The sequence below is a fragment of the Aythya fuligula genome, chromosome 1 (genome assembly GCF_009819795.1).
Source record: "Aythya fuligula isolate bAytFul2 chromosome 1, bAytFul2.pri, whole genome shotgun sequence".
Classification (NCBI taxonomy): Eukaryota; Metazoa; Chordata; class Aves; order Anseriformes; family Anatidae; genus Aythya; species Aythya fuligula.
Genome location: NC_045559.1, coordinates 110352110 through 110496288, shown reverse-complemented (window position 1 = coordinate 110496288; position 144179 = coordinate 110352110). Strand labels below are relative to the sequence as shown.

At 38.3% G+C, this 144179-nt stretch overlaps 1 protein-coding gene across 2 annotated transcripts; it reads right to left on the bottom strand.

Annotated features, from left to right (window-relative positions):
• Window positions 1-26834: 26834 nt before the first annotated feature.
• Window positions 26835-132556, bottom strand: LOC116495620 (SAM domain-containing protein SAMSN-1-like). 2 transcript variants are annotated; one of them, XM_032198256.1, is made up of 18 exons: window positions 132497-132556; window positions 114001-114091; window positions 112267-112404; window positions 102163-102300; window positions 95458-95498; window positions 93021-93058; window positions 91697-91783; window positions 87693-87760; window positions 85023-85091; window positions 81456-81579; window positions 79913-80289; window positions 43776-43847; window positions 43042-43197; window positions 40900-41020; window positions 39335-39486; window positions 36820-37026; window positions 35672-35822; window positions 26835-27265 (listed from the first exon to the last, which is right to left on the bottom strand). In XM_032198256.1, exons 3-18 carry the CDS (start codon window positions 112288-112290, stop codon window positions 27060-27062), a joined length of 2031 nt encoding a protein of 676 aa, XP_032054147.1. In that variant the 5' UTR covers window positions 112291-112404; window positions 114001-114091; window positions 132497-132556; the 3' UTR covers window positions 26835-27059. The 2 variants fall into 2 exon arrangements, with proteins under 2 accessions (XP_032054147.1, XP_032054155.1); XM_032198264.1 differs by lacking the exon at window positions 91697-91783.
• Window positions 132557-144179: the final 11623 nt, after the last annotated feature.

The window sequence follows — 144179 nt, the reverse complement described above, 5'->3', positions numbered from 1 at the left end:
CCCTCTCTCTTTCTTGAATGATTGTGCTGTGTATAGGTCTGCTGGACTGCATCAATACCTTCGTACAGCCAATAATTCATCCCTGTGCTTTTGGCTCTGTCCTGCTGCTCAGATATGCGAGAGCATGCTTTTGCTCGTTTGAAAAATCAGCTACTGCATATGCAGACACCAGCACAGTAGTAGACTTTAAAATATATGTGAAATCTGCGTGCCAGCATATTTGTGGGCGCTGAGCCCTTAAGCTTCAGAATATTTTTGCAGAATACAAATTACTTTTAAAATGCAACAGTATGTTTATGTTGTGGTACTAAGAAACGTTTTTGACTATGTGCAAACAGTCTGATTGGGCAGGGGCTGCTTTATTTTTATTTTTGCTCCTTTTAGCACAGCACAAAAGGGCCTGTGGCTGTCAGTATGCCTAGGTGCTCCCACAGTACCAGTAATAAGAATTAAACAGTAGAGTGATTGGAGGGAGGGATTTTGCAATCTCAGAAGGATATAATAGAAGTATATTAATTTCCACTGAACTGTTGGGCCAGAGAACATATCTCTTCATGTGTTTTGGACAAGCCCCAGATATATCTGGTCTCGGTATAACAGCTCTTTTCTTGCTGTCAGTCAGTCCCAAAGTGAACAGAGCTGACAGATGTCGATTCTTTCAGATTTTCCCTTTCCTAAGGACCTTGACAGCTTCAGATGCAGGAACAACAAACTTATTTCATTTTTTGCCTTACCTGTTTACTCCCACTACAGCTCTCTCCTCTCTCTCACAAGGAGATGTAGATTCAGTTTGTATCAAGCAACATCAATGCTTTACCCTCTCTTCACTGAGAAGGATCCAAGGAACAATACAACGTGTCCTTATCTCTCTGTTGGGTGCTACAGCAACCAACTTCATGCTTTCATTTCAGAAACACATTGGTATGACAGGAAAGCTGTAGGTTAGATATAGATATAAAACAATACACTACTCAAAAAGAATGTAGTTAGGTGGCAGCTATATATCTATAATACCTGCAACATGTATATCAGCAAAATAAAAGCAAATGGTGAAGAAAGGTTTTTCAATTTCAGTGATAATAAATAATCTGAACTGAAAGATCTGTGCCTAAATCCTTATTGCTCTTATATTCATTGAAAGCAAAACAGGAGTTTTATATCATGCAGGGTATGCACACAGAGGTTTTTGAAGCTGTATTACAAATTCTTGCTGAATTGAGGGGAAATATGGCATGTCCACATAGTTCCAAAGGGAACGTGACTAGGAGCCAAATGGTAAAACCTCTTTGGTAATTTGATTTCCTACAGTAGATCTTCCATAAAATAACATTGAAGTGACTGTTACCTGTAGTCACTGAAGGATGGTAATTCACTGCCATTCCATTTCTTCCTTCTGACTTCTGTTTGTGAGTAGGGATATTATGGATTAGCCTGCTTCTGTGTGACTGGTGTATATATTTTAGTTTTGAATAGTGGGGCCCTAAAACCTGATCAAGACAAGCAAAGCACATTTACTGTTTTTTTTTTTTTTTTTTTTTTTTTTTTTTTTTCCTGGAAAGTTCATTAGGCAAAAGCTTCACTAGTTTAAACCTTTCCCAGTTCTCAGAACTCTTATTTATTTTATTTTATTTTATTTTATTTTATTTTATTTTATTTTATTTTATTTTATTTTATTTTGTGTAGATTGATCAATTTTATCTCAAATGTGTGACAAAGTGTTAGGAGCAGAGCTCTTCCTGTAGAAGGCTGTCCTGAGAAAAATGCAGTTTAGTTTACAGCCTATGATAATCTTAACGAGATAATTCATGGAGGGTGTGTCAGGAAAATCAGCTTACCATCTCTAATGCCATTTGAAAACGATATATATATATTATATCTTCTTTTACTTCTCTTTTGACAGAATTATGATGTTTTCTTTGTCCTATACCGAAGGATAGCAGAAGCAACAGAGAAAAAAAAAAGTTTTATTTTTATGCACAAACATTTAAACAACTTTGGGGAAGTGATTGCTGCTGGGAAACTGATCCACATCTCTGCTTCTCCTGTCCACCCTCTCCATCCACCTTGGCCCTCTACAGTCCCCCTTGCACCCAAGCTGTGTGCTGCAGACAGCTTTGCAGATGAAATGCACTGACTGAGCCGCCTGCCCCTCTGAAGGAACACACAGTCCGGTAACAGCGTCTTCCCATCTCATTTTGGAATACATTATTACTCAGCAGTTAACCCAAAAAAGCTGTTCACGATGAAGGAAAAAGACTGTATTTGTTGGATAGTGCTTTAACCACTGGCTGTTCAGCCTGCTCTAACCACCGCCATGCCTTTCCACATCTATTTTCCAACGCTTATTTTTTTAAATATAGAATAAATGATCCCAGTCTGCCATTGCGTTTAGGTTATTCTACGTGACTATAATATTCTGCTTTCTATCTGAGCAGGCACTCTTCCATATGAACAGCAAAAGAACAGATCACAGTCGTTAGAGAAGGAGAAGCTGTATTTGACCAGAGTCCATCATCCTGTAAGGGTATGCTAGAGTACTATGACAGAGGCTGTATCAGGTATTAAATTGATATCAACACAGAATTACCTTAAATTGTAATGAGAGAGAGCAGCCCAGGTGTGGATTTCCTGCTGGTGTGATAGCTGGGGGCTGCCAGGGGCAAGAGGCCCTGTGCAGGCACTGCTCAGGCCTTGCTGGCATCAACCCCTGAGCCTAGCCCCACCAGCCCCAGGGCCATGCCCTGCTCCAACTGGGAGGGGGCAGATTCCATCCTTAGGGCTTGATCCAAAGTCCATGAGAGGTGAGGAGAGTGTTACCTTTGATTTCTGAGCAAATGGCAGCCCATCACCCTGCCTCTCAGCAGCCCAGCCTCTGGCCCCCACAGCCTCGTGGCAGGCACTGGGTGCCTGGAGGTGGCAGATCCTGCTTAGCCTCTAAAGGCGACTCTGATGTCTTGCTGGGAGAATGAAAAATCCCATGGCATGTTTGCAGAGAAAGGGATATAAACCTTTTGGCATCCTGGCTGGATCCAAAATGACATGGATGTTTACTATTTAATTCAAATTTCTCCTGCATTTTAATTGATGCAGCTTTAACTGATGTCGTGCTTCCCCCAGACTGAGGAAGGCTTTGACACAGCCCTTTAACTGTCTGTTCCCTTACTTCCTCTTTCCCCCAAGTGTCAGGTAAAACATAGCATTTAACAGTATGTGTTAAATTTGTACTGCACATTATACAGTTGTGGAAAGTGGCACTGTATCCTCTTTCATAACTATTTTCTGTAGATTTTTTAAATCAGAATATGAAACCATGGAAAAGAAATGCTTTTACATTCTACTGATAGAGATATGAGACAAGGAATATCTTTAGTGAAGTGCTTCAAATTCTCACAACATTTTTTTCTGTCAAAACTCTTGCAACAAAAATACATTACGCCAGGTGCCCTGGTTTCATTTCTGCATGAGCTCTTCTCAGAGGTTTCACGTAGCTCAGAAATTGAAAGTCAAGCTCAAAGCATACATTTGCTGCTGCTGAACACAAATTCAGGGGTAGACTAATAAAAATACCACACTTCTTCTCAATACAGTATACATTTCCAGTGCTGAGTAAATACTAAACACAATGGCTGAGATACCCTGTTACTAAGGCAACCAACTCCCATGTCATCTTTAAATATATATATATATATATATATATGCTTCCCATGCTATTTAATAAATAAATAAATAAATAAGTTCTCATCAAGATCTATTGAACTGAATTCTTGATGAGATCTGTCTTATAAAAGACTGAATGTTGTGGATGCCTCAGACTGGACTTTTATGTTGACAATAAGAGTAAGCACAGAAGCAAATAGAAGAACTAAGGACTTCTGAGTTGCAGATTATTGGCCATGTTGTACAAAACAGGTGTCAGGACTAAACTTTTCTAGGGTCTATGCATACTGTAACTGCCTTCACTGAATTTATGTTGTAACGTTTCATAGCACCTCCTTCTGAGACAGCTCTTTTTGCTCACTATATTTGAGAGACCACTGTATTTCTCAATGATGGTAATTCTTGTTAATAGTAAGCCAAAGCAAGGAAATTTCCAGCTGCATGGAGTATAATGTGTAGTCTCTTAAATCTTGCTGTTATTTTCTGTTTCCATATACATATTTTCAATAGTAGAATACAACATATAATAAGCAAGTGTGTACTCTGAGAGTAACTAAGGCGCTACTTACATATTAGTTCTTGTGCTCACTCTTGCTTCCTCTCTTTTACCCCAAGAGAAAAGTCTGTCTCTTCTCTCACATCATGCAGTAATGCCAGAAGGTCCTTATCCATGTCCCTCAGTAGGTTGCTCTCTCTCCATGGCTTGAGTCCAAGTAGTTTCATCTTTTTTCTAACATCTCAGAGGTGACACCATTCTGTCCCCATTTTTAGAAAATACCAGTGATACATCAAGACTGAGAAGAATCCTGCTCCTAAAGAAGCTGTTCCAGAAGAATCTCTTCTTGAAATCTCATTTCTTTCCCAGCCTTTTGAGATGTTTCCTGTGTGGTTGTAGTGACAGTGCTTATAATTAGGGAAATCCTTAATTCGAAGCACAATTGACGTGTTTCTTTGCCAGTTACCCCCCAACAGGGATAATAGTATTTTATCACCCTTAAATCCAAAAGATAAATGTGATGCCATCCTGCTCAACATGCTCTAAGTGATCCTGCTTGGCAGGATCAACAGGACTAGATGATCTTCAGAGGTCCCTTCCAGCCTCGGCCATTCTGTGATTCTGTGATTTAACCAAAGTGCTCAAACCCAATACATAACTGCAATGTAAATGAGGTCTGTCCCATACAGTCCTTTCCTTGCTCACCAGCTGGAGTCACCATGCTGGAGGAGTGTGCCCTCTCCTTTGAGGCCTCTGTCCATCCAGAGTTTCTAAACAGCCCTTAAACTGCACTTCTTCCTTTTTATCAACAATAATCTTCTTGCTCTCAAAACCTTCAGGGAATGTGGATTACACTTGCATGGAAATGGGATTTTTAGTAACAAGTGGCGAAATCTTCAGATGTCTCCTCTAAAGACATTTGTGCTTCTAGTGAGGGGAAAAAAAAAAAAAAAAAAAAAAAAGCCTGATCCCAGTAAGGAATCTATTTCTAAATTAATAATAATTTTAAAAGCCCCTCAAGTCTGACATACTTTAATATACAAGGTGACATTTGAATGCATACTTTGGGTCAGACTCTGGTGCTCTAAGGCACATTGAGTACTGTTTTACTTGCAAGCAGTTCCATTAATTTCAGTGACCCAGTTACGGAGTAAGACACCACTCAGCAAGAGAAAAGATGTTAAAAATCTGCCCGCAGTATTTGATGGTAATTTGATTTCTGTACTGTCTCCCAGACCCAGTCACCCCATTCCGCTTTCACCACAGTGCAGCATCTCTTTCATAGATGCTGACATCTCTAGACGGCTGTCAGCCCGTGTGACGAAGAATATTAGAGTAACACTGTATCTGTGTCAATAAAGCCCATATGCATCCATTCATGAGGAGGCTATTCTTTCAGTGATTCTCCTAAAATTCCTTGGCTTTTTAAAGTTTCAGATTCAGGTTTCTGTGACTATGGTAACTTCTGTGCATTTGCATATTGTAGGCTGTGCAGCCACAAAACTGCATTGGGGATAATTGATTTTCTCCCTGAAGTAATTTGGTGCTCTTCACTTCAGAGATCATCCTTTGGATTATCGACTCCTTATTATCAGTTATTTGCAAAATTATTGCCATAGCTGTGAGGTTCATAGCCCTACCAGACTTTTGGTTTCTTTTCCTTAGGGTTTGCTTCTTGACCAGGAAGGTTTTAATCCTCTTACATTTGTAAAAAAATAATAATTAAAAAAAAAAAAAAAAGGAAAGAAAGAAAAAGGAAAAGCTAGCTAGTTCTGCTGGCACTATCTCCTGTAAGGCTGATATTTCAAATCAGTTCTTTACCAACACATGCTTCTCTGCTTGCCATTATGATACCTTCAAAAAATGTTACAAAGAGCTTGGTCAGTGATGATAACCTCTGTACTCTGTGGAGTACTGATCCACTGCAAGGAGAGGAGTGTTTCCAAATGAGAACAGCATATTAGCGAATAAGTTTGTGCTTGCACTTGACTATGCTATCACCATTTTCAGTGTTTCACAGTTGGACTAACACTTTGTTTATAATAGCTCCATCCATTTTTTGTTGTTTCAAATTAATTTATAACATCAGCATAAAACCTCACTCTAGGCTAAATAGGACATACACTGCCTGCCTGGAATTAATTGAATTATTTAGTCCAAAATTTTCAAATGATCAGATTAACCTTCAAAGATCTAGTGGGTTATTTTATTTTATTTAATTATTTATTTATTTTTTTGTGGGGGAAGGTTTGGATGATCTTTTAATAACAAAAGGTGAAATTCTTTTTTTTTTTGTTAATATTTTACCCATTATCTTGATAGCTGTTTACCTCTTAAAGCACTTTTTTTTTTTTTTTTTTTTTTTAACGTTGATTTTCAAAGCATTTAGGACTTTACAGAAGTGATAGTGATAATGCAAATGTAAGAGAATATTTGAGCTTAAGGTACTGCTATTTCTCTGTGTTTTCATGCTATTTTCATAGCAAGAAAGTGCTGTTTATCGGTGCAGATGCTACAGTGTTCAAACACTGCAGGTAGCAGTAGTAGTGACTCAGTGCTTCCATTAGCATCTGTGGTTTCCCCTTTTGTGCCTTTGATGATTTCTGGCTTACAGTTAAGGTAATCATTGAACGGGAAGGATCTGGTTTAGTTGTGCTGTGGTATCTGACCTAGGCAGAGGGGAGAAAATGATGGAGCTACTGCGATAGCTCCCATGGCTGTGGTCTGTTAGCTGCCATGTTGCATGTTATTTTGTTTCCAAATCCAGCTCCAGCAGCTTCCTGCTGAGCTCAGTCATCCTGTGGGAAAGTGACAGTAAAATTGGGACCCAAAAATGTAGGTACAATTTTAATAATGTCCCTGTCATTGTTTCCATAGCACTGGGGAAAGAAAGACTGATACGGAAGCACGGTGTTTTGGGACAAAACAATAAGGGATGTGACTACCAAGAACTTTTCTTTCCCCATGTAGTGTTAATTTTAGCAATGTTCATGCACATGCTCACGCGTGTGTTTATACACAACCCTCTCATTTTTCTCTGAATTTATGATGCCTCTGCCCCATCTGTCTGTGAGGGACTCCAGAACACCTCTGTGTGCTGGAGAAGGATTCTGAACTTAACATTGGTCTTAATCTACCCTTGACAGATGAGTGTCTAGTCTCAGCCACATATTTCTCAGGTAGTGGCAATTCTGCAGTCTTCTCTGTAAACTTGTTCCGTTGCTTAACTTTTCAAATAGTTATAATGTTTTTCTAATATTAAATCTAAATTCCCCCTTGCTGCATCTTAAACCTATTACTTCTTGTTCTGTCCTTGTTCTCTAATGAGAATAATTGGTCTACGTCCTTTCTATAACAACCCTTTACATATTTGTAGACAGTAATGCTTCCCCTCAGTCCTCTTTCCTCTAGACTGAACAGGCCCTGTTCTCTCAACCTTTTCTCAGAGGTCTTATTTACTAACTCTTTAATCATTTTTGTTGCTCTCACATGCACTCTCTCCAATTTCTCTGTCTGTTTTAAAATGTGGTGCCCCAAAATGAATGCCATTCTCTGAACGAGGCCTAGCAAATGCTAAGTAGAGCAGAATAATTATCTTGCTTGTTAAACATGAGGTATTCCTGAACGTGGCTCTCACCTCTTCCATGAGACCTTGGTGATCTTGACTCATGTCCCATTTATTATCCTTTATAACCCCACAGAAAACAGGAGCTCTTTAATACAACATTTAGAGCAAAGAAAAACAAATTAACTTCCAGTTTCTGAATTATCCCACTTTCCAAAGGAGAGTCTTTAGCCTGCCCACAAACTTGCACTGCTGACAAGCACAAAGAGGTCTCAGAGGCTTTGAGGTCCCTCACCCTGCAGTGCAGGTGCTCCTCACCACAAGATGTTGTGTTGCTGCCTCACGCCCCTCCTTCCCACACTTGAGCGGAGCTATGGCCTCCCACTCCTTTCCCTCATGGTCCCCCAAGGCCTCTCTCTGCCACCACCGTGTGCTGCTGACAGCAGCCCCTGTGGTGGGGACATGTTCCCCACATACTGCTGATGGAGACCGGCATTACCCTGAAGTGCCGCGACAGCCTGGGACAGTGACACCTGCCAGCCCTCAGCAGGTTTTGCTTGGCACGGAGGTTTCAGCTTGGATTTCATTCTCATGCAGGTGTACAGCTGGTGATTTCACCACTGTTTCCCCATATCACAGCATAGCCTGCCATTACTGCTCAAGTGCAACCACATGTTGAGGCCAGGATGGCTGCTGAAACCCCAGGTCACAGGGTGGTGCCTAGGCAGTGCTTCCAGGGGCTCAATTGCAGCTTCAGTCACGCACCCAACAATTTCAGTGAGGATTCACCACTGCTGCTGGGCTGCTTTGTACCCCACTGGGCATGCACAGCTATCATAAATCCAGGAAATACCAATGAATCGGGACCTCTGTGTTTAAAAGAAAAAACAAACAAACAACAACAACAACAAAAATCCCCAAACAGAACAAAAACAAAACCCAACACATTCATTAAAAAATAAAAGAATGTAGCCACAATAATGCACATTTGCTTGCCTCTTTTTCAGATTGAAATATGAGTTTGCACATTGGTGTATATGAACATACATCTCCTCATGCTCCTTATTCTGACATGTTGTGATTACTACCGTGCTGCATATAGAGTGCAGGCTTGTAGCTGGGAAACACAAGGCATGTGTCTCATGCCAGTGCTGATTTTATTTTTGTTCGTTTGTTTGCTCTCGTCTGGATTGTCTTGAGGTCTGATTTTTAAAAGAGTTCCCATTTAGCTGCTCAGGGCTGTGCAAGCCCTCCCTTTTGGCCTGCCAGAAGTCAAGCCTTGCGACTTGCCCATCTGTCTTCCTAAGTCCACTGCAGCTCTGGAAACCTGCAATGAGCAGATGAGAAGAAGAGGCCCGGGAAGGGCTGGAGAGCTGCAACCAGCATGCTAGTGACAGAAATAGTAATTGAAGGAATTGGAGGAGGAAGAAAATGCTGTTTTTTTGAGTCACACCCAGGGAGTGGAGGATGCATTTATCTTAATTCAGAAATGGTTACCAAGGGCAAGTGTTGTTTTTTTTTTTTTTTTTTTTTTTTTTGTCTGTGCCCCGTGTGCTTGAGCATCATTCCTGACGCTTGTTTGGGCACTTAGTAGAAAAGGTTTTTCAGTATCTGCTTTGGACATTGTGGCACTGCAGCAGGTGGATGCCTTGTGATGGCAGGCACCTTTTCCAGGCTCTCTTGCAGGCAGGAGCTAAAAAGTTAACTGCAGATCCTGCCCCAGCTCTTCCCTGGTAAGGGCTGGGGTGCTCAGAAGGAAGCCTGGAGTCTCACTTTAATGCCAGCCACCACCATTTTTGCTTTTGGTCATTTAAACTAAAATAATTATATCTTTCCCTTACAATGTACACATGAAGCAGGGACAGCAATGCTTTCCAGGAGAGCCGTATTACATGCATACTGAAATGTCTAACAGATCTGGTGCTGGACCCAACCCCCACACTCCACCCTTCAGACATCCCCTTCGCCTTTGCTGAGCTTGGACTCAGCCCTTGAGATCCCCCGACTGAAGGCACTGCTGAAGATTAGTTCTTTCAGAGAGCAAGACCCTATCTGCTGACACACCAATTTGCCTGCAAAGAATTAAAAATGAGTGAATTCTGCAGAAATGTTCCACTTTCAGGCTTTGAGGGAGAGTGCAAGCAGCACAAATCCACACACCTCCCCATCCCTGCAGTCAGCAGGGGCACTGGGCCAGAGCCTCTGCTTTGCTGAGTCTGTGTTTGCCAAAGCAGAATGAGGCACTGGCTATGGCTTCCCCTTTCTTTGCCTGGCTCCCAGCCCAAATTGCAGACTCCAGGGACCTGCTCCAGCATTTAGCATTTAGCAGCATCTCCCAGGCCATGTCTACAATGAACACTGGCCGACAGTGGTGTGAGCCGTGTGTTTCCCCGTGCCCTTTAGAGTAAAAGGGGCAAAGGAGCAGTGGAGCACCTGGAGGCACGCGTCAGTGCTGGTGATCAATCATGCGTGCATGCAGGTAGCAAAGCTCTCTGTTACCTCAGCACCTCTTAAGTGATGCAGAGAATGTGCCCACGATTTACGAGGCTCATGCTGAGTGTAGCTGGCATCATCGACTGCTACATTTTTCCAGATCGGTGCACCAGTATGCTGTTTAATAGACCTCTAGCGTAATGTGCAGCAGTAGAGCTCCATACCTTGGAGCTAAAGCAGAGGAGAGAGGAAGAGATGAACAACACAGTTGTTTTTCATACTGCACACAGCGAAATTACACAGGAAGTAAGTCACCTCCTGAGGAGGCCAGATATCAGAGTTATCTTTCTCAGTTAAATTCAAAAGAGTGATTAAATGCCAGATAGTTAGATCACGTACAGCAGATACTCTGCAAGTGCTTTTCTTGCTAGGGAACTGACCACATAAGTTATCTTTTGATTTGAAATATCTGAGAAAGTGGAGTTATAAAAATTGCTACTGCTAATTTATTTTCTGACAGGAGTAGAAGAAACCAGCTTCGGTTACTATATAATGTATTAAAATACTGTGGCTTGTAAGTAGCGCCTGCACATGTGAGGACGTGGTGTCTGCGTTGCTCTGCGCTTGACTTATGAACTTGCATGGCCCTAACAAAAACCTCATGCACTGAGCAAGGAACCGTGACACACAAACCCTGTTGACCACATAGTCTGCTCTCTCTTTTGGCTTTGCAATGCACTGCCATGGTGTGGGACGCTGGATGCACATAACCTGACTGAAGGCAGGACCAAGGCATCCTCAAACTTCTGCTCAAATCCATCATCTCTTGGCATTTTTTGTTAGTGAGGGTCAATATAGCTGTCAGAGGAAATCCTACTCCTGGGGCATTCTCTCGCCATCCAAACACTGACCCTGTTCTGTATCAATCTCAACAGCTAAGCTAGATGAGAGTGGTCCCTCATTGCTACATAACAACAAATATCTCTAAATCAGATCTTGTACACGATGTTTTGTTTTGTTTTGTTTTCCTTTTTTTTTTTTTTTTATTTTCTCCCCCTCATTTGTCACCAGATAGGAAGTAGCATATTACTCATATTTAAAGGATAAATTCAATTAATTTTAAAGGCCATCCCACTCTGTATCAAAACCTTTCCATTAATCTCAGCAGATGTTGGCAACTTGCAATCCTAACTACCAAGGGCAGCCGTATGGAGAGAAGGACTCATGCTATACATATTTGTCCAATTTCTAAACTCTGATTATGGAGTACAGCAATTTCTTCTTGCAAAGATTTGCCTCCTCCAAAAAGTACATGCCTGAATGTTGTAATGGTTTGGGGCTTAACTGGAACTGATCACCTGCACAAAGCCTCTCTCCACAACCCTAGTTTCTTCATAAACAGGAAAAAATGAGTGTATCATAGCAGAGTAAAGTTGTCTGCATGGAGACCTGGTGCAGTATTACTGCCCCACTACTTCATGAAGTCAAGCCTTACATTAGGCTCTGACACCTACAGGCTCCCCACTCAGTGGGAAGTTTGGGGGAATTTCTTCATGGGCTCCTGCACTTTCAGACTCCCAGTATTAGCACAGTTCGAACTCTCTGACTCAGTGGAATAGAAGTTAAAAATAGAGGGGGTTGTGATTGCCTCTGCCTAGTGTTCTGTGCCAGGGAGAGAAGCAGAAAAGCTGTGTTGTTCAAATCATCAGCATACTAATGTGGTTCTTCTCTTTTTGTTTTTGGTTACTTCCCTGATTGCTGTCTGAATGCAATAAAGGAATGAGAAACACCACTGCTTACTGTTTTGAGTTCACATCAAAAGTAAACCAAGCCAATTTGGTCTGTCTCTCCCCGGTCTTATAAATGATAGAGATAACTTTTGTAGGATAGGAAGGGATCAAATAATTGTTTTGATACCATGCTCCATTGAAATTCAGTTGGCCATGTCTACTTTGATACTCAGTTCTTAACAACTTGGTGGGCTATCCATAACCTTTTCTAAAAAATATTTAAAGTATGAGTGGGGCAGGAAGCCCCTTAATCATTTAGAGACCATCCCCAAAGCAAATTCAGTCTAAATCCACCTATTCCTGTTAGTAGGACTTGGCACAGCCACTATGTCTACTCTCCCAGACCTTAAAAGATAATTTATAACAGAACTTTGAATGTTTCCTGGCTCAATGCATTTTTTAATATACTGGATCATTTGCATCAGTGTCTCTGTTCACCATATATTTCATGAGCAAGTAAATTGTGGAAGGTTAACCTTTTCTGTTAAAAAAATAGGACTTTATGTGGAAGTCAATATTGGCACAGTCTGTGAAAGAATTGTGTCTCAGCTGTCTGGGTGAATGTTTTGTCTGGCCTTCCTTGCAATTCATTGGGTTGTACTCAGTATTTTTTTTTTTCCTTTCTTTTTATTCTTAAAACTGAAAAACAAAAAAGTTTCACAAGCTAATATTAGTATCAAATTTTCTAAATTGTCAAGTCATGCTCTGGCTAGCTTTTCCCCCTCAATAGTGCTTCATGCCATGGTGAACATTTATGCTTACAGCACATCTCTCCTTGGGTAATTTATAGTATTTAAAAGCTCAGATGATCTTATGGACTTCTTGGTTCTTCAGTGCTTAAGTGGACTCTTGGCTCCATAACAGTGATTCCTGATCTAGCGGGCATTTGTGTGCTGCTGCTGTGCTTGATTGCTCCCATACTCATCCAAGGACATAACTAGCAGTATGAAAGATTTCTCCAAAGACTGATGAGCGCAATTAACTGAATTACCTCAACAGGGTGTAGATAGGATAGATTTAAAGTGGAACCTGTTACTGTGCCAGTGGCTGGATGATGATCCTGCTGTGCCAGTTGCAGGAGAAGAAAATCCTTCTCTGCCAGTTCTCAGTGAAGGAATTCTTGCTGTGACAGCAGATCTAGCTCGCACGCTTGATTTAATGCCCTCAATTACCATATCTTTGTAATTATCGCCCATGTCTGATAAGTCTTGTGGAAACTATCAGGTCTTGAGTAGAGGATCTAGGAGTATTGTAAGAATATAATGTCTTGAATTGATCCTTCTGTTTAATGTTTCATCACTCTGCTACCAATTGATCATTCTTTGAATAAAATGATAGCATAGCTGTGTGCCAACACTTGTGATTCATTTTCACTTAGCTAATCAAAATGTTGTTTCACAAGACCCTGATGATGTTCAGGATGCCTTTTAGGAGGTATTAGCTTACTCCAAACTGGCTGATTCAGAGCGTCTGTTTCTTATAACTCTACCAGGCTAAACACCGTGATTTACAAGGCAGACTTTCCTCTTGCAAACAGTTCTGATGGAGGTACAAAACTGTTTAATTACAATGTTTTTCAGCCAGTGAGAAATCATAGTAAAAATATATATATATATTTATATGTACGTATTTATATATTTATATATCTATATATATACTTCCTGTTGAAGGAACTGCAGCATCTCAGCATATCCTAGATCAATAACTGTACATTTTCTCTTTTTACAATAAATTTAAGGATGAAGAATGGATTTCTAGGCTGGTCCATACAGATCAACCATTCATCTTTAGCTAACCCTTCCAAGCATCTGTTTCTCTCTGCCATGCTGAAAACATAATGCTAAGAATCAAACACTGACTTTCATTGAGGAAGGCTTCTTTTAGCACTGTCAACAAAGTAAAAGTAAGTTTTTGACTCCTTTAGCAGTAATGAACAATGTTCATATTTGTAACTGAACTTTGAAAGCACATACCCTTCAGCCAGGGATGTGACTCTTTCTTGTGAAGATTAGTTGCTTAGACTAATTAGACTGATTTAGTCCTAGTAAGTCCAAATAGTGTAATGGAGTTTGATGCTTGCTATATGAACAAAATGGTAACTAAAGATCACCATTAGGAAGGTCTGAGGTCTGAAGCAGGAAGGAGCAGAGTCCAGATACTGTAATGTAGTTAAGAGACATTGTAGTTCTGAGTTTGCAATAATAAGCAAGCGTTTCATAGGCCTTAGGGACATACTTGAATTTTACCCAGAAAAACAAAACAAAACAAAACAAAACATTTTCCTACAGTTTTATGTCTGGTATAATTATGTTCTCAAGTTTTAGCATACTTTTTGATATTACATGAACCTCAGTAGCAGCAGCATCAGGAAAATTGCACTGTAGCACTGAATGCTGTCTGCCTACAGCAAAGACGAAGTTTATAAAGGACATAGAAGGCACAGAGCCCCTGCTAACCTTTTGTGAATGTTTTTTTTTTTTTTTTTTTTTTTTTTTTGTGCACTCCAAGAAAGTAATCTTTTTCCCCCTAGGTCTTTGTAAAATCTTGGATGTTTTCTTTTCAAAGAGAGAAGACACCACTGTAATTTTATAAGTACCATCAGCCTGAAAAAGACTCTAAAGGCATCTGTTAGGGCCGGAATTGTGATTCATGATGTCAGACACCTCCTTTCACATTAACAGCCTCTCAAACCCAGGCATGTTGGATATCAGCCACTCTCAAACCCAGGCATGTTGGACTCAGTGGCTGGTGTGGACAGGCTGATTGTTGTGACTGAGTGGTTGTGGCTAGAATGGCCACCAGATTGGGTCATGTAGAATGATCGGTAATAGATACTGGGTTTCTATGTTTTTGTTTTTGATTTTAATGATCAATGTAATTATTTACATCTGATAAAACAAGCATTCCTCTAAGTCCAATGTATTTTGGGCTGTATTTCCATGAGTGCAATTACAAATTGCAAATTGCACTCACTGGAAGTTGCATGTGTCTGCCTCTTTCAGAGACTGGTATGTTGGACTTCTCACCATTTGCCTTTGCTTTCTACAACATTAATGGTCCTTTGAGTTAGTGATGCTTGAATAATTCCAGATGAGAGCTTCCAGTACCCACGTGGTAACGTTTCTTCCTGATTAAGCAGAACAAGTGAGCACCTGATTGACTTTTACCATAAATGCTGACATTCTGCAGCCAAAGGGGAGAGGGAAAAAAAGAAAAAGAAAAACCACTTTGATAGTGTTTAAAGCATACAGGCCATTTTCAGCAAGGATTTCCATTTCAAGGGATTTGTTAGTGTAGTCTTGGATTAGCGTATGCATTGAAAGCTTTACTTAGGAAGATTTTCATCCTCTGAGGCACAGACATACCACAGCTCTTTGTTGTTCTGAATCCATATGATTATATGCTGAATAATGAATATTTTTAAAAGCTTTATGTAGCCATTCTGTGACACCTTACCAATTTAATCCATTCTGACATTCTCGCTCTAATTTATGTTGCCATTTCCTAAAATAAAACTTTTAGCAAAGACTTGTAACTATTTAGAAATTCTTCCATCCCAGGCAACTGAAGTGCTGAGATGCTGATTAAAAAAAAATAAAAAAGCAAATGGTATCATATGCTGATTTTGTTTTAGAACAAGCTGACTAGCTGCAATTGAGGTTAATTGACCTTTATAATGGATACACAGGACAGTACTAAAGCTATATACATAAACTGCAAGTTTATTTGAAAGCAAATTGTGTTAATTGACATTCATTGTGCATCTTTCTGTTGTTTATTGCTAGTTACTCATGTGAATAGTTTGTTGATATTATAGATAGGACAAACATTTGTTTCAGATAAATAGGATTTTCAGTTGAATGGGTTTTAATTAAATGATCTCCTGTACTCAATTTTGAAATTGTGAATTACTGTACAGTGTGTAGTTAATCCTGTTTTCTAGGATCTTAAATTGTTGAATCACATCTCACACAAATTTGTTTATTTTTGGCAAACAATGTCTAACATCTCTGACAGTTGCGCAAGACTTAGGTCCTTCTCCAGAGTAAAACATGAAATTATGGTGCTGTAGGAACTGAGTTTATGCAAGAATTGGTGCTTGTCCACATCACAGGACAAACCAGAGCTGTACTAAACACGTACTCACTGTTAGATTAAAAGCATAAGTCAAAGTATAAGCATCTGCTCTCATACATGGGTCCTATTCTGTAGACGCTCAGCTGTTGTCCTTCCTCTCACAGACCTCACTAACCACCTGTGGGGCCTCACCAATATAATTGTAGCCTTAATGTTTTTCATAACACAGAGCATTTTATGATTCCTTAACTAAGTCCCACATATGCCCACAAATTCTACACAACCCGGTTGATTTTCCTGTTTGGGAAGCAAGCTCTCTGGGCTGATTACCAGGGCTTTAATCTAGGTTTGACTGGGAAAGGGAGGGGAGCTAAAGGTGGCAGAGAAGGGCTGGGGGAAGTCGTCACTACTGTCACTGTTGAAGACAGGGAAAAACTGCTGAGCTCTCCCATAGGATTGTCTGAGGGCTCCTCAGAGAAGGAAGCATTCCTGATCCCCCAGCCAGTATCTTCTTCTTGCATCCCCCCACGGGTAACTGCACCTGCTGCTTCCCTAAAGTGCCTGTACACCAATGCATGGAGCATGGGAAATAAACAGGATGAGCTCGAGATGTGTGTTCGGTCACGAGGCCACAATCTCATTGCGATCACTGAGACGTGGTGGGACAGCTCGCATGACTGGAACGTTGTCACTGAGGGCTATGTCCTCTTTAGGAAAGACAGGCTGGGGAAGCGAGGGGAGTGGGGTTGCCCTTTATGTGAGGGAGCAATTAGAGTGTACCCATCTCCAGCTGGGGGAGGGTGAAGGACAAGTGGAGAGCTTGTGGGTAAGAATTAAGGGGTGGGCTGGTATGGGAGACACAGTGGTGGGGGTCTGCTACAAGTCTCCACATCAGGAGGAGGAAGTCAGTGAGGCCTTCTACAAGCAGCTGCTAGTAGCCTCATGATCACGAGCACTGGTCCTCATGAGGGACTTCAATTACCCAGACATCTGCTGGGTAAGCAACTTGGCCAGGCACGAGCAGTCCAAACGGTTCCTACAATGCGTTGTGAACAATTTTCTGACACAGGTGGTGGAGGAGCTGATGAGGCAGGGGGTGCTCCTGGACCTTGTTCTTACCAACAGTGATGGCCTTGTTAGGGATGTGAAGGTTGGGGGCAGCTTGGGATGCAGTGACCATGAGATGGTGGAGTTCCAGATGGAACTAGGCAAAGGAAGTAAGGCTAAAAGCAGGATTGCTACCCTGGACTTTCGAAGAGCCAACTTCGACCTCTTCCGGGACCTGCTTGGGAGTATCTCATGGGCTAGGTTGCTAGAAGGCAAGGGTGCTTGTGAGAGCTGGACTACATTTAAGCAGCACTTCTTCCATGCTCAGGATTGGTGCATCCCGAAGAATAGGAAATTGGGGAAGATGGGCAGGAAACCTGCGTGGATGAGCAAGGAGCTCATCAATAAGATCAAAAGGAAGAGGAAGGTCTATGAAATGTGGAAAAAGGGCCTGTCCTCTTGGGAGGAGTATAGATGTGTTGTCAGGGCCTGCAGGGACACGACAAGGAAGGCTAAAGCCCACCTAGAGATGAGGCTTGTGAAAGAGATAAAGGATAATAAGAAGGTTTTTTCAAGTATGTAAATAGCAAGAGGAAGACTAGGGATAACGTGGGTCCCTTGCTGAATGAGGGGGGTGTCCTGGTCATGGGAGACGCTGAGAAGGCAGAGATACTGAATGCTTTCTTTGCTTCAGTCTTTGCTTCAAGGACACTCCCCCGGGACTCCTTGCCCCTGGCAATAGGACAAAGGGTCTGGGAAATGGAGGGCTCCCACCTGGTGGATGTGAGAGTGGTTCGGGAGCGTCTGAGTGGGCTCAACACACAAATCCATGGGTCCTGATGGGATGCATCTGCATGTGCTAAGGGAGCTGGCAGATGTGATCGCAGAACCGCTCTCTATCATCTTTGAAAGGTCCTAGAGAATGGGTGAGGTGCCTGAAGACTGGAGGATAGCCAATGTCACTCCGATCTTCAAGAAGGGCAGGAAGGAGGATCCAGGAAACTACAGGCCAGTCAGTCTCACCTCTGTCCCTGGAAAGGTATTGGAGCAGGTTGTTCTGGATGCCATGGCAAAGGAATTGGAAGAGAAGAAGGTTATGAGGAGTAGTCAGCATGGATTCACCAAGGGGAAGTAGTGCTCAGCCAACCTCGTTGCCTTCTATGATGGCATCACCAGCTGGGTAGATGGGGGGAGAGCGGCGGATGTCATCTACCTTGACTTTAGCAAGGCTTTTGATACTGTCTCCCATGACATCCTACAACAAAGCTGAGAAAGTGTTGGATAGATGAGTGGATGGCAAGCTGGGTTGAGAACTGGCTGACTGGCTGAGCTCAGAGGGTGGTGACTGGCGGAGCAGAGTCTGGCTGGAGATCTGTGACTAGCGGTGTTCCCCAGGGGTTGGTGCTGGGTCCGGTCTTGTTCAACATCTTCATTGATGACCTTGATGAGGGAATAGTGTCTGCCCTCAGCAAGTACGCCGATGACACAAAGCTGGGAGGAGCGGCTGACATGCCAGAAGCTGTGCTGCCATTCAGTGAGACCTGAACCAGCTGGAGAGATGGGCAGGAGGAAACCAAATGAGATTTAATAAGAGCAAGTGTAGAGTCCTGCACCTGGGAAGGAACAACACAAAGTACCAGTACAGGCTGGGGGACGACCTGCTGGAGAGGAGCTCTGATGAAAAGGACCTGGGGGTCCTGGTGGATGACAGGTTGGCCATGAGCCAGCAGTGTGCCCTTGTGGCCAAGAGGGCTAATGGGATCCTAGCGTGCATTAAAATGAGCGTGGCCAGCAGGTCAAGGGAGGTGATCTTTCCCCTCTACTCTACCCTGGTCAGGCCTCACCTGGAGTACTGTGTCAAGTTCTGGGCTTCCTGGTAGAAGAAAGACAGGGATCTCCTGGAAAGAGTCCAGTGGAGGGCCTCAAAGATGATACGGGGTCTGGAGCATCTTCCCTATGAAGAAAGGCTGAGAGACCTGGGTCTGTTCAGCCTGGAGAAGACAAAACTGAGAGGGGATCTCCTCAATGTATATAAATATCTGAGGGGTGGGGGACAGAAGGATGTAGCCAGCCTTCTGTCAGTGGTTTGTGGGGATAAGACAAGGGGCAATGGCTGCAAGTTAGAGCACAGGAAGTTCCGCACCAACATGCGAAAGAACTTCTTCACGGTGAGGGTGACAGAGCACTGGAACAGGCTGCCTAGGGAGGCTGTGGAGTCTCCTTCTTTGGAGATATTCAAGGCCCATCTGGATGCCTACCTGGGCAGCCTGCTTTGAGGAACCTGCTTTGGCAGGGGGGTTGGACCCGATGATCTTTCGAGGTCCCTTCCAACCCCTACAGTTCTGTGATTATGTGATTCTGTGATTCTGTGAAACCATAGCTGACAAACCACACAACCACTGCCATTAGTGATAGCTTTCCCTTCGTTTTGAAAACAAAATGGAAAAATGCCCTCTCCAAAGCCCTAGATAGAAACCTTTTCTAGGGTAAAAAGCACATTTTGCTTAACAAAGTTGAAGTGAGCAAAGATTGTTAATATATTTTATATAAAAATAAAACCAAACTAAGAAGAAAGGTAGATGTCCTGTGGGAATGTTCATAGTATTCACTGGCACTGAGCAATCAGTTACACTAAAAATTTTCTAGATCCTTCTGACCCTACCTCACTGTCTTTAAATAGCCACATAGCTAAGCATAATCAAGAAAGTAAAATAAGTATTTGCTGTATTTTTTTTTCACCACAAAAGTATTTAAAGGGAGATAACTGCTCTTCTGGTAAGTTACATTTTATTTTAATATGGCAGTCTAAAAACTGATGCTAGTCATTCACCCCGAATTAGAGATGAGAGCAAACTTAGGAGGAGATAAAATATTTAGGTAATATACAAAGAGATTTCTCTAAAAGCATGCATGTTCCCCAGTTTTGTTGTATTCATTTTTCTCTAAAGCATATTTTCCCCACATGGCTTTCTCTTACAGTTCCTTTTACATTTGTACTCTGTAAAGTGTAAGGTTATTGCTGACAGTATTTTAAGAAGTGCTTTCCCTGGAGGATTTTACTTTTTTTTTTGATAGCCAGCAAGGCACTGTTCTCAAATATGATGGTGAACATTTCAGAGAGATTTGTGATATAATGTGTGTCACAGACACAACTTACAAGTACCTTGTTTCTTTTCATAGTGAAGCAGTAAAAGGCTGGGGCATCCAAGCAAAGCAGGTCAGTAGCTTCAAGCTGAAGGTGCCTAGAAAACTGAGACAGTAGAAGCAGCACAAGCTGGCTGTCATGACGACTGAATATATTTTGCTGTATTACTTGGGTATCCAGTCCAAACGTGATCCTAAGTCATTAACTAACTCTTAATGCTTGTATGTTAGTTTGCATTTAGGATAACTGTGGTTTATACAGTTTGGTTCCTTCTGCAGGAAAGCTAAGGGCTGGGAATGATTCATGTTGAAGTCCTTCTACTTTTTTCCTCAGTGGACATGACTGGTAACCAAACAGTGCCAACCAGCTTGTGCACAGTCTGGCAAAACTGCCCCATGGCCTTGCATGTTTTTGACCTTGCACAATGCTTCTACACCCTTGCCGTTCCACCCAAAAGACATGCATGGCATGTGACAAGAGAGCCATTTGTGAGAGCCATATGTGGAGATCTCCAGAAACCATCAACTGAGGAATGGGGACAGGTATTCTGGAAAATTTGGGTTCTCCAGCTTCTCCAAAGGGAAACTAATGGGATAGTAGTAAGGATGCAACTAATCCTAACTCACTGCAAACACAGAGGACCCATGGAGAATCAAACTTTGAAATCTGATATCTCTTAATGTGGATAATTTGAGAAAAACCGGGGTGTCCCACAGCCCTGGGTGAGAGCACCAGTAAGTGGGAGCATTAATGTAGTTGGTTGGCATGGGCCTGAGGAAGTGAGGACACATGGCTCTGCCCAGTGAACAGATGAACCGTGGGACACCAGCCAAGTTTAAATTGAACAGCCAAGGTATGTGGACTGGTAAGACACAGCACTTGCTCTCCAGCCCTTTAGCCCCTCATTTATGCATGACTTCTGTCACAGGCAGATTTTCTGTGCTCTTGCTCTCACCAGATGGAGCTCATGCCTACCATGAAATCAAACCAACATCAGACCAAACTCTGCCCAACCAAAGAAAATGAAATGACCTTCTAGCCTATCATGGACCTCCTCCCACCTACTTCCTTCTTCTAGAGAATATGTGTTTCCCAAGACATTCAGGTTCATTATAATGACTGTTGTTTATTATGTGTAAATGATGTATGATGTAACCATGATATGATATTTACCAGTTGTATTTCCTTCAGTATATTATTATCTCCCATTCCCTTTAGCTATGTGCTTGGAGAGGCATTTCTTGGCCTTTCCCAGACAGGAAGAAATAAAAGATTTTACACTGCTTTTTTTTTTTTTTTTTTTTTTTTTTTTTGTGTGTGTGTGTGTGTTCCAATGAATAGACAACCCCTTTCTCTAGGACCAGGTAAAATGCAGAATGCAGAGGTTGACAGAATCACTGGCTGGTTGTCAATCTGCAGCAAGGATGCCAGCTAGAGAATGATCTGCTCATTACCAACAAGGCACCAAAGATCAGGGTGAACATGTCATGCAAGTGAACGTGTCATGCAGCAGAAACACTTAGAACAAAATAAGACACTTATAACCGTCATAAGTAACATTCCCGGAACTGACCAAAGACAAAGCAGTTATACAACAACTGTGTAGCCAGCAGGCATCAGAGAGTGATGCAAATAACCTCTTCAGTGGCTAATGTAACTCAAAACCTCAACTTTGAGCTGTGAAAAAGAGGCAGAGGTTTTGTCATGCTGTCACTAGACATGATGGAACCACTTCCCTCTAATAGTAGAGAAGGTGCAGCCATTCATCATGATGTATGAATCAGTTGGGAAACTGCCATTGAGACTGTATTAGGTTTGCTTACAAGGCACCAAAAAGGTCCGTTTCTTCCATTATATGTTTATATCACAGATTTGGGGGGAGGAAGGGGCAGGGAGGAAAGGTGTGTGTGTGTATGTCTGTGGACTGAAAGAGCTATACTGACCTTGACCTGATGGAACAACTAATTTCCAGGGAAAGGGTTAGGTTGTACTCATCCCATGAACCTCGTGACATCCAGAAACTAGCCTGCCTGGTCCACAGTAGCTGAGGTACCCTTTTTAAAATTTTTTTTTCTTTTTCTTTTTCTTTTTCTTTGTCTTTCTTTCTTTCAATATTGACTTGGGCTCTTAGCAAGAACAAACAAACAAAAAGTCTGGCATATGTTGCCTAGAAAGGCTGTGTGATTTCTAGCCCTTTAATAATTTGAGACAGCTGGACATGATCCTGAGTAAACAGATCCAGTTAGACATGCTTTGAGCAGGGGGTTGGACTAGAAATTTCTAGACGTAACTTCCTCCTCTCATTGTGCTATGATTCTGTGACCTGAGAAAAAGTATAAGCAACCTTTGTATAGAGAATCATTTGTGGCAATCTTTGATACCAGAGGTACATTGGTCTCCACAAATGAGGTGACATCAACCTCCCATGCAAATTATTTTTTGTTGTTGTGAACCTTGTATAGCTCCATAGTAGCAGGAACAAGCAATGTGCTCTTGGATAGCAAGAAACTGTATGAAGGACCACTTGTACGGGTAGCCCTGAAGGACCACAGGGCAAATGAAGTGTGGAGTTGAGTGCAAGTAAGTACACAATCCAGTTTGTTTGTAGTTTATTTTGTTTTGTATGTTGCTAGTAGTACTTGAAAAAGTGTAAAGGAAAATAGTCTCCTTCAGAATTTCCGCTAGCATACCCACATCCATGTATTCATTTACAACTTTGCAAAATTAATGTAAAACCCTCCTTGTTTCTGATGTCACACAGCTGCATTTATGGCTGCTGAGCTTCAGAAGTTTGGTGGCAAAACCTGTAGAATCATAGAATGGCTTGGGTTGGAAGGGACCTTAAAGATCATCTAACTCCAACACCTCTGCCATAGGCAGGGATGACACCCACTACATCAGGTTGGCATCTTTCTTGTGCTGGGGTCCCCAGACCTGGATGCAGGACTCCAGGTGGGGCCTCACGAAGGCAGAGTAGAGGGAGAGAGTCACCTCCCTCAACCTGCTGGTCACACCTCTTGATGCAGCCCAAGATGCATTTGGCTTTCTGGGTTGCAAGCTCACACTTCTGGCTCGTGTTGAACATTTCATACACCAAAACCCCAAGTCTCTCTGCAGAGCTGCTCTCAACAGTTCTTCTCCCAGCCTGTCCTGTCTGTGATTGTCCCAACCCAGGTGCAGCACCTTGCACTTGGACTTGTGAAATCTCATGCAGTCCACATGGACCCACTTCTCTGGGCTGTCTATGTCACTCTGGATGGCATCTCTTCCTTCTGTTGTATCAACTGCAACACTCAGCTTGGTGTCATCTGCAAACTTGCTGAGGGTACACTCAATCCCATTGTCTATGTCACTGATGAAGATATTGAAAAGCACCAGTCCCAAGACAGACCCCTGAGGGACTCTGCTCATCACTGGCCTCCACCGGGACATAGAACCATTGACCACTACTCTCTGGGTCTGGCCATCGAGCCAATTCCTTATCCACTAGATGACCCACCCTTCAAAACCATATCTTTCTAATTTAGAGATTAGGATGTCATGTGGGACCTTGTCAAAAGCTTTAGATAGAATAGGATGTTGATTCCCAGGATCTGCAGGCTAGTCTGCCTGGGTTGCAGGACCATGGTCCAGCATGCTACTACCAATTCTAGCAACAGAGCAGGCCTCCTTTAACGTTCTGCCAGCTGGGAACAGCAGTCAAATGGAGCTGAACATGAAGCAATGATGCAAAAAGCAATGTTAACCTTGTCCAGAGGTGGTTCTTCCCTGGGGACAAGGGGGCTTGTCACCACCCCAACTTTTCTGCAGCTCCCTTTGGCCTTTCTGAGTCACTGGCTGACTGAGGGTGAGTGGCAGCTGAGAGTGAGTGGCAGCACACGTGCCAGCAGCAAGCCTGGCACAGCAACCCTATGGGGAAGTCCTCTGCACTTGCACCATGGCCCTCTGCAGCAGGGGAAATCCCCACCAACTGAAGGTTAGCAGGGCCATTTCTGGCTTCAGTGAGATTCACCTTGTTGGCTTGTTTTCTTCTGTTACTGGATGTTTTTGCATCTTTTTGTATGCTTTATAATCATGGGGAAGAGTGGGCTCTCAGTTATTTCCAAATAAGAGTCTTACAGACCTTATAGTCCTCCTTAATCACAGAGGAAAGTTAAAAAATGAACAGGGATTTGACAGCTCTGAGCAAGTGACAGAGAGGAACAAAACCCCTGCTTGCTTCTCGTCCCTGTCTCTAGTACATTTTAAAGATTCCTCAAAAGCATTTCAGTTCTCCATCAGACTAAAAGATCCTAGAATATGTACAGCTTTAAAAAGAAACATATATTATATATATATTATTATTAAGGTTAGCCAGCATGAAAGACAGCAAGAGGACTGTTTATGCTTAGATAGGTTCATCCAAGATCGCTGTGATTAACATGACCACTGAGAGATGAAAGAAGGTTGGGTATGCTTCTTATAGGAAATACGCATTTTTTTCCTTTGTGGTATGATATTTCCTCATTCTTTTTCTCGGAATAGCTTGAGAGAACGGAAGTTTCTCAGCTTGCGATCTAATCTTCTCTGCCTTCACAGGAAGTTACAAATATGTTGAACAAGCTCTCAGTTGACACATTTTTTCTCAACGAGAAGCCCTTTGGACAGTCTTGCTGATTACAGGCAGAAGTGGTTCAACCACAGCTCATGTTCATAGTTACCGACTAGTTAACCTTAGATGTTAGTTAACCTCTTGCCATCAGCCTAAATTTATGTAGGGTTTGATTCTTGTAAAATAATAAGAGTAGCTGGGTATTTTGCTCTGTTTATGAGTTGCTTGTCTTGCTGTAACTAATTAAGAAGACCTATTTTCATTTGCAAACTAATGCAAACAAACATTCCTCAGAGTATATCATGGCACATCTCTGGTCTCTCAGGTTGTTAGTCCTTGACCCAGCTAGTTTAGCTGTTTCTTGACAGTCATAATCCCTGTCATAATCCATAATGCTCTTGTCAGAGGTAGTCAAGCAGACTTCAGTCTTCTCTAGGATGAGGAGATGGTAGAAGCCAATCCAACAACAATTTTCAGAAAAAGTTATCAAAATCATATTAAGTACCACCTGTGATGACACACTAATGGTTAGAAAGGCATTAAGAAAAAAATGAATATACATGTAGCTATTTGATACAAGCTGACATGTACTTTGTACCTTCATAGGCTTGTGCATCCCCAAGCACACCTGGAAATATGAGGTCATTGCTACTAAATGATGACTATCATTGCCAGCCAAAGCATAAAAGGTAAGTTAAAACCAGAAACAAGTCAAGCATCTCCCATGCTTCTTTACTTTACTAAACCAAGTCTTTTGTAATGTAATATATGCAGTTTTCTAAAATTGCTGTTTTCATAATCTTCAAAGCAGATCTGTGCATTAGGAACTATAACTACAAGAAGCATTTCCATTAGGGAAGAAGAAAAAAAGGGGGGGGGGGGGGGTGCGCAGGGAGAGAGAAGAGTTTTCCATTTGTTTACAACTTCTTCAGAAATACTATTTTGAGGGTGGAACTTTCCATGTTTCATCTCTTCTGGAAATGATTTAAGTTGTCATCAGTCTGTGGAAACTAACATGAATGCAAAATGCCTTAAATTATGAAAAATGTGTGACTAATTGGTGAGCATGAAGTTTCTGTATTGATTTGATACCCTGATGAGTATGCATGATAAAAATACTAAGTTGATTTGCCATTTACTGTGTTAGTGTTAGAATGAAGACATCTTTGCAATGTAATGACAGCATTAAAAATCAAGTAGTTTATAAAGGGCTCAAACATATGATTTTATTTATTTATTTATTTTTGAAGGAAGTACTCTAAAAGAAGACAGGCAGATATAATGTGTATTCCAGTGCAAAATATACTGGGAAATGACAGTTAAAACTCATATAAAAGACAATAATGCACAATAAGCATATTAGCTTCTGAGTTCTGTACGCAAACAAATACTCAATTAACAAACTTTACACCACACACAAAAGGCAAGAGCTTCACAAAGGACGTTCATAAAAGCATAGTATTGATGCAGATTATTTTTTTGTTTGTTTGTTTCAATATTTCATTCTCTTTATACTGCTTGTAAAGAATGAGAACAGTTGTGAAATAACAATATACAAATTGCCAGTGTGTAAGAATTCAGATGGCTATGCTCTCTAAAAGATGATGAACACAAAAATCTTGATTCAGACTCATACTACAGTTCTTCTGTACCTCCAGGATAAAGTGTAATAAATAGTCTATTTTAGAGACCATTTTGGAGAAGAATGGCCTGAAATAGCTTTAATATTAATGAGAATGAGGTTGGTACTTTTTGAAGTAGAATGTGAATGTATCATTTTTTTTTTTATTATGTTATGTCAATGCAAACATTTTCTGTACAAATCTCAGCAAAACAATCTGAAAAAAAGAGCCAGTGTGATTAATCCATATCTTTTAAAAATAAATATATACAATATTTACATTTGGGACAGTTCCAGAAAATAACATCCAGGTTATATATCACTAAATGAAACAATTATCTATTATTATAAAAAATGCATTTGCTGTACAAATATATATATAAATATATATGTATAAACTTTTTCAGTGAAATGTCTGTGAATTCATTAAAAAGAAAAGCATGAGATATTATCAGCTGCTAAGATTTAGCTCTCAGGTGTCCACACGTAGCAGTCTAGAGCATTATACATCAGACAGAAGTAGATTTTCAGTGTTGAGAGTATTTTGTGTTCTGCTTCTGTGCCACCATACCAGCAAATCAACTTCACTTATCTGTTTGCTTTTTCTGAGCATCTGCAGAAATACAGCTTAACAGAATCAGTTTGACTCAGTGATTGTTATTGACTGCACCATGTCAGACAGCATTTCTGTGTCTACTTCTTCTTTACCATTATCTGAATTTTCTGACGAGATGTAACAGCCGGAATCTCTTGGGCAGTCATTTAACTGTGATTTGTCAAAACTGGGCTGAGGGCTTAAGCTCCGTGTCTCCTGACCACCCTCACTTGTCTGCTGTTGTTCAACTACAAAGAACAAAATAAGAAAAAAATGTCAAAGTAAGTACCCCGTGAAAGAGTTTGAGACAGAAATGTGGCTGATCTTGAGAAATTGTAGAAAAAGAGTTGGTAATATAAACATGGCTTGATCAATATCTTCTGTCTATCAGAATCAGAAACTTCAGCATCAAAGTACTAAAAATATGATGACATGAGCATCTAAGTTGCTGTTGAGGTTGGCGTTGATCCTGTACTATGTTGCTCAGAGATGAATGCTTGAGACTTTGGCCTCATCCTTCAGACTGTACACAAATGCACCAGTCACCATGCATGGTCACCATGCCCACAATAAAGTAGCCTTTCCCCTCCCACACACATGCATTCCCTTGTTTCTAATACATGAATGACAGGTGCTGTGTCTTTTGAATGTAATTCCCACCGTTTCACCTACTCTGTGTATTGCATGGCAAGATATAATTGGCTGGTCTTTAGAAGTGCTCAGCCTGAAGATATGGTAATCAGATTTCCTAAAGCACTTGATTTTTCAGTGGGAGTAGCTGGCTGATGGAAACTTCCTAAACTTAGCTTGGTGGCCAAAAGGATATTTTCCAAAACACAAAGGCCTCAGAGAAAGCTTAGATGCTTAGTTCTTGCTATATGCTTTTTGAACACCATTTCAAAACTAAGTAGAAGTAGAAAATCTTGCAAATAATGTGTCCTTGTTTAGCTTGCTGCATGACTAATCTATTCAAACTCAAAAATCTGCAGCTCAGGAAGAGTATCAGCAGACCTCTCAACTGAGCTCAACAAGCTGGTGTGTTGCAGACAGGATATACCTGTATATCATGAATCTAATGTATCTTGTGGTTAAAGTTCATGTACATATTTTCTGGCTGTAAAATACATGATGTTTACTCATGGTAAATTTCTCCAGAAAACAAGGTTTAAGATCTAAAATCTCTTTCTGTCATTCTCTTTCTTTTCCTATTGCTCTCCAATAACTGTGTTTTTACTTCAAACTGTGGTTTACTTTCAAAAGTGTGAGAAACAGATCTTAAAGGAATAAATGGTTTTACCTCAGATTTTAATCCTCTGAAAAATGGTACCTTTTTGCTTCTGTAAAGAAAGTTCCCTTATTTCACCTGACTTGTTGCTCCATGGTTAAATAGTTTGCTTTGACTCTTTGGTCAGATTTAAGTTGTCTCAGTACAAATACAGGCAGTATGGAAGTCCTAGTTCATGAAAGACTTCATCCTTCTTGGAAGTCTAAATCTAGTTTAGTTCCAGGGTAGCAGCATGTGATTATAAAATTCCCAAAAGGAAAATTTCTACAGACACTTGTTTCAGCTATTAGACCTTACAAACTTTTGCAACATGAGAAAGATTTTCACTTTTTTTGTTTGTTTGTTTGTTTTGTTTTGCATGACAGAGGGAACCTTTCAGAGGATTTAATTGATATCTGTAACTGTTTGATCTCCTCTCACCTTACAGAACATAGTTTGCTATGTCAAATGTTATATCTGTAGGGAAAATACTTGATCGTGTAGGGTCCAATTGATTTCTGATTTAAGTCAGTAAGGAATTACAAAAGGAATTACACCAGAGAAGGTATTACTGCTGCTATTAGTAGCAACAGAAGTAGTTTAGCCCAAACAGCAGCAGATGCCCAAGTAAAGCCCTGTCTAAACTGTGTCATTAGCTCCTCACACCCATCCCACTGGTGCCAAAAGGACCCGGGTGACCCTTGGTTGCTGTGGGCTGACAGAACTCAGCTGGTGGCTGCATGCAGACCTCCTCAGTGGCTGCAGACAGGGCTCCCCTTCCCTCTGCTGTAATCCCTGACCAGCCCTAATGCCACTCACTGGGACTTTCATCAGCTTCTGGATCATCATCTGCTCAGGCAAGCAGTGACCTGAAAAGTGTTAATCCTGTTTACATTTTCAAGGTCAAAGAGGAATTTCTATCCACTTTGCTTGTTTTACAGTGGGAAAGAAGACCAAGTAACTAGTGGATTAAAAAAAAAAAAAAAGCAACTGCTTCATTTAATATTACAGTAGTGCTCTGTTAATGGTTGTGGTAGCTTAAGCAAGTTCATATGTGAAAAACATATCTTACACTATTTTGTAGCAGTGTCTTTCCCTTGTGTGTTCCAGGGACAGAGACACAAGCAAGCATGAAACTGAGTTTTTATTTTTATTTTTATTTTTATTTTTATTTTTATTTTTTTTTTAATTTGAATTTAGATCAGTTTTAGAAGAATAACAAATTTACATTTAGGAAACAGAAATGTAAAACTTCTGTCTCCTCACTAGAAGATTTTTTTTTTTTTGTTACATTGAAAACTGAAAAACAATAATGTTCAGGTGTTTGGGAAAGTGAAAATATATTTTCTATTTTTTGTTCAAAACAGAAAAAAATAAATAAAAATCATATTTAGGAAGAAAATACTGAAATCAATCTGGTTGTTTTTCTTTTTTTTTTGAGCAACTTAAATATTATGCAGTATCTACTAAACCACTTAAACAGGATATTGAGTATTATAAATAAGCATAGCATACAGCTTTAGATGTTCTAAAAAAAAAACCAACTACTTTTTTTTTTGGGGGGGGGGCTTTTTAAAATTTCTTTTAGCTTTTGGTTTTCACATCCAGTTCTACTTACTTCCTTCTTCTAACAAATGCATATTCAATTTCCCCATTAGTAAAGGTAAGTTTACCGTCTTAATCTTTTGGACATCAGAAGAAAGATACAATACATGGGACACATGAATTGATAAAAATTAAACTGCCATTAAATGTTGCAGAATCATCAGAAACCACTATCTTATCAACAAATGGAAGTTCTATTATTTTTCTACAACAAAGCAGTTTCATATAAGATATATAGCTTTCAGTCACTGTTGTCTATGATATGGCCAGAAGGGTCCAAAATATGGATCATTTTGACACATATTCTAATACTACTTTAGACTGCAGTGTTATATGCAGATGACTGAAAAAAATGTTAGGCTTTTAGACTCAATAATGGATGTGTGATGCATATGTATCTTCCTCATGATTTAGATCTTGGAACTGAACGTTTTTTTGTTCAATGACATAAATGTGCATAACACATGCAGAGATAGATTTTATTTTTTTTTTTCTTTCACCAGCTTTTCCCCTCTTTTTAATCAGTTTAAAGTCCTGATTAGGAAAGCACTTTAAGCTTAGGTTTAAGGCAATTGCACTCAAGAATGTATTGAGGTCACACTGACTCCAGTGCCATTATGTTCAGATGAGTGGTTGAAGCTTAGATTTTGTCTTAGGAAAGGAAAAAAAAAAAAAAGTTCAACCCAGCAGCAAGCTGTACTTCATGAGCATGCCCTCAAGTCTGCCTTCATGAGATTTGCCAAGAAGGTGAAATGGGCTATGAGCATGATGCTTTAGGCTGAGTCACTTGTGCACTTTCCTGGAAGGTGACACAGTACAGCACAGTTGAACAAGTAACTAGAATGACGTGCGTTTTCAAAACTGTTGTTAGACCTCCTAACCAGATGTGAAGGAGGTCAGCCTGTCAACCTGGAGTGCCTGTACCCGTTAGACCACTGTTAAGATGAAACAAAAACTCATAGCACACCAAACTCAGAAAGGATCATTGTAAAGCAGTAAATAGTGATACTTCTTGTAAAAGAAAGTCCCAAAGTGGGTCTGTATATCTGCTATACTTCAGAGAATCAAAGGAGTAAATCTTTAGTGGATATTTACAGACACATAAGGTGAAAAATAGCACTTGATGAGTCAATGACATAGCTTCTGCTTTCAATAGCAGACGTTGCATTGACATCAATTGGGCCTTCTCTTCCCACTGGCAAAGATTCTCCAGCACTCAGAGTAAAATACAAGTGGGAGAGACGCTGAACAGGTATGAGAGAAGACTTTATGCTGAAAACAGAAGTAAGCTTATTTTTCTCTAAAACCAGGAAGCAAACAGAGGTGTCTGGAAAAAGTGAAAAGTACGAATATGCATGCAAGGGAGAGCTTCCCAGAATATGGAAATATTATATACAGGTCAAAGGGTTGCAGCTACCACAGTGAAGGAGGGGAGATCATCTTTCAGCACTATTTGACCTTTACATGATATTGTGTAATTCCACAGATTTAAAGAGACAGCCTTTAGTAAGGCTGTAAATTAGTTTAGTATGCCTTTAGTAAGTTCTTCAGTAAGTAGAACTCTTGATGCCAGGTCTTCATTTAAGGAATACAACTAAGAACTGAAAGTTGTATCATCAGCTACTTTGCTGTCCAAATAAAATAAATAAAAAACACACCTTATGTGATACTGGCAGTGGGATTTAGAATATGATCTGGCACTTAGATACAAAGAACATTCTAAGGAAGTGGATTTGGGGAGATAAGGGTAAGATAATTATCCCCAAGATTGCACATATGTTTCAACCCCCCCTTTTTTTTTCCCTATACATGAACATTAGGCACATATTCAAAGAAGTCTAATTCTTTCACTCTAAATAGTTTCAGACTAATACAACCTACTGGACTTCAGGAATGAACCTCTTGACTTCCATCATCTAAGTGAGAACAGAATCAAGCCTATTTCACACATCCAGAAATGTGTGTCCTGGGAAGCAGTCAAGAAAGAAGTTGCAAACTTATTTTATTACTTTATTCATTAACCATTCAGCAACTGCTTCACTTTAAAAATGGCATCCTACAAAAGCACAGACATCCATCTCCTGTCTAGAAGCCATCTGGGAGAAGAATGAAAAGCTATTAAGAAATACTTTATGAAAAAGGTCCTTTTTTTTTTTTTTTTTTTTTTTTTTTTTTTCCCAGACCAATCATGTTTTTTCCCCAAATATATAGGTCTGATCAACTTAGAGTAAATATAAAAAGATATTTGTGGGGGGTGGAGAAGGACATGAGGTGCTTCAAAGACCTTGCAGTTTTAGAATAGTATTGCTACATGAAGCACTTGAAGATGGTGAATTTGGGCCTTGACACACAGGAAAGGTAGAAAGAATATCGCACAGTACCATGAAGGAAAAAATGTTAAAAAACAAAATAAAACACTATTTGGTAGCATTTCTTAAATAAAACTCAGTTTTTATTTCCTGATGTGAGATGTGTAAAATCTTTACTCTTAAATTCATTGAGGTCTAAATCAAATGTAAGATGAAAATATTCTTGCTGCCAAAAATCCTTCATTTTGGGTGGTTTTAAGAGTATAATGTGGAAACAATTGCTGTAAGTCCTTTTGTTACAAAACTCAATATCTGTTTGTTTATTCTGCAACATGAATTATATAGTCTCAGGTATGTGGCATGAAGAAACCACCTAGTATAATGTAAAATAGATGTCAGGGAAAAAAAAAAAAGAAAAAAAAAAAAGAAAAAAAAAAAGAAAAAAAAAAGAAAAAAAAAAGAAGAAGAAATGAAAAGCCCTCTAAAACATCTGGACATTTAGGAATATCAGGTATTGCATTAAAGAAATATAAAATCATGTTTTATCATTACATTTATAGTAGAATCAAGTAAAATGAGGTTACATTCCAGGATACTTGGCTTTTATGAATAGTGTTAGACTATAGTATTCAGATAATGGTATTATCCAAACACTCAGAAACCCTTGCATTTCAGCTCTGAAGCATATCTTCATGGATGAGACTCCATTCATTAATCAAACACATGCTTTGTGGAAGCATGGATCTAATGCAAAGACATGAAACCATTCCAATCTCTGTGAGAAAGATGGGATTAGAATAGTAAATATGATCTATGGGTTTATTATTATTATTTTCTCTCACAAAGCTTATAAAGAGAATGAACTTTTACCTGGTAGAATACTGAACTTCTATCTAGATTTACTTTTGGCCAGTAAACAGATTACCTTGTAACTGTGGGTAATTATGCTGCTCACTTCTAAGCAATGCAGAAAATCAATTTTAATTAAGAAATCATTTATGCTGGACTCAGTCATGCTCATTTAGGAAAAAAAAAATATTGACCTAGGAAAGTTCAGTTCAGATGCAGAATTCACTTTCACAATAGCACTCAGCTCTTTCAACCCAGTTTTCCAATTGGGTTGACAGAATCACGAAGAGGTCAAATGATTTGGACAAGGTCAGACACATGCTGAGCTTATGCCCAAACTTGACTCCCCATCTTTCATTATAGCTATTTAACAGATGACTTCTATCAATTTTAGTCTTTAATATCATCCTTTCCAGAGCAGGTTGTTAATTTTTTTCTGTCAGTACTGGTCATGTGATAAGCACCATCAGACTTTGACAACCAGATGAGGGAAGGATTTGATTCATTCCTTATTCAAGAGAGTATGCTTATTTATATAACCAAGACCTTATTTATTTGTGTTTTACCTTAAAGTATACAGGAGTCTTATGACACCCAGACTGAAATGAATGCTTATAATTGGGATGGCATCTAAAGATGTCTTAATTTTGGTCCCTGTGAGTATTCATAATTTCTGGGAAAATTATTTTATTGAACTTGAATACTCTAAAGATTGCTTATACCTATCTCAAGTGAATGTGAAACAAATATTCATTTAATCTCTTGATCAAAAACCACAGTGTTATCACTGATTCTGAAGCATGGGCCACTTTGTAAGATTTAATGTTATTTTATCCAGAACCATTATAAGAATTTAAAGTGTTAAACTGCCTTACAGACATAATCAGGGTTACCGTTTTACCTGGAGATAAGTGACTTAATCCCATGATGCTAACAAGGAAGAACCCTATTTAGGTAATTAAGGTGAATTTTCTAATATTCAGTGTATGGGACATGTCCTTCTCAGATTTGCTTCTTGCACAGGTTTATGTAGAACATAAAGTTATTAACACATCTTCAGAAAAGGAGAACCCTGTTGTCATCTTTTAAAAATATTAAGTGTCTTCTTGCAACGCTTTTTTGCTATACAAGAAGTATAAATAGTAAACCATATCCTCACTGCCCCAGAATAGTTTGACACTTGCATAGCATGATAAAAAACATTATGTTTTGTTTTTGTTTTTCACCCTGATGCAGAACTCTGTAAAACTACAATCTATCATTTTTCATTAATGTTTTTTTTTCTTGTTAAATATTGATATAGAAAAACATATGCAATAAAAGGTGCAGAACATGTGGCAAGGTTAATTACTTGGAAGTACACACAAAGATACATATGCTCAATGCATGGAAAAATTAAGGAAATGAATGTATTTTCATATGATTTCTAGCTGGATGCATGCAACACAATTCTTGGAAAATGTCACCTTTTTTGTCCCAGATTTATTCTTTCAATCACTACCTCTATATAGACAGCACTGCAAGAGTCCTTTTCTAGCCCCTCTTCTCAAAAAGTACTTATAAGAAATAAGTACTGATCCTGCTGGGCAAATAAAACCTTTTAAATGTTTCTCCAATATGTTTGCAAGAAACTTACATTTCTGTGGATGCTGATTAAGAGAACAGGAAACACTGTACATTGAAATGGGTTTCAGAAATACCCAAAAGTAGAGTGAAATACAAGGAAACCAAAGGGTAGATTAGAGAACATCTGCAGGGAATGTTGAATGGATGAGACATTCTTAGAAACCCATGTACAGAATTAATGTACAGAAAGATTAGGATATATGTGAGCCTGCAGGTATGTGCATATGTATGTACATGTGCTGGAGTGACAAATGGAGAGCTACCTATGCTGAGGAGAGAAAAACTGGACAGCTGACAAGACCTGATATAAACATAGGAAGACAGGGATACCTCTTCTCCCAGGTATCCTTTTATTCTCTTTCAGATGCTTCTCAATTGAGAATGCACATCTGATGAAGTAACTGCTCAGGATAGGGGTGAATTTGCACAAATATTAGTGGAGAAGAAAACATCTTTTTTTTTTTTTTTTTTTTCCTCTCTAATTAAGCAGTTGCTTAGCTGAAGTTTCTCGGAACTTGACCTAAATTCTTGTTGTAACTCTCTTTGTAGCTCTATTTTTTTAGTACTTAATTGACTGTTTGTTATTATTATTATTATCATTATCATTATTATATATATATTTTTAAGTACTAGCCCAGAGTTTGGGAAATTTAATTTTCTGCTCTTGCACAGACCTTGTGACTTTTGGCAAGTCATTTAAATGCTCTGGGGGTTGGTTTTACAGTCCTAAAAAGGGTTGCTTTCAAGCAATAGTTGCTGTCAATGTCTAGTTTAGGATGTATCAGCAGGACATCTTAAATCATGCATGTGTTACAAGTATAGTAATCATGTATGTGTCTAGAAGAGATGTACAGTTAGCCGTCTGGACAAATAAAGAAACAACCAAACTCAATGTTTCATATTTAAGAGAAAAATCATTAAACAGATCAATGTGGGGACCACTATTTTTTTTTTTTTCCCAGTTAAAATGTTCACATGATTGTCAGAGTTTAAATACTTACTGTCATGGTCCTGTAGATTTTCAATTGCTGATAACAATCTTGTCCTGTCTTCTGGGTTTGAAATATTCAATTCAATCAGGTGGCTCTCCTGTAGATCCTTTAAGTCCTCTAGAGTTTCATAGCCATTTAGCAAGAGTGTTGAGGCATATTCCTACGAAGAGAAATTTGCAAATCTCTCATGTAAACAATCAGTATTTTTTAGTAGATGAATAGGAACAATTTCTCCTTTACTTTTTCATCAAGTTGAATGGGCTACACTTTTCAGTCTGATGAACCTGCCTTTTGTACAAAACTAGACTGCGAATGAGAGAGGTGGAGATAACTTGGGGTCATCTCAGCCATCCCAGCACCTGTGGCTGAGTTGCCTGCCAGACCATGGCAGCAGATTGGGTCAGGATAGAGATCTGTCAAAAATGGTTTGATCTACTGACCTTCTGCACTTTCACGGGTAACCCAATAGAGTGCCTTCCATACTGGGTCCAGGAAAGCCTCTGATGTAGGGTGCAGAAAGAGCCCTCAGATAAAAATGTGAGTGTAAGAAGCTGAGGGAGCCCTCAGCCATGCTGAGTCACACATGGTCCCCCTTCAGCTGTATGTCAACACAATATGAAACTCTGTATCTATTCCAGGATTAGGAGTACTTGCATCAGCACAAAAAGCAGTAACAGCTAATGAAAATATTACATGTAATTCATGACCTAACTATGATTTTAAACTCAGTCAGGAGTTAGTGATTCAGAGAGGGAGAGAGGCACAACATGAGCATAGGGCAAAAAGAATACTGCTCCCAAAGATCATACAAAATTAGAAATCTAAATTCTGAATGTTGGCACTTGGGTCACACTGCAGTCCTGAGATTTCCACATACTCACACACCTCCTGCCCCAAGGCACACAATTACAGGCAAGTTACTTGACAAGTCATCACTGTACCTCTCTGCATGGAGCCTTTTGGCCTAACCAAATCTTGTGGTAAAATGCAGTTATATAAACCACTGACATCAGATAAGAAACAGACATGAAACTTATTTGCGTTGTTGACTTCAAAACTGCTGAAACCTGCCATTCTAAAACTGCCTGTAAATTACATCGAAACCCGAGTGTAAAGAAATTAAAGATTTCAAACACAACAGGGAAATGTTTGCTGACCTGCAGATGGACACATTCCAGGAGTTCTTGCAACGTTTTAGGCTTGGTCCTTTTGCTTCCTCTGTGAGCCTTTATCTTTTTGGGTGCAGCTTCTTCTTCCAAAATAATATCCACATAAATGAACTTGAAGTTTCCTACTTTGTTGTTCAGCATGCCTGTCCATATGCCCATGGGGGTTTTACAGATGATATCTATAATATCTCCTTTCTAGAAAATAGAAAAAGCACAATACTGCTTACACATCTGGTTTGTGATATGTGAATTTTCCTTTATGCACCAAAACCAGCACAGAATCTTAACCAGACAGTGTGAAGTAACTTTTTAAAATGACCTAAATTTAGCTTCTTTGCTTTTATAAAATCCCAGAAAAATGCAGTCACAGAAAATGGAGCTAGACCTTATCTCCAAAGCTCTGTGAAGGAGAGGTGAGCATAAGCAGCACCTTTCAACTTCTAGTGCTTCACTTGGACCCTGAAAGTGCGTAAGTTTCACCCTGCTAACAACTTTTGCAATGGATACTGGGCATAGCTTCGGCAAAAAGCAAGAGAGCACAGTGAGGTTATTTTCCAAATACATGCTTTACACAGCTTCTCACCTGCCTCCTTCACTTTAAACCACTAACACAATAATCTTATTATCCATCATCCCAGGGATCTTCAAAAACTATTAGCTGAGCTACATGAAAGGTGAACTCTTACCCATTTTACAGTAAGAAACACTGGCTACATTTCTCAAAGGCAATAAAGAACATTTAACTCCCTTAATATCTTCCTGTCAGTCCTTCCCAAAGGACTGTCAAATTCTCCCATTATTATTAACCCAATTGACTGGGAAAATAGTAGAAACATCTTAGCAGACAAAACTAAAAGCTTCAGTTCTCCACACTTGTGCATACACTCACAAAAGCAAGTGCAAAAAAAGAATGACAACACAGCAACTTCAGGAAGGCTTGCTGATAAAGGTGCTTTCACCAAGCTGTGGGAACTGACATCACAGTTCAGCACAACAGTCATTCTGAGTAATTCTGGTAGTAAAAAAGTCATACCTTCTATGCAACTTGCTCCCATGACAGTAAAATTGAGTCCTCTCTTCTGGTCAGATACTATAGAACTTACAAAACCACTGGAAGTCTTTAAAGAGTTCTACAACAAATCCCTACATACACACTTAATTTGTCATTCTGTTACAAAACAGAAAAATCAAACTCAGTTTGTTAAAATATCTTTTAACAACTCCTAGATTTTTAAATGTTTTCTGCTCTGGTCAAGAAAATGCAAGTAAAGCTGCCACCCTAGTTTGGTTAAAACCAAAGTACGAAATTCACAGTGTTTAAATGGCCTGATTTCATTAGAATATGAAGCTTAGAGCTACGAGCATGTTTGAAATGGGAACTAAACAAACATTTGTTTAAAGCTCTATAATAATATATATTATTCTACACACTTATGGAGGGCTCAGGAACTTTAGATATGGATGCACATCAGGATTAGGAAGCTCTAAGGCAAGCTGCAGTTTTAATTCAGAATCAGGGCACTGAAATTTATTGTGATATTCTTAGAGGTTTTCAAACTTAAGTATTAGTTTTTAATTGTAAAATACACCACCTTAGTGACTTTAAAAGTAACCTAGGTGAGCCAGCAGAAATTTGACATTTCATTACCTGATAAACTGTTTTGAAAGAAATACCTTAGGTATGTGTAGAAGTGGAGGGTAAATGTTGGAAACTGCAAATACTTGCAGAGCAATTGCTGTAATACAGGCCTGAGAGCAAAGGAAGGAGACTGCAGTGAGATACATATGAGGATTTTGACAAGAAGATGCTGTGAAAAAGATAAAAAGATGAGGCAAGGGTACAATCTGGATAGGAAGGTGTTTACAGAGAGGGAAAAGAAAGATTTTCCTTTAGAGAAGAGATAACAGATGCAAATAGTCTGAAGAATGATGATATTAAATGCATCTGTGCATGGATGGAGAAGAATAGGGCTGGACCTTTTTAGTAGTGTTGAACTGGTCCTATGTCTGGAGCTTCTTTTTCTCACTCCCACAGCATGGACACCCCTGCTATGATGCCAGAGCCAGAGAAAATTCATAGTTCAAAAGTGTGAGTAAATAAAGGCTTAATGAAAAAGTGAGCTGTTTCCAGTAAAGACGATGTGTGCCACCAAGATCTTGATACAATCTAACTGGAGAGGGAACTTCATGCCCCATGAGACTCTAGATTTTCTTACTTTAGATCTTCTAGGGAAGCAACATATGTTTTACTCTGAGGAAATATTATACTGATGAGGTACCTCCCTGGAGGCCTATGCCTTAAAAAGCCTTTAGCAGCAGCTGACTTAGCATCATTGTCTAAACTAAGTCATTACAGAAGCACTGCAAAAACAGATCTGTATTGCTTTTAGAGTGATGCATGTGCTTAACAGTTAAAAATGTTTTAGCAAGCATATTCTTTCACATGTAAAACATGCCTACAGTGGTCTTACTGGAAAAGAAGAAATCCTGACAGTTGTCTTACCTTAATTTTCAGAGAGTCAGTGTCGTAAGGACTTGGTGTGAAGTCGGTGTGCACTTTGGCTCGACCACAGAACGGCCCACTGTAAGGGACTTCGTCATCAAACCTGAGGCTATCCCTGTTGCTTGTTCCATCAGAGCAGCTGGTCACCCCACCTTAAAGAGAATCAAGTGGAAGATGAGATCTCCTGCACTTAGTGTCCAGACATTCAGTTCTGCACAGCAGCAGAGAGGAAGGCTTTCAAAAGCACAGAATTAAGAAAGAGCATACTCCACAAGGTTTTGACACATTCCAGGAAAAATACATTCAATAAAAAGCATACTACTACAGACTGAAGAATATAGGTTAGAGATCTTTCATTAACATCTTCCCTAAAATAATCTTTTTCTGGTGATGATACTAATAGACTACACATTTTACTTACAGACTTTTTTGAAATATTACCTCTGCAGATTAATAACATGTACTCTGAAAGTGCAATTTAGAGAATTAATTTTGCTGAACTTCTCCTGTTTATTCAGAGAAATGAAAACAAGTACTGTAGAAGTTATTTTATTTCGTTACAGAGCTAGCTAAAACATCAAAAGAACCTGCATTGCAGAGCAAAATTTTAATCTTATCAACATTTCTGCCTGTCATTTTATCCAAGTTGAGCAATAAAATATCAGCAGAGTAATTCAAGCAAATTTGAGCAAGCTCTGCAATATCCCATCCAAATATGTTTTTAGATAAGAGCAGCAGTGTGTTGGAAGTAAACTCCCATATATAATTTTCACAAATCACATCACAGAAAATGATCATAAAAATGGTTTTGTTTGAGGTGATTGCTTAAGTGCATAGCTCCATCTCAGGGCCAGATAAACAACTAAGTGGAAACGGCCAGGACTGCAATTCAAGCCCCCACTTATGGCTCACGTAATGTCTGCAGTGACAGCACAGCAATATCATCATGGACAGCTGTGACCTGCTGCCCAGGGACTGTCCACAGCAGGGCAATTGAAGATATGTGGAGGCAAACTCGACCTCTCTTCAGATTCGTTCATCCTCCAATTGAGAATACCCAGTTGGGTGTGGGTGTTCAGTGGGATTTCAGAGAAGTAGACTGCATCTCTGCATCATGACCTGAAGCTGCCCAGTCAGGCTCCCATCACCCATCATCTCAGACAGACATCTCACATTGTCTGTCTCACATCCACAGAGTGAAAAATGAACTCACAGCCACTATCTGCAGAGAGGATACTTGTGTGGTTGCACCCAGGAACTGCAACTCAGCAGTGCTACCCCCCCAGAAACATTCATGGTAAGTATCAGCATCATTCACTGTAATCCATGTTGTTGTTAGTGTTATTATATTTTTACTTCTTTTAATATCAACACTCTTAAAAACACTCAGGTTATTTCAGGCATATCTACCTTAGCTGCCCATTTGATCAGATTATATTTTTGTCTGCCAGACTGAAGAGCTGTCTACTACCACATTTTTGATCACCAGGTCTGATACCTCAGACTTAAGCAATAACAATATTGGACCAGGTACTGAATTAGAAGTATGGATATCTTGTACTTACTGGATGAGCTCTGACCACTGTTTAGACTGTAGAGACTTTCCATAGAGTCACTGGCTTTTATGGAGCCCTTCTCAGTGTGTATTCCACCACCAGGATCACTGTCATCTTTTTCTTCTTCATTCTTTAAAAAAAAAATCAGATGTTAACCTAAGATTTATTTTAGTCAAACTTTTTTTTTTTTTTTTTTTTTTTCTTTCACTTTGAATCATCATTGCACTTGGAGATTTATTCATAACTACATTTTATTAAGAACTACTCTAAGAGAGAAGGCATTTTAGGAGTTGATGCCTAGTACTAAGGATACCCAATCCCAACACTATGATCTTGGAGAAATCACTTATCTCCTCTCTGCCCCACTCATGTAATTTCACTTCTTCTCAAGTGATTCTTCATCTCAGAAGACTACAATATATTACAGCGAACAAAGGCTTATAATGAAAAAAATGTAGGTAGCCAAATAAGATGTTTTTTTTCTGATTGTGAGGAAGAAATATAAACTTTAATTATGAAAGCTCATGGCGAAGGCCTTGCTGACACATGTATGTTTTGTACTGAGCCTCTGAAAATCATGGGCACTTTATTTTGCTGGCACACAAGCAAGGGCATTCCAGAGATGGCTTGCACATATGTACAGCATCAATACATGTATGTTTTAGCACCATACTTACTACCTTGGTTAACCTACATATTGGCCTCAGAATCCCATGTATTGCAGAAGTAACGGATGCATTTTTCTCTTACAAAATCTAATGGCGTATGAAATCTGTTCCTGGAATTTATGAAATTAAATCACACCTCAGAAATCACAGTTTATACACTTAACAAATTCAAAACAAGAAGGCCTGTATTTCAGGCACAGATAACTTAGGGATGATGTAACAACTAAGTGAAATAATGCTGAGCTTTCAAAAGAAGGAATTTCTTCAGCAGATTGCATCACATTCTCAATGTGCGTATTATCCTCTTGTACTTAGGACGTTACATCACATTTGCGGAAATGTTAATCATCCATCAGGTGACTGATGGATGTCAAGCAAATATGACACTGCATGTACGGAGACCCATACAGGTACATACAAGGCATAACACTAAAATGAAAGACTATATTGGTTTTCAGCAAGGACAGTGCTTGTTACACCAATCATCGGTATAAGCCATAGATTAATCAGTGGACCAATATCACTGGTCATCATCTATTGCAGGTATGAAGATCACACTATATGTGAGTCCATCCAGGTAATTCATTGAATTTCTTTCATGTGAATGGTTTCTGTTAATGTGCAGAAGATAAATGTTGAAATTATGAGTTTTCTTTCTCATAGTATAAAATTCATGGATTGCAACTTGCTGAATTTTAGCAAAAAATACAAATTAAGGTAAAAAAATAGGATTTCTTGTCTTTGACCTCCAAAACTGCGAAACTTTATGCTTATTAGCATGTTGGGAAGTTTCATGCTTATTTTTCCTAGTTATTTGATGTTGATACATGTATGAGATAGGATGCACACCAGCTAGATTTTTTAGAGATCCTTTTTCCTTATGTGTCTTAAAATTTGGAACTCAGTGACAAAAGATACTGACGAAACAGGGTTTACAGTGCTTAAAACAGATCATATGTTTTTTATATTTAATAAAGATAGCTTCACATAGTAGATAAAAGCAGATAAAACATATGAGTTGTCATGCTGTAGGATGCTGGCTGACCTCTACAAAATGGACTTCGGAAAAAAATCTTGTATTCAAAGATAAATTCTCCAATGAAGCGTTTTATACAGGCTGAGTATCAGACTGATGACTGGGTTCATCCAATACTCCCCTGTGTCCACATCAGGAGATGTTTTATGATACTTACACAAATTCTCCTTGATGACAAAGCAAAATTCGATGACGTAAAACTCCTAGGTCTAACTTGAGCCCTTACTGTGTGATGCTGTACTTGTTTATGTGCATGTGTGTGTACATTAGCATGCACATGAAAGAAAGCATACATATTAGAAGTTGTTTTAATTCAGGACTTTTAACCATGTTTTCATAGAATCTAATAACTGATAGCTGCTTGAAACAAGAACAGGAAAAAATGCACATAACATTGTTACTTCATATGCATTATCACCAAATACAAGATTCTTAAGCCGTGTTTACCATCTCCTCAGAGAGTGCCTTGATGTACTTTTTGCCCATCTTTTTCTTCATGGTAAGGGAAATGGCTCTCATCTTCTTACCCAGGCTTCTTCCATTACTTGCTGCTTTGGTTTGCACTGCATCTCCAACATCACTTACAGTCTCCAGTTCAGACACCTGATTTGAAATAAAAATGTAAGAAACAACTCACCAAGAAAATACAATTTGGTGCAGAGGAATGAGAATTACAGAATAATATTAAGGACACCAATGCAGTTAGGATGACAGAAGTTAGTCACAGCCATTTTCCTGGGGAATAGTATACCTAAAGAGGTTTGCAGCACACCCCTGCACTGCAAATGACAGAAAAAAAATAATCCATCTTTCTGGAATTGTTGTTTCCCTTTGTTTATTGGCCTTAATACAAACAATAGTTGAGGGGATTTATACAGGTTGCTTGAAAACAAAAATGACACATCTGTAGTCTGCATGCATGTGTTGGTTACTTCGGGAACACACCAAAACGAAGTGCACTTTTGCCTTTTTTGAAAACTTGCTTCTAATCTTCACACCAAAGTAAGAAAATTTAAGCATGATTCTGTTGTTCCTTTTGAGCAAGAACTCAATCATCCAGACAGATCCAGGTACACAAGACAAGTTCTCACCAGTGTAGAATTTATACAACAGTTACTCAATGTTTTTTGCATAACTGTTATGGGAAAGAGATCTGAAGAAAGTAAAAATTTGATACAAACCTCAGCAGAATCATCTGTCTTTGATACTGAGTGATGTCTGAAACGGTCAAAGCTTCCAAAACTACTTGTGCGCTGTAAAGAAAGAGAAGACAAACCTGGAATCACTGTTTTTTTTTTTTTTTTTTCTTTTTTTTTTTTTCTTTTTTTTTTCTTTTTTTTTTTCTTTCTGTTTTGAAGGCTTAAATACGGCTGTCAAGTCACCCATTTATATTAAAAAATCCTTTCAAGCTTTCAAGTCATTGGACCGTGAACTGCGGAAACAAAAAAATCCAGTGGAAACAAACGAGGAGGTGACTATATGGAAAACAAGTATTACTGTACTGCTGGAAACAGAAAAATCAATAAGAGAAACAATACCGCTTCAAATACAAATTAGATAATGGCTATGATTCAAGTTCTTTACATCAGTTTCACATAAATATACACAGATATCTGTGAATTACTTCTGGGTTAAATTGTTGTCTGTGTGTTTAGAAATAAAAAGCTATATACATAAGTATTGTGTGAGCCATAGAGTTGGTTATGATCGTGGAAACTTTTCAATTTTTATAGTTTACTTTCATGGCTGTGGAAACTGTCCAGGCTTCTTTACCAACAGGAATAGTCAAGGGCCACTGTGTAATGTGAATGCATTTTGTGCAAATTGTGTATGTTGTGGAGGAGTAACAGAATAATCAGGCAGGCCCCACAGTTTTGTTGATGACAAGTCAGAGATGCCTTTAAATCTGTTCCTAATATCAGACAGAATTTGGACATTTATCAACTATACAGAGTCCTTAAGGGCTTGTTTTTACATCTTCACCAGTACTCAATGCTAAGTCTGGAATTAATCCTTTTTTAAAAACTCTTTACCCTTACATACAAAACAAATGTATTTTAATGCAGTGTCCGGTTTCTTGAGTGGGGCTTACTATTATATACAATGCAATATCATCTCAGTTTGTTTCTAAGTGTTCAAAATCCCTCCTGGAGGAAAAGAAAAAACAGCTTTGAACTAAATAGCAAACCACAAACTCTTTGCACATCTTGAATGATTTAACAAGTGATTTCAGACTACCTGGTTACACACTTTTCTGGATTTATTCATCCATTACTTTGCCTACATGATTTCAACCAAACTGATTCCTTGCTCCATTGCTTATATTCCCCCCAGCCACATGAGCCTTCTTTTCCTCTTCCCCTGGTTTCTAACATGCCTGTCATGCCCCCTTCCTTTGGCATCTCCAGCTAACTCTTTTCACTGTTATCTGGGAAATCTGCAAGCCTGAAAAGGACCTGCTAGCTCCTTGCATTGCGCTATCATTTCAACTTTCACATCTTCTCTACCAGGTAAGGTAGTTTGAGAGGGTACTGAGGTGGATCATCCATTGGGTAAGAAAAGAGGAGGACAAAAGGGCTTGTTTAATAGCTGATCCAATTGCCCACTTTTGTGCTGCAGACATGGTAAATGCTGGTATAAACCTGCTTCCAGTGAAGCTAAGGGGAAATCTCTCCACAAATGTAAAAGGAGCAGAAGAACACAAACACTGAGTGCTTTAGGAAATGCTGCCCTTACAGTGCCTGTCCTCCAGGTCCCTATCCAGATGACTGGGTTAGTAATGCTGTTGAAGTGATGTGGTCTGAATTGCTGGAAGACCAGACCTTTTAGAGCTGATGCCTAAGTAAAAATTTCAGCTTTTGGGGTCTTGCTGAGTACTGATACAGTACTGTGCCTGCTCTGCCCCTCTGCCCACAGTCACCAAGATGTTGTTCACTGCCCTGTCTCCATACACTCTCCTTTCCTGGCAGTAGTTAGTCTTCTGAGAGACTCAGCACTAATGCTGCCATACTCCTGATGCAGTACAGGGTGACAAGTTGACATTCAGTCTTCACAGCTGTAGTCTGGTTTTAAGGAAGGAGTTCATCAAAATGATACTAGCTATGAGGATCACACACACACCTCCCCTGAGTATTTCCATCCGGGAAGAACCCCATCTTATTCTGTCCCTGCTCATAAATCATAAGGTTACTACACGTATTAGCTTCTTTATCACTTACACACAGTCACTTTTAAACTAAAAATAGTTTGCAGAGGGGAAAAAGTAAGACAAAGAAAAGCAACGAGAAGCCACGTGAAAATACTTTGTCTTAAGTCTCTATTTCTGAAGAAGAAAATTTGCCTCTCCTGGAACAGAACTGAAAACAAAAACTCCCCACTGTTTCATTTCCCTGTTTTTCCACCTACACTTATTTATTAACAACCCCCTGCATCCCCAGATAAATAAATAAATAATGTGGACATAGCAGTGGGAGAGGCCTGAGCACAACCAGATAGGAGAAGAAAGTGTGCCCACATTTTGGGTCCATGTTCTAACCATTGCAGCTTAAGAGAAAAAGAAATAACACTTTTTTTTTTTTTTTTTTTTTTTTTTTTTCACTTATATTTCTAGGCCTATCTCACCTGAAAAATATTTCCAGCCAAAGGTTATTTGAAGAAGCTGACCCAGATTTGTGAGTATTTTTGGACAAGTAAAATGACATTTACTATTCACTGAGGTGAAAAAAAAAAAAAGAAAAAAAAGAAAAAAAAAAAAAACCCAAAAAACAAAAAACCTGCACATCTCTGCTCTTAATTGATTGTAATCTCACAGAAAATCTCTGTTGGGTAAACATTGTGGTTTATTTGTTTATTTTTACCCTGTGAAGTTGAAAAAGACCATTTAGACTGTACACTTTAATTTTATCTAAAATTCCCATATAGAACTTTGCTATTAACTAGATGAAAAATATCCTGTGACAAGAGGTTAGCTCAATAGTATGATATAAAAACACAGCCCTAAGGATTATGGTTCTATTAGACAGGATTAACACCTTTCACTGGCTTGTCAACCCAGCCAAATGTGCCCTGAAGCATGGAGCGGGAGGCTGGGATTCACAGCAACGTTGGGAAGGTATAAAATAGTCTCACACAGTGATCTCTAAACATACACTGACCTTTCTGTTGCATTCAATCACTTGAAGATGTCTAGTAGGAATAACTGTATATTAAAGTGCAGATGTGCTGCAAATACTTTAAAAGGAACAAGAGGAAAAACATTGTTTATTGTTGGTCTTACCTATAAACAGCTTCAGCACAGGGAAATCAGTTATTCCTTTTTGACCCTTGAAACAACCTTATATTCTATGTGGCCAGAAGCCTTGGGCTATTTTGTAGTATACTTCAGTGTTGTTTCATCCCTATTAAATATTAATAAGGGTTACAGGATGATTTCCACTCTTCTAGATAATGGTCTTGTTGCACTGGAGAGTACTAAATAGGGCTGCTTCAGCACTTCTCTATACTAACTTTTTCCATTAAGTAATCAATAGCTACCACCTTTTAAAAATGTATTCAACCCCATTATACTGATAACAAAAGGCAGATTTAGGAGCAATGGGCTGCAGGGGAGCAGGACGATGACTTTCAGTAGTTTCAGTCACTGCATTAGTGTCAGGGAACACCTACCCTGTGAAGATATGGCCAGGCCTTTTTTCCAGTGGAGGGGAAGCTTTTAAAGTAAATGCAAAGCTACTAGGAGAAAATACACTGTTGACTTTTGATACCAGTGTTCAGCATCCTATAAGATTAAGTGATTTTGCTGGCTGGATTCATGGAAGAGCTACCAGTGGATATGTTAAGCAAATATTAATTTGCTCAGTAAAATCTAATGGAGGCATGGGCAGGGACCGAGGGAGAACACTTATTTCTCCACATAATGACCGATCAAATAATTTCTACAAGTCAATGCACTAATTTTTATCCTTTCCCCTCTGGTATACCTAATTAGCATAATGGAAAATGTCAAAGATGTTTCAATATTTTAAATCCTTCTTCAATCTTTTTCCTTATCTTCAGTCCCCTGAAATTTGGGAACTTTATTTAATCGTTTTTGAAGTGGTAAATAACATCTAATCACTATTTATCTTAATTTGGACAGTGTGCAGTTTGTGATCTGGTTTGTCTGCAAATAGACTATCATTTTCCCCTGAAAAGGGTATGGTATACAAATAGAAAAACAGCAGCAAAAAAAGGTGCTGCAAAACATATCTTTTTGTTATAAAACACCCTTCCATTATAGCGCATATCATCAAAAAGTCAGGTAGGTCTTACGATAAACTAGTCAGAGCTTCTCCATGTCTAAGGACAAACTCTGAGCCAAAACTGACAGCGGTCATCCTGCTAAATAATCATTCTTGGTGCTATTCATCTCTTATCTTCCTTTGGACAATTTAGAATGCTCAGAGATATCTATCCCTGCTGTGAGAAATTCTGGCTTATTACATTTTACTTCAAGTCCTATTCAAAATAGAATTTCAGTCCAGCATGATGCAATGGCTTTGTACTGACCCTTTTGCACAAGTAAATCTCTTCAAATTCATCCATGCATTTTCATTTTTAGCTTCCATTCAACCTTAGACTACCCAGATCTGTAGGCTGTGCAAGGGCAAATGCAGTCACTGAGTAACAAAAAGGGAGCTCAGTGTGTTGCCCAATTTCCTCTCCTGCCTTAGACACCTCTATTCTTCCCTCTCTGCTCAGAAGAAGCCACAGCAGCTCCCAAGACGACAGTCTGTGCTTGCTGCTTTGATCAATGGTGATAAGTGGAGCCCGCGATCTGATTCATTTCACCTGTTCTTAGCTGCTCCCAGTCCCTTCAGAATCAGGATACTGTGCTGGGAATGAAATAACAAACTACCAAAGTGGGGATGAATATAACCACTCTGTTAGCTTATCTTAATTCTTGCACAAATATTCAAAGAAAATTCTCTCCTACTTTCCCAGAAGGCAAGATAGTAAGTTTTAGCTTTTGGGTTGTTCTGTGTAAAACAACAACAACAAAACCCCCTTGCACTTCTGTATAAAGAATGAGTATTTGCATACATGATTCAGTAACTTAAAAGTGTAACAAAGAAGTAAAAAAAAAATAAAGGACATCACAACCTCCCTACCTCAGGGATTTTTCCTATTTACACATTAGTTACACATATAGAACATCTGACCACTAACCAAGCTATTAATATAACTTTATAGCCCACTGAAACATGGCCTAAACCTTGTACTTCACCAGTCAAAAGCAATAAAAAAGATACAGCTTGTTCTTGCTAACTCAAATAGGGCAATCTACTGAAATGGCACTTTTAACTGGCTTAAAAATGACTCTATAAAAGACTCCAGTTGTTAACTTGGCCCACTATTTGTGGTCTGCATGGAGGTGGGGAGTGAGGAGAGCAGGGTGGGCTTTGAGCAAGGCTCCTGCCTTGAAGCTTCAGAGCAAGCACCCTAATTTTAATGGCAGAAAATAACTAGAAACTAAGAGCTGTGTAAAATAACAAGTTTGTCATACTTAACACTCCCCCAGGTCAACGAACTTCACTCGTGGAAGTAAACTCCGAGCAGCCCTGTTATCAATGCCCCTGGCAGGCACCAGCCCCAAGCCAATGGTGACATACAGCAGGCGGTGCAGCCAGGGACCTGACCCAAGGACACCCAGTGCAGGGCAGAGAGCCAGGGGCCACTGCCATTACAGCAGAGTAAGCAAGGGTGCAGGGCTCCACAGGGTGGGGGCCCGTTTCTGCAAACTTTCCTTGGGAATAGGCACTAACAATATCTGTCCTGCAGCTGAGTTTTACAAAAGATATGAGCAGGGATGGGAGGGGATACAACTCTTCTTTGAATTCTGTTTACCACTGTAGAACTTGGATCCTTGCAATCAGTGTTTGGAGTCTGTGACTGGGGATATAGATTTTTTTTTTTTTTCTAGCCTTTTTTTCTTAACTTGGAAAAGGAGATAAAGCAACTAACTGCTCAAGTCAGTTGCTTGGTCAGTGAGTGACAGCATTCAACACCTTGTGGGGTGGGAACTTTTACAGGAGATAGAGAAAATGTACATTTTAAACAGCACTATTGCTGCCCAGTTGTTGCAGAGCACTCCCACCCCCCCCCAGTGAGAAAAGGCTCCCAGTGCTCTTCTGGCAACCTGGCCAAGTCTGGGAGCATGCATGCAGGTTTTGGCAATAATTATGTAATTAAGACTTTATTATTTATATGACATTTAATTAAAAGTGACTTTCAGTGGCACACAAAACCATGAAAAGAAAATGACTTTAAAAGAAGGTTAAGGATGTGTGACAAACTCAGAGGAGCTATGAAAATGACAGCTAAGGACTTGGCATGATGTGCACCTCTACTGCACTGTTATCCTTTTATATCCTTCACTTACACATGGGCAGAAACACTGAGGGACAAGCTTGGAAATCCACCCTCCACAAAACAGTGACCACAGTGAAGGGGAGTGTTATGTGAGCAAAGACTGGTTAAACACTGCATAAGCATTGGAGGCTTTGGTCTTTAATCCCTTAAATAACAACATCTTTTCTTTCCCGAACCTTCCTCCTCCTGAACCACAGCAATTCGCATACAAATTCTTGTATTTTACAAATGAATTGCCTTGTTTCAATTAAAGTCCTTTCTCTACTTCCTTATACAGCATGATATTATTAATGCTGGGTGTTATCCTGGCCCTGACCTTGCAGGGCTCAGTCGGATTTCTCTTGTGAGAGAAATTACGTTGTTCTGCAGGACGGGCTTTAAGAGAAGATGAAAATATGTGCACAAAAAGGTGAGCCAAGAAGAATGAAGTGCCTGAGGAGTCAGTTTTGCAGGGAGCTCTGAGCCCATCCTGCACACATAGAGTGGAATAGGCTGCTTGGTCTGCGTCCCCTCCCAGAGGAGGCAGAGTTCTCCTCTGTGTGGTTATTGTGGGCAGCAAGGACCCCCACCGCCACATCATGCTGTACAAAGACCACAGGTGGAACAGCGCAGGGATCCACAGCATGTCTGAGGACTTTGCTGTCCTCTTCTGCATGGCTGAGAAGTGGCTGCAGCCGCCGATGGCCAGCCCTGCAGCACAGTGGGAGGGATGATGCTTTGGTTGGAGCCTCTGTGACTTGGCTGTCGTACCACAGCCGTATGAGATCCCTTGCAAGGGTCATTTCGGTGGCATCAGGAGACTCCTTGCCTGTCTTGCACTTCATTCAAGCACAGTGTGGGAGCTGGTCCTGCTCCTATGGGAGTCACCGTGAATGAAATGCAGCTGCTATATTCCTTGCTAGGCAGAGGCACATTTTGAGCAGAAGATATTCCTTCAGATGACCTTCCAAAGGGAAACAAGATTAAAAAGTAACCTCTAAGTCACGGTTAAATCTGACTGTCTCAAAAGCTCGTTTGGTTTTTTGAAGAGTAAGCAAACTTTAGAAAACCCTTGTACAAGTTTTACTGCAGTCCTGCAGCCTTATCCTTGACAACAGGTAATGACCAACAATAAGCTAATTCTAAGAAACTTGGGGGGGAGGGAGGGAAGAGAGGGAGTTAGTTTTTATTACTTTTAAATGAGTGTTTGATACATCATGTTGGTTCCTCTGATTAATGTTCACAGCAAACTCAGCCATTGGAGTTGTAATGTTTCTGCAAGCTTCCCTACAGCAAAGCTTAGCCATTAATTCAGTGGCATATGTCAGCTCAGCAGAGCAAGGTCACTCTTCTCTTTCAAGGGGAACCTTTTTAGAAATAATAAAACTGACAGAAAGTTCTTTTTTGCATGCTTTATGTCACCTGAGGTTGAGTGCTGCAGTTAATATCACAGAGCTTATAAACATTCCCATCTTCAGCAGTCTCCAACCCCACTGGGCTCTTGGAACCTAAACTTTTTTTTTTTTTTTTAAGTAATATAGTGACAGCTTTATGTGGGGCAGATATACTGTATGTAATCCTAAATGAGTAAAAAATGAGTAAAAAATTGAACAAATCTTTTCTTAGGCTCTTTAGAGGAGAAATTTTGGAAGTCAATAAGAGACTGCTGATAATGCAGTATGGATTTAGGATGTTAGTGCTTAGAGGAAAAAAAAATAAAGACTTTGATAATTTGTCTCCGTGGATTCTTGTACCTTTGGCTAAAGGGTGGAGAGGAGAGGGGGGAACATGACACAGTTAAAATGTTACTGGTCCACCTTGTTTCCATTTCACTGTTAACTAATACTGCAGGCTGGAAATCTGTGTAGGCATGTAATGTAAAGGAGAACGCAAAGTTAATTGATGTATTTATGGAATCATTTCAAAGTTGCAAGTAAATAGAAATGTGTTAGTCATCTGTTATGACAACTAATCGCAACTGAATGGAACTGGAACTTATTTATCGGAATACAAATATTACAAAGCATGATAAACAAACTTACTGCTGGAGAATAAGATCCAAACAATAGGTCAATTTCCTCCCCTCATTATCTCCCTTCAGACATCCTGACTGCACTTGATTAATGAATCCATAGTGAGATTAGCTGAAATTGCCTTAATGGAGATGCAATGCAGTGGAGAAGCAAAATTTAGTGTGGTATCTATCATCAGTCATTGTGAATTTTAGTGTTTCATCAAATCTATATATCCATTTATTTACATTATTTTTATCTTGGAGAACAATAAAAATCAAACAAAAGACTATACTCATTACAGTGGGTTAACTTTTGGCTCCTTTAAAATGATGACCAGTGTCACCATGCTTTTTTTCCTTCATATATCCTCCCTTGTCAGAAAGCTGAGCTCCAGTGTTGGCTTATTGCCATCAAATGGCCAAAGTTATCTTAATTATCCAGTTGAAGAAAACATACTTTGCATTTCATTGCAGCCTTGCAAGCTTCAAAACCCAGACATACTTGTTTGCACAAAATATGCATGGGAATCCTAAATGTTTGTTAGAAATTTGAGTATAAATAAATACATAAAATGAGCTTCTTGTTTTGGACCAGTTGAAATAAAGTTTCCAATTCAGAGTTTCCTACTGATTTAGGAACGTGTAAGAATACATCTTAGTGTACGTGACATGGTATGTGAGATTCTGGGCTTTCTTTGTAGCGTAAGTCCTATCACTGCAATCCTGGGGTGGTGGTGGGGATGAGAATAAATCTAGTTCTCCGAAGACAAGATAGCATCCTGATTCTGTTCAGGTCATTTTTATATCAGAAAGGAACAAATACAATCCACAGCTCAGCGCAGGTACTGGATATGGCAAATGGTACCCATCTAGTATCATCAATTCCCCTTTCTCTGTTTGATTATCTCTGTGGCAGTGGGGTTACTATGACCACAGCTCAGTGGAAGACTAAGATTTCATTTCACGAAAAACAAATTCACTAGACATTTGGATTGTATTTTCTTTCAGATGCCTGACAAAATTGAGGCTAAGCTCTTACAACCACCAGAAAAATGGTGCATAATTGAGAGACACAAATGAGATGATGCTATCAAGGAACACGTAGCAATGAAAGGTTTGAGGAGTTATATGAAGCCCCAAAACAAGGCCATACTCAAAATCCTTCTCAAATCTGGCCTATGGCTGCAAAGAAGATCGCATTATCTACAAGGTTTTAAACTTTCATGAATAGCAGGAACATATTTGCTTCTACCATTCCTTCAGATACTATCCAAAATCCCAAACACATAGTTTTCAAGCATTTTCTCCAGGTAGGCACAATGACCAAGAGACTCTCACTAATCAAACAAATATAAACTCTATTAGAGAGACAGGAAGAAAGTCATGGAAGTACCCCAACAGGCTATATCAGAAGAGCTTTGCCATGTACTTGGGGTTAGAGCTGGATGACTGCTGTACCATCATCAGTTATTATATGCACTCACTACACAAGCTTTGAGCTTTTCATCCGTCAGTGAACCATGTCCCCTTTTCAGTTCTGTGAAGCACTTTTTAGACTTAACATATGATCTTTAAAAGGAGGCAGACAGAAAGAGGAATGAGAGAAATACAGTGCAGCTGTGGAGAATGAAACCAATTCATGAGCAGTAATGCTCAACATCAGCTTTGCTGAGGTGAAGGCAGCCGAGAGTCAAGCTTTGTAAACTCATTCAGCTGCATTGGTTACTTTGTCATCTCTTCTTTACACATCTGCACTTGGCTGTGCTGTTGCTACGTGAAGCTGATTTCTTTATCTTGTTACTGCAGGCTGACAGTGACAAAGCTCCATCTTGATCTTAAACATAAAGGCAGAGGGAAAACATGAAATTACACCACAGTTTTTCTATGCTTTCTAGTTGAATGGCAGTCCTGCAGTGCTTCTGTTTTCCCTGAAGAAGCCATCAGAAACCCTGCAGAAAATCTTAAACCCAAGTACTCAAGTATTTCACTAACCCCAAGTATCATTTACCTTTCAACATGCCTGAAAGAACAGCAAACTTACCACACATTCTGAATGAGGTCAACATGACCAAGAAGAGGAACTCACTACTTCCTAAAATTCTCAGTAAGTAATTGTTTAGCATCCCGTGAAAAACAAGGACAGATATGTCAGGTTACTTGGTTGTTCTTGTGAAGAAGATAAAAGAGATGAAGGTATGAAAGGGTAAGAAAAGAACTAAAACTTCATCCATAAGACATAATGACACAAAACGTTAGATGGATAATAAAATCTTTGTCCCAGAGAAGGGCTTTCTTTTTGGCTTAAATGCTGGATGATGGCTAGGAATAACAGACCCTTTGCAGTTGATGTTCAGCATACCAGAAAGATGCCTGTAGATGTTAGAACTAGTAACTAAGCAGCATAAAGTCTGTGTACAAGTGAAATCACCATGCAGCTTTCTGTGTATCCTTGGAATAAACATGCAGAGATATACTGGAAAAAAAGTTGCAGTATGATGCATAATACATGCAGAAAAAAGAAGCAGCTTTTTTTTTTTTTTTTTTAAAGAAGCAGCTTTGTGGAAGTAGTTCAAAATCTCCAGATTTCTCTCAGGGCTGGAATTTCAACCTCAAGTTTGGAAAAAAGAAAAAAAGTAAGATGATGCTCTTCCGCTATGTAAGCAAAATAAAGTATAAACACCTAGAAAGGTAAGAACATGCAAATATAGAAAAGATTTCCCTTGGGAAAAAGATAGGTGGTCATTCATCATCCTCTGGAATATTATCACACATGCACACAGACTCCTTCATCTGATGTATGAAACAAAGTTTTCCATTACAATGGATTAAAGGACACATGACTTGCTAAATATTCAGAGCATATATAACCTCTAGCCTGTTGCTGAGCAGAAAAATGTCTAGAGCAAAACCACAGACCTTGATAATTTGTGGAAGTAAGTGAAACTGCTTCTAACAACTGAAGTAATCCTGCTGTCTCTGTTACAAGCTTTCAGAAGATAAAGCTTACAGGATATTGGGACTACAGAGGCCCAGAAGACTTCTCTTTTCATTTCCTGGTGTGGGTTTTGCTAGGGATTTCAGCCCAACACAGCAAGAGGTTCATTCTTCTGGCTAAAGTATTTGTAGCCACCCAAAAACTGCTTATACCTGCCAGCGACAGATTTATAAATTCAGTCTGGATTTATATATAATACAGATTACTGGAAAGATATTGAAACCTCCAAAGAACTTTAGGCCACATCCTCTGCCCTGCCCCTACACAGATACTGCTTTTTACAAACAATGACCTGGCCAGTGTTTGATTTAAGAGTATTTTGGGTTTCCTAGAAACACAGTATTGAAGTTGAATGCTTTATAAAGCTAGTTAAAGAATCAGAAGGCAACTAATGCTGATTTATATCACCTTGGTATTTGTGTTACAGTACTTATCAGAGAGTACAGTTATAACTGTTGTGGTTGATAATCAGATTTCCAGAAATGGCTGGAGAATGTAGTTCAGACATATTTCTTGAAATGTCCTTGCTTGCTTAGAAAAACAAAGAAAGAATTGCACTGGTTTTGTTTGTTTGTTTTTAAATTTAAGCAAAATTCACATTAATGTGAAAATATTCCCCTCAGAAAATTTGTTTTAGAATATTTTGTTATCTAAGGGCTTAAGCCTGGGTAGCAAAGGTAAATCAAGTAAGGGAATAAATAAGAAATGGCCTGAATTTTAAATATTTTATTTTAGTTTATTTTATTTTAGTTTAGTTTAACATGCAAGCTAGTCAAGAGTTGTGTGAGTCCTCATGATCCTTTGTATTGTTCTGAGCATCAGAATGTGGAGTCTGGATATCTTAACAGCCTCGTGGCAAAGGGGAGGAGAAAGATAGTTGTTCCTTCAAAACAAAGACCCTGGACCCTTACTTACTCTCTGGTGAGAAAACAAAATTCCAGAAATTTCAAAATCTTATTTTGAAAGAGATATACTATCATATAAGTTAGGAAACAGTCTGAAAACAAACAAACAAACAAAAAAACACAAGCAAACAAACGAAAAAAACACTTTATGGACCTGCTGTAGACCAAAGGAAAAATAAAATTTTGGCTGATAATCAGTATTTAGAAACAAGATGTTGATATGAAAAAGGAAGAAAAATAACAGAGATAAGAGGAGCAGTAATATGATTGCAGAACTTTCCACTTACACAAGAAAAATACCCCAGGGTTAACTCTAACCCTGTTCAATTTTTTTACGAAGTCTCAGGGAGACAGGAAACACCTTCTGACGTGTCACCTGCAATCCCTTTTTTCCTCATCTGCACATACATGATTATTACTAGTATGATTTTTTCTTTCTCTGAACCCTTCCTTGATAAAAGCCCACAGGTATTTCCACTGTGAACCAGATTCTCAAAACTACTTCCCAGATGTCATCTGTTTCTGCTTATTTAACAGAGTTCAAATGGATTTTGACAAACAGTGTTTCTTCAAGAGGCAATGGAGTAAAGACCTTTAATGACAGAACTATGTGTCATCTTTGCCTACGAGCATAAATTTGCACAGCGGGCAGTATGGTGAAAACAGCTTATCATCAACTCATCACCTCTCATCACTGTTAGAATGAAATGCAAATGGAAATGAACATCACTTCAGTCATGGCTGTGAAAATTAGCATCTGTGACATTAGCAGTGGCTCATTTCTTATACACTCAAAATTTCAGGGAGAAAGAAAGAATTTAAAACTTGCTATTTTCAGAACTCTACCAGTCTACCTTTGAAATAAAATTAAACCCCTCAGCTTTACCCACTCAAGAATAAATCCTAGTTAATATTCATTAGCAATGCACAATCTCTTCACTGCAGATCTTGTCCTACAGAAGATGTAATTGTCTTGAATCTTTTTTTTTTTTTTTTTTCCCTTTAGGTTTGCTGTACCTATTTTCTATTTTATTTTTTTCAGTAAATATTCCACATTAGACTGCACAAGCCACTGTCTAAGAAAAGTGGAGCACCAAAAAACTTGCTTGTAACATCTGTCTGCACTAAAGGCTTCAAACACAGGCAAGTGATAAACTTTACACAGATGACAAATCCCATAGAAATCAATAGGATCACAGCTAATTTGATCATTTATATGTTTTCAGGATAAGGATCAGGCCTTCTGTGAAGAATATACACAGAAGAGAAATTCTGGACTCTTTAAATCTATGGTAAAAATGTGCATTGATTTCTGTGCAGGCAGGGTTTCAAATAATGCTTATAAAAAGGAAAATTAATGATATGAAATACTACTAGGGGACAAAGTTGCACAGTAAAATATTTCCTTCCATTGGATTTGCCACTATTTTATTATAGCCCTGAAAATAAATAATAGTTTATCACCTTAGTAAGTGACTATTGATTTAATTAGAAGCTTGGACGTATTTTTGCCTAAACAAAATACACAGGCATTGACCCTGAATTGTCTTATACCAGAAGTAAGCCAAGTTCCACACATCGAGTATATTTGGAAGCAGAAAAAGAAAACAAAAATGTCTCAAACCTTTAGCATAAACATAGATCATCTGTCATGTAAAATAATGACATAAGACTTTCCAGAAAGCAAAGCCAGGAAAAAAATGGCACAAAGTCGTGTTTGCTTCAGCTTGAAGTAAAGCCAAGAATCATCATGCAGCTCTCAAGTTTGCTATGTCTGTAGGAATTTGAGAGAAACATAAGAAAAGCTTCTGCCCAGCATGTTACATTGTGTGAAGTGAGCAGCACAGTGCAGGGTCCAGCAATGCAGGGGACCCTCTCTGGCTGCAGCAAGCTGCTGGGGCCAAGGTGGACTCTGGTGATCAGTGCCACAAACGTGATCAGGCTATGTGCAAGCCCTAGTTTGTTTGACCTCACCTGCCCACAAATAATACTGAGATGTGGCTTGGAACAGCTACACCACATAAACCAAGTCATGTCCAGGCTGACAGAAAAGTGAAGGGGACAGGTGAGTTCTGAAAGGATGCGCTGAGAGTGCATGAGAAGTGCTTCGTGGGAAGTGCTCGTGCTGTACTGTGATAGAAAGTCATTTAAGGACCTGCACAGACAGACAGGTTGGATTAGAAAGAGGACAGACTTGAAATAGAGAGCTTAAACCCTCAATAAGTATGAATTTCTTCAATATTAGGCAGTGTATTTTTAAGCCTTAGGACTGTTCCTTTACAATTCAACTGCCTAGGTTCTCAGCTGCTGTACAAGGTGTAAATGTATAAATCCACAGCAGTATGTGCAGCTATAATGATAAACATTAGCAAATGATCAGAATCCTTTCAGTATCTCTTTTGAAAATATTTATCTCCCCATTTTCTCTGGGATAACACCAGGTATAATTTTATTTTTTTTTTAAATATATATATTTTGCTCAAAAATGAATGTTTATTACATTTATTATCTACTTTACATACAAATCATATAGTAGTTACATACATATCCACACATATATAAAAGCTGCCAGATATGCAAAATTGTTATTATGTATGTCTGCAGTGCTATAGTAATCCTTGCTGTATAAGGAAAAACTGCAACACTAGAATTTCATGGCAATGGACAAGTATCAACCTTTGGACAGAAGACACTGAGAGCTGCAAGGTGCTATTTCTTATCTATGTAGCACCTAGCACATTTGCTGAATTCTCTAAAATGCCACAACAGTGAAGTAAATGTATTACAGAGAACTGGCAGTTAGATAAGTGAAAGTCTGTATTAGTCCTCCACTGGCCACTGACCTGCCCACCACTACTAGTGGCTCTATACAGGGACAGTGAATTGCCAAGTGAAAGGTTTTAACAGCAACTGTGCATGGTATTCCTTCATCTTTATCAAAATGTATAACCACATACACTTCATGGACATTAGGTAATTTCACATTAGACTGTAATAAAAACAAAGGGATTAAAAAGAAAATGAAGGTGAAACACTTGAATCGATGCACAAAAGTTCATATAAATATGATAAAGACAACTGGTCACAGTGGGTAAGACTGAGTTGCCTAAACAGATGTTTTGGTTGTCCTGTTTGTGGGTCTAAGGTGGCAAACCACATTTTCACTTAACAGTCCTATGGCTTTCCCATAAGTTTTGTGTCATATGTGTCAGCCCCATGTGTCTGTTCTGGAGACACTAGGACATCTGGGACAGCCACCTAAAGCTGAGGAAAGGTAGCCCAAGAACTCCACAGTGACAATGACATCCTTCCCTGTGAGTATAAGGTGATGTCAAATATTACCTACACAGAGCAGGGGTTGCCAGGAAGACATCTAGAGTAGTCACTTATGAAATTCTGTAACTTCTGTTGGGAGGTGAAGACATGCATCCCATGTTACCCAATTCTGTATTGAGCAAGTTAGGTATTTGCATTGCTTACGCAGTGCATGTTTCGAAACATGCTACATCAAACAAAAATTTCTATTCCGTGTGAGGGAGGTGGTGGAAGCTGTCTCCTCCCACAACCTTTTTGTGAATAGCATATTCAGCAAAAGATTCTCATAGTGGAAGGTTTACACAGTTCTTTGCAAAAGTGAGACTATAGTAGGTGAAGTGTTTCAAAGTATGCTATTAAGGCAAAAAGATTCTAAACTACTTCACAAAGACTTTCCAATTTCTGGTAAACATTTAAAGAAGACTGTCAGCCCAGCTATGTCAGGAGGTTTGACAATCAGTCAAGTGTTTAGACTCTCTTTATCTCTGCTTTACACACACAGTGAATCTGTATATATATATATAATGTTCACAGACTTTTATGTGTATATATAAATATATATATATATATATTTGCAGATTCACAGAGATTCAGAGATTCAAGAAGCTACAATGCCAGCATTTTAATAGCATGGAATACATTCATGAATGAATAACCAACTGTGTGGAAAACAAAGAAAATCAGACCATTTGTTAAGTAAAGTATTATTCTGGAAGAAGAGAGTGAACAAAAATGAATTTTGCAAATAATCAGTGGATTCAGGGTCTCATGATCCTTTCTTACTTATAGTGTAATTCAATACTAACTATACTCCTTCCCTGCCTTTAAAAAACAGTAAGATGGTGGAACAGAAGCAAATAGATACCATATAAACAAATGAAACACTTAAAATATATACACATCCATGGAAAAATGACTTCAAAATTGTTTCAAATCCATGGAACATATCATTAATTTTAATTGTTAATGAATCAGAGACTAAAACTGCAAATGTGATATATAAAAGCCAATGCCGTGTAAAACCAGAAGACATGCTTTCTGAAAAACTGTCTTTAATAAGCTTTTGGAATACAGAAGTCACAATGTGAGGTGTGTTCCCAAACAATGAGAGGATGGATATGTAAACTAAGAGACACTGAGTTACTGAAATCAGAGGTTTACGAAATGGGTTTTCTAGTCTCTTATTTAAATTTTAAGCACTGAAAAATTGATAAGGAAGTGCTTACATCTAGCAGCATCCATTTCTCTTAATGCTCACAACACAATTTGAAAGGTTATTCTACACACAGTCCAGGGACTTAAAGTAAAGTTGTACGGCAGGACATATCCTCATGCATCTTCCAAAACTCACACTTTCTTTCTTGCAACTCCAGCTTGTAGAAAGTGTCCAGTGTAGCAACTTATCAATTTATTCAGACTATTTCTTTCAAGCTGAAAATATTCCCAGAAAAGTGAAGACGACTAACACTGATTGCCAAGTACCATCTCCTCCTCTATTAATGATGATACAAAAGCAGATCTATTAAAAAAAGGAACAAATATAGTTTTTCTAATCCATCACTACTTCTCACACTCTTTCGTGGGACATCATCCATTTATTACAAGTGCAAGGGAGAAAGGGAGCTTTTGTGAGTGTCTCTCATTAAAGCTTAATGCAGAACATACACCGAGAGACAACATCCAGTACCAGGACCCTATAGTAGCTTCAGAATTATGATTTCTTGGATCAGATCATTAATTTTATAAGGAGAGTACATAAAACTAAATTCTTGAAATTATACTACAGAGGGACATGCTGAGGAAATCCTGAATTACTTGAGGTTTTGGTTTTCAGCTCCACATTTTCTGTAAAGGCTGCAAAATCTTAAGAGCTACTCCATGGAATTACAACCAGTCCTATGCCTCTCAAGTACCTAAATATTCCTTTTAAACCTTGTTAAGAACTCCTGTTATAATTAATTGACTATAACAGTTAAACATTCTTACCTTTGGTTTTTGGCTTTTCTCCTTATCAGACACATTGGATGGTTTTCTCTTCAACATTTTAAATTCAGGTTTATCCAACTGATGTGCAACTCTTACTGGCTTGCAACTAAACTAAGCACAAAAAAATGTATACCACACAAGAGCACATCAGTTAATACAGTTCCTTATTCTGTCAGGATGTGACCACACAGCTGCTTTGCAGAACGGGTGAGCAAGCTGAAATGGTAGTTTGGGGAGGTAGTGAGGAAGGAGGGGAGGAAGTGACAGGGGAGAGAGAGAGAGAGAGGTGCACTAACGAGATAGTTTGAAAATGAGGACAGGGTGCAGAGTAAGAAATTCTTTAAAACTTCTGTGTTACCGTCTGGCCTCAATAAGACATTGCACAACCTCAAGAAATCATTCTCTTTTCCTCTCTCATTTTTCCCACTCAACCTACTGGCACTAACTGCACCCTTCATTTCAGCTTGTACTGAGACTTGAATGTGAAGAAGGTGTGCTGCGCTTCTGAGCACCAAGGGATATTATTTCCCAGCAGATCTGTGCACTATGACCGTGTGCACTATGGCACACGGTCAAGCTGCTCCCTAATGTCTCCCTTTCTCACTTAGCTCATGCAATAAATGCAAGATTAAAGGCTAGTGTTTGGGAGAGAAGGAAGGATTTCTAAAGCCATTTTCTTATTTTGCATGGTAGAATTTTTTTTTTTTTGCCTTTCATCACAGAATTTGGACACCCTGAAATAGCACTTTTCAGTCGTCCACTGTTGTTGATTCGGTGGCAAAGTAGAAGGGACAACAACCAAGTCTAACAGAAGGCTTACAACAAAGAGCCATGGGAGACTGATAAATTAAAGTTCTTTTTTTTACCCCCTTTAAAAACAAGTCAGGGATAAATGAAAGTGGTGGTACTAAGATAGCTTAGAATTTATGCTTATTTTTGTTTGATATAATTTGCCAAAGTCAAACACACACAAATCTGGACTATTGTTAAAAAAAAAACCAAATCTTATTTGTTGTGAATCATAAAACATAAAGCCTGAAAAGATGGGGGAAAACAAAACAAAACAAAACACAGCTTTTTGCTGAAAAATGGATGAAAATTCTCAATTACAAACCTAAAATCTTTGGGCTACCCATAGAAATTCAATGAAATCATAACATTACTACAAAGGATTAAAGAAATCTATTTTTAAGTGAACTGCAGAACTGACAAAATGAAGAAAAAAACTTTGGTTGAAAATATTTTTTTTCAACCTTTTGTTGACATTTTTCCAAAATGAAAAAAAAAAAAAAGTTTTCAAAAATATCTAATTTAAGCAATTTTTTTTCTCATAAGATTCGCATTGGTAAAACCTCTTTACAAAAAGCAATTTTGTGAAAACTCTCTTGCACCAAATAATTCACAAGTCATTGTGAATCCAAATACTCAGTGCACACACCCTAGTAAAGTCCAGTCTTTTTTTTCTGAATGTCATCATTTTACATGTAATAGTAGATCTGGGTGAACACAGACTTCAAGAGAAGCTGAAACAAGAACCACCTGAACTGAACAACAGAAGAACTGATAGTCAAAACTGATAAGAGATGCATAGGTCTGATTTTTTAGAATTTCTTTTCCCAACACCAAGCACACTTATAATTTTTTGAAGCATAAATGAGGAGACAATGCTGGATAGGCAGGCAGTCTCTTTGTTCATCCTCTATCACATGAATACTGCAAGGAGGGAAAATACACTACTCATCAGATGAATTCCTATTTCAGTTTCCTATTTGGACTTCCAGTTAAATATATAAGAAAAGTTTTGAGGGCCTTCTTGGATTCTGATGGATATGCAACTGAATGGACTGAGACTGATGGGTAAGTTATGCTTACATATGCTAATGGCAAAATGAGGTTTTCCTTTTCAGAACTTCTAAGAACTGGGTGGTTAAGAAATAGAGGAGGAACTGGGCTTAAGATACAGAGATTATGTCAAATATAAAGCAAGATTGTTCTTCAGGTTATTGGGTTGCAGTGAAATACGTGTTGAACCTCAGCCAGTTAAACAAGATGTTTCACTTCACATTTTAATCAGAACTACTCTCATTTAGAATAGAGCTGAATTTTATTATCAATAATAAGATATCTCTCAAATCTCATCATCATTATTATTAATTAAATATGGATTATTATTAATAATGACAATGATAAACTCTGAGGGATATGTTATTCATAATTATTAATAATTAAAATAATTGTTATTAATAATATTGATGAAATATAAGGTATATGTTTCTTCCATGTATCTGTTACCAACTCTCATTTTAGTTTTTAACCCTGAGGAGGTTTTACCATGGATATTTAATCGACCTTAGTAATTCAGTAGAGCCATATGTTGTTATAGTAGTTGTATGTATGTTTTACAGTGATTAAACCCAATTATTTATCTACATATACATACATTGCAGTATATTGCTTTTCTTTTTAATCTGACCCAAACTGGAGGATTAAATAAGACTGTGCTGATAATTAGACTGTGATTTCCTGTCTCAGGCCACTGTTAAAATCTTCATGATTAATAAAATGAGAACTCATCTGAAGAGTAATATATGAGCTTCCTTTCTGTAGAATATTTATTGTTAAACAGGAAGAAAGAGGCCATTTCAAGAGATATAGTACCCACCCATATCTATTTCCTTTCCTCATCCACATATCAGAAAAATTATAGCAGCTTGAAAGCTGACCTGATTAGGTTCTTGCCCTTGGAAGGTTGACCCACACTAGTTTTAAAAAGTAACAAAGTGAAGAAAATCAAACATATATAACAGTAAATTCATTTAATCCAGTTAACCAATATATTTAAAAGAGGGATTTTATGTTTTAAGAATTAATAATAAGCCTGGTGCTTATATCCTCTGTATTTCAAGCAGATTTTGCAAAGAGGAATGAATACCTATGTAAAATTAAAATAAAAATTCTCATATTTAATTTTCTGTTGGACATGATTACAGGTAACCTATTCCATTTCCTTGTTGGTTTTTGGATCTGATCCAAGCCACAGTGAAATCAATAGAATTTTTTCAGATTAATTTTATGAGGCTTAGATTGGACTCCATCCTGAAATACCTAGGCAATGCCACTCTTCTCTCTCTAAAGTCCAAGGGGAAAAAAGGTTTTCCACTTAAAAATAATTAAGATGACCCCATGAGAATGATTCCCAATGTCATTATATTTATAAAAGGCAATATACATTATAGCTTATTATCATTATTCAGTTTTAATGAGTGGACTATGATGAAAGATCCTGGATACTCAAGTGCTTTATGTGTCACCCTCCCACACAGTATCAAGTGTCACAACAGTATCAAGCACCACACTCCTCAGTGACTCTGTCCAGTTACCTTGCCTGGAAAGAAGAAACTACTTCCAGACTAAGCTGCAAGTACAAACTCATGTTTTCTGTATCTAATTATTTTTATAGATCTACAAAGTAGAGTGAAAATTAGAATTAAGGGTTTGACATAGTGGTCACTTGTTAAAACACAAAGAAAATTAGATATTTTTCATATTAGCAACTCAGTTTTCACTGCCTGTCAAACAAATCTGGCCCAAGTTTAACTGAAGACTCAGAGATACGTGGGGACTGCACATTGCTTTCCCTTATGCTAAGTGATCCCAAAGTGTGTTAGTCTGTTTTAATTAAATTAAAACTTGAGTATTTCACAAGAAAAGAAGGGTGCCTTCAGCCTCTGCTTTTATGTCCATGTCTCTCTGTGTATGATCTGGCTTGCTTAGGTATTGCAGAAATCTCAGAACAGGAAGTGGAGCTGAGCAAATAATTTGCCGTGAATAATTTACTTAACAATTTTAGTCTTTATTTCCTCAAGGAATGCTCATGAGCAGAACACAATTTCCTCAAATGTACTAATTACTTGTCAGAATATAGCTAGATACTTCCCTCTCCTGGTCTAATCTGTACAAGGGCCAGCTACGGTGCAGTTACTGCTACTTGTCAGCACAGTTCTCTCCATAAACTATGGTGGCAAAGAGGCTACCGAAATTAAAGGAAGAAGAGTGAAAAAATGATGTCCCTCTCCCACTGGCGTGAGCGTCCCTTTACCACTAGCAAAAGAAGCCAGATGTTGTTGGCTGGGCTGTCTTTTAAACTAAACATGTTTTAACTCTAAACATTGTTTTAACTCTGAAGACTGAGGCTCTGTTTTTTCTTTGAGATTATGGGGAATGGAGCTGGAGTTTAAGGTCCCATACTCACTGTAGATTCATCACTCTGAACACCCAAAACTTAGCCCTCAAAATTGGTCCACAACAGTTATGGACTTTTCTTCACACAATGAGTTGTGTAATTTCTTATTGAATTGGATCCCATATGCTTTTTATCAGGAGAAAAAAAAAATGAAAAAGAAAAAGAAAAAAAGAAAAAGAGCAACATAAACTCAGGTTCTGAGAAAGACAAAACAGGATTAACAATATTTTAAGTTTACGCCCTTGATTTGCCATAGGGTTAACACTATATCAAGAAGACTCCTATCCTGTATGAGGTAGAATTCTTATGAAGGCTGTAGAAACTGGTTATTCAGCAAAGCTTAAAATCAAACACCTAAAGGTTGCTTCAAAAACTTGATCTTCTCTAGATAATTTAAACTGGGGGCAGGGGGATTTTTAATGTTATACATCTACTGAAACAGCATCAGGAAACAACAGAGTGGAGTCCAAGCTTGTTAAAGCGACAGTAAGAGCACAGATAAGCAGGAATATTGCCATTATGTTAAGTTCCAGAAAATGTGAATTCAGCCTCCCTGAGACTCTTGGGCTTCCTTTTCTTCCTGAAAAAAAATATTTTTGCAATTCTTTCTTTCTATATGCTAATCCTTTGCCACTAAGGTCAATGAAGTCGCAAAGAAATATGGCAGGGACAAGCTATAGAGCATCACTACCAAAGCTCCTACTGAATTTAGAGTCACGTCTGGCACAAAGAACAGTTCCTAGTGGGTAAGAAAAAATGTCTTATTGCCAGGCCCCCAGACATGGTCCTTGGCATGGTCCCAACATCACATGGCCTAAGGGGAAAATGAAGTACCAAGAACTTATCTCAAACTTTGCTCCCAGCACATTCTCTTGTATTAGCTGTAGATGAACAGATCAGTCATACCTACACTATGTCAAGTTAGCACTAACACTAATAAAAATCTATTCTATTGTGACAGAAGGATTCTCAAGGAGATTGGCTTTCACCTATTGAAAAAATCCTTTTCTTATTACCTTGAAGAGTAAGAGCTAAAGTTGTATCTATATCTTCTAGGTATGCCTGTTGGGAAAACTCAAAGTCAGCAAGGTTGGTATCTTGTAAAACATAGCCACAGGCTTATCCAGTGTCCCTGTAATAATTTCCAACAGAAATATGTGTGTCACTGGTGGTTTTCCTGTATAGTTTATTGTAAGAAGAGCTCATTTTATAGTCTTTGATGAATAACAGAAAGCAACTGACAAGATGCTGCTGCTGTGGGTTCAGGCATGTATGTGAATAGGATGCTGTTTCTCAGAGTGAATGTTAAGTGGTACCTCAAAGGTGCATGGCAATGTTTGTGCCTGAGACATCTCAGTGGATTCTGTTAGTGAACACTGGGATTGCTTATCAGATGCAAGGGCATTTTATCCCACATAATTTGCAGGTTTGTATAACTGTTGTTTTTTAATTATCCAGATGAAGCTCAGCCTCCCAGAAATGCATTTAAAGATAAAAATGACAGCTGCCTTGCATATCTATTCAAAAAGCCCAAACATGAGATTTGTGATGAAGGAAACTGATACAAAAATAAATTTAGGCTCTCTGTCTTAATCTTACACACAAAATGTGACATGCTTCATTTGGCATTTAGAAGACCAGCTTAATGCAGCGGCATTGGCAGTGCAGCAGGGGATTTTCTCAAGGTATGTACATGATGTGTTCCTGCCTATCTCTGATTAGAATCAAGATCAACAAAAGTAAATTCTGATTAACTCTGATACACAGCCTGCTGTCAGGAAACTCTTTGTAGTTTGAGCTATCTTTTACCAGTAAACATCTCCTGCTGAATTTCTTTGCTGATGTCAGAGTGTCAAGTTTCTATGTCATCACAGCATTAGGACTGGTCTTCAGATGATAACATGAAAAGGAATAAAGGCTGACATTCACTTGTAGGGCTTCAGTTTCATTTTGCTTTGAAAGGAAAAGGTACTCTTCCTGTTTTCCCTAGTTTGAAGTGGATGATAATCAAAATTTGGAAGTGACAGAGAGGGACAAATTTGCTTTATTTGCAATTGTTTTATAAATTTTCCTTCAACTCATCTAACTGATGTGATAGTCAGCAGAAACACAAAATTGCTTCATTGCCAAAATAGGTGATTAGTTTCAATCTTCTATTTGATTTTCTTCTTGAAATGCTGTGCACTGGAGTGGCTTATCTGTTGCAACACTTGATTCAGGTGCTAACATCTATGGCAATACCTTCAAAATCAAGCAGTGTGTGGTCAGGTTAGCTCCATCAGCAGACCTGCCAAATCACATATACTGGGAATGAGATTGAGCAGCTGATTTGCTCTCGCCCTTGCTTCCAGGCCTGAATCTCCCTGCAGGGAGGTCTGCCTCCTGCTCTGGCAGGCACAGGTGGTTAGCCCAACCCATTGGCCTCATGCTCCAGTAAAGGGGTGATCCAGGGTGGGCAAACTGCAGCCACACTGAGCTCCACCATACAGAAGAGAAGGTGCTTTTTCTGATGGAGTTCAGCACTGAGTCCCTCTCTGGGGAGGACTGGCCAGGTGATTGCTCAGGCCTTCAGGGGACACTTCAGACTGAATGATCATGATTGAGCAAGTTGCCCCAGGCCAGCTGAGCCTCACTAACAAGATGGGAAGATGCTCTTAGCCCATCACCAAGATGAAGTGAAGCACATTCTCATAAATTTATTTCATTAAGGATTTAAGATAATGTGCATTATCCCAGGCTGTCTGTGGACTAAAAGCACTCACAGGGACAGTCATGGTACTCAGCAGTTGCAAGGTAATTACCTACATATCAGTAACTTGTCTTTGGGGATTGAAGGGAATGGACAGAGGAGGCTGTCTGCAAACTCTGCTCTGTTGGATGGATGTTTTGCCTCTTTACAAACAACCCACTTTCCTTTAGGATTCCCTCTGCCAACCTTGATTTTTTTTTTTTTTTTCAATGTGTTATCAAACTCTTTCCTTTCTCACTTCCCCACAAGTGTATGAGCTTTTTGACTCAATCTTTGTATATCATATTTCTAGAGCATCTTTTACTACCTCTTACTTTCTTTTATGTGATCCCTGTTACTTCTTTCACACACACTGTCTTGGGTGCTTTCTATTTCCTTTGCCTTGCTGCTGCAAAGGAAAGCAGACGTTGATGAAAAAGTGACAAAACCTTTCCCTACAACAGCTTGACAATCTGCTACAAGCTCTACTGAGATACAGACTAGGACAGAAAACTGGAGAGGTGTCTCACTCCAGGAGTAGAAAACCTCTGAAAGGTAGATACAGGCCTGTTATTTTACAGGAAGTAATTTATATATCTATATGTACAAATATATATAGTCACCCGAATTAATTGATTTCATCCTTCTCCACTTGTACAAATCTCTCTGTAGGATGTGAGCTGTCATCTGTATGCATCTGAAAACCGTTTTGTGAACTATGACAGTGGCTAACACACTAGTCGTAGAATTATAGAATGGTTTGGGTTGGAAGGGACCTTAAAGATCTTCTAATTACGACCCCTCATGCCATAGGCAGGGACACCTTCTGCTAGTACCCTGTCAATGTTTTTTATTTTTATTTTATTTTATTTTATTTTTGATTTTTGATACAAAAAGCCACATGTACTGTTGTATTGCTGAGTTTTGAGCAAGGATGATAAGCGAGAAAGGAAATCTGCATTTTAAAACACTACACAATCCAGAACTAAACATAGAAATCCCCAAAAGATCTGCAATATCGCCTGTCTTGTGATCCTAAAGTATCTGAACTCTTGATTTTTCCATTTCCCATGCACTGTTGTCACTTCTTGTGGTATGCTGTCAAACGTAAGTTGTAAGTAGAAGTGAACAAGAATTTTCATGTCATTTACCTAATTAATTTGGTCCTTTCACAAAAAATAGTCAGCCAGATTTCTTCAAATGGATTAGAGCATAAGCACTTCCAGCAAGAATTATGTTTTGTTCAAGTTTCCAATTTGTTTTGCTCCTGTATTAGTGAAGGTGAATTTCTTCAATCAATTAAATATTGTCAGAAAATCAGTCCAGAAATTTCATACCATAGATGAACTCCTTTCAAAATAAAGAAGAATATTCTGATACAAGTCACTGACCACCTCTTTCTCAAATAAACAAACAAAATAACTTAGTCTCTGTCTTCTAAGGGTCTGTTCATATACCTAAAAGTATTTAAATGGCAGAATTAGAGGTGTGTTCATTATGTATCCACCGTTTCATTTCCAATTTTAGTTTTCAGGCCCTATTCTTTATTTTACCCACAATTATTTTTTCAAAGCTGGGTGAAAACCCAATATTTAAACTGAGTATTCAGTTTCTAAAAAGAAGTTTGAAATTATGCAAAATATGCCCTGCTTTTATACAGTGTCACAACAGACACTTTACTGGACTTTAAAATACATTGATTCTAATAATTCATCAGCTCTGGAAATTTTAATGTCATTCTGGCACTGAAAATCCTCACTCCTCCATTTATGCCACTGCAAAGCACTAATATCATATGACTTTACCTATACTTCTATAAGATGAAAACAGAACTCATTTATCCTAATTTATGAAAGGCTTATTTCACAAATAGGCTTTACAGGAACACTTTAAAGCATGCAAAATGTCTTACTGAAGACAATAACTAGCCCAATCAACACTCACATAACAAGCAAGCAAACATAATCATCTCCCGAGACAACTTGGAAATTTCAGAAAATTAATGTTTCTTAAACGAAAAGTCATTTACATCAGCTGAGAACACAAGGAATATAAGGCATTTCTGTATGCACTGCTACCTACCACCTACATAGTCTTATAAATTAAGGCAAAGATCATTGATTCATCCTAGGCTGTGGTTTCCCTAGCCCTGCATTCAATGAAATTCTTACCAAATTAGCCATATAAATGGTATACTGAGCTAATGCAAGCAACATAAAGATTAAATATTTTGACTCCAGAAGGGAAGTTTTTCACCAATTCAACAAGCACAAGATCAGACCAAAGTTCATGTTTCAAAAGTGAATCTATGCAGAAGTAAAACTGCATTTCTCTGTGTAGGGAGATAAATTGCACTTAAAAAGTTGCGGTCTCAGGCAGATCCCGAGACACCTTATGGCTTCATTGGTCAAAACCTTCATGCCAGCACCAGGAGCTAATGCATTAACACAACACAGGACCAGAACACAGTCTGCAGCAACTGACTTATTCAACAGGAACACTGCTTAAACAGAGTTAATGCATACTTTGTTTTGCTTTGTAAGATGTATGGAAAGAAACGATGACTTTATATATTTTTTAGTAAAAAAAAAAAAAAAAAAGAAAAGAAAAATGCCAATTATAAAATGCTAGACTGACATGAGATAATGATCCACAAGAAGGATAATATTATCACAGCATAAGTATATAAGGCAACAGACAGACAATACATTTTCTCTTGGTATGCAAAAGTGCATCATTTTGGCAATTTTAAAGGATGCTAACAGGAAGTCATCCTTTCATCAGACAGTTGGTTATCAACAAATGCACTTAGTTTAATTATTTTTTGACTCTTAATCATGTTTTGTGAAGCAGGTAGCATTTCCCTTTCCTATTGTGAAATCATATGCCATTTACAAAGAAGTATATGATATGCACATTTTTTCCTGAACTTTTAACAAATACATTTCCCTTCATACTATATTCACAACAACAATCCAAAATAACCTTTCATTTCTCTCTCCAGCTGTAGCTCTAACAGCTATGTCAGAAGCAGAACCATGAAATCAGCTGAGGTGAATTGCAATGTCCATCTGCAGTTATCTGAAACTATATTAAAGATGCTGTGGTATTTTTAAAATCTTTTACTGTAAATAAATTCAGTAAATTATCATTCTGTCTTATGCATGCTATCAAGCATGCTATACATGCTAACTACCCAAACTTACAGAACAGACCAACAATGTTTGTAGGAAAAGTTTGAAATTGCTAGGCTTTTTGGTAGTTAGGTAAGTTCTCTTCTAGGCTTAACAAAGTGTGACATAATTCCCTACATAGATATGAAAAATCCAGTAAGGTATTAAAAATATAAAATAGGACAAGAGTTACCACAGTGAAGAGCAGCAGCATCAGATTTTTCGTATTTGTAAAACCCACTTTGAGATTGCATATTCAAAGTTACTGCAGACAAAGACACTAAATTTCTAAAATTTTCATGCTGCTATGCAGAAAGGTAGCTAGAAACATTGTGTGAGGCAGAATGGCAGCAGTAGGTATAACGTGTCAGCACAACTCAGTGGTGCATCTGTAGCAAAGCTAGAAGAATGAAGATTGAATCATGCTCTCCCAGGCTCCTCTCCTGCAAGCACAAAGCTTGAAGAATGAGTCCTTATACATGTACTTTAAGAGGTGATTTTCACTCACTTTGTGTATTCAGCTGAAGCAAGCCATATGACATTTAACCACTTTCTGATATAACAGTTTCTTAGATAAGGCTCCCCATGACAGAAGACATGGGGACATGACAGAAGACAAAGTAAGGCTCTACAGACATTGTTTCTAAAGAAACATCTACAGACATCAGGAAAGAATCTAAAAACATTAGGAAAATGAGAGCTTAAGTCCACTAGTGTTCATGTCTTTTCAGCTAATTTCATTTTTTTTTTTTCAATATTTCCATTAAAAGTAAACACTGAAACTTCAGTCATAGATCTTGACTGTTCTCCAACTTTAAAATCAAAGCCACTCCAAGTTCACAAGCATTTGCTTTCAACAGACACATATAAATATATTTCAGTTCCCATCACCTCACAAGGCTTAAAATTCAAAATAAGCTTTCTCAAGGCTCTAGGACAGGGTTTAAACAAGGAAATAGTGAGTACCTTTGAATTTAATTATATAAAACTTAGCTGTATTTTATATTTATATTTTAGCTGTAAATTATATTTAGATTTAGCTGTAATACTGTTCCCTTTTGTCTGACGCTCATGTATCTTCACACTCTGCAGTCTGGGGAGCATTGAGGGGTTCCTAGCTGTCTATTTGCCCTGCAAGAGAGGTGCTGAGTACCTGGGGAAAGGCTGAGCTGGTGGACTGATAGGAAGATCAGGGTTACAGGTGAACATAGCTGAAATGCTATAAAAAGCAACAGAAAACCTGTTTTGTAAGTGAAGCTAGCATAGAGAAGCAGCTGGGGATAGTTTCATTTCTTAGAAACCTAGTCCTGTTTTCATGTCTCAGCCACAGCTCATCACCTGAAAAACCATCATCATGGTCCTGCATGCTTTACTACTACCAATTCAGATGGTCTTTTCTTCTTTTCTGGGCAAAAAAAATAGTGTCTCAGCTTGGGTACCTGTGAGTATGACTCCTGTAAAAACCAACTGAACAATGGATTTATTCTAGGCAAGGATCTGGCTTCCCATCCTGTCACTGAAATAGGAACTAGAGCTGCAGCTTTGAGAAGTAGCTATCAAAACTGGAGCAGTTGAAAATTGGTGTCTCAGAAAAGCATTTTGGTGCATTCCAGGCATTCTGTTTAGCACTATATTTGTGCCAATGTGATTCCACATGTAATTGAGAAAGCTCTTCTAGGGCATGTGCAGGGCTCTTTCAACAGAAACACAGAAATGGAAGAAAGAAAAAAAAAAAGAATAAAGTCAAACTGATTAAGAAAACTGAACAGACAGAAAGACTAAAAAATCACAGTGCTCTAGTGCACAAGAGAAACTTCTGTCTGAAATGAAGAAGAAATCTCTCAGCCATTCTCTTGGCTGTGCAAAAAGCAGAACAGGTCAAATGAAGTTTTCAGTTCTGAAGCACATTTTGCTATAGGAGAGCATTCTCAGTCAGAAATGTCAGAAAGTAGAGCTGAGGAGAAGAGTGTTTCTTCAACAAAGAAATAAGTGTCAAAATATGCATATCTACTAAGGGTCAAAGGGAAGATGGCTTGTCTGGCAAGAAAGCGAGTCAGACCAGCAGAAGAGCAAAACACCACATGGTCACTGAAATGACAGAAAACCATGACCATGCCAGCAGGGCTAGCATATTCATTGTAAGACACATGCCTGAGAGGAATGGAGAGTGAATGAACATAGGCATTGGCATAAGCAGTCACTTGCAGTTTCCCCAAACTAATTGTTAATTCCACCACTATATAATTCATCCACATAGAATAGGAATCAATCTTTTGAAGCTTTCTTCTCTCCTCTTACCTGCAAATGGAAGAAAAAAGACATCCTGATCTGTAGTAACCTTAGATTTTTCTTTCTCCTCACCAGAATCCCAGGTCTCCACTAGTTCTGGAAAATTACCCTTGGCCTTTAATTCTCACTGAATACCAACCACACGCTGCAACAGATGAATATTCTTACAGTATTAAGGACTAAAACCTGCTTCTGTTAAACCTAACCATGTTTCTAAGATACCGTGAGAAGAGAGAAACCCACTTCCAGTCACTCTCTGCCGTTTGGTTTCCAACATGAACATTTTTATCTACCAAGTCCTCTACTCTCTCTTTCCTGTAAAGGATGCCTGTGGCATTCTACAATCACAGCCTCCATACCGCACAGTTATAGGGAGAGTAGATGGGTCAGCCCATGAAGTACCATGGTCTTAATATTTAAAGTATTGAGGAAGATTAGAAATGTTCTAATCAGCTTTTCTCTCTTTGTCCCAGGCTAACCAAAACAGTTTGGGAACACAATTAGTGAAGAGGGCCCCTCAGCTGTGATCCCAGTATGTGTTCTACCATATGCCCTGTCAGTGTCAGTCAAGCTCACCAAGGTCCCATACTTTAAAAACTTCCAATTAGATTTCCATGGCTTACAAATGGATGCAAGTCTTATTCAATTGCACAGACTGAGAAAAAGCAACAGAAGGCTGAAATGGCATATACAAAAATGATATGGACATTGGATTTCTAAGTATACTACTTTGTAAAGGTAGTGAAGATCTTAGCATACAAGTAACAGAAGGGCAGCTTCTAGTAAACACAAGGGAAAAAAATAGTAGCAGTCTGGGACAGACAACTGAACTACTTTCTGCAAGGCTAAGCTTGAGGAATAAACAGTATAAAAACCAACAACCTTTCACATTAAGGTCAAGTGTTTGTTAAAGTGGTGTCTGTAAAGTCTGTTTTTCTATTTTCTACCTGATTTTATGCTGATTCATAACATTGCAAACAGCAGACTAGATCATTCATTTCTCTTCTCCCCAGTGTACTTTGTGGTAACATGAAACTATATGCAGCATAGTAGTTTCTTTATCTAGGAGTAATTGTTTCTTTCTTTCTTTCTTTCTTTCTTTCTTTCTTTCTTTCTTTTTTTTTTTTTTTTTTTTTTTTTTCTGAAGTACTCAGTATTTTCTTAAATACATTTGTCCACATTCTAAGGAAGAACTATTCACAAATTACAACTCCTTTAGGAAGAATATTACTAACAATAATTTCACATGGCAATCTTGACACACCAAGAAAGCAATGCTCTGTGATGCTGCTAGCAAAATTTCAACCAACAGATATATTGAGAACAGCTGAACAATACAGAATAAAAAAAAAAAGACCTATGTCTAATTTAAATTTTCACATATTTGCTAACAGTGACACCATGGCTATAAAATGGTAAAGTAGCACATTCAGTTCTATATTTAATTAAAGGTCAGAAATACAGACTTCTAAAATGTTTTCATAATACATGAAGGTGGACGGGATGGGTGAGATCTGAGTTGTCTCTAAAATCTCTGTGCCAGAGAGTCGGCTAACACAGATATTTAATGTGTGTGCTGAAAGATGACCAGCTGGAGGAGTTTTGTGAGTTTGTTGTAGCTGAGGATGGATGTTTATTCTCACAGTTCTTGTTGAGATGACCAGCTTTGATGATCTGTCAGCCTTTTACTGGTTTAGGTGAAACAAGCAATGGCAATGTAAAACACCATAAGGGAGGCCCATGTAAAATGCTGAGGAGGAGGAAAAGAAGAGAAAGAAAGGAAAGAAATCCAGGGAAGAAACTGGAGGAAGAGAATTGGGATCACTCATATTTTTCTCTCCAAATAGCAAGCTATCACTAAGAGATCCATTTTATTTTATTTTTTTCCTTGTGATAACAGGAATAATTTACTGATAATTTACTATCTGCATATCAAACTTCGATTAAGGTTAGGCTCCAATCAGATTTGTATATGTTGCCAGGGTGAATCTGGATAGTGTGTATACAACCTAGAGATTTGTCTGTTCCCATAACTAAATTGGCCACAGTTTGCTGACAGAATAGGACCTGAGTCTTACATATACAAGTTTTGGCTATTTGCTTCAATTCGGGACATTCAGGCATTTCAGTACCACATCTCAGGCTCTCTCTTCCACATCATGCTGTAGCAAAAACAAGAGAGTAGGTGCCAAGCCAAGATCAGCCAAGAAAATAACATTTTACTTTACTTATAGAATCAGAAAGAGTATTATGCAAAATTTTGGGTTTACTCTAGTAAGTAAATCAACATCAGAAAGAACATCTGTATCATCCTCTGAGTCTAATCCCCTCATAGCAAAATCACCAGTGTTGGCTTTTTTGATTCTTTAAAAGCAAAACCGAAAATCCAGTCCTTGTAATCTTCAATTGAGCCAGTTGGTAGAATGTAAATGCAAAGAATGAGATGTCTTACCACTGCCTGTAATCTAAATCTAAAGAGACTAAACCCACAGAGATACATTAAAGTCAGGGAGCAAACTGCCCATCGGGAAAGCAGATGGCAAAATAAACAATAATGCAGAAAAAAAGAAAAAGCACTAAACCTCTTGCTGGCACTTAATAGTAACATGTGCAGGACAAATCTCACCAGGGTAGAGAATGTTAACAGACTGTTTATGACAAAATGAAATAGAATTATTTGAATTGACACTTATGCTCTCATAAATCTGACCCATACATCCATACTATTAAAATACTAATAGCATTTGCCCAGGGGCTTCAGCCTTAGCTCGAGATGCTGAGAGTTGCTTCCATTAGGAGCTGGCATATGATGGAGGCCAGTGTTCCCGACACAATCTGGCTTCTACAGGGAATCCTATTGACTCACAGACAGGAGGACTCACCCCAAAGAGCACAGTCTTCTCTGAGCCTATTTCTGCCAAAACTCTGGCCCAAAGGTCTGTCTCCAGGGGCTCTCCTTTGTAGTCTGTGCTGCTGAGCCTATCCAGGGTATCACTGCTGCATCTTTATTAACTTTTTCTGGGTCAGTTTTCTCTCTCTCCTTATTATAGTTCTATCAATCAATGCTTTAGCCTTTCTGTTTTCTATGTCTGTAGTGGGTTTACGTGGCAAGGTTTTGGTAGCAGGGGGCTATAGGAGTGGTTTCTGTGAGAAAGATCTAGAAGCTGCCCCATGTTTGGGAAGGGCCCCATTGTTTTCCAGAGCTGAGCCAATAAGTGATGTTGTTTTGCGCCTCTGTGAGAGCATATTTAAGACAGGGAAAAAAACGCTGTGCCACACAGCAGCTGGGAGGGAGAGAGCAGTGAGGAATGGCCTTGCAGGCACCAAGGTCAGTGTAGAAGAAGGGGGAGAGGTGCTCCAGGCGCCGGAGCAGAAGTCCCCTGCGGCCTGTGGTGAGGACCATGGTGAAGCAGGTTGTCCCCCTGCAGCCCATGGAGTACCACGGTGGAGCAGGGTTCCATGCTGCAGCCCGTGGAGGAGATCACGGTGGAGCAGGTGGCCCTGCACCGACGGAGGCTGCCACCTGTGGAAGACCCCTGCCAGAGCAGATTCTGGGCCGGACCTGTAGCCCATGGAGAGGAGCCCACGTAGGAGCAGGTGGCCTGGCAGGAGCTGCTGCCCATAGGGGAGCCAGGTTGGAGCAGTTTTCTCCTGAGGGATGGACCCCGTGGTACGGACCCATATCTGGAGCAGTTCTGGAAGAGCTGCTGCCTGTGGGAAGCCCATGTGGGATCAGTTCATCAAGGACTGCATCCCGTGGGTGGGACCCCACAGCACAGGGGACGAGAGTGACCGAGAAGGAGCGGCAGAGAAGAAGTGCTGTAGACTGACCATAACCCCCATTCCCCTGTTCCCCTGCGCCGCTCGGGAGGAGGAGATGGAAGAGGGTGGATGGGGGGGGGAAGGTGCTTTTGGTTTCTTTCCTTTGTTTCTCACTTCTCTAGCTTGTTAGTAATGAGCAATAAATCTTACTATCTTCTTATGCTGAGTCTGTTTTGCCCGTTACAATAATTATTGAGTGATTTTCTCATCCTTATCTCAACCCTTGAGCCCTTTTCACATATTTTCTCCCCATTCCTCTTTGAGGAGGGGGAGTGTGAGAGCAGCTGTGGTGGAGCTCGGCTGCCCACTCGAGCGAAACCACGACAATGTCAAATCCCTTGAAAATCTTCTGTGCTTCATTTAGAAAGACAAATCCCATGTATCATGTACTGCTTTTGTTGCGTGGACTACTATATCATATATATATATATATATATATATATAAAAGCTAAATGACTACATTAATGTATTTAAGAATATGATTGCTATATTGACCCACTTCATTGCAGCAACGATCTGTTGTGTGTGTGTACCTTTCCTAAAGATGTATAAGGACACATTAGAGAAAATGCTGTTTTCAGCACGTACAAAGTCAGAACAGGAGACTCTCTGATATGAAGTTCTGGTTACTCGGGGCTCCATTTGAACACCCAGCTGGCAGGTGTCTGCAGCTATCTTGCCTCCTGTGGTTTAGATTCACTTTCCTGGGAGCTGGCATTATTGCACAGTATCACAGAATCACAGAACGGTTTGAATTGGAAGGGACCTTAAAGAGCAGTTCCAAGCCCTTTGCTACAGGCAGGGACACCTCCCACTAGACCAGGTTGCTCAAAGCCCCATCTAGCCTGGCCTTGAACACCTCCAGGGAGGGGGCATCCACAGCTTCTTTGGGCAATCTGTACCTCACCACCTTCACAGTAACGAATTTCTTCCTAAATCTACCCTCTTTTAGTTTAAAACCATTACTCTTTGTCCTATCACTACACTCCATAACAAGGAGTCTCTCTCCTGCTTTCTTGTAGGTCCTCTTTAGGTAGTGACTCCCTCAGCCTGTCTTCTTAAGAGTGTTTAACAGCACGGGTCCCAGTACCAACCCCTGGGAACACCACTCGTCACTCTACTTGGACATTGAGCAGTTGACAACAACTTCTTGAGTACAACCATCCAGCCAATTCCTTGCCCACCAACAGCCTATCAGTCAAATCCATGTCTCTTCAATTTAGAGACAAGAATTTCGTGGGGGACAGTGTCAAATTCTTTGCACAAGTCCAGGTAGATGATGTCAATTGGTCTTCTCTTATCTACCAGTGCTGTAACCCCATCATAGAAGGCCACCAGATACTTCAGGCATGATCTGCTCTTGACGAAGCCATGCTGGTTGTCACCTAACACCTCTTTATTTTCCATGTGCCTTAGTACAGTTTCCAGTAGGATCTGCTCCATGATCTTGCTGGCACAGAGGTGAAACTGACTGGCCTTGTAGTACCCCCAGTCTTCCTTTTTTCCCTTTTTAAAAATTTGGATTATGCTTCTCCCCTTCAAAGGGAAATTCCTTCAGTCCCTGGAGCACTGTAGGAGGGTACAGCCATAAAAGGAAAGGAGGCTACTCTTTACTTTTCTTTCCCCCTGATATTTTTCAGTCAGCTGGTTACTTCAGTCATTTTCCATGTGCTTACCACCATCACATGGAGTGCCAGAAGACCTGTTGTGTCCAGTAAGAAGAGGGAGAAAAATCTCATCACAGTGTCCATCATTTGTATATCTTGCCAACTGAAGTTTTTCTTTCCCTCCCCTCCCCCAAGTTTTAAATTGTCTTAAAACAAACAAGCAAACAAAAGTAAATAAAACAGAAAGGTGTTCTACACATAGCTATCCAGAAAGACAATTTCAGAACAAGATCATAATCTGCTCCTTTCTATCCACCCCTAAGAACTTCTTGTTGCCACAAAGGTAATTGCAAAAAACAGGTTCCAACAGCTGACCTGATCCAAGAAGGCAGAAACATCAATACTTCTTCAGCCTTTGAACTTTCTCTAAATAACCCTAGTGTCCTTTACTACAGTGACCTCTAGGGGTCTGATCCAAGCCCACTGGTTTCATTGACCTTTCAACTGACTTTTGCTTACCCCAGATTTCCAAAAAAAGCTTTCTAAGCCTGGAAGGATGAGTATTTAATATCTAGATAAAAAATCCAATGTGTCTGATGAGAAACATAATAGTCTAAACCTTTCCGGCTCAATGCTGCTGATGTCTGCATGGTTGAAAATGAACTACCTCGGGGTATATGAACCCCTGGTGTTAGTCTGAATGACACATTCATGTCCATTTACTTGAAATCTAAATCTGTTTTACTGCATTTCATAACCATATGGAAAATGACAGCATCTCTTTATGCTAAACCAGAGCAAAAACTTCCACTTTTTACACACTTCAGCACAAAAGAAACCACTTTCACTTACCCAGGAGTACTGCAGATCCATATCAGTTAGGGAATAAGTAAGATGTGGGTGATGAGAAGAGCAAGTACAGTTTTCCCATTCTTCTATTTTTGAAATCAAGAAATCACAAGGACAGAGCTGGTTATCAGGAAATGGCTTCCAGTCACTCCACAAATGAAATTCAGCTTCTGAATGGATTGAAATTGTTCCTAAATTATTAAATTTGGAAGTATATGATCGCTCCAAAGATGCAGAAATAAACTCTGCCCTAGTCTCAGTCTCTTCTTTTCTCCTCACATTGTCTTTCCAGATCTTTTTTTCCTGAGGTTTTGTTAGTTTCATGCATGAAGTTAATGCTTCTTCATCCTCTTCAGAGAGATAAGGATCTTCTAAGGTATCTTTAAAAATACAAATACTTGTATTATAATGTGTTGGACTTCAAACACTTCAAACAGAACATAACAGAGTGGTTTTTTTGTTTGTTTGTTTGTTTTGTTTGTTTGTTTTTAAGTGGTGTATGTTGCATTTTAAATAATGAAACAGCCAAGAACTACATTAGAAAAAAACCTTCATAATTAGGGAGATGGAAAGGATTTTGTAGTGGGTCAGACATCTGAGCCAAAAGCAAGATTTATTCTCCATTTTGTAAATTTGTGTCGTTCCCTCAAAAGCCTGGAAATTCGTACCGTTTCTGCAATGAACATAAAAATTTGCTAATTAGATGTCATATTGCTGCAATAGTTGCAGAGAGTGTGCATTTAGTTTAAATACTGGAAAAAGGTCAGATGGGTTTTCTAGATAAATTCTCTCCCATATCTTTCCATTTCTTTCTAAATTACAAAGTAGTTGCTGAAATCTAAATTTCCTCATGTGTTTCAGCTCCAAAAATGACCTGTTTGGAGTAGTTCATCAGATAATTTAAACTCAATTGCTGGTATTAGCTTTAAAATAATCATATATACCAGTGCATTCTACTTCAAATGCATGCACCATTAAATAAATGTTGGCAAAATAAGTTCAGGTGAAGAACTGCTGCACAGTCAGACCAGTGATCTGTAGGAGGAGACTCAAGAAAATAACCCATGCTCAGCATCAATTTAGAACACCACGTCTTATAGGCTAAGGCAATCAGGTATGATGAGATTGACTTTTGTGTCATTCCGCAGACCTTCTTGCACTCCCAGCTGCTACTGACTCATGGATTAACACTGAAAGTTATCTCTGCATTTGTTTTTCTTTCCTGATATGAAACACGATACAAAACCAGGAACTACTCTTAAAAACAAATTGTCCTCAGCATGAAGGCCCCAGTATTATACAATTCTATTTAGCTGAAATCCCCACTTGCGAGATACACTGTTACAAAACTCAAGCTAGTGTGACAGGAAACAGGTTTTCACACTACCAGGAAGTCAGCACTAAAGTGCTATCACAGTAACATCTCAGCTAGGGTTTGAAAATCGTGGGTGGTGAATGACAGACCAGGAGAGGACTGTTTATAGTTATGCTCAATACTGACATTTGCCAAGTGTTGGAAAGAATGCTGATATGATGCTTTACTTACTAAGAGGGATCAAAACATGTTTGACATCCTCCAAGCTTTGTGTGTTGTTTTTTTTGGTTCGGACCAATTTCTGCAATCGTTTTAATGTTCCCATGGACTCTGCTTTATCATCTGCTTCTGTAGCCTGGCGAAAAAACAAATATGTTAATAGTATTAAAACCTCAACAAACAAACAAACAAACAAAACCAACAACAAAATCTACAGGTAACCTGGTGCTTATTTTGAGAACAAGAAAATCTCATCTTCAAAGAATTAATTATCTTCACAATGGTTTAAAACGTAGGCATTTTCTTACCTGTGACAAATAGATACAAAAAAAGGAAAAGGCAAGTCACAAGAGACAAAAAATTTTGATCTGTATTTGTATTGCTATTTACATATTACTTTAATACACAATAAATTACTTAATACTTAATTCCAAAAAGAATTTTAATACTTATGTCTCCTATGTTATCCACAATCATGTTAAGCATGCTCAGAAATCCCAGAAATGTCAAACTGCTGCATTTAAATTTGTATGGTAGTGTATTCTGAAATACTGATCAGTATAATTCCTTAAATCAAGGGTTTGCTTTCTTTCCTAGACTAAATAGCAATAACATAAATGACAATTCAGATCTATTATTGTTCAATTCAATAATGCCTGATTGATGTAACTCAAGGTTTGGGTTTTACAGACTGTTAGAGAGGAACTTAGTGAATACGTGGCCATCTCCCATGCTTTCAAGTTGTATTAAACCAGCAGCTGTTGCAAATCAGTCCAGAAACTGTTGAGTTCTCTTTCAGTCTGACTTAAAATCCTCTCTGCCTTCTTAAGGAGTCTGTAAATAAAGACTAAGCAGATCCACCTTAAAGCTCTAGTAAGCTTAGGGTCCTTTTACAGCTTGTATCTGAATATTCATCAACTGTGGGTCAAATCCAAACACTGTTAGATTAGTCATGTTCTGATTTATTTCAAGCCCTTGTCTCCTCGTCCAAATTCAGGATAGCAGGACTGTGGTTTTAGCTTATTTAAGGACAGAAATTGAAGTGTAATTTTTCAGTCCCCCATTGTGTAATGTCTTTGCAAAATGAATCACAAGGGACTTAAAATGCTAATATTGCTCTGTTAGATGAGAACTCTCGTAGCAATAATCATTTTTTCACTTATAAGTAATAATACAAAAGCAACATGATGACTGAGGTATGATCTGGGATTTCCATCATGGAGACATCAAGATAAACAGAAGATAATCTATTCAGATAATTTTTTAATGGCAAACTCTAATCCTCTTTGCTTTTCATTGGAGAGAGTCTACTGTTAGTGAAACGCCATCTGTACTTAATAAATGCAGGAACCCTCTTGTACAGAGAAACAAAGCTCATGCAGTATCAGTCAGTGATGGGACAGCTTTTAAATTTACAGTATTTTATTTTGGTTTACCCAAGCATTAAAACCCAGAAGTTTAGTTCCCTATCCAAATGAAATAAAATGTTCCTTTCTGTAGAAACCAAATAGACCAACAGATAAACTGATCCTTGTGTCTCACACAATTTAGGTGTTGTCCTGGCAAGCTTTAGCCAGAGATTTTTGAAACTGTTAAATGTTACGCTTTGGTTTCAAGCAACTCTCTTCTTGCTGCTTTTGTTATATGGAAAGTGGCATCTCTGGTTGCTACTGTCCACAGTATAGTGGAAGGAAGTATAGTGCTACTGGTTGGACTAGTAATGATGGATACTAATTTGGAGTATGCTACTTTCCAGTACATTCTTCCTCTGTGCAAGTGGAATGATATTCAGCAAGGAATGCTGGGGGGATATTGGAAGCCAATACACAAAGCAATAAGACTCCCCTCACAAAAATTGTTAATTTCAGACACATTTAAAGACCTTTGACTTTGGTGATTTTTTGTTTGTTTTTTCATTTGTTTGTTTGTTTGTATGTTTGTTTTCCTTTGTGTTTTAGGGTCAGAGCATTTGCTTATCTGAATATTAAACTATGCTTGTACAATCAGTGACCAAAGCTATCTATAATTATAGAATCATAGAACTGTTTGGGTTGGAAGGGACCTTAGAGACCCTTTAGTTACACCCCTCCTGCCATGGGCAGGGACACCTTCCATTAGACCAGGTTGTTCAAAGCCACCTCCAGGGATGTTCCAGTGCCTCACCACCCTCTGAGTGAAGAATTTCCTCATAAAATCTAATCTAAATCTCTCCTTTTTTAGTTTCAAACCATTCCCCCATGTCCTTTCATTGTCTGACTGAGTAAAAAGTTACTCTCTGCCTTTTATATAAGCCCCTGTAAGTACTGAAAAGCTGCAATAAGGTCACCCCTGAGCCTTCTCCAGGCTGCACAGCCCCAGCTCTCTCAGCCTTTCTTCATAGAAGAAAGCTCCTGAAGCTATCTATAAGCTAAGGATTCCCTCAAGAATAAGAATATTCTTTATTTCACTGCTTGAGAGATATCAATCATGCAAAATGTTGTCACACCACAAATAAAATAAAATAAAAAAATAAATAAAAACCAAGAAAAATCACAAGCTGTGTTTTAGTTGCAAATAATTGCATGAAGTGTACATGAATAATTATGGCCAAAAGTATACATTTAAAAATGTACTTATCAACATGTATTACAGACAAAAAGAGTTAAATTGTGCCTGGTAAACAGTTCTCAGTGTATCTTAATATATTCCAAATACCTTAGAAATCCCTGCTCACTGAGATGCTCTAAGGATTAACCTGGTGACAGAAGTACAGCAATTTGAAAGCTAAATGTAAAACACTGTTGGCCTGAATCCAGCTATCTCTGTCCTGTTGAGCACTCCCTTTCCTGGGTGTAACTGCATTAATTTCAATAAAAGTACTTGCACAGCACGTCACTTTTCAGCATAAAGAATTTAGTCATGGCAGAGTCTAGTCTTCATGATTTTCCCTGAACTCATTTGCCTTTCCCAAAGAGCTGCAATGATTTAATCATAATTAGTATTGCACTTACATTCACAGTACAATATAACAGTAAGAAGACAAAAATTATTGCATCCTTATTGTGTCTATGGTGCTACTATTATTGTAATGTAGAAATTTTTGAAAGTTTCGGTAATATTCCTGCTGCACATAATGACTATTAAAGTAGTACATGATATAGAGTGTTCTACTAGATTTGTACACAGAGTTAGTTATGTAAAATTTGGATAAATTTTATGTTAAAAAAATTCAGTAAAGACACTATCAACCAATATACAAACAAGTACTAAAACTTCTTTTGTATGCTCCTGCCTATATATACCAGTCTAACTTTTAAATATTCACACTACTTTAGTCTGATTCTCTAGCTACTCAGCAATAACTTCAGAGACAAACTTAGCAGGCTAGGATTATAGGTAGATTTTATCTCATGGAATCACAGAGCAATAAGAAGATATTCTATAAAACATAAAGAAATATGATTAATAGCATGGATTTGGATATAGATCTTTCAACTTTTAAGGAAGCCACATGCAGTAAAGGAAACCCTATTAAAACATCATGTTCTTTCTATGCTATCCACTGATGAAAAAAAGTGGACAATTTTCATGGCAACTCACCATTTCACCATTACCAGCTGCTCTTGGATTGTGAACTCGTGGTGGAATCCACTGCTCATAATTTATCACCTAGATGGTAAGAAAAGTAAAAAAGAAAAAAAAAATATCCGACATAAATGATTACTATCACTTCATTGAATACAGCAGTTTTTCAATGAAGTACTGTGTGCATACAAAAGCAATGGCTGACAGACACAAGCTTCTGGCACCCAGTGAAATCAGTTTGATATCAAGCTGTGTTAATATCCTCAGCTATCTGGGACATCTTGGAAGCATCAGTGTGTGCATTAAATCATGGGATGCTTGGATCTCATCCTAGATCTTGGCTCTCCTTTCTGTGTGAACAGGAAAGTCCCAAGTCTTTCCTCAGCATATCCCTGGTTGAGGAACAAGTGTCACCGGTGCATTTCTACAAAGAGGCTCATTCATTTTGCTTCTTTTTGCCTGTAATGTTGAGCCCCAGGGGTGTGAGTATGAATTGGATTAATAATGCAGAGAAAATGGGATGGTCCTCAGAACTAAGCAAAGACAAGTCTATATATACTTTCATCATCAATTTCTTGGTCGCAACGTCCTCTTGAGAGGAACATCATGAGAATACACTTTCCCTGGGGCACTGATGAAGTCCCCGGTGGGCAAGCCTGACAGTGCTTATAGCTTATCAGTGAAAGTAATGAACGCTAGCCTTTTTTCTTCATGAATATGAATGACACTTTGAAGGCTGAATGCAACCTAAGAATTTACGTGAGAAATGAGGCATGAAACATTTTTGAAAATGTATTAGCCCAAAACTGTATTACTTCATATTTTATTTCTTTTCCAAATGTACTACAAAGAGCTTGGGCTATCAAAGGAGCCCTGCTAGACATGAACAAACAAGAACAAAGAAAAGAAAAATAAATGCAGATGGTAAAGCTATTTTTTATGGTAAAGTTCAATTATTACAGTGTTTCTCATGCTGTGTCCCTCAGCCTGTACTTTTGTTCCAATCTCCTGTTTTCCATTGCTTACAGACTGAAAGGAATGGAATGAAATGAGCTTCTAGTTAGGAACTGTAGAGGAACTAAAGTTTTCCTGAAGCACTCAGAGAAGTTTATTTGCTTTAAGAGAGAGAGATAAAATATTCATTTATTTTAGTTGTTCTTTTTTGCACATTTGACTCTTCCATGTCTCACAGAATCACAGACTCATGTCGCCTCTGTGGAACATCTAGTAAGAGCAGGTTTGCTACAGAAGGTTGCCCGTGTCTGTGTCCTGGCAGATTTTAACCATCTCCAAAATTCCATGCTCAGATTCCATGGCCAATCTGAGCATCCTCTTTCAGCCACCCTCACAGTTAAAAAAAAAAAAAAAAGAGCTTTCTTTATGTTAAATGGAATTTTCAGTATTTCAGTTTGTGCCCGTTGCCTGTTGTCCTGTCACTAGGCACCCGTGACAAGAGCTGAATCTCTTTTCTTTACTCTCCCATCAGGTATTTATACACATGGATTGGATAGAATCATAGAATAGCTCAGGTTGGAAGGGACTTTATAGATCCTTTAGTTCCAATCCCTCTTCCATAGGCAGAGATGCCACCCATTAGACAAGATTGCCTAGGGCCCCGTCCAAGCTGGCCTTGACCACCTCCAGGGATGGGGCATCCACAGCCTCTCTGGGCAACCAGTTCCAGTGCTTCACCATCCTCTGAGTGAAGTAATACCCCTGAGCCTTTTCTGCTTTAGGCAGAACAAGTCCAGCTCTCTCAACTTCTTGTATAACAGGTGTTCCAGTACCTTAACCATCTTTGTGGCCTTTCACTGGATTTACTCCAGTATTTCCTTGTTTATTTTGTATCCAGGAGCCAATAGCTGGATGCAGCGCCCATATGGAGTGGGTCAGCTCACCAGTGCTAAGCAAAGGAGAAGGATCACCCTCCTCAATTTGCTGGCAATGCTCTGCCTAATGCAGCCCAGAAGGCTGTTGATCTTTGCTCCAATGACACATTGCTGGCTCATGGTCAGCTTGGTGTCAACCAGGACTCATTGGTCCTTTTCTGCTAAGCTGCTTTCCAGCCAGTTGGCCCCCAGCCTGTACCAAGGGAAGGGGTTATTCATCCCCAGGTTCAGGACTTTGCACTTCCCTTTATTGAACATTATGAGGTTTCTGTTGGCCTATTTTTCCATCCTGTTGAAGTCCCTCTGAAGGGCACAACCCTCTGGTGTATCACTTTCTCTGCTGCTCACTGCTCATCAGCTGATGAGTTGTTAACTACATTTATGTTACTATTATTATGCAAACCCAGGGGTCAGAATTCCTTATTTGCTCATACTAGTGGGCTGATTAATGTAGTATTATGAAGAGGAGACATGATATATATTTATATAAATTCAAAAAGCATTAGAATACATGTACCAAAAAGACTGATATAAATATTTGGTACAGGTCTTGCTTTTTACAATTCTAGCACATCAATTTAAAAGAAATGTGTTTGTTCAGGAAAATGAAAAGTTTTCTGAGTAATAAAACCCATATGTTCATCACAATGCTCAGATAGTTATTAGTCTTTCGAGCCTGGCTTTTAAAATACACAGGTATATTGACCATGAAGTTGGCAAATTCATACTGAATGGAAGGAAGAAATATGCTTGATGTTTGAATGACATTTTAGAATCTGAAGAGTAGTTCTTTTACCTGGCATGTTGTTTCTTCTATCTTCTTTCCTTTCAGTAAATGCATCCCATCACCAATAATATTATCTTCTGAGAATTGTGAATTGTGACCAAGAAAAAAAAAAAAAAAAGGAAAGAAAATGTGCTTTCAAATATCCTGTTTTAATTTTTTTCAAGGAGTATCGTTTGAATTGCACTTGATATTTTGAGCTGACATTTTGACTCTGAAGTTAATCTTGTATCATTTAAGCATGCATTTTATCTCAAAACTACTTTGAAGTTAGACTACAGAACAAACTGACAAATTGACACACACAAATAAAACTCATTCATGCTTATTTCTTTATCTGAATTTAGTCCTCAGTCTACTAATCCAAACTCCCACCAAGTGCTCCCTCCTGCTCAGCTATTTAGCACAGAAATATTTGAAATATTCATATAAAAAAATGAAGCCCCTGGGCAAAAATGGTCTTTGCAATTGAGATCTTTGTGACTTGATCTTTTGAAATTACTTTCAGAGGATGAACTTCCACCTATTCCTTCCAAGACATTAATGCTTTACTTGGGAAGAATATTTACCTTCATTACAACAATGAACAATAATAGGTCAAATGACTCTGAAAAGCCTACATTTTAATAAGTCTTTAAGAAGAAAAAGATCTACACTCACTTTGAAAGCTCTTCTCTCACTTCCAAAATTAAGTAAAGGCAAAGCATCTACAACTACACTATTATAGAAATACCCTAGCAATTGCATTCCATCAACACAGACATCAGAGGCACCCAGCTATTTTTCAAGAAAAAACAAAAGAAACATCACTTGCAAATCACAGCATTAAGTGCTACTCTGGCTTTCCAAAGTTATTAGGAAAGAGTAGGAATATTTGTTTTGTTTTGTTTTGTTTTCCTCATGAATCCTAACTTGGTTTCCTTATTGCTGCTGAGGAATACCTTACAATATAAGTAATTCTCCTTCTTGAAAAAGGACAGCTAACTTAAAATATAGATTCAGAAATGCTAATTATAGGCAGACAAAAATGATTGCCTTGTGTTTTTTTTTTTCCCTCTCTGATCAACAGAAAAAGAAAGGTTCGTTCAACTTCAACTGACTGAGATTCTTCATCTATCATATGGAAAAAAAAAGTACTTTGATATAAGCATGCAAACTTATATTCAAAAAGGTAAGTAAGATCCCAGTCCTCAAAAAACCTAGACTTACATTAGAATTAAATGAGACCACAGTGTGTGTAAAGCTCGTGAAACACCCCTAATTTCATGTCAGTCAAACAGTTAAAGGGCAAGTTACAGGCAAGTTAGCCCCTATATTTTAATACTATTTTTAAAGAAAATTTTGAATCAAGAGACATACTTAGGGTTGTTAATATTCTTAAAGGACAACCCTCTTCAAACAAAAAATTGAAACAAAATAACACACAATCTTCCTCGTAATTACTTGGATATTGTAAGATTGAGTTAAAACCCAAAAATTACAATCTGAGCATGAGATGAAAAAGAGATACACTCCTTTCACACCTTAGTTCTGCCTTTAAAATATAGGTCAGTTGCACAGGAAACCCCCATCAAGCAATTTCCTTTATTTGGCATGTACGTCAACAGAAAGAGGGAAAATGGATCACAGAAATTATTTTGCCTTTAGTTTGCCTTTAGAGGTTTCCATAAGAGCTTATATATGCTTAGAAGACACTGTCTTTCTCCTACAGACCTGATTATTCCAGTAACACCCACATTTTCCAAAAAGTATGTTAGAGTCCAAAATCTAACATGACTGACCAGACATCTCAAGCACCTACAAATTTCCTTGAAGTCGCTGAGAGCCAGGTGTCTGATAATCCATCCATTTATTTAAATATAGAGCTAGCTGGACTTCTGTTGCCATCAAAACTCATGTCAATAAATTTTTATGCAAAGCCAGATTAACATAACTGGGCTCTTTCTGGTCACTTTTCTGTGAAGTGAGTTAGGAGCAACAGAGAATTACTCTGACTTACACTGCAAGGTATCAGTCCTTTTCTGTTTGTCTCAGAAATGCTCTTTAATGGAACTGGAATGACTGTGACTCACGTAATCAACTTTTTCAGTAATGGCACTTTCAGGCTGGCAAGTCTGGTGCTGATGATTTGGGTTTGGGTTTGTGACCAAAGATGGGTATTCCCACTGTTCTGTTTGTAAAATATGTATGTTTTACTGCCCAATAAGTTTGAAAAACTGATATATATTTTTATATATATATATATATATATATATTTTTTTTTTTTTCTAGAGGTTGTACACACAGACACATTAAAGACCCAATGCAAAGGCTACAGGAGTCAAAGGATGTCTTTTCATTGACTTCAGTGAGATTTGGATCAGGTCTAACAGAAATTCATATTACGCAATAGACTTACAGACCTTGAAGGATTATCTCTGTTAAGGGAAAGGTTTGATCAATACTGACAAATTAGCTTGATCAATAGCAATGAACAGTAAATCTTCTGAAAAGTGGTTTTCACCACTGTGCAAAGGGGACTTCCCTTTTAATAATTTTACTGCAGTGTGGGAAAGGGAGATTTTTATTTAGCTGCCAGCTTTGCTTCCTGTTCCCTCTGGGCCCCTGCCCTTCAATTACAACACTTGTCAGCTTTTAAAATGTGCACTGCTTCTTTTGCATGCTTTGGATATTTAAAAGGGTGAAAAAAAAGAAAAAAAAAAAAAGTCTTGAGTCTGGAGGAAGGTCAAAAAGTTCTGTTCTCTGATTCAGCTTTTTTCCACCTCCAAACTGACAACCTATGCAGTACACTGAAGAATCATTCTGAAACGTTTTTGGTTAAAAGTAAGACTTGTCAGGAAATAAATGTCTAATTTTTCTTTCTCCTATCATTTTCTATCTCCTATCTTAACCTTTCTTCTTATAAAACAGTAAGACTCCTTTTCCCCTCATCAGTTCATCACAAGGGCAGAGTTCCTCTGAATTTTATTGTCATATCTTCATTCTTGTTCTGGTTCCTAGAAAGCCTATTCACACATATATGAGCAAATGCATTAGACATTACAATTTCAGATCTATTTTCACTTCACCACTTTATCTTCAAGTGATGAAGTGAATGAAACCTAGAGGGAAACCTGGCACTCTGTCCTCTACTATCTTTGGCATATCGAGTTAACAGTGGAATCTCTGAACAGTGGATGATACCTAAACCATTTGTACAGGAGATATTAAAAGTAAATACACTCCTCATCTTGTCACATTGCTAGCTTAAGCAGAGAATACAAGATACATCCAATTTAATCTTACATGTCAAGGTTTCTGTTTCTGTTAATACAGGTGCTGAACTTTTACTGTTTTGGTCTGATTGGACAACTGTAATGGCAAACAGACTTAAAAAAAATACAAATACAAACTTAATTCCTGGAAGCAATGTTAAGAAGATTGTCAAATAATTTTGATTTTTAAAAGTCTAATTTATGTTTAAGGTTTATCTTTAAGACAAGGTGACTGCTCAGTTGTTATTTCTTATGGTTAATTTAATGGATTTATACTGGTCAACTCTTAAACAGTGCACTAGCAAATTCCCATACATTAGCTGTAAAGTTGTTTCAATTAAAGTTCATTGAAACAGGCTTTAGAAAGATAATTGGATAAAAGATTTACCTACAAAAATCACACCTACACAAGAGGTTGGATATTTGGAGTACTGAAAAGGATACAGGGAACATGGATTCCTACTTTAGGCTCATATTATAATTGTCAAGCCCTGTGCAACATAACTATTGCGATTTACTGTAGAAGTCTTCTTTGGCCCATGGACCACAGAGTGAATTGTTCACAGTGTGTTCTTATCTTCCTAGTTTTAACGTAAGCTTTATTTAAACTACATTTTCCTTCCTTGAGGACAAAGTAGATCTCAAAAGGACTTGACAAATTATTTAGCTCAATTATTGGTGAAAAATGAAAAATTTTCTTATGTGCCCTTTAAAATACTTTGTGGAAAATGCAAAATCAGCTGAAAAACATTTAGCAATTACCTTCAAGCTGACAGTGCCTTCTGATGTACGAATCATTTTCTGGCTTCCTGGAACCCTGCCAAAGTGTGCCATTCACATTTTTCCTGTCTAAAGTAAAAGCACAGAGAGCAGTCACCTGAATTCATAGCAAATCTGTGAAATAACAGGAAAGTCTATAAAAATAGCATCAGAATATAAATCAAACAAGATTGTGGAATGCTATAGAAACTAGTCAAACATGGAAATGAATAGATGATTTTGCAATATATGAAATTTGATGGACAGAGGCTATTTATTATGGGCCGACTTCAAGTTTTATCATCTTTTCTCACTGTCTAATACCTCATTTAATACTGTTAAAACATGATCAGAATGATTTTTATCTTAACAGTTTTTAAGACCTAGCAGCCCACAGAACACATGTACCTTTATTTTGCTTCCAGGAATTGCATTATTTTTTTGTTTTGTTTTGTTTGTTTTTAATTTTACAGCTAATCAGATAGTGTGTTAACACCAGCAAGAAATAGCATCAAAGATGCCCACAACCGTGTCACACACATCTAAGACTGATACTGCCTCAGCTTGAATGTGAGAAGCTATATCGTCTCCCAGAACTAGGTGGTGATTCTCCTGTTCCCTTGGTAAACAACATAGCGGTCATGCTTCACAGTGTGTTGATAACTATGAAGTTTTTGTACCTTTTTTTCTTTTTTTCTTTCTTTAAACTCAGCTAGGACTAGATACAGCATCTAAATTCCAAACTTCAGAACATAACTAATACAATGTTAACAGGAAGTGCTCACACACGCACACAAAAAAAAAAAAAAAAAAAAAAAAAAGTGTTATTTCCTACAGACGATATACAAAATAGAACTGATTGAATCGAAGTGTGCATGATAATATATATGATAACACAGAGTGTCAGAAACATTTGAAAAAAACCTTGAATTTCTTCTTTGGAAAACTTGTTTGTGAAAGCTGAAGCAAATGAGATAAACATGGGAGAAGGCAGAAAACTGAATTTGATTATATCAGAGAGATTTTGATTTTTTATTGAAATGATTAAAATAAACACTGAACATGCGGGGTATTTCTTGTGCTGTTCCATAATAGATTCTTAAAAATAGAAATCTAACTGGGATTTAAAAAGGTTTGTTTTCAGTATCTAATTACAGATATGAATGTAGAAAGGAGAGGGGGGAATACATTGATAGTTTAAGTGTATTTTTTTCCTTCCCTTTCCTTTGCATTTTCTCCAACAGCTGTAAAACAAAACAGAACTTTAATTAAAGTAGGCACTGTGAGATTAGCAAGTTTATAGTAAATGATTGAAAGATTTACTAACCAAATGCTTCATTTTCAGACAGAGACTTCTGGATGGATCTAAAAGAATTAAAAGAATTAACCATTAGCTGAAAGTCAGAATGAAAAAAAGAAAGCACATTTAATCAAATATGGATATTTTCAACCTAATTCTTCAAAGCAGGGCACAGGGATTTAGCTGTGTAATTCCCACCGGCTTTAATTGGGGTTACTTGGCTTTTCTCATTTACTCAATCATCTACTTTCACATGCCACACAAAGCTCTGAAAGCTTCTGAACTTTGACTCTGTAAAAGTATTTCATTCAACTTTCTTTTTGTAATTAAGAATTCATGACTGAATCAGAGAGCCCATCAGAAATAGAATAAGAGATGCTTTTATTTAAACGTGATCTGAAATGTTCTACAACTTACAGAAATTACTGTCTGAAGTTTGGTGACATAATAATGAATTGAACCAAACAGCTACATATGAACACAACATTGCCACAACCTAGAGTGACTTTTTATTGCCCAAATAAACCTTGAGCTTTTTGCATGTTTACATCAAGAAATAATGCTAACTCAAGCTTCTATCTGCAGCGAGTAGTTTATAGATCATGAGTTAAATAATACATGAAGTTAACAGAAGAAAAAATAAATCTCTGAATGAAGATTTATTCTGTGAATTAATTTGTTATATTTTACCTATAAAAAAATGATAGTAATTCATAAGCTAGAGGATGAAGCCAGAAGATTGTACTAGGCAAAACCAGAGAGTCTTTAATCTGTGACGATAAGCAGAAGGGAAAAAGGACAAAAATTGAAATCCCTCTCTCACATTCAGGTAGGTAGGAGGTGGAAGGTTTCTTGAGTGACAGGATGTAACTGAACTATTGTTTAGTCTGTAAGTCTGTAAGTGCTAATTCCTTTTGAAACTAGTTTGATTTATTCATTTATTTCCAGAGTTCCACTGTTAAGGCATACTTCTGTTTGTTTTGTTTCTACTACTCTTTTGCATTAGCTCCCTCTATGTTTCACAGTGTAAGTGAAAGAGAATGATCATTCCTTATTTACTTTCTGTCATCATCAGTGTGAGTATCATGCCCGGATAAGTGAAGGCTGGACATTCACAGTGAAATATTTGCTATTAAATCTTTTCACATTGAGTGAAATTATTGTAACCAATCTTATTCATTATTCATATTGATTAGTCAAAGGATCAAGATAACCTTTCTAAATTCTGATTAATAAGTTGGAATAGAGTTAGTTTTAGAATAGAATAGTTTTGTTTGCATTGTAAGATTTGAGAGTGGAACTATAAATTACTAATCCAGTCTCTGGGGAAGACTTGGTTCTGATCTAAGCAAGAGACCTGTGCAGGTAGGTGACTGCATCATATTTGGTAGAGCTATTTTAAATGATTTATCTTTGGGTAAACCCATGCCAGCCCACACAGTAGTTTGGTTTCCTTAAAAGTATTAAAGGATGATGAGAAAAATAAGAATAACAAAGTTATATCCATACTTAGATTAATGGAAGTCTGGAAAGGGAGAATGTTTTTACAAAGTCCTATCTGGTCACAGATAACAGATTTCACTGCACTGAGCACATACATCTCTGTGTTTGCAGCTGATAATTTACTAGTAGTTTTATCAGATGACAAAAATAGATGAAATCTCTTTATTAAGACAAATGAGGCTTTCACTGAAATCATTACCTATTTTGAAATTTCTCAGCAATAGACATAGATAACATTGCTTTTCTAAATTTACTGGGGCCCCACCTAAAAAATGAAAAAATAATATGATATCCAGGGATTTTCATGTCTGTCACAGCCAGACAGATAAGATCTTTGTGTATCATTCCATTAGGCAGGATTTCATTTGAAGGGAACCTCTTCAGTAATGCAATAACCTTCCATCTCAAGACAAAAACGAATTCTCAAAATAAATTCCTGTTTACTAATATTTATTAATCATTAACCCAAACCAATGTACTGTGTCTTAACAAATTGAAGTGAAATATGCTGCTGTCTCAAATGTACTTGATAAAATACAGTCTGACCCACTTAATCTGAATCATTTTGCAAACTAATTTTTTATTTGGATTAAATACACAAAGAACTCTTCAGAAGATTATCAGGTCAATGGTACAAACATGCTAAAAAATAGGTTACCACTTCAATCTTTCAGAAAAGCAGGCATATGGTTAAACCAAGCTCAGATTAACTGCATTTGATTTTAGCTGTCCTGGTCCCATTATTTTGGAAGAAAGCTTTATGTATATGAAAAAAAAATCACGGCAAAAGAGCTTTACCAATGCATTACAAGCTTGCTACTTGCTTCCCAACTGCAACATTAATACATGTACTCTCTGAAAATTAATGCAACATTGGCAAACACATTCATAAAACAACAAAGGTGAAAAGAACAGACAAATATAGTGACACTGTGTAGATCTTGAACTGGTCTCAACTTACTTTCTTTTTTTGGTCACTGTGTTCTCAAAGTCAGGAAATTCCTTTTAAAAAGATAGAGAAAAAAAAAAGACTATGAAAATCAGAAATCCAAATATAATATTTTCCTCACTGGAAGGACACTGAAAGATGCTTTTATGTACTTTTGAGGCATGTTTATATAATAATATCCACTATTATTCCCTGTCTTTTTCTAACAGCTGAAGCTGTGGAGGACAGTGCAGCAGAGAATATATGTAGTTAGGTGTCCTGATTTTAAGTGTTTTCAATATCAATGACTCCCAAGAAGTTGACACTGACAACTGGAAAACCCCTGAAAAATCAGAGCACAACACTCTTACCCCAAGAAAGCACATTACATTTCTAACATAATGTGATTATTTAAAATATTGCCTCCAAAATATAAAGTTCTCTGAGGATAAAATGCCCACAAATTACAATGGGACATAGCGTTCTAAGGAACACAGAAAGATGCAAACCATGAAACCCCAATGCATTCAGAGGAAGTCTGTACGTGGAAGAGACCAGGAAACAATGCAAGTAAAACAAAGTCATTTAAGTCAACCTGATAAAGCTCTAAGAGGCACAAAATCAGAATCAAATGCTGGGCTGGAGGCAAGACCACTGAGCTGCATGGCCCCAGCTGATGGCCACCTGCCTGCACTTGATGAGCAAGTTTTGGTTGAACATCTGCTTAAACCTTTCATCACCTGCTTCCTGTTCTCTCCTTGTGCTGCACGGAAATTCTCAGTACCTAGTTGTCTGGATCATAGAAGATTACGTTGTTGTCCTTATTTGGAGACCAAGCAGTGGCTGGCAACTACAGAGTCTGGGACTTTCTTTAAATAAAGTACATAGAAAAAGAAAAAACATGGCAAAAAGGAAGAGAACGGTTATGCGTGTGTTGAAAGACTGAAGAAAAGGGTGCCTTGCTCTGTAAGGAATGCCATAACATCTCCCTGCATCTTTGCTGTCACAGTCACCCTGGAACTTGAGCTTAATTTTAACTTTAAGTAAACCTGAGGATGTCATTCTAGGACAGAAGAGATCTCCGATCTGAATACTATTTTGATATCTCCCGAGATAGAATATAAAAGCACTATATCACTTTCATATTTATGTCTTCCATTCTGGAAAGCAGAAACCAGGGTAAAAACATTCACGATGAATGCCATTTCAATCTGTTGGGCAACAAGACACGTTCAAAACCAAACCAAACCAAAGCAAAACTTTTTTTTAATTGTTATTTATTTATTTTTATTTTCCTTCATCTACTTCTGCAGATCTCTGGCTACAGTAATTTTAAAATGACATTCAGGTTGCATGGTGAAAAGCCAAAACACGTTCTACATAAAATTGTACAAGTGCATAACCAAGCATTTTATATTTTTCTCCTCTCTCAGTAAAACCCAGCATAGATTTATTTATTTATTTGTTTAAGTTTCTTCAGAGACTGTGTTATGAAAAGCTTGCTTTACTGAACTGAGGTTATTTCAGCTGAGTGTAGAATGTGCTACAGAAGAATACTTCTGAAGTATCTGGACATTTGAGAACGCTAATAATTGCATGCATTTTCTACTTTTTTTTTTTTTTTTCAAGTATATATTCATTCACAGATGCTGCATGCAGATCAAAAGAGCATACCCTTTACCTTGAAATATTGCAAGCAACATGAATAAAACTTCTTGCAGAAAACAAATCAAAACAAAACAAAATAGCATGTTTGTCTTGGGACAAATCTTTTCATAGCTCTAAAGAAGTGTTTAAAAGATGTTGAAAAAGAGATTTTAAGGCTCTTAAAAAGGGTAACACCAGCAATCTCATGATGATTTAAAACCATCAACATTTCGACTTAAAAGATGCTCATTAAAGTAAGCATTATGCATAGAGGTCAGCAACCACAGGTAAGTCAGAATCTGTATATGAACCAGGGCAAAAACTGGAGACTTGGCACTATCTAAGATTCAGTGTGGTCATATACCTGGAAATATTAATTCACATCTTCACATGCCAAACATCTGATATGGAACATGAAACAGACTTGTAAGTTTAATCTTTTGCTCTACAATTTGAAACCAACATATCAGCATCAGTTTCTTAAATTGCAGTGAAAAAATCATGTATGGCATATGCTGAGGCGATACTGTGGTGAGTTCACTAGATATCATGGGATGCAGAGTTGCAATAGAATAGGACAGTGGATTTCATTGGCCATTGAAAAATGGCTCCTTTCATTGAATGCTCCTCTTCCTTCTATGTTTGAATCAGCTGGCTAGTTTGGGGAACAAGAATAAATCATTCTTGTTTGTACTTCTTTCTCTTTAAGACTCTTCAGTACTTATACTATATATACTATATATACTATATATATATATATATAGTATATATATATATATATATATAGTATATATAGTATAAGTATATATATATATATAGTATATATATATATAGTGTATATATATATATATATAGTATATATACTATATATACTATATATACTATTATACTATAAAGCCCTACAACTTTAATCTCTAACTAAGAATTAAGCACTTTTATGAGCATGTTTTAGCTTAGAATTAAATTAAATTTCGTCTAGAATCTACTCTCTACATTCTCCAAAGTGCATCATTATCTTTTCAATGGGAACAATTCCCTATTCCATATATGAATAGCCTGCTTCCTAATAGCAAACTCATGTATGTAGAAACTCAGTATTATGAATTTTTTAATAAAGTCCTTTCCTCTCTGCTTTTGTCAAGTAACTCTGAATTAAATAATCAATCCATCTGGTATTTACAAGCTGGCTGAGAAAACTAGAGCTCCTGAGTCTGTTAGATTTCCAAACAGAGAAAAGATGATTTCAGGTAACTGAAATCTTTCCTTCAATGGCATCAATGGAATGCCAATTACAACACTGCATACTGAAGTATGTATCATGACTGATTGTGATTTTGCTGGCAATAACTTAGACTGATAAATTATTTGGCACTTTTCTGAAATATAAGGTAGTCAATCATATCACAGTTAGCAGTTGAAAAATATTTGGATCTTATGATATTTGTGATTGCAATCCGATGGGAAATATATGAAAATAGTTTTAATATGGAAGTGTTTTTTTTTTTCCTAAGAAGCTGAAGACAGGTCATGGGGTAGAATACTGCAACACCAAGCTACAAGAGGTGCAGGATGAAGAAATTCATTTTCCATGTTAATAACACTGTTGGAAGCAAAGGGTTCATGATTCACTATGTAATCTTGGCTACCAGCTGCTTCCAAGGAAAGCCTGATTCAACTTTCCTATAAGGTTCAGAAACAGCTCTGTAAATCTAGTTTTTGCTTTCTGTCTGAGAATATGATTGAAGCTGAGCAACATGCAAAGTATCCAGGAAGTTAACAGGCCAGTTCCCTGTGAGGATTAAAATCAAAAGACAAGTGTGTATAACTGGCACAAGCCATTACCACAGGAACACAGATTGGGAACATTCCAGGCAAAACATTTCATATACTAAACAGGTCATCTAAGTTATGTGAAAAAACAGTGTACACAAAAGATTATTCTTCATCCAGAATGCATCATTTGGGCACATATTTTGCCAGGAGCAAAAATAATCAAAAAGGTGTCCAAAGAGTGTGTTGTCTGAATTATATCATGCATGGCTCCAGACACCTCAGGACCCTGTATTTTCCATGTCTCTGGTGAAACATCACTGCCCAACTGTGATTAGGACAAATCACAACAGAAAAGATAAATGCAAGACAATAATTACTTTGCTCCAATAGGAGAAAAATTTCCTCTTGTACTAGCCTCGCTCTTGTGTTGAGGGTGGCATACCTGAAATGTCTGCCCTATTGATTTATAAAGAAAAAAGGAAGGGTGCAAAGTGTCCCAGGAAGATGTGCAGTGCCAGGCTGCTCCATCCTGAGATGTAACAGCACTGTGGAATCTGCATGGCCATGGCTCAGCCAACCATTTAAACATACACTCAAGCTCATACCTACTTAGCAATGCACTTAAGTATGTGCATTACTGAATAATGATAGATGGCTGAATCAGGGCCTGAGAGAGCCAATAATGTTCTGAATTTATCATGCTATGGGGGCCTTCCTGTAGCATGAAACCAAGTGACGGAATTAAAAATGGGAGAGAAGTACAAATGGGCTCAGTTAATAAGCTTAACGGCTTCATCCAAGGTGTAGGTCTAATAACTCACATGCTAGAAATAGTAGATAAGATTACACAGTCCTTTGGCCTTAGCAGCATTTTTCCATAGGTCTTACTGTCGACACGTCATCACTAATCTTGTTTTCCATTTCTAGTGAGTATTTTATAAATAACCGTTTTGATTCTACAGCCAGCACAGTGACACAGCATCAAGCGTTATTTTTAGTTAAGTGCTGAGCTGAATATTCTCTAAAAACAGAGCACAATAAAGCCGACAGCCAGTCTTATGAGGCTTCTTGTTAATATCTAGTGAGCCAACAGCTTGCTTTCCCACTTTCCCTAGCTTTTATTGATGATGAAATTTAAATTTATGATGAATAAATGTGCCATCAGTAAAACATCCCTTTAGGAAACAGAAATGTATCATAAGAGTTAGAAGAAAACAAAACAAAAAAAAAAAGGTTTCTAATATTCACTGTTATACATGCATCTTCATGGACTTGGCAGTGTCATCCCCTCACCCCCAAAAACAAAACAAAACAAAAAAAAACACAAACAAACAAACAAACAGTACTGAGCAATATAAGAATGAATTGCTACAATTTGTTCAGATTAATATATATGATTTTATAATCCTACACTAACATTTTAGCTGCTTTTCTATGCTTTTCTAGGCTGGCTGAACAAAAATAAAGTTCTGTATTGGGCAGGTTGATTACTTTTATTTAGCTGAAAAATGTATCAAACCTGACTCAAAATAATGAGGACTCTGAAGAAATGCTGCTGTATCAGAAAACAGAACAAAATAAGAAAAAGCAAAAATTAAAAAGCCTGAGGTTACTGCATCCTTAATTCTTACCATTCCACATTGTAACAAGCTGGTACTGAACACAGTTTTACAGATCTGTCTCTATCATACCTTGACAAGACAAAGGACAGTTTCTAACAGTTATCTTTAGCAAAGTATATGAGGAGGTCATTTGTCACATGTTGGACACAAACAAAAAAGCAAATCTGCTCTTAATTTTTGTTTCACTTTGGCTAAATCCAGTTCCTAGCAGATAGGCATTGTACAAAGAAATATTAGTGTAGTTGTCTTTAACTGGTAAGCTGACTTGCAGTCATACAAAAAGGGAAAGGCTGAATGCATGTAGAAGCTGATCTACAGTGTCTCACCTTCATTCAAAGAATAGCATGTTTCAGTATGGTTGTGTACCACAGCCCTAGCCAAATAGATAGAGCTCTGCATATCTGACATACTGCAAGCATGCTAAGATCAAGTTACAGCCATATTTCACAACCATGCTTAAAAACACTTAGCTGGAACAGTGTAGAGGGGGCTTGTTTTTATAGCAATGATGTCACAACCAGATAATGGGGAGAATCCTGTCACACAGGAAAGCGTCTCCCACTTGCTGCAGTAAAACTGTAATGCAGGCACATCTCAGAGTCCAGGCTCATACATCTGTGCTGATCTGATGGGGCCTCTGGAGATTTCTGCACTGCTATGCTCTCAAGACCAGAACCATTACACAGAGCATCAAGGTGATTACCTGGCAGAGAGCATGCACAGAGCAAGATGGTTGCAGCAGAAGGGTCTGAGAAGAACAAGTTATTCATTTCCCTTCCTTCAAGATTCAACAAGTGCATGCAGCAATTCCCCGGCCATTCTCCTATCCCATCAGCTGACCTGCTCCACACAAGTACTGCATGCAAACCTGCCTTCTGATTCTGCAATACCATAGCCCCAATATAGGACCTACCTATATGACATATAGCACCTAAGTCACAGGACATATGGGTAAAACCTGGTGTAATTTGTGAAGGCAAGGCAGTCTCTCTTCCTTGAATAATGAACAGCGTGGTTTCTTTTTATTTCTTCATCAGACTGCATCACATGTCACTATTTGGCAAAGATATAGTAACTATAAGTGAGGCATTGTTAAACAGAGAAAAGAGATTATAAAATGAAAGAGACTATAAAATTTAATATACTATATTAAACTATTTTTCAAAGCCTCATACCAATAACATACCAATAATAAAGAATTAAGTAGGGTAATATTTATGAAGAAGAAAAAACAGAAAACAACTTCCTTCACTTGTTCACCTAACAATGTCTTATGAGGTGTAAAGGCTATTCCACTGAGGCCATCAGTTACAAAATTCATACAACCCACACTTTCAAAAAGACAGGTAAAGACATTGATAGTAGATCTTGTAAACACATGCTCTACTAATATATGTGCCCAGTATTTCCACACATTATTACTTGCAAAGAGAAATTTCCTTGTATTGTGAAGCAGTACTAATCTCAGTTTCTTGCTAGCTGTATAGAAACTCATGACCTCTTTTTAAAGTGTGCTTGTTAAGACTGGACAGAAATCAGGTCATTGGGTACAGGGATGAGATATGAACAATGGCTCTAAAGAGTCTAAATACTTCAAACTGGCAGCTGAGCCAGCTGAATACACGTGAGTCTGCACACACTCTAATATTATTTATTCCAAGACACATTGCATACTTTGCAATTAAACTTTACTTACCAAAGACATAGACCTATCAGGCAGTCCACAGTTTACATGCATGCTCACAGGAGTGCTTGCCCAGCTGCCAATACTAGTTGTATCCTTGGGTTCTTGATGTTCTGGGACAGGCTCATACAAGCTGTCCATGGAACCCTCCTAAAACAAATTGAAACAGATTTTCAAAGTTGAACACTTATAAACCCACTTAAAAAAAACAAAAACAAAAACAAAAAAACAAACATCAATTCTGTATGATTTACAAAATAAAAAGACTGTTTTTCATCCATTATCTCTTGAAATCGTTAATTTCTTCTCTCTTTAAAAAGCACATGACAATTGATTATAGTAAGCGCCAGAATGCGGCAGTTCATGGTATCACAACATAGATTCCACAGATTGGCAGGAGTAAAGCTGAGGGTACAATAAAAACAAGCATTATCAGTTCAGGAGGAGTTAAATCAGATGTATATCTTCTCCTGAATACTACAAGAAATTTCTGTGAAAACAATACATTATGAAAATATTTACAAAAACTATAAAAATGTTAATACTTGTTATTCATAGGAAATGTTAATTTGATGCAAAAAGCTAACCCTATTCCTATAGCAGTTAACAAAAACAATGCTGCCAACTCCCAGAATTTTGAGCCATGACTTCAGCCCCCAAAGTCATGTCAATGGCTAGAAATGAATTAAAAATAGATTCCATTTGCATTCAAATGTTTGAACTTTATGTTATAATATACATGTTGGCTTTTTCTCCAGCCAACAAGAACACATTTTAATAGAAAACAAGATTTTCACATTTAACCCACAACTCCAGGATCAAATACTTCATATACATGCCACCATTCCACAATTCAAGACCCTAACTGAAAGCAAATGGCAAGACTGAAAACACTCTAACTAATAATCCTAGATTTTAGATGTTGCCACTTTGATCTGCATTGAATATTTTCCCAATGAATTTTGATCACTGATTTTAACTGCATTAATTAAGGAATAAATAATTTTTTAGCAGCATGACTTATAGCAGAACACCAGTATTGAAATCAATGTGTCATTTTATAAAAACATTTATTCCTTTAGTACAGAAGATAAACACAGATGCATATTTGAAGCTATTTTGCTAATATGTAATTTTTACAGTCAATATGACTGACTGGTGAACAGCAGTTCAAACAAATGATTTATTTTTGCAACCACAATGTTCATCTATGGAACTTTATTTGCTTCAGTCTACTAGAGTCTTGATAAGCCAAGATAAATGTTGTGGGAGATATATTACAGATTGAACCTCTTGAAAATGTTTATTACACACCAGAATTCATTCTCATTATTAATGAGTTAATGTTTCCTGGTAATGTGGGAGATGGGTTATGAAGCAGACTACTCATGGCTGGTGCACCTTACAAGCTGAGCCTGGGTCTTGAAAGCAACTACATTTATTTCTGCTTGGACCTGGCTCAATATTACAATGGTTTTGTCTGTCCCACACTTACATTTTCTAAATAAGAATGCCCACTAAAATCCATCGTTTGAGCACTGGTTAGCAAGGTTTTAAAAACCCCCATTAGAAGGAAAAATGAACATTTGGGTTAAGAAAATGGGATAATAGCACCGACAGCAATCAGCGATGCTCAGATCAAATACCCTTAAGACCTTCTCATATTGAGAAGACACATTTTTCCATTGTAAACCAAAGGAAATTCAGTAGAGTCTGAACAGATTAAAGTGTCTGGTATGCCGCCAGATCTACAGGCTTTCCAGGACTATAATGAAGAAAAGTCTGTGCGTATCCATATGCCATAACCTTTCTTATCTTAGTCCTTCTAATAAGCATTCATACAGTACCTTCCAAAGAGGTGTGTGTATATATATATTTTAATCTTCAGGAAGAGGACAGGCAGGAGAAACTATGCAAAGACTCCTTCAAAAGAGTGATATTTTTTACTTTAACTGTGTTACCATGTAAAAATGATGGTTTGGGCTCCAGGTCTGAAGTTCTGGAGTGAACATTTCTGGATAAAAATGATGAGTTTAAAACCTTGTTACACACTTCCAGGATTCACGGTGTAAAATGCAACCATATACTTCTCCCTCAATGGGACATAACACTGGACCTTGCTGAAAAGAGTATTAGATTAAGAGTTGAAAGCATAAAAAAGCATAAAAGAGTGCCTGTGTGAAAGGTATGGGGTGAGGGCTGGGAAGAAGGTGAGGGTTGGGGGCAAGGCAAACGGGGGGCCATGAAAGAGGAAAGGAAGGTGATGAGAGAGTGAAATGGGTATGAGAGGAGGGGGCATAAAGAGGGGCTCTGAGAAAGTGCTTAATGAGGAGGGAGAACATGCAAGGAAGCCCAAACAGGAAAGAAATGTTGTGAAATAAAGATGGAGTGTGGGGGCATCAGAAAGGGCAGGTGCACACAGAAAAGTAGATTGCAGAAAAGAGCAAGTGCATGTGAGAAAATGAGGGCTTGAGAAATGTGAAGGTCATGACAAAAAGGGGGTGCAGAAAAGCATGTGAGGAGTGCAGAGTGAGAAAGTATAAGTGTACATAGGGAATGATGCAAAGGAAAGCGAGTGCTTGAGCATGTGCGAAAGGGAGCATGTGCATGCAAGGGAAAGTGCACACCAGGAAGTGTTTACGGAAGAGCAAGGTGGCACAGGAAAGAGAATATTGAGAAGAGAGATGGCATGAGAAAGAAAGCAAGTACAAGGGCATGAGAGAGAACAAGCACATGGTTGCAGGTAAGAAAGTGAGAGTGTGACAAAGACTGGTCATAAGAAAGAGAACAAGGGCATGAGAAAAGGAGTGGGCTTTGTGAAGAGCATGCCATCATCCAGAAAAAGTGAGTGGGGAAGAAAGGAAGAGAATAAGGGAGAAAGAACAAGAGAGAAACTGTGAGAGAGCAGCACGGGAAAAACAGCATGTAAGGACATAAGAGGTAGAAAAGATGGAAAGGTGCAAGCTGCCAAGAAAGGGGGTGAGGTCTCAAAAACTGGGGTTGTCAGAAAGGGTGTGAGGGTGTGAGGAGAGGTTTAAGAGCACAAGAAAGGGAGGGAGGTTGTGAGAAAGGGAATGAGCACACAAAGTGCATTGTTGTGTGTGGGAGAGCACAGATGCACATGGGAGAAAAAGCAAGAGCTGGGAGTTAGGGGACCAGCAGAGATGGAAAGGGCCTCCAAGAGAGCTCTCAAGAAAGAATAAGAGAAAACTCCCTCAAGAAAAAGCAGGCAAAAGAAAGGATGGGCATGAGGGCACAAGGCAGAGTGCAAGTATGCAAAGGGCATGATCATGTGTGATGAGGAGTGAGTGCACACATGAGAGAAAGGAAGAGGGGGTGAGAGAGATGAGGGTGGAGAAACAATGAAAGGGACAGAGCAAAGAGAATGCAAGAGAGAATTGTTGAGACAGAGAGGAAGAAAGACAAGGGGATAGGAAACAAGGGGGAAATAATGAAAGTAAAAGTGTGAGAGGAGAGAAAAAAGGGAAGAGAGGAGAGAGTAAGAGGGCGGAGAGGGAGAAGGAGGGAAGTGGGTTGTGTGCAGAAATGAGCAGGGAGGGAAAGAGGATATGCACATGAGGAAGCAGGTGCAAGGACATGAGAGGGTGAGATTGAGGTTGTGAGGAAAGGCATGGCAGTGCAAGATAGGGTGCAAGAGTGCAAGAAAGAAAGGAAGGGTGTGAGAAGGGGAGGAGGTGCAAAAGAGGGGAGTATTAAGTTCAAGAAAAAGTGAATGCATGCAAAAGAGAGTGAAAGCATGTGGAAAAGCTGGTGTAAAGTTGCAAGAAGGTGTGTGAAATTGCAAGAAACAGTGGAGTTAAGAGAAAGGGCATTAGGGCATAAGAAAATGAGCATGCATGAGAAAAAGCAAGCACACTCAACAAAGTGCACATGATTAAGGGAAAGAGGGGAGAGGAGAGGCAGTAAGAGGAGAGCTAGAGGGAAGAAAAACAGTGAGAAGGAGAGATAGTGAGAAAGCAGTGGAAAGAACTAGCATGTGAGAAATTAAGAGCATGAGAGAAAGAGAATGCTTAAGAAAGGGAACACAAGAATGCGTGAGCATGTGCAAGAAAAGAAGCACAAGAGATGAGGGAGCATGAGCATGCAAGAAAGGGAAAGGAGTGAACAAGGAACAGAGCATGAATGCACAAGAATTAACAAGGTGTTGAGAGAGAAAGATGGTGAGAGAAAAAGTGTGCATGAAAGCAAACATATGGTTGTGAGACAGACTGAACATGAGGTTGCAAGAAAAGGGCATGAGGTTGTAAGAAAGAGCACAAGGTTGCAAGAAAGTGCGTAATGTCATGAGAAAAGTCTGTGAAAAAGGGTGTGCTAGACTGCATGAGAGAAAGAAGAGGAAAGGGAAGGGGAAGGTGGGACAAAGAGATTGGCAGAGGAAGAGAAGAGAACGTGAGAAGAATGTGAAGCAAAGAGATGTGGTGGGAAAAAGTGAAAGCACATGCAGTAAAGTGAGGGTGTGACAGTGAGAATAAGGTGGCAAGAAAGCATGCATGGTTGTGAGATAGGGTAAGGGCATGAAAGAGGTGCAAGGAGGGACATGAGACAGAGAGCAATGGTGTAAGGAAGGGAGCAGGCTTGAGAAAAGTTGTGACTTTGTGAGAAAGAGCCAGCATGGGAGAAAGAACAAATTCATGGAAGAGAGAATGAAGCAGAGGGTGTCAGGGAGAGAGAACGAGCACAGGGACATGCAAGGAAGAGACTGAGCACGTGGGGAAAGCCTGTGTGAGGGCATGAGAAATGAGAAATACTGGGTGTGGAAAAGGTGTGGGCACAAGAAAACATGAGCATGTGCAAGAGAGTAAGTGTGTACCAAAAAAGTGTATGAGAAAGACAACGCTATGCCAATAAACTTCTATTACACAAACATTAAGTCTCATTTAAAAGCTATCAATATGAAAAATCTCCAGAAAATCCACTCCTTTTAACCTCTAATTCATGCAGCACTTCCATATCCACTTCCTAAAACCTGCTATTTTTACTACTGTTCCATTTGTAAGACACACACACAACAGAATCTGTTAGGCCATATCGGGAATTCTTCGGATACATGGGTATATGGAGACACAAATTTCTTTCTCTGGCAAAATAAGGTCAATATTTACTTATTCTGAAAAGGGGAAATGTAATATTGTTACACAAAAAATGTTGGTATTTTGCTATTGTTGGGGTTTGCTAGGACAAAAAGATCATTCACAAAGTAGTGTCTAGGTCTGCCCCTTGCAACCAACATCAATCAATGAGAGAAAATTCTTTGCAGATATGAGCTGGTGTAGACTTTGTATTTATTCAGCTCCTTTAGTAGTTCTGAGCACATTAAACGGCACAGGACAATACAAGAGAGAGCAGAAAAAAACAATAACTTAATTCTGTAGTACCTAGTACTTCTTCTTTCTCCTACAAAGTATAAGGAAGCATTTTAAAGCCCTTTGCTTTGGGAATTTTATGGGAGAAAAGATTCTAATTCAGAGCTAGAAGAAAATAATTGTCTGCAGTTCTTTACTTTTCATGTTATTATTATCATGGTGTGCAGTGACTACATGAATCATAAAGCAGAGAGAAGCACATTTTGCAATGCAGTCGGGTCATTCTCCAACACAGAATTTAACTGTGAACTCTTGTGTATTATGGGGTGACAACTAGCCAACTAAACAGAACAAGAAGATGTTCTACATGGAAAGATGGCAGCTTGAATGCTCAGATGTCTTCTACTCACACTACACTTCAGAAGATGTTCCTTCCACATTCAGTTATTTTTTTTTTTGTTAAAACACATTTTAAAATCAAATCTGTTTCTGAGTAGCATCATGTCCTAATGCCCATAGCAGCATTAGAATCTTTCTATTTATACTATGGTTTCTTTAACATAAGGGGGTTCCGTGTAGTTATTAATATATCACACAATTTTTTTAATATGAATTTTCTCTGTATTCTTTACAGTAGAAACATTAGTTTAGTAACAATGGCTGTTTTAGTGAATAACATTAGATGTAATGCATATGTTGCAGTCAGAACATCTTTAAACCAACTATTAAAAAAAAAAACAAAAAACATAACTAGTTCTATTCTACTTAAAATCACTGAGATGATGAGGCTTTTGCTCAGTACTTTACTTTTTATGCAAAACTGATAGTAAGAAAGCTACCATATGGAAGAGAAATAGACAAATGCAAGGGATCTTATTTGGCTTAAACCCAAAGATTAGTGCTCAACTTGAAGAACTAATTTGAGCATCCATGTGATTATGAGTGTTGTGTCCTTTCCCTATCTCCCTTCTTTCACAGATTTCTGATATATATGTGTTGGCACCCCTGAAACATCTGAAATTCTCCCATCTTCATCAGTTCCATTGCTAACGCTACTGTTCAGTGCTAAAGGGTTGGAAATAGACTTTAAATACTGCCTTTGTAAGGATCTTTTCCACACCCCTCATATCCAGTTTCTTATGGAAACTACTGAAATTCAATTTTTCTTTGAACCAGAAATACATCTGGCTTTACATCTCTGTTAGTAAATGAAATTATGGACAAGAACAATCTATGACACTGTAACATGATCATCTGCAGTCCCTGACTCACACTTGTCTTACAGTAACTAAAAGACATCCAAATGACTCAGCACAGTTCTTAAACCCCCATCAAGATGATCCTCAACAGGCAGGTTGCATGCAGCCACCTTGTTTTGGAAGGTTTGCTAGAAAAGGCCTAAGTTATTGCAACCTTAGGAGCCTCAATGTCTCGGTATGTTCCTTGATGTGTGTGTTGCAGTAGAGTTGCAGACTCTGTCTTTCTTGTGGGTCCAAGAGTATAGAAATAAGTAAAAGCTTGTAATTTTGGTTAACTGCACACCCTTGTTCAAAGATGTCCCCATCAAAGGTGAGCATTATGCTGCTTCCAGGAAGAATGCTCCCAAATCAGTAATATAAGCACACTGTCTCAGAAAACAAACAAACAAACAAACAAAAACACCCAGAAGAGGATTAATTGGAGGTGTTCCAGGTGAATTGTACTAACCACAGTGTATATAGTCTGCAGATTTGAGACTTGAGTCAGGAAAATACTATAGGGAAAAAATCTACCTCAATTAAAGGACTAGATGTCTTAACAACATTTTCTTTCTTTGATTTGTATGCTAAATGGATGCTTCCATTTAGTAGGCAGGCTACCAAAATAGATGGTTTGAAGACTGCAATTGACACAGAAGCAGTGCTTGATTTGGTTACCTCTCCATATTGCTCTAAAACCAAACAGTATTTTTCTGATTTAAGCACCTGAAGTACAGTTAAGCACTGTAAAACAGAAAAGACACTGCAAATTTTGAGTGTAAGGCTGACATTTTAACATGTTATGTTTACAAAAGCAGAGACATTTATGCCTTAGGCCATTTTGTAAATGGAAAAATGGCACAAGGTTATGAAGGAAAGTCTGCAAATTTCCTGAGACCAAGGCAAAATTAATCTCATTTGAGAAAACAAATCATTATGAAGTTAACTGAGAACACAAAACACTGCTGGGGAAACACCCCATGCTGGAGCACTCATAGCAGGAGACAACAAGCCTCCAAAGCAGCTACAGGAATTATTCCAGTGTCAGCTATCTGCTTCCCAGGAAAGGGCAGAGCCCTGTCCAGGCTTCCAGAAACCTTACAACCTTCTTGTAACTTGACTGTCTTCAGCCTCCTTGTCACCAGTTGCTGGACTGTCTGTAACACTTGGTGGTTTCTCATGCTAAAGCCCATCTTAGTGATAAGGACAGTTCCAAAAGCAAACTCACAGAAACTCAAATCTGACAACAGAAACTGATGCTCCTTGAAGTACCACTTGTTCCACTGCTTTAAATCAGCCAGAAGTCTAGTTCCACCCTGTTTTCAAACACAATATTCTTGGCATTCCCTAAGATTATATCTCACTTTGTCCACTATGTTCAGTAAGGAAGAAAAGTATTTTTTGACCTATAAAACAATGTATTTTAAAATATATATTCATGCATATGCGCATGCACACACAAGCTCATTGCAGTGAATCTTCTTGGTCTATGTGAGGAAAATACTTCCATGAAAATACTATTTTTGGAAAGCTCTTTTAGTCTGCCAGTAGTCTAAGATTCTTCTATGGCTGCAGGTTCAATATTTACACCAGATGTTCACCTGGTATAAATTATTTCAATTCATCAGTGGTCATTTTACATCTGCAAATGAACTGGCTCCTCTGGTGCTTTTTAAAGAGCTTTTTACAGTCTAATTACTTCATATTATTTTTGACTTGCCTTTCTTGAAGAGAAAAACACACTCATATCTTTTTTACTAGTTCAACCACTGTGTTGCCGGCCTTTTCACAGCCACAGACTGAAAAGTAGCTAGTGTACATATTTGGATCACTAGCTCATTTCCAAGCTAGACAATCTGATTACAGAAAGAAATTGCACTCTGTTGCATGCACATGGAGGAGTACACATGTCTCCGAGTTTAAGAAATACAGACCCATGCTAGTGACTTATGAATTATCTTTAGATCTCAATAACTTGTGAGAAGTTTTGCCAGCTGCTCAAAAGATTACCACAGTAGACAGAATGGCTGCTATGGAAAGCTTGTAATGAATGAAGGTTATCTTCTTAGCAGCAATCTTTAAACAGGACTAATTTCATTACAGAAACTGTCATGGCACTAGCTTTCACTTGCCTAAACCATCTATAATTACTGTAGTCATTATGTTTGTCACAGAAACTCTAGTTGATGCACACCCAGCATAACATAAAACTCCAACTTGACCTGCACTTGCCCACATGATCTATCCCCCATTCTGTCTAAAAGCTGATTTCTCAACTGTTACAATGCTCGACACCTTAAAAAGTGAACTACACAGAAAACAAGAAGCTGCCCCAATGAAACAATAAAAAATTGATAGAACAGTTATGTCCCCAAAGCCTGCAGAAACCAGTATTTTCAAGCTGTTACAGATTGTACCACAAAGCCATTGGTAACTTTGAACAAATTCACAGGTGTTCACAATAAACTGTGATCAAAAGTGTCACTGAATTCCCATTATATCATTTTTATGAGGGGACTCTTGTCACAAAATTCTGGTATATCATTGCATTTAACTTTAAGAACTCCAAAACTGCTTTTAATCCTCATGATCTGTCAAGCACCAATACTCTGTGCTGAGATTAGCATTAGCAACTAGCAACAATGGTTTACACAAAGCAGGTTCCCTATTTGAATTTGTATAAGTGCGGCTTGAATATTAATTTTTATTTTCTTTCTAAACATATGGGGAAAAGATACAAAACATCTGCACAAAAAATGAAAAAAATGAGCAAACAGATCTCCTTTGCTGTGTAAATACTGCAAATATACTCATCTAATTACTACTGCTAATACTGATCATTGGTATTGGCAGATGGTTAAGCTTTTAAAACAGAAATGGTTTCTATGGATTTCCTACCCCGATTTACCTGTTCATTCTGACCAGTAGTCTTAGGGCAAGGGAAAAGTAAAAAAAAAAAAAAAAAAAAGGAGAGAAAACAAACAAACACACAAATCAAACAACAAAAGAAAGAAAACCTGGAAAGGGTCTTAGATCAACTCTTCTGTCCTTCAGTAAATACAGTAAATATTGCCATATGATTGGGTTCACCCAGAGGACTATGTATTCATGCTTAGCTAATAGAAAATGCTGTAAAAGCTCTAGTAGATTTCCCAGACTCCTATAAAAGGAAATCAGACACTACTATCTCAAACAAAATAACTTAAAGCAAATTATAGCATACATATACTTAGTAATTTTAAGACACGTATAAGATGTTTACTGTGCTGGCATCAAGTATCTAATGTTTAAATATACAGATTTTTGGAATAATCACAGAACATATGCAGCACATTTGTAATATGCTTTTCACTTATTTTTACTGAATCAGGTTTTGGTAGGTATAATTTCTCATACATAAATTCTTTCCTCTATGCTAGAGAGAATCATTGTCATAACACAATCCTTGTACACTTGATGATACAACACCTTGAATATTTTCATTCCAAACACACCCACTGGTTCAGTTTATCAGCTCAGCAACCCAGTAAAGAAAAATGTGTATGCACACTTACCAGAGAAAAACAGAAAAGATTCATGTTGCTATTGAGATCCACTCCTGCACCCAAAAATTATGCTCCAAAGAACTCCCACTGCACAATGCAGCTCCTCCTTGCTCTCCCAGCTGTTTGTACATTTCTCCCTGCAGATTACTGCAAGATAAAATCCCTGCAATAATCCACTGGATTCAAAGCCCATTATCAAATGAGACAGGCTTTCTCAGGACAGTACAAACTGTTTTCTGAATTAATGAACAGTGTTTATAAACAAAACAAAAGCATGGTTTGAATGATTATGATGGGTTCAGGATATGCTCTCTTGTTGTTTCCATTTCATTTATCGTCTAATATAAATAAAATTATTTATGCTGAAGGCCACCAGAACATACAGCTTACCCCAAAGCAACTCTTCATATTTTGCTTGTATTTTCCAAAGAAGTAGATATTTTTGGAAAATACTTAATTTCTATACAGTTTAATTAGTTTACAAAATACATTAGCTATTGTTGACTATATTTTGAATGGAAGCATCTTACTTAAGCACCTTGAAAAAGAAACCCATGTGCCGTAATCAAATTATAAAGAAAAATATATCACATTCTCTTTGGGGCTGTATACTAGTGAATAATTACCAAACCAGTACCTTACATGTTGACTGCTTGATGATGCAGATTAAGATTAAACCAAATTTGCTATTTGAAAATATGGCAAATTTGGAAATTAAAAAAATGTGAATACTCAAAGCTGATTCATGGGTTATAATGAAACTTTTCTGTATATACTTGCAGGCATGTGAGGGAAAATTAGTTAGAAATAAAACCAGTAGCCTATGTGACTAACTGGTATAAATCAACAAAATTCCATCAGCCCAAGGAATTCCCATGTATTTATTTGTTATGGAGTAGAACTAGAAGTTCTATTAGTCTGAAGAAGAAATAATGACATAGAGACTGTGAGTCTCAAATTGTTTCAGATTATAGTACACGTAAACTTAATCTGTTTTTGGAATAATGTTCCCTTGCAACCCACCTGTTAATTTCCCACAGCTGTAATGTGAACACTATGATATTTGGATATTTGAATGAGTAGTTGCTCAGAGACACAGTAGTTGCAAAGAGACACAAGCTGAAATTCCACCAAAATGGAGAGGTACTCTCATCTTGTGACCAAGAGCTCAATTTCCCTTTTCTGGGCATAGGGATTTATATTAGTAAATATCAAGTATCTCTTTTATTGCTTATACTTGTGACTACTTCAGTTTGTGGAAGTCATTTTGCAGTCTGATTCTGCACCCGCGGTGAATTGAAAACCTCTGATTTTGGCAGGATAATTTCATTTTAATATAACTTATTTTGTACTCTGAACAAAACACAAGCAAGCCTCACAAAAAGACACTCAGACAAACTCCAGAGGACAGATAAGATTCATAACATGAAAAAGAGAAGAACTGCAGTTTGTGATTTCCCTATTTTCGTTGATGTATATTAAAGTCTATAAAAGACTTGAAGGCTTTTCCCAGGCCTCCTTTTTAGCTATAATTTCATGTTGGTATCACATGTTAGAGAAAAAAAATGGTTTGGCTATGAAGAACTTCATGAAAGTTGTTATAGATAAACCAATTACACTGGGGGCTTCTCATTTACTCTTACTACAAACTTGAGGAACACTAGCAGATTTTGTCAACTACCACCTAGTGACAATTTCCTAACAAGATTATGCACAAATAGACATATGAGAGACCTCACTTACCACAGATGGGCTTGCATTTGGTTTGTGGTTCACTCAGTAGTTTCCTCTTCAGGGACAAATTTTGATCCTTTCTGTGCCTTAGGTTCTCCAGCTGGAAAAAATGAAATAAACACAAACCTCATAGTACTATGAAAGTAATGATGAAAAGTACCTTAGCCCAACTATGACTTTTTTTTTTTTCTTTTTTTAATGCATATAGCAATAGCTATCTATAAAACTCTAAGAAAACTAAAAAACTGGTAACATGACAAGATATACAAAGGAATCGAAACCTAAGTAATTCAGGGGGATGCATTTTGTATTCAGACTGGTTTAATTTCTGGATTTTTTTTTTTTTTTTCTAAACATATTTACTCTCAAACCCCTGGGAGGAAGTTTACTCATTTTATACCACAAATCTGTAAGGTAGGTGTAGCTAAGGAAGCATGGATCTTATACTGAGCTATTCAGTTTACATTTTGCTTATATGTTCAGACACACAGAAAAGAGGATAGTTGAAGACCAAAAACAAATTTAAAACATAAAAAAAACACCTGTAAACTGCCTGCTTACAGGCATACGCATATGTGGAAAGTGACTATATAGCAAGGCAAAAATGCAGAGCTGTACAATATAACCTTTTATGAAGAGAGATAAATGCTCATCTGCTAACTTTCTAAGGCATTGTGCCAACTCCTGTTTTAGTTGTTCTTGCTTCACCATTTGGACAGGTGCAATTCATCACATTGAGGTTGAAATCTTGTGAGCTAAGCACTACTAGTCCACCAAAGCAAAATGTGAAAAACAGAGGCATGCTTTTCTCAAATACAGAGCTGAAGATTGAAACTGGGAGTGATACGGGTTTAAACCCTGTGAACATGCCTCCTGAATGCATGTCCCAGATGGCTTGTCTTCCTTCATTCTCCAAAAGGCAGACCTCCAGCATTCAATTGCTCTCATTTCATATCCTGGTGCATTAGTCCTTCAGTTTCCAGCTGTATCAGTTATTTCTGTATATCTATACTGAAGACACTGCAGCATTTGTGAAAGTTCTTCCAGTAAGGTATAAAATATCCACTTCAGATATCCTGATTGAGAAGCAAAGTTAACCCACTCTGATTTCCATTCTGCTTTACACATAGTAGCTTTCAATAAGGACTTCAAGCAGGATCCCAAAGGACAGCTACAGATAGTCTAGATATGAGCTACTAAGACTCTAAGACTAAAGACTGCAGACTTGCTATTAAACATTTTTTAATACGCAGAATATTAAGACTCCTCTTATGAAAAGTTAGCATTGTGGACCTCTACTAATTCAATGTTATAGCCATCTGTACAGGTCAAATTGATACTTCTAAACCACAGATGACCTTACCCATCAGGTTCCAGTCCTAGACTAATGGATAAATTATCAACTGTGAGGAAGCCCCTAATATAATAATTAATATAAGATGCAATAGCTTATAATTGGTTGGTCAGGATGAATCATATAAACAAAAACTCAGCAAGAGTTCTTAATGACACTTTATATCACAGCTCTTTGTGTAAAGAATTTGAGCTATAAAAAGAAAAAATATATAGTAAATAAAAAGAACAACATTGAAGGTAAATTCAGTGTTGTGACATCTATGCACATTTTATCTGACATAAATAGAGCAATTTCCTGCAACAGCATCACAGCAGAGAAGCAAAAGCATGTTGTGAGAAGGGTAGGCAAATAAGTTTTACCAAACATGAAGCAGTTGAAACCTTGATTTTCTAACTCTAATCTTGCACTACTGTTAGCATTTAATCTCTGTGTTCATTGCTACATGGTTTCTACATACCTGGGTTCTATATCTGTGCAAATTGTTCAGACACCATTAAAAAGAAAAAAACGCCCACAAATTGAGGCTTTCATATATTGAGGTTTCTATTCCTAAACAATGAAAAGACTGCATAGCTGAGATCTCTAGGCATTCTTGGGCTCTTTAGAAGGCTGGATTTCAGGCTATTCACAGTAAGTGGCAATGTATAATCTAGCTTGGTTTACAGCAGCCAAGGTCAAGCCATGATTCGGGTACTTGTAATTCAGTCTTTGCTGCAGGCTCACAGACCTATGCTAGTCATTCTACTGGTGCAGCTTCATCTGTCACAGTGAAAACTCACCAGCAGAACAGTGTGACTCATAGATGAGTGACTCTGAGTTCTCTGGCTAACTGGACAAACAAATATATACTCAACAATTTTAAACACAGTAGTTAATTACTACTTACATTTGAGTAAAGCTGGAATGAATACTTACCCTCTTTTCTTCCCCCCTTTTTTTCCCTCCTATAGCACAACTATCCTTAATGAAAATGTGTCTGCTTCTCTGATCATCTGTCATATGAGCATGTCCATAAAGATTTAAAACTAACAGCAACAATGCTATTGTCTGATAAGGTATGAATGTTAAATATGTAAATAATCATACGGTGAGCAGTCACTTTTCTCTATTATCTCCACATAAGAAGCTGAATTATTACTTCATCATGAGCTCAAAGTAAGTGTAGTGCATTACTACAGTGCTCTAGAGGCTATGCTGGTAGAAACTGGGAGATTCAGAAATTATGAGTCAGTTAAAGGCTTTCTCTTGGCTCTCCCATTTCTTTGGAAAGGGATTGTGTGTCTACTTTCAGGAAGTGCCTACTCAATATGTTCCATATTCTCTAACATATGAGGGCAACCTTGTGTTGGCACAATGGATAAACCCACTGTCTTATTTCACCTCCTGTTCACTTTCAATAAGCAGCTGACAAAGCAGTTCTGTGCAGAATGTTTTTCTCGTTGACCCACTACCCATGGTGAGTGCTCTTTGACAGGCCACTATTTGATCTTAGGAAAGTGCTATGATTAAAAAAGTTTAACACTTGCTGTCATGAACATCTCCTGAAGATACCACAGATGGTAGAAAGCTCCAGCTCCATTTCAGACCACAAACATATCAGAAGCTCTAAGAGCTACTAACAGTTGATGTTCCAGAATCAAATGTTCCAATCACTGGTTCTAAATTACATCTACTTAATAGTTTGGAAAGGAACCATGAAGTACTAACTAAAAATCTGATTCTTTAAACGTTATTGATTTTTTTTTTTTTTTTTACAATCTCCTTCAAGTTAGAGACAGTTTCTTCATTTCCACCTTTTACATTCAGCAAGTAATTAAATTTGGTAAGGAAAAAGCTTCACAATTATCCCTACCTCTGACAAATTGCAGTACTCCCCTTCTCCTTTGAAGAGACAATTTTACAGATGCAATGATTGATTCAATACAGTAGCTTTTACATATTTGCAATGAAGATCGGCAACACTGTTTAGCTTGGTTAAAGACTGTTTTAAACCCACTCAGCACAAATAGCCATAACATTTACTTCAGCTCAGAAAATCAAGCAAATAAAGACACAAAGAGCCAATATCCTATAACTCATAATCAAAAAGGCAAGTTAAACACTTTCACAATTTCCAGAATCCCACTACAGGTCTGTGTCTATTAAAGTCACTGGAAAAATTCCCATTAAATTCAGTGCAATCAGAATTTCATGCACCTTCTCCTGCTAACAGATCACATTTAGTCACATCATAAAAGCACATGGTATTTCCCATGCAATTCATAACATTCAGTCATGCTTTGAAGCCAACATTGCTTTCTGGATAAACAATCAGATTGTTCTTTCCCTTGTCCCAGAAGACTTACCTTTTTTTTTTTTTTTTTCAGAGCAGATATATTTTAATCAAAGGAAAAAAGGTATTACTGCTCTAGAAAGGAAACATCTATTTCCTAAATGGGAGGGCCAAATTCTATGCTCCATAATTTTACTGAAACTCCATGAAACAGGCCCACACATTCTATATTGCTACCTAGAAATATATTGCAGTTTAGAGGGAAAACTGCTAACTTCTCTCATCAGGCCAATTTATATATTGCCAGACAAAACTGATGTCTACTGTGAATTATGGGTATAGGAGTCATTATCTTTCAGGAGCACCTTGAAAACGAGATGTCTAATCTCAATAATGTAAGTTTCCTGGTTAAATAAATCCCCTGTGCTTAGTAATTCTATGCATTTATAGAAGAGATGTCAACCCTCTACCTCCTTAGACCTTAAAAAACATTTTAAAGCCTCAAGGGGATTTGAATCCTCACTAAACAGAATTGATTTCTGTACTTACTACTTAGTATTCTTAATCACACAGTTCATGCATTTTGTTATGTAATGGGCTGGGAAACTCAAAGAACCAGACTGTTTTGCAAACATTTGTCTTCCCATCACCCTGTATTCCATTTATTTTTGATGTTTTTGTTGTTGCTGGTGCTGTTTTATTTTTTCTTTAATAACAAGATGACAGTCACATTAAGCACACCCTGCCTGCAATGGCTCCAAAAAATTAACATTTCCCTCTGAGTCTGTAGCCACCCAGGCCCTGTGTGAGCATTTAAGAACACAACTTTGAAAGGCCAGTAGAGGTTTTTCCCATCCACTCTGCAAGAAAGATTGCCTTGCCACTTTTGCCTATGAGAATTTAGGTTAAGGACTTTAGTCATTCCTTGAGGGACTGATCCAAAGCTTAATGAAGCCAAAAGGAATACATCTATTGATCTGAGCACTTCTGGTAACTTTACTCAGAGCTCCTCTACTAATTATGAGGTACATGCTAAGGTGGGTACAGCCTGAGGACAGTCGTTCTAACCTAACTTGCACCCACGCCCTGCAGCCATAGCCACACGCTTCTGCTCCCATGAACTTCCTTAAATCCAGGTGATACCCACAGGTAGCTGTTGACAGCCCCAAGCTCCAAGTGAAATAGAAAAGAGCCAGCTGGCTCACACAGCCAACTGCACCTAGATAAGTAGCCTCTAAAGAGAGAGACATAATATTTTGTCTGTACCACCATTTCATCTGCAGTTTTCAGGCCTGGAGCTGGTTCATAGCCAGCCAATTCAGACTTGCATCTGCCTATACCTGTAGACACAACATCAGATGTAAAATCTTCTGTCCTTCAGGAGTCTACACTGAGACTCTTCGGTCTTGTCTCTCTACACACATTCAGACAAATCAGGAGGAATTCACTGGAACCCAATGAAACCACTGTAGCATCTACAGAGAAAAACTAAAGACTAATTTTGTTGATGAGCTCCTACCATGTGTTTTAATTTTCATGTTTGCATGAGTCTAACCTTGTTGAAAATCATAATTAGAGACTCAGAAATTTCCCATTCAGTTTACAGATATCTCGTGGCTCCTTAGCTGATTGAGATACGTATCTGCTGCCAGTAGCCCATTCTCTTGCACATCATTCCAAAAACAAACAAACAAACAAACAAACAAACAAAAAAAAAACCCTGCTGTACAAGCATCACATTTTGATCACACTGGCTCTAAGTTTGGCTCAATATTTATTTATTCAATATATATTTATTTATTCTTCTTTTACGCAGACATGATGAGCAATCCAAACAAGTTATATTTTAAAGGCTATGCAGTTGTTAGTGTTAAACAAAGCTTTTCTCTTAGACTCTGCAACTTAGGTTTCGATCTGTACTTAGTAAAATGTAGTGATAAAACCTAATGCTCTAAACCAGTTATGAAGTGTGAGTACAAATGCATTCAGGAAATACAAAATTTGCTTAAATCAAAATGGTCCAAACACTTCAGGACTGTAAATACAGCCATGAGCTGGAATCAACCACATGAAATTGCTCATGTTGCAGCAAGGAATAAATGCTGCTACACAGAGCATTTCTCCCCACTTTATCCTTTTGCATTGCATTAACAGCTACCCAGTTTGGACAGACCATTTGTATTCTTTGGAAGTTAATCTGAACAGATCCTTAGTTGACAGACATTAGTAGAGCTTCATATTTTTCAAGTGAGTTATGTCAACTCATCCAATGTCACCAAACAGTTACAACTGTGCAGCTAATTTTTACAACAGTGCTGTTTTTTTACAGACAAGGATACATCAACTGATGCAATGGCAATTTGAGCTGTTTACATCCCTGTGCATGTGATTTGCTGAGCCTCCAGCTTGCAGCATCCTTGGTTTTGACTGTCCATGACCCTGTTATACTGTCTTATTTCCTCTCCATGTGTTATAGCACTTTCTTTCATTTCTACAAACATATTGTGCCATGCGAGAGACGAACTCTATTTGCCACTTAGGGCCCCTTTAAAAACAAGTGGCAGCCTTCATGCCTTGTGGCAATTCACACCTTCATGTTCCTGCAAAATATGCCCTGTCTGTACCCAGTATTGGATAAATTACTGCCATTTATTAAAGTAATTGAATATGCAGAAGAGGCTGATGTTAAGGGGAAGAAGTCTGTACACTGCCATCAGGATATGTTGCAGGAACAACACATAGGATATCAGTGTGTTCTAAAATATTTGGGGAAAACAAAATTTAAATTTGATTATCGCATGCCAGTAAAAAAATTGTATCTGCTACACACTGTCCTCACTAGTCACATTAAAACCAGACTTATCCAGTAGGAACTGTAGATGCCATCTGCATCCCTAGAATAACCTTGGCAGCATATCAGCATATATTCATTTCTGTGGAGAACAGCCTTCCTTGCTGTAGCTGAGCCCTCATGGTACCTCAGACTGCCAAATTGTCTCAGAACTAGTAACTGGATATTATTACTCACTTAAATCCATTCTAGTTAAACAATATACTTGGAGTTGGCAAGGTTGAGTAGGTAACCTTCCACCCCCCCCCACCCCTCCATGACAATTCAGTAGAATATGATTACCTCAGGCAACCCACCAAGAACCTAAGATGGATAACATGAAAAAAGGAACATACGTGAAAAAACAGTCTAGAAAGACTTGTTTAGGTATTTCACTGTTGTTCTGCTTTAGGTAGAGCATGGTCTTCCAACAGGAGAATGAGTTATCATCTTAACAAATTACAGGTGGATTGAGAGGGGAAAGAGCAGTGCACAGCAATGTTTCTGTATTTGCATAGGAACTTCCACCTTGCTATACTAACTTTTTAAACTGATGAGAGAAAAAAACAATCAAGACATTTCTTGAATAAGACTGGCATCTAGAGATCTGCAAAAAAGGGTACATGCAACAGATACAGTTATAGATCAAAGTCTTGTACATCAAAGAGTGACCCAGCCCCCTGTGACTCTCCCTGCTATTTTATCATTCAAATTCTTCAAAGCAGGAGTCAATGGAATAGATGACATTTTGATCCTGGATAACCATGGAACAGCCAAAATTTTCCCCTAACTCTATTCAATCCAGATGTGGTTCAACAACCTGTTACTCTAACAATGCACACAAAAAAAAAACCACCACTGCTATATGCAGAAATAATGTTCGCAAATAAGCTACAGATGTCCACCAGGAACGGATCAGTGAATCACACACACTGTTTAGTGCTACAGAAGCATTTTTACCCAGTATACTCATAGTATATAGCTAGGACTTCAAAGCTGGCTCTGCTAGATGTACATTCAAAACATAACAACATTTTATTCCCACATTACACTTAACAACACTTTATTCCCACATTCAAAACATAACAACATTTAACATAGTTATCCTTTGAACATCCCTATGACAAGAAAAGTGGTGTTATTCCCATGTTATCACACAGTTGGGCGTATTGTCTGTATCAGTAAAAGAAATAATCAGCTATATGTAATCTATTGCTCACTGATGGTGAGATGTCTGAATCCAAAATAATGATTTTTAAATCTGCAGTTTAAAGTGCTTCCTCATTCTTCAGGTGCTTAAAGATACTTAGAAAATTATTTCTCTGTGAAGAAGTCCAGACACTGTATAAGTCTTAACATTATTGAGCAGCTAGACAGCTATTCTACATTTTGATTAAATCAGGACCTGTAATTTGCATCTTGTTCGTATGTTAACTCAGTGATTAATCTGATTGTTGTCCTCAGAGCAAACAAACCAAACAAGCTTTGTAAAGAATAAGACAAATGGACTGGATGGGACTTTCCCCTCCTGCTGCTTCTTACCTGTCAGCCCACTGGCTGCAGCCCAGAAATGGCAGCACCCTTTCTCACTAGGGGCATTAGGGTTCAAATTTACTTCATAGTTTCTGTTCTTCTCTTCTGTGTGATTTCTCCAGCCACTAGGTGAGAGACTTGTCTGAACTGGGTTTCTCCTACTTCAGACTCTTAAATTATCTGTTCTACTTTATAACTACTAATTAGACCTGTTCAACTAAAGGGTGTGTGTGTGAGTGCATATGTGTGCATATGTTTGCGTAGGTCTCTGGCCTGGTTGTTAGACCAGTTACTTGACAATGGATACAATTGAATTCTCCAGGTCCAGCTCCAATAATCATTGAATATTAATCTAGTTCACTGGAGCAGAAATGAAAATTGCTGCAGCAAGTATTAAAATAAAATGGTTTATGGGACTGGTTGTAGGTGTTCAGGCAAGAAGTTTGCAGGAGACTGTCAGGATGAGGAAGGAGACATTTTGTAAAGACAGTGGGAGGGCCAAATGCAATGAGCTGATTACTAGTAACTTGCTGCAAATGCTACGGCTACTAAAAGTGGTGTTATCCACAGCCACAGCTCTGCTGGGTGTCAGTTTACACTTACTTAAAGAAGGCATATTATTTATCCCACAAACAGCAACTGAGGCATAATATGCTATTAAGGGATTAGATAGTCAAAAAGAAAAAGCACAATACGAGGGCTGGAATTATTTTTCCGAATATGACTAATAACAACTTCAGTCACTGTTGGAGACTGGATACTTATGCGTTCTTGTTCAAATGTCTTGGTATACCTTGGCACTATGTTTGCTCATGTGCTTTTACATATTCAAGAGATGCTTTCCCATCATCAGAAGGTATCCTACACTTGCATATTATCTACTGATTTTATATTAATACTAGCAGTGGAAGATAATCTAGAGTCCAGCCTATAAAAAGCCAGTAGGAGCAAGGATGAATATGACAAAAATTAAGAGGTGAGAAACAGCTGTGGTAGCAAACATTTGCAGTGGAAACTGGCAAAAAGCACTTGTAATAGAGAGATTCAGTACAACTGTGTATGAGACTTCCAGGCTTTTACATAGAGGTTCTAATGAAATTTGATATAGAGGTCTTGTGGAAAAATTTTAAATCAATTTACCTTTTTCGGGATGAAGTGTATACTCTTGACACAGAGAAGCATGTGTGTTTATATATATATATACATACACACACTGAATTATATACTCTGAATTCCATAAATTGGTTTAAAAGAACATTTAACAAACCCTGCAAGTATAGATCTTCTATACTCTCTTCTTAAAATCCATTCTATATTAATGGTTTTATTGACAAACTGAACAACAACTTTGTGGTGTCATCCACTTCATACAAAATCACAGTGAACTTGACACTTGAATAATATTACTTTAGATTTGTAGAAATTCAGAATCATTGAAAAACTATGCAGTTGTAAAACTCTGCTAAGTCTAAATCTAAATCTTTAACAGAAGTATCTAGAAAAGATACCAAAGCACGCAAGTGAAAACAAACATGAGGGAGATATAATTACAAGGGATAATGAGACTTTGGTTGTAATCTCTTGCATGTATCTGTATTATCAGCTGAATCTTTGGATAGGCCTGATCCAAAGTCTGATAAATGTTAATGAGGGTATTTCTTTTTCATTTTAATAAGTTCTGAACTTAATCCTAAACAAAATAATTTAGTTCAGTAATTCATGGTTTTGTAACGTGAAGAATGGTGTATGAACAGAAACCTACTGTGACATGAAGTATCAGAAATAGTGCCTCATTATTCTTTATTTATAAATAGCCTTTTTAGAAATATAGGCTCACAGAATCACAAAATTTCTATGTTGGAAGAGACCTCAAGATCATCGAGTCAGAAAAATAAATTTCTCAGCAGCCTATTTCTTGGGTCCATGCACTCAAATACACTGTGATCAATATTTTCAGGTGAAGCAATTCGCTTCCTCTGTTTGGCATGTGCATAAAACTTGCAATGTAACTTTGACTTTCATTTTGGTTGCAGTCTGTTATCGCTAATGGAACAAACAAACAAACAACCTTCCTAGCTTTTCCAATGTATCAGCTAGATAAATAGCCAACACTTAAGAACTCCCCAGTCAGTAATGAATGACACAGTTTTCTGTGTTATCCCTGATAAAGTTTAGGATATGGAAAGCAGTTTAATCCTCTTTCTATACTCTCCCATCTGTGCTTTAGAGCTGCCATAGTAAATTACTACATACTACTACTTTAGATGCAATTTCATATTTTCATAGCTGAGTTAATTTTATTCTACACTCAATTTTTTAATCTTTGTGGAGAAAAAAAAAATGTTTAGGGAAGCCAGGTCAGATAAAACTGTTGAATTAAAGAGATGGATGGTAGTTTTCAGTAAAACAGACCTTTAATAAAGCTTGCTCAGAACACAGCATTAAGCCAAACTAATAACTTTGTTTACAGAAAATCTACAATGCAAAATGTTAAGATTTAACTCAATTGTAATCTTCTGTTAATTGTGGGACATTTTTTTTATGCAGGAATAGTTGCTGACAAACATGGCTTGAGGCATTCTTTTATTTGTACCTTAAATATGCTATTGCCTATGCCTGATGTCTTTGATTCAGCATTAATATTGCAGATTGAATTTACTTGGTGCAATTTTGCTGTTAACCTGTTCAGTCACAGTTAGGGCTCATTTTTTTTTCTCTGTGAGGGAAGCTTAAGATTTGTGTTAGATTTCTCCACATTTTATCAGATGCACACTTTGCCAGTTCTGTAATTATTATGGGTATAGGACCTGATTTAGTATCCATTGCAGTAAATTCACTACTCACTTTGAGGGTGAGCATAAACAGCTGCTCCAGGAGCAGAAGTGAATGCAGAGAAAGAGATTGATTTAATAAACTATTTATCTTGTATTTTTCTGCATCCATAATAGGAACCTACATTCAATAACACCACAGAAATCCCGTCAATCCAGTATCTTGCTTAGGTCACCATATGGTTGTGGAACAGCTAGTTAATGTTAAACCTTCACAAAATTGAGATTACACTTGCAGGAAACAGCAGATACTTTGAAGAATCTGTAGCCACAGTGTGGCATCTACACATCTAAAACACATAGCCGTAAATCATCAAAACACTACCAGGGAAAGAATTCGTCTGTGACTCTTTGTTATTCTGAATTCCAAAATGACATCTTAACCTGTCTTGTGTCATGGGGCTAGCACGCAGAATGTAGCCCATCCTACCTGATGCCCTAAACCCAGCTAAACAAATACTTGTCACCTCACAATGAGATTATGGCAATCCTGCACTTTCTCTGAGACTTTGTAATTACTTCTAAGACTTCCACAGTCTTAGAAGTCTTCCTTCCTATGTCCTTTTTCAGCCAGCTTTGGGAACTCCTCATTACCTGCATGCAGATGAATTGCTTACTGGGAGCGAAAGCAGCTGCAGAAGTGCAGTCAGGCTGCAAAGCTGTGACTCCATGCTTTCTCTCCCAGTTGTAATATATATGCATGCCTCTGGAAAGTACTCTGCTTTACTACATGGAGAAATGGTGCAAATTCCCAGGGGAACTTGCATAAGGAAGCAAAAGAAGGAGCTCTATAATGGGTCTATGGATTTTCCTCTAGGAAAACATAACATTGCTCCACAAAGGTTAGCCTGCTGATGCCAAAACAGAGCTGCTTCACCCTGTGTCTGCCAGTAAGAAACTTCTCCTGCTCATTTGAATTTCTCTAGGTCTTCATTGGTGCTGCTGGAATTGCAATGGAACAGGCTCCTATCTTTAATGCCCTACCCACTTGCACCTGCTCCTCCAGAGCAGGGTGTGATGGGTGAGGAGCAGAGGAAGCCTCAGTGGGAGAACAGGGATTTGTGCTCACTAGCAGGAGAAGTTACACATGGAATAGAAGATAGCTTGGTAGCAGTAGAAAACTAGGCAGTGTGGCTAAATTATAATATTGTTGAAAGCATTGTAAAGTGACAAAAAATTGTAAAATGGCTCTTATAAAGATGGAAGTTTTAGAAAGTACTTGAAAAGAGAAAAATATCTAAATATAGATCATTTATGCGGCCTTAAATTTGCCTCTTGTGTACCTAGTGTCAATATTGACAGTGGTCCAAGGGATCACTTAGGAGATGTGGGTGGGGTGAGGTGGGGGGAGTAGTCCAAACCCTGCCTCTGGCAGGGAAGTAAAGCCCTCTTCAAAGCTGATGCCTCAAGAAGCAAGAGAATGAATAACTGAGCCCAGGAAGGGGGGCGGAAAAGGATAATTGCTGGCAACAGCCTAGCTCTCTCCTTACCCCCTGGTGTGAATGCTTTCCCTCAGAACCATGATCAGAGCCTGCAGGGCTCATACCCTCCCTCCCTTCTCTCTTCCCCCCCTCCCGCCCCCCCCCCCGGCCCCCAGCTTCCCAGAGACAGTTGCTCAGCTCCCTGTGCGTCCAGCTGCCTCTGGAGAGCAGAACAGCAGAAGGGGAAACAAAGGAGGAGGAGGACCTGGCTACACTTCTGCAGTTTAATGTGAATGTAGCTTCATAATGTTAAGCAACAGATGCTCCTACAGTACTTGCCACGTTGTAGAGTGTGGGGAACTGTCAAAGTTTTCCAGCTAAGGTTGCCAGATCTTCTGATGACAGAAAATGAAGGAATCTTAAAAATATAACTTCTAGCTACCACTACAATCAGGCACAGGTAGATTATAGAATGTTTAATAAGTGCCTAAGTAAGCTGTCCTGACATTACTAGTCCTTTCTTTAAGGCACTGATAGAAGAAGAGCTAATTATTCATGAATATTCCAAGTGCTACTAGGACAAACAAAGCATGTAAAGAGACAGGTATGAACATTCTTAAAAATGTGATCCAAGTAAAAATAATTCATGTTTCCCAGTACTGACTTTTGAATTTTTGTGGCTGTGATACTATTTTTTTGTGGTGCTGCTTTGTGCAATAACAATATAGAAACAGAAAACCAAACAGGCTTTTGGAAAGGTGAGCTAAAAATTAGTCAGTTTTTATAGTTTGCTGATAAAAGAATTGGTATAATAGAAATTAAGTTTAGGCCGTGGATAAAAATATAGAGCAAGACACATGGCTTTCTTAATGAAACAAAATTACTTAGCCTTTTAGTTAATTTGTATGTTACATTGGAAATCTCTGTTAACAGGGTAACTAGGTGTATGGAACTGAGTATTCACATAAACTACTAAGGAAATAATTCTGGGATTTCTGAGAGATTCAAAGTTACTGTTTGAATAACAGTATGACTCCGAAGACATCATGATATAGGAAGGATGTAAATAAAATACTAAGCATATTTAAAATATCAAATATTCAAACTGTATTCAAACTATATTCAAAGTACATTGTGGAGCACAGAGCCAATGGATGGAGCACAAGTAAACTGTGTGATTTAGGTATAAACACTGGGAATTTAGGAGTCTTCTTGATAGGAAACAATGTTTATTATTGATGTTCTTTAACTTCTATGTTACTATGTCTACCACGCAAATGTGCCATATTTCCAAATGTACAATTTTTTTAATAGCATTCATAGAACTGTTTAGAGGGAAAAGATGCATTCAGTAACCATCAGAGATTTACCTGGCCTCCATTACCTGACAATCAACACCTCTTCACTGGAGCTTGGAATACAGACAACCAAAGATTCATTGTAAAACCAGAATGTATGACTTGAAAAGCTGGAAGGAAGAATGCTTAAATGCTTAACAATAGATTGAAATGATAGGTAAGAAGGTTTTGATAAAACTATGAAAATAATTTTTGCTGTTGTTCTTGTTTTTTGTTTTGTTTTAAAAAGAAAAATTCATGCTTTCTCTCAAAATGATTTCCAGAAAACACTTCTTTTCTAATCAACTCTAATCATCAGTTATTAAGAGCACTATTTTTTTTCTCCCTCTGACAAGAAAAAACAGCAATTAAATGACACAGATGTCATTTGTTCTCAGAAGTATGTCCAACTGTGTCAAAATAGTATTATCTCTAAAAGACAGTAAGCAGAATTTGAAAATATTAGTGTAACCATCCAGGGGCAGATTACATTCAGGCTTATGCAGACATGAGAGTGATAAGGAGGGGATGTGCATGTGTTTGGGCAGTGGGGAGTAGGTTGTAAAGGGCAGAGGAGGATACAAGAGAGCTCCATCTTTCCCAGCCTTGAGTTCACTTGCAGTCAAAAGAGACAATCTGTTTTTCTCAGCTTTGTAGAAACGTCAAAAGCATTGAGAACAGGATCCATCATTTCACCAAAGAGGACAGGGATTTGACCCTATACACCCATGCACTGACCCACAGAGCTTGTTGCGTACATGCACTGCATATGTATATTATACTTAAGAAGCCTCTGACAGAGGCTGCTAGAAGCCTTTCGGGTCCTTATACAGTGTAATGTTCTCTGAGTGACTAACTCTGCTCTTTGGAGATGACGTGTCAAAGAGGTAGCTAACCCAGAAAGATCCAAGAAGTCTTTAGCATCTTCATGTTGGCTAATTGTGCTTTCCATATCTGAGGTATAGACAGTCTATAAACTAAGTTGAATAACCGTTGTTAATCTGTGGCAACCTTAATTAAACTTTTACAGAGAAAATTTAGTTAACCATTCAAAGCATATTTGTGATTCTCCAACATGAACAGCTTACCCTCTACCTTTATGAAATTACTGTTAATCATTCAGGAATGTCTGCATCATCCTATTTAAACCTTCCCCTGTGGTTTTAGAATTCTTTCTGCTTACTAATCAACCACAGGGGAGTGATATGTAAACAAGTAAATATATTTTTATAGGCTTTTCCTGTTTGTGATGGTAGGTTTTATCAAGCCATATTTATAGCCTCACCAAGAATTATTTATAATTCATTTGCCTCACATTCAATTGAATTAATTTAAAGGTATAATTCAATTTAACAAACATGCAGCTTGGTGTATTGAGCAATGAGATGTAGTGCAGCTGTTTCAGGCACCCTGCACTTCATCCCATCTTTCAGTTTTCAGCCAGCTTCCTGGCTTGGTAGTCTTTCTGTATATCAAACCAGATACCACGCTAGAACAACAACATATCATAACAAGACAACAACAGCTTTTAACCTCCAAACTATGTAAGTTATCTACATGTATATAACCAAAATTTATCTGAATTCTCCTTATCCATGAAGAGTACGTCCTTTACTGTGCAGATCTCTATTACAAAATCCTGTTGATGTGAACTATTGCACTCTTGCTGCTAACTCTGCTGAAGTCCATTATAGACAACTCTTTCCTGTGATTTATGCCTCATTATAAAAATCAAATTTCTTGGTTGTCAAAAGTAAATTGACTGCAGCAAGCTGAAGGAACAAACTCTCTGACATACAGAGTCATCACACCACCCTAAGGGTGTAACTTCAAAAGTGATAGGATATGCTATAAATACAGAGCTTCAGAAAAGAGAGAGAAACTGATCAGATGGAGTAAAGAAAGTGCTGTCTTTCTCCTAACCTTAACCCTAACCACCAGCATGGGCTGAGATGGCCCACACCCACAAACCATAACCCAGATTTAAAAAAAAAAAAAAAAAAAAAAACTGTTGGAAGAAATTATTTTGCAGGATACTGCTCTTGCCAGCCCTTTTGCAGCCCCATTGCAGCTGAATATCTAGATATGGTCACTTTCCCAACACTAAATCTAATCTTACCCACAGTTTTAATCATAAGCCTAAAACGTATTATACATTAAGATATAACCTGGGACCCCAAGCCATGGTTGAGATGAAAAAGTAATTTCAGGAGATATCTTTCTGTAGGCTGCCTCTTCCCTTGGCAGCCCACATGCAGCATCAGTCCAGCCAGAGCCAGAATTTGTCTCTCTCCTGACCCTTCACCAAATTATAATGCTAACTCTAATGGCCAACAGAGACTCAGCTTCAGCCAAGAACATGTAGTCATGTCCCAGAAGAAAAAGTTTTCTGGGGAGAAATACTTTGGCAATTTACCCCTTCCCTTAGCAACCTCTTTGCAGCCCTATTCCACTGGGGATATAGGCTTTGTCTCTCTCCTAACTTTAATCCTAATTCTATCACAAAGGATGAGCCTTACCAAGGACGTCAGCCATGACCCAGATGAGCACAGTGTCAAGAGAAATATTTATCGGACTAATCCTTCCCTCAGCACTCTCTTTGCATACACACTCCAAAAAAATCTCTGCACTTTGTCAGTCTTCTAACCCTAACTCAAAACCCAGATATCATTGTTGGCATACCCACCACTTCCCTTTCCAGCCATTTTGAAACAGAATGGCAAGAATCTGCCTCTCTTAAACTAAAACTAACCCCAACTTTTTAGCTTGGTATTGGCTCAGCACTAGCCCAGGACATCCAAATATGGTACAGATTAAAGAGTAGTCAGGGTAGAAACCTTTTGACAGCCAGTCCCATCCCCTTGCAGATCCACTCAAATGAATGCTCTAGGTTTTGACTCTAAACCTATATCTTAACCTTAAAGGTTACTATAACTACAAGCTTATTGCTTGTCCTTTGTTGAATCCCCCATACATGGCTAGATAAAAAAGTTGTCAGGAGATGAATACTCTTTCAGTCTACCTCTTTTGGTAGGCCCTTTGCAATCTGACTACAGCAGGAGCCTTAGGCTTTTTCTCTCTCCTAACTCTAAATCTATCCCCAATTCAAAGGGTGGTCTGAAACCACCCTTTGCTCTCAGTAAAGGTCTGAAACCCTTGCTCTCAGGAGTAGACCTAATGAAAAAAAAAAATACAAGGGAGAAATCTTTCTGTAGCCTAACACTTTTCTTGGCAAACTCTTGCCATTCTCAGTACTACAGGAGATTTAGCCTTTTTCCCTCTCCTAATCCTCATCCCATCTATCCTCAGCCCTATGCCTTGACCTTGGCTGAGCCTCAGGTGAGGATCCTCAGGTATGGCCTAGATAAAAAGGTGGATGAATCTTTTTGTAGCCTGCTACTTGTTTGGCAGCTGCTTTGCAGCCCCACTTCAAAAGTAGGTCTAGCCTTTGACTCTTCCCTTACCCTAATGCTCCCTGTTGTAGAGGGTTCAGCTCTAGATCAGGACAAGACAAACATAATTTTATTTGAAAATTTTCCAGTGAAACTACTAATTGAATTGAGACATAGTCTTTTTTACACACATTCGTAAATATTACAGACTCCACCTCCAGCATTTTTTCTCAGATTTTCTTTATTTTTCCTCAGCTATTTGCATTATTTTTTGGCTTATTTTACATGTATTGCTAGTTTTAAAACATATTTTCTTCTTCTGTTCACTTTTAAGGCATGCAATTTAACTGTCTGAGTGCACCAATACTGTAGGCTACCTGTCTATCCCTGACCCCTTGTTTGGTTACACTGGCTTCTGCAGCTGAAGTTATTATATAACCAGTTGCATTTCTTACTACCCTTGACTCCTCCATGCACATAGCAAGAAGCTATTTGCAGCAAGGTTAGCAACAGATAGCTTTGGGGCTGAATCAGGAACAAGGTATGAATTCACACCTCCAGCTTTGTAGTGAAACACCTTAATGATCTTGTCAAAAAGCCACCGTTGCATCAACTTTGTTAATTGTTTTTGAAAGTATGTCCTTATTCTGCTTATATTAAAGAGTAGCATATGATATATAAAAATTTACAAAAGAACTTTTTCTACGTTCTTGCTCTATCTAGGAAGTCTGAGTGTATTTGATTTAACCACATCATGCTCCCTTTTCTCCATACCTCCTTTCTCTGTACACACACACACAAAACCACTTGCTAGATTCATTTTTTTGTTTTTATTTTTTTTTCTGTTACTCTTTGCCATTTACAATCCACCTTAAAACTTGGGGAAAAAAAATCATGCATTATAGTTGCTGTTCTATGTATTCTATACCAACAGAGCAACTAACATCATCAAAAAAGAAGAGTTGAATATGTATATGCATAACATCAACAAACTGAAGGAGTTTCAAATTAGCAATTATACAAAGCTTTCAACCAAAATGGTTTATTAGTGGTCTATACCCCATCCCCATCATATCCGAAGAATGCCATAGCCTTACAATAGCATACTTTCTGAACCCTTTCCAATTTCAGATATTTCCTATCTCTTTTAATACCTCATTGCTTTTGCATCAATTACAGCCTGACCTAAAGCCACACTGGCAGTGAAAGTGATATATAGTGGAATCCATTTAAATGAATTTCTGATGAAAGAATAAAACTGTTAAAAGGATAAATTTACTGCACAGATTTATACAAATCCTGTATATGCACTGAAATCCTCTTAAAGGAAAAACTGATGGAAGATTAAAATGTTAAATGAATTAAAACCCAGCAGCCTAGTGAAATATAATGATTATTTGACCTACTAAATGAATAGTTCCAATAATCATATAATGGTAAGTATTCAAATATATGTCAATTTTACATATGTAGTGAAAAAATGTAAGGCAAACAATGATCAATGGGAGTATCTGTTAAGACAGTAAACTTACAAAACAGTAGTGAAATGTTCTTGAAAAGTCTTTCTTTGTTCACCCAGGCATGGAGCTAGCCAGTCCTTCATTTCTGTTGAGAAAGATAATTTTAATGATTATTAAAAGCTTTTAATCACATAGCATAAATGTAATTTTTGCTTTGCTCAATTTCAACATATTCAAATGTCTAAGAAAGCTATTCTCTTCCCTTTCAGCTGAGCTCTCCACTTGTGGCAAATTGTTAGGGATCTGTTTTACAAAAGATATTGACCAGTGTCTGCCCATTAGGGCTGGCTGTATTCCATTTCATGGAAAGTATCTTTTAAAACTGTGCCAGTGAAACTGACAAAAAAAGTGTTGTAAGCACTGTAGCATTATTTAACATTTGTAATTTTAATGCACATTCAAAGACATAGCAAATAGACACATTTCTGATATTACATCTAAGTATTAGTATTGCAATGCTAAAACAAAACAAAACAAAACTGTTTTGTCTTTCCCCATAAAATGTGTTATTTTAAATAATAAAAATGATCCCATTTTGATATATATATATATATATATATACACATATGTATATGCTTTACCTGTACAACTTGAATTTGGCTAGCTCTTCAAGTAACTGGTTTAAGGTTTAAATCCCAGATTAAACCACTAAAAATGTGAACTCTAAATCCCCTGAAATGAGTTTAAAAAAATATTATATATCAGCTTCCTACCTGAGAAGAGTTCATAATCAGTTTAGGTCATAGGTGAAATGAGTTTGTCAGTTGCAATCTAGTCTGTAATGAATTTATATCTTGATCACAAAAATTACTGTACTACCCAATTAAATATTGCCTGAAGCCACTGTTCATTAAGGACTGAGACCCAGTGATGGATATTGGAGTCTGAAGTGCATTTTTGGTGTAAGAAGATCTATACAATCCCTAGACAGTCCTGTCTTGGTAGCAAGATGCTATGTTTGGAAATGGTATCCTTGCCTCTGTCAAGTCTTTATATTTTCACCATATCATGTTTATATGGCCTTAATAGTTTCAAAAATATCGTACCAAGATATATTAAAAACCTTGAGTCACAGCCTTCTTTACAGAATATGCTTTGTAGAAATTCAAGATTTCTTTTATTGGCTAATTATGCAGCTGTGATTACTTTTGTGCCATTTAACTCAAAGCCTATATTGTTGAAAATAGAGTGTCTGTATAAGGCAAATCCTTTATTAAAGGGTTCTGGCTAGCAGCAAAGCATGCTGAAAACTAGAACTTACCTATACAGAGGGAAAAGAGAATGTATGTGAACTGAAGGCCACCAGAAGAATGCATATATAAGGATGCAAATGCAAAAGCCCCTAAGGGAAGATTAACTGCGAGTCCTTTGACTTTTCCCCTGACTCTTCTGTGAGATTCAGGAAAATATGGTGAAGGGAAACTTTTGACCGCCTGAATGACAAAATCCAAAGAAAATGTCTTAGGTGATTTGATAGTGGAAAAGTTTAAATGTAGAATTTCTTCTTGATTACATGGAAAATATCTCCCTTGTGTTCCACTCACACTGAAATGTGAGACTACAGAGAAATTTTTAATTTATCAAAACTCCATCTAGTGTTATGCTCTAGTAATTGATACACAGTCACAACCATAAACAAGAAAGATGTAAATAACAATGCAAGCACTCCACACATTCCTAAAACTGTGTTCTACTGTACCTTAGACAACACAAATGTACATTGAAAATACAAGTGGGTGATAATAGGGAAACACAGAAGATTAACTCCACAGAGACAAACAGAGCACACATGAAATACAGAGGTACTCATCCTGGCTATTAACACGTTAAAAGGCACAAAGACTAAAGATTTCTAAGTTTCCATGGAGACATCTGGTACAGCCAGGTGTTCAAATCTTACCCCACGACATCCCAATGCGTTGGAAAGAGAGGGTCAGCCCATTGACAGATCCTGGAAGTCAGAAGGGTATCTTTCATGATGGTATCTTCCCTAACATCCCCTTTCTCTTAAGCCAATTTACATTATCCACTGATCTATTCTGTTTAGTGACCAGTGACAGGACTTGCAGGAATGGTGTCAAGCTGAGGCAGGAGAGGTTCAGGCTAGACATCAGGAAGAGGTTCTTCACTGAGAGGGTTGTCGCACACTGGAACAGTCTCCCCAGGGAAGTAGTCACTGCACCAGACTTGCCGGAGTTTAAGAAGTGTTTGGACTGTGCGCTTAGTCACATGGTCTGAATTTTTAGGTAGACCTGTGTGGTGCCAGGAGTTGGACTTGACGATCCTTGTGGGTCCCTTCCAACTCAGGATATTCGATGATTATATATTGTGTCAGGGGTTTTAAATTAGAGATCTGATGATGAGATTATCAGGTTTGAAATTCAGTTCTCATATTAAAATGCGAGTCTGCCAGCCTATCTTATTGAGAAAGGTACACTTCTCGATAGCTGGCTGAAAACCAGCTCTTGTTGACAAGCTGTTGTAGATATCAACTACTGAAAAGAACAGGATATAGCTGGATAAGGAACAGGAAGTCTCCAAAACCAATTAGAATCATAACATGCCCTCAGTTGGAATGGACCCAAAGGGATCATTAAGTCTAACTCCAGGCTCCATATAGGACCACCCAAAAATCAGATAATCTGTCTGTGAGCACTGTCCAAACACTAGTTGAACTCCTTTGGGTTCGGTGCCATGACCACTTCCCTGGGCAGCCTGGTTCAGGGCCCAACCACACTCTCAGTGAAGAACCTTTTCCAAACATTCAGCCTGAAACTCGCATCTCAGTTCCATGCCATTCCCTCAGGTCTTGTCATTGGTTACAAGAGAGAAGAGATCAGTGCTTCCACCTCTGTTCGCCCTTATAAGGAGGCTGTAGGCCATCATGAAGTCTCCTCCTCAGACTCCTCTGCTCTTGGCTGAACAAACCAAGTGACCTCAGATGCTGCTCATTCATCTTCCCCTTCCAGAAGGATTCTGTGAGAAGCAGTATGGAAAGCTTTGCTGAAATCCAAAAAGACTACGTCTACCTTCTTCACCTGGTCAACTAGGTTGGTGGCTTTGTCATGAAAAGCAATTAAGTGTGTTAAGCAGGACCTTCCCCTCATGAACTCATGTTGGCATTGACCAATGACTGCTTTGTCCTTCAGGTGTTTTTCAACAACTCTCAGAAGTATTTTCCCCTTAATTTTACCAGGCACTGAAGTGAGACTGATAGGCCTGTAATTACCAAGGTCTTCCTTCTTGCCCATCTTGAAAATTGGAGTAACATTTGCCAGCTTCCAGTCCTTCTAGCTTCCTAGCTTTCTGGATTCCATAGACCATTGAAAAATAATCGAGAGAAGTCTCGTGATGACATCAGCTGACTCTCTGAGTACCTTGGGACAAATCCCATCGGGCTACATGCATCTAGCTGGAGCAGCAAATCCCGTACAAATTTGGGGTTGGCTGGGAGTTTATCATTCCTGCAGTCACAGTCCTCCAAGTCAGGGCATCTATGTTCCCAAGGCCCATTATCGGTATTGAAGACAGAGGCAATGAAAGCCTTTAAAATCTCTGCTTTTTCTATGTCCCTGTGTGTGTTGTAATCATCTTTAATTAATATACTAATGTTATTTTTGGTTCTCTTATTTCAAAACACCCTTTTTATTGTCCTCCACAGTACTGGCCAACTTCACCTCTAATTGAACTTTGGCTGCACAAATTTTCTCCCTACAATGGCAAACTGTATCTTTGTTGTCCTCCCTTGTCACCCCAACCTTGGTTTCAGTGACCATACACTTTCTTTTTCTGCCCAAGTTCTAAAAGAATATCCCTGATTAGTCAAGCTGACCTTATACTCTGCATGCTTGACTTCTGATATTTTGGATTTTCTTGCTCCTGGGCTCTTAAAAGGTGGTACTTAAAAAGTCACCAGGACTGATGGAGCCCAATGTCTTCAAAAGCAGTTTCCTAGGGGACTTTACAAATTAGTTCTCTGAACAGCCTGAATTCTGAATTTCCCCAAATCCAGGGCTGAAGTTTTGTTGGCAGTTTTCCTCCTACCACCAAAGACTTTACACTTTGTGGTCACTATGGCCAAGATGGCCACTGATCACCACTTCACCTGGTAGACCCTCTCTGTTCACAAGAAACAGATCTAGAAGGGTGCCTTTCCTAATCAGTTCTCTTAGTACCTGCACCAAGAAGTTATCAACAAGGTGTTTTAGGAATCTCCTGAACGTGTTCATATCAGCTGTGTGTATTCCCAGTTCACATCTGGCAAGTTAAAGTCACTCATAAGGACAAGGCCAACTAATTCAGAGGCCTCTCTTAGTTTCTTAAAGAATATTTCACCAGTCTAATCATCCTGGCTGGGTGGTCTATAGGAGACTCCCACAAGAACGTCCCCTTTATTTGCTTGTCCCTTAATCCTTACCCAGAGGCTCTCAACTGTGTCATCACCAACTGTAAACTCCATACTGTTCAGGCCCTCCATTACATACAGTTCAATCTCCCCCCACACCTACCCTGCCTATCCCTTCTGAAGAACCTATAACCGTCAATCATAGCACACCAGTCACAGGATTTCTCCCACCAAGTTTCACTTACACTAATGATATCATAACTCTGGGACTAAGCCAAGGCTTCTAGCTCCTCCTGCTTGTTCCTCATGATGCATGAATTGGTGTAGAAATATTTAAAATGTGCTTCATTTTACCCAGCACCTTGTGGAGAAGAGCAAAGGACCGCACTAGCACGCAGTCCCTCAGTGTGGCATGCCATCCCATAGCTTATCACTGGCAGGTCTGGTTTTATCCCTTTCCCCCTTCAAATCTAGTGTAAAGTTCTATTGATCAGCCCTGCTAATTCTGTGCAGAAATCCTTTTCCTCCTCTGAGAAAGGTGCAATCCATCAGGTGCCAGCAGTCCTGGTGTTGTGTAGACCATCCCATGACCAAGAAACAAAATTAGGAGTCAGCAAGCCTCAGTTAAGAAATTGAAGGTTTTACAGAAGCCTGTTTTGATGATGGTTTTAATGGGCCACATAGAATGAGAAGTTTTTCTTGAATAGAATTTTTCTTCAATGACAAACTAGGTGAAGCGTGGAATACATTTGAAGAAGACATTCAAAGCAAGGATGGGAAGGATACACATGCAAGACAAACACCTTTCAAGAGGTACACAAATGTTGTTAGCTTTATGAGACATCAGTAAAACGTTAGCATGAGGTAGCTCTTGGCTGTTCAGTTGTCACATATAAGTAACAGTTTGCATAATGCAACATTTGCAGTAAAATCTTTGGCGATGCTCCAGAGAAAACTGCATTTCCATTCTTGTCCCTTGGACTCCTTTTCTCCCCAAAGACTCCTCCTTTTTAACTGGTCAGCCCACATCTCTTTCTAATAGTATTAAGAGGAGAGTAAGCTCACCATCTCGGACTGTCCTGTTGGTATTTCAACACTCAGATCGTGTATCAGTAACCTGTCCTCTAACTTTCTCTGCCAAACTCTTCTGTTGAATGCTTTCTTGTCTCAGTCATAAAGAAGACCAAATCAACACAAGGAGGACTGAAATATCTTTTAGCTACAAGAAAAGAAATAACTGAATCAGTATCTGAAGCGATGAATAGTGCTTAGTGAGTTAATCTGTTTTAATCCAAGAAAATCAGAGTCAAACCATGCTCATTAAGAGGACTTGAATTTTAAATTATTTTTAAAACAACCTAGGGAACATCTGACCTCCCTGCCAATAATTTCTCTGCAGTATTTATAAGCATTTTTGAAGGTGCTGATTACAGTACTGAATGTCAATAGGATTCTGTCTACTATTAACGTTATTACTATTGCTGTAGTACTCTGAAGCTGTAATTATGGAGCAAGGCCTTCCTCTTCTATGTGCTGCACAGATCCAGTATAAACGACAGTTATCGTCACAAGAACAGTATGAGAAACATTAATACTTAACACAGATCTACATAAGGAAAACTGTAGAATAGTGCTGGTCAGCATGAAAGAGTGCAGTTAAGTCACCAGTGCCTTTATTGAAAAGGAGAATTTTAAGGAAGATTTGAAGCACGATAAAAAGTTAATTTTTCAGATACATGATCAAGATCATTGCCCAAGGATGAGGACCATCTTGAGAAAGATTTGAGAATGTAATTAGTGCTCAAAGGAGGCTGGGCATTTCTGCTGCCTAGAGATAAACATGGGCATCTCAGTAATAATCAAGGTGAAGATGAGCAGCTTATATTAAATGTAATACAGACAGGAAAACCATAAGAAGACAACAAAGAGAAAGGTGACAATACTTTAGCTGTATGTTATGACAAGATTTTAGTGTCATATCAATATGATAGGCCTGAAATGGAAAGATAGCTATTAGAAACAATGATATTTGCATTTGCTTGTAAACTTGAGGGTATAGAGAGTGGAAGGAAAGACAGCATTTTCATCTCTTTTTCATTGCACCCTCCAGATAATCAGAGAATTCACAGGGTGAAGAGATGTGTAAAAACTCATACAGAATACCAGGAGTATACAGAACCAAGGAACCTTGGGCAATTTCATTAAAATAGATCATTGTCAAAAGTGGTTGATATGTCAAGAAGAATGAAAGCTGAGCAACAAGTTCTGGGCATTGCTGAGAGAAAAGAGGAGTTGTCCTGGTTTCAGTTAGAACAGAATTAATTTTCTTCCTAGTAGCTGGTGGAATGCTGTGTTTTGGCTTAGGATGAGAAGAGTGCTGATAACACCCCGAAGTTTTAATTGTTGCAGAGCAGTGCTTATACTAAACCAAGGACATCTCAGCTTCTTGTTCTGTCCTGCCAACAGGCAGGCTGGGGGTGCAGTAAGAGCTGGGAGGGGACAGACCCAGGACAGGTGACCCAAACTAGCCAAAGAGGTATTCCATACCATCTGACGTCATGCTAAACAATATATAGGGGTGGCTAGCCGGGGGAGGGGGCCGGACTGCTCGGGGTTAGGCTGGGCATCGGTCAGCAGGTGGTGAGCAATTGCATTGTGCATCACTTGTTTGTACATATTATTAGTAGTAGTACTATTATCATCATTGTATTATTATTATTATTGTTATTATTATTTTCCTGTCTCATTAAACTGTCTTTATCTCAACTCAGCCATTTCTCTCCCCCGTCCCAGAGAGGGAGGGGGGAGGGTGAGCGAACGGCTGCGTGGTGTTTAGCTGCCGGCCAGGTTAAACCACGACAGGAGTAAATTTGATGGGAGAGGTCTGATAAAGCAAAAAGGGACAAAAATGATGGTGTAACTGGGAAAATGGACCTTTGACATTCTAAAGAGTACATTCAATTAAACAGGAATGAAAAGGAGAAAGAAAACTGAGAACGTACTTGTACAGGCACATGAAGAACAAGGACAGAGTAAAGAAGGGAATATACACAGAAGCAAGGCAGACTGAGGACAGAATATAATGGTATTGATGCAATGTAATTAGAGAAGGTAATTAGAGAAGGAAGACTGAAGAATTTGCAGGAAAATTAATTTTTTGAGGAAAAGATGACAATGAAAAGATGGAAAGGCAGCCAGCAGTAGGGCAAATGAACACTTCATGGGAGAAAGGCACATACAGTTTTCACTGGAAAAAATGCTGCCAGTTTGTGCAGAGGTGTCAAGAGCAGAGGTGTAGGTTTAAAACAGGGAGCCAAGGTGGGAAAAATTTTGACTGAGGTATAGGCAGTTGAGATGGAAGAGAAAAAAAAATGCTTAGTCAGGAAGACTATAGGAAGGAAATTATTTTGCAGTAGGGGAAGACAGGTGTGGAGCAGTTGCTTTCATTGAAATGCTGCAGCATGTAAGTTCAAAAAAGTGGATGTTGAAAGTGATTCAGAGTTGCAGCATAGTGGGGCAGACCCTGCAATTAGAGAAGACATTCGTAGAACTTACAGTAGAAGAATGGAAAGAAAACAACATGCAAGTGTACATGTTAAAAATAATAAAAGTAAAAAATAATTTTAAAAAGCCTGAGCATAGATGATACGTTATTAGAAATTATGGGGGAAAAGATCACATGAGAAGGCCTGCAGGTGACACTGACCTCAGTATCTTGAGAATAAATACCTTCTTACAATGTATTCTCTACTTCTGCACTTCAATTGTATTGATGAAGAAGAGGAATGCATAATGATTAAATTATTTGTGTGATGCCACACAGAAATTACAGTCAAACACTGACCCTAACACTCCTGAATCCCAGGTCAAGAAGTTCATGAGTTAATTGCTGTGTGTTGGCTGGTATGAACAGAGGCCTCATATCCCTCTACTCTCTGCACAGCATCTCTTTCTTTTCTCAATATAGGTCTATTAAGAGAAAAATACAAAATACTTCTCCATTTTCTGTATTCCCTATGAACTTTGAAATGGTAAAAACAAAGGCATGCCCAGAAATGGCTTTTTTTTTTTTTTTTTTTATTCTGTAGAAAGGTGGGCAGAGAGGAAAGCAAACTGCCCCATCACGTCATAGACTTTAATGCTTCCCATAGAATCACTTAGGTTAAAAACCTTAGACCTCTAAGATTGTCAAGTGAAATTATTAACCTAGCACTGCCAAGTCTAGTCCACTAAACAATGTTCCTAACCAGCACAGCTACACATCTTTGAATACTTCCAGGGATGGTAACTCAGCTACTTCCCTGGTAGTTCCAATGCTGCACAACCCTTTCAGTGAAGAATTTTTTCCTAATATCCAACCTAAGCCTCCCCTGGCATAAATGAGGCCATTTCCTTTTGTCCTATTGCTTGTTGTTTGGGAGAAGAGACCAATCTATACCTTACAAGAACTTCCTTTGAGGTAGTTGTAGAGAGCAATAAGATCTCCCCTGAGCCTCCTTTTCTCTAGGCTAAATAACCCCAGTTCCCTCAGCCACTCCTCATAAGACTTGGTCTCTAAACCCTTCAGCAGCTTTGTTACCTTTCTTTGGACACACTCCAGCACCTCAATGTCCTTCTTGTAGTGAGGGACCCCAAACTGAACACAGTATTCGACAGACACAGTATGGTGTGGCCTCACCAGAGCCAGGTACAGGGGGACAATCACTTCCTTAGCCCTGCTGGCCACACTATTTCTGATGCATGCCAGGTTGCTGTCTGCCTTCTTGGCCACCTGAGCACACAGCTGGCTCATATTCAACTGACAATCGACCAACACCCCCAAATCCCTTTCCACCAAGCAGCTTTCCAGCCACTCTTCCCCCAGCCTGTAGTAAATGTTGAATGGGGTTGTTGTGCCCCAAGTGCAGGACCCAGCATGTAGCCTTGTTGAACCTCATACAGTTAAACAGCATAAAGAAAGGGTAAGAATTCAGTACTCATTAAGTATCTACCTATGCCAACAGCTAATTTAGGCACAATATACAACACCATGCAAGAGAATAAATTATTATGACACATCAAGTCTAGAATCCAGGGCAGACTGCTAGTGATATTGAGGCATACTGATGCTATTGCTTGCATACTGATTTCTATGCCATTGCTCTTTGTTTTGAAAAAGATCTATATGCAGTTCCACTGGGAACATAGGTGTCATATCCAAATAAATAAAAAAATCTAGAAACTAGTTTGTTTACAGTTTGTTATATAACTAGGGAGAGACACCTTTTATGGTTTGGCGGTTCAAGTTCTGTTCTTAAAACATAAGTTAGGGAAAACTTTTATTTTATCTTATTTTATTTCCAGTCCCTTCAGATTTTGGAGATTTAAAATATGTCCTCATCTAATTTTAAAGATTCTGACTGTGTACCCTATGGAGCACATTTTGCATATTATTTTGATCTATTGATTATTTGCTGAACATTTAGAATCAACATAATTCACTAGTGTTTTTTTTTTTTTTTTATTTGAAGGATCTCTGAGACATTTTATCTGCTTTTTAGCTAAGTACTTCTTTAGTCTCTTGTGTTCAGTATTTTGAGAGTTACTTTTAATAGATCTGATCTTGCATGCAGTTCATTTGCAGAACTCCAAGAAATTTACAGCACAATAAACAAATAAAAGTACTTCACCTTAGTGAATCTCCTCAGTGGTTTTGCATGACTTTTATAGTTCACCTTTTGAACCTCTTCAACACACTGTCAAATTGACTGTACTTTCCGCTTATCTGAGATTACTTTCTCTATGTTGAAATGCAGTTCATTACTTTCTTCAATGGAATTCTAAATCTGTTCTAATCCTTAGCAAGCCCATGCATTCCGAAGCAACCACTGTGTTTACCATATGGTTAACCTGATTTACAGTGACCCTGCCACATAATTTTCATTACGTATGTGATTAGGAAAATACCACACAGACAGGAATGTGATTCCCCCTTCCAGCTTTCCCTTATTCCTCTGAGTAGATTCTGAATGTCACACGCCCTCTAGTCTCTATGGAAAACTGCAAGAACTTCCCCTCTTGCATAGCTACTTTTACATGTATGTATACTGAAGAACGTAAGACATTGCTTCTCAAGATCAGGGTGATGAGTGCAGTATTTCCTGGATGTTGGTAGTTCACCTGCTGATAGAAGAAAAGGGATCAATAGACTTTGTATCTGTTCCACTATGGATGACACTATAGCATGAAATGTCTCATACTAGCATACTGTTAAAATAAAAATGTTTTGTGCTATTTTATCCTATTTCTGATCATACAAAACAGTGTGACCACTTCTGATCATCAGAAATGTTTTGCAGCTTTCCACAGCATTAGAGCATTTCATCAAAATGTCCTTTGAGAAGTCCTACTAATGTAATTGTATATCACCTAACTACATCCTTATTTCACCAGCTGTGGTGTTCTATCTCATGTCACATTCCAAGTCACCATGTGATTATACTGAATATTGCTCAATAGTAACAGCTGCTAGCTTCCAAAGTAAAGGAGTTTCTGTGTTGGAAGAAGAAAATGCATATAGGTACACATCAAATAACAGCAATGATAAAGTATCTGTTGGAATATAAATACAGTAGTGAATCTGAATAATTTGTCTGCTTAATGTTCAAAGAAAAATGTCTCTAAAAACACAAATGAAGGATGCTTAGAATGACCACACACAGCAAGTACCTTGAGATCTTTGGGTCTAAGATATACAAATGTTGAAGTTTTCATGCTTTTTCTTATGCTTTCTTTGTTTGTGGAGTTTTTGAATAAACTACTTTTATATTAATTTTAGATATATTTTCCAGTGCATCCCAGGCATCTTGGGAGTGAGTCCTGCTGAAGAAATACAGAAAGAAATTGCTGAGTATTTAAGTTTGTGAAGATACTGCTCTTTTCACAATTAAAAGATAAAGAACTTGGTTTTCAATTAATATTATGTTATCATGATGAAACAACTCACCCTTATCTTACACTTAAGTCAGAACTAACAGCCCCAGAGTAATGGTAGCAAAAACAAACAAACAAACAAAAAACAAACAAACAACAACAACAAAAAAAAAACACATGGGGAATGAACAGCCAAGAAGAGGCGTGGCAACTGTTCCAAAGCAATGGTACAAATGTGTCATGATTTGATAAGTGATAAGACAAGTGGAAACAGCCTTAACTTGAACCAGAGGAGATTTAGGTTGGATATTAGAAGAAATTTCTTCGCTGATAGTGTTGTGCAGTGTTGGAATAGGCTGCCCAAGTAAGTGGTTGAGTCACCATCCCTGGAATTCTTCAAGAAACGTGTAGATTTTAAACTCGGTAGCATGCTTTAGT

Coding starts and splice junctions, on each gene's coding strand:
- LOC116495620 (XM_032198256.1), bottom strand. CDS start 112,290: ATGAATCTTTTCTGTTTTTCTCTG. Junction 43,848..79,912: donor TGGATCTGCAGTACTCCTGG/GTAAGTGAAAGT, acceptor CTTTCTTTACAG/CGCACAAGTAGTTTTGGAAG. Junction 35,823..36,819: donor TGGAATGTGTCCATCTGCAG/GTCAGCAAACAT, acceptor TTCTCTTCGTAG/GAATATGCCTCAACACTCTT.